Raw genomic sequence first — 144,179 nt, 5'->3', positions numbered from 1 at the left:
AATCTAGCTGTATCACACTCATAAGAGCCGATAAGCGTCTTAACTTGATAGAGATTTTACGTTGCTCCTCTTATGATGGCTAGCAGTGCCTTGGTGCTAAGCTAAGCTAAACCTGCTCTGTCCATCTTGTCCAGTGAGTTTCCCTGAAGAGGTTCCCAGAGGTCAGAGGACGATGGAGCCGAGTTGCGTCTTCTCCTCGACCGTGAAGCAGCTTCACATTCCCGCGCCGTCGCGCTCTGATGAATAGACTGTAATCTGTGATCTGCTGCGGCTACCTGCTGCTAACGAGCCAAATTAATTAGACACCCACAGTAAACATCTATCGATAAGATCAGATGAAACTTTATTGATCCCCGAGGGAAAAACTCGTCGCGTCGCAGCAACAAACGGTGTCGGGATGCTGAGCAGGAGGAACATCACACAGCTTCACACACACACACACAAAAAAAAAATACAACAACATGTGAATAAATAAAAAATCTGAGCTTTTAACAGAGGAGGAAAAAAAGACCAAAGCTGTGACAGTTAATGAAATATATGCAGTATGAAAGAGTGACAAATTGCATGAACACACACTGTCACACACACACACACACAGTTGGCAAATTAGATTAACCTCCAGAGGTTTCTTTGGTGCATGTGTGAAAGGTAGAGCATAAATAATGAATCTCTGCTGGAAGTTGATAAAACTGAAGACTCCTGGCTCCTGTGGAGGGATGTGAGCTTTCATCAGCGCTGGTTCTCAGCCACGCTGGTGGGATACGAGCGGATCAGCCTCTCCGGTGGATTTAGTGGATTCAGGACGGAACAGAATTCTTCCAGAAATGTTTCTAGTGCGAACGACTGCGCTCTTTTTACCCGGAGCTAAAACGTTAGCACGCCATTAGCGCCAAGATGGACGTGTTTCGGTTTAGACCATTGACTGTTTATACTATGGACGAACCCGTCATGACGTCACACGTTGGATTCTGAACCTTGAAAATGAACCCTGAAGTGGGCGGAGCCCATGGTCGCCATGTTGGACGTTGAGACCCGCCCACCCAACTCTCCGCTACCTCTTAGCTCAGGCTATCACCTGCCACTCAAAGCGGGAACATCCTTCATTATGCAAAAATTTAAACCTTAATAAAAAATAAACGAATGAGTTAGAAAAAAATGTACCCCCTGAATAGTGAAATAAACGCTTGAGAAGAAATCCATTTTTGGCACCAGGTGTAAACACATTTTAGTCAACCAAGTTTTCCCCGTATAGACTCTCGTCACGTACGATCATCAGCGCGTGTTCAGACGACACAAAGCACGTCCTCGTCCGCCTCAGCACAAATTTAACGACCTTTCAAATCTGTGATTAAACACATTCCAGTACATGAACGCGAGTTAATATTATTATTTTAAAACCCCGCTAATGTGCTATTGTGCGAGCGTCTCTTCCCGAAGGCCCGTTGACAACACAAGACACAATCCGCCCGTTACGTTCAATCAGCTCCCTGCGGCTGGCCGTGACGTCACCTTCTCTTCAGCTTCACGGGGGAAAGAATAGGGCTGATTGCCGCCGCTCATAGTTTACTGCTTCCCTATAATGTGACTCATTAGGAGCCTTTTCAACTGTTTCTTCATAACAAATGTTGTTGGGTGCTTTTAGGACAGAGAGGGCAAAATATTCCATTGAGCCGCGGCCGCGTTCATGGCTGGCTGCTTGAAAACACGCAGAGGGGATCGGATAAAGGACGATACCACCGGTTTTCAGTTCAGCGCTGGTGTGTGAACTTTAATTATAGAGTGACTCAGTTCCTTTCAGAATATGAGTCTGGTGAATTTCTTTATGTTTAACTGATACAGAGAAAGCAGAGCGTCTAACTCGGCCCACATGAACTGGCAAAGTGCAAAAATAACATAAACGGATCATTTGTCCACTGTTTTAGTCCGAGAAGAACTAGATTGCACTTAATTTTTTTATGACATTTCATTTTTGTTTTACTTGTTCTTCAAATGGAAAAAGTGTTATTATGTTGTTGTGTTACTGGTCCGCTTGAGACCAGACTGGGCTGAATGTGGCCCCCAAACTCAAATGAGTTTGACCCTCCTGCTCCTTCCTGTATCTGTAACCGTGCAGCTGAGATTGGTTGAAATGTATTTCCTTGTACAACTGTTGAACTTTGGGGCAGATTTATTTGGCTGTTTCCTTCTGGTGACCTGCTCTTCAACCTGACCGCCAAATCTTAGAAATGCAGTCAGTGCTAGTGGGAGTTTTACTCCCTGGGAGCTGGGTTGATGGGGGCTTCTTGTACTAAGCTGGTATTTACTTTCCGCCCCTGAGGTCCTGAACACGCCAGCGTCCTGCAGCAACCCGGAAGTGAGGACTCGCATGAACTCCAGAGGTTTCACGCTCGTTCAGAGATCATCTCAGGGATGGCTGGGTCCATCAGCTCCAGCGAGGGCGTCTCATTCTTCAGTCCACCGCACCAAGCGTCTCACGGCAGAGTCCACGCTAATGGTTCCTGGGTGACATTTCGATAAAGGTAAGAGGGAAACGGTTCAGTAAACCCGCTGTCGACCTTTAACCTCCCGTCCAGGAAGTCAAGCTGCAGCCAGTGAGCCTGACATTTCCTCCGCAGAGCACTTCATTCAGCTAATTAACCCGTTAGCCGGATGACCTGCACCACAAAGGGGGGAGGAAGAAAGGATGAGATGGAGAAAGAGGAAGAAAGACAGTGGAGCGGCTGGACGCTCAGTCTGGACTCCTGTGAGTTTTACTGGGTTTTTCTCTTGTTTGCTAATTTCTGATCTTTTGATTAAACGACACATCTCAGGCACGAACTCAACCAGGGTCAATAGGATGTGGTTGAGGTGGATGGTGGGTGCACCAAGCTCTCACACCACAGACCAGGGTTTAACATCTCGAGAAACGTCTATGGTTTGGACAAGAAAGGAAACATCAGAGTCTAAACTGTGGTATTTTTTTGTCTCTATAGTTTCATCCAATGTTTGTCCTGCTACTGGCTCAACAAATCAACAATCAACAAATCCAGGGCAGCCGACCTCCACAGGCCGCACACGGGCGCTCCAGCCTCGCTGCTCAGCTTCTGATGACATCTCCATCAACAATAATAATAATAATAATACGTTATTCAAGGTCACTTTACGGAGGTAAATGCTCTGCACTGTACTGCTCTGTTCTGATCTTTGCCAGATTGTTCAGTCATGTGGTAGAAATGCTGTTATTTGAACAAAGTGTTGCTTCCTCAAGAAGTTAAAACTGCAAATTCACTGGTTTACATTGGTATGAAACACAACTACAAATCATTTAATAATGGTGTACTCACTGTATGATGAGATAACCTAATGCTATCATGGCCTCAAAGTTCAGATTTGGGACATTATCTCGCTCACCTCTGAACAAATTTATTCCTGTGAAGGAAACGCCACTGTTTCACAAAGAGCTTTTATATGATGCTGCCAAATCCACGACAGGAAAGGAGAAGGCAGCACAGTGGTGAAGTGGTTCGCACTGACGCCTCACAGCAAGAAGGGATCAGCTGCATGTTGTCCCTGCTCTGGCTTCCCCCACAGGCCAAAAACATGCTTGTTAGGTTTAATTGGTAATTTTAACTCCATCGTAGGTAAGTGTGAGTGTGAATGGTTTTATCAAATGTTTGTTTGCATTTCAGTGTCAGGTGTCAGCATGTTCATTAATTCTTCTAAAAGGAAAACTAAAAGACTTCTTGCTGTCAATTTCAACTTTTTATTGAAATTTATATGTTGGAATATAGAAATACATGCGCATGGACCTTGTGTGTTCAGTTAACCTTGAACAACCTCCCGGAAAAGGATGATTTTCAGCAGTTTCACAGCATTACATTAGATTACATTACATTCAACAAAACTAACATGACTGGGTGGCTACAGGTGGGGAGGAGTCATGGTTTAGACTTAATTGTGTCGGGTCCCGGCCCCTAGACACTCTGTTCCTCCCTAGAAAGAAAGAGCAAGTCCTTCCCAGCTGATCCTCCCTGATTTAGGCCTCACATCTCTCCCTCACACTCATCCTCCTCTGCCTGACCCTTGCAGCTTCGTGACTCCCTCCTTTGCAACTTTTATTACTTCAGAGCAGCTCCTCATTCTTCTCTATTTTGCCTCTCAGGCCCCGTATATGTTTTCCCCCCTGCTCTGTCCTAAGCCCCTTTTCACATCAAGCGAGACACCCGTGTCGCCGATCCAGCAATCGACCCAGGATTTTATCGGCTTGGTTTCGATGTGAACAGGAATGCCACATCCTCCCAGGTTTTTCACTCTGACATTGATGTATCTGCGTGTTACATTCTGATGTTGGCACTCGGCAGCCTCAGACTGTATCACTGTAGAAGCTCCAGCTCAAAAACAGAGCAAAGTTTTGGTCTACTCCCATAAAGACCGATCTCCGAAGGGAACAGATTTTTGTTCATTTTTTTCAGTCAAACAAATCAAATGTATTGTTATGTGATCGTTAATTGAAGCACATAGATAAATTAGTCCTACGTCATGTTTGGGAAATTGCACCAATCGGGGAATGCATGTGTGACTGTGTTTATACACAGCTTGTATAGCGATCTCCCACATATTTAACAAGCATGGCTGCGCTCTGCATCCGAGGAGAAGAAGAGATTTGGCAGCAGATATTGGGCTCTGTGCAGGACACAGTGATTTATTCAAATATCAGCAGCCTTTTGAAAGAGTCGGGGTTTGACCAGTTCTTTTGACCCTCTCATTATCAAGCACATCATTCTTTATTTTGATGATATAAATGTTAGTAATATTAATATTTGCACTTCTAAATAGAATCCAGAAAATCTCAACTAATTGTCACACGTCTAGACAAAAATAATAATAAAAGAAATAATCTTAACACCAGCTTAGAGTCCAAAAAGGTTCCAAAACCATCTCTAAAGAGTTTGGAAGCCACAAATAATTCACAGATAATCAGACAGGTTGAATAGGACTGTTCCCCTCCACAGGAGTTGATGAATCCACTCAACAACCAAAGAGAATATCCTCGCTGCACAAAGGGGGGTCACAGCAGATACTGAAAACAAACATACTTTTTGGAACACACAGATACTGGCTAAATTTCCCAAATAAACAACTGTGCATGTATCATATTTCTGTTTGATATCCTGCGCTTTTATGCAGAAATGTAGAAAATGATGAAGGACACAACATGTGTAGCTCGGCTGCACTGTGTATTCAGAGTATGTTCAGAATCCTATACGTCCCGCTGGATGAAGCAGTGGAATTTAAACTAAATGTTTTGGTGTTTCAGAGAATGTTATATGTTTTTCATGCATGTTGAAAAAAAATTTGAATCCGTAACTTAACCCATGCGTCTGTGACACGAGTCACAACCTAAAATATCTGCACGTTTCCTTTCCCTCTCTCAGCATGGATACAGAAATGCTGCGTGCCGCTTCCTTTGTGAGGTCTGCTCGGAGAGACAACATTATATAGAGCGTCATTTTCTTTCAAGGTTGCTGATGCCCTGATTATACCCGCAGCTTAAGATAAATCTGAAATAACACCTTTCTTCTCGGGCCTCTACAGTGTGAAAGGAGTTATTGTATTTTAGAAAAAAAAAAAACATAATAGGACTTCATCTCAGCCTGGAGTTTTGTTCATGTTGTGTTTCCTCTCGATGACTGTTCCCATTAAAATGAACTCCTTGAAATATTTGATTTTTTCTTTTTTTTTTGGTTATTATTTTTTTTGTTGTTTTTCTTTCCCACTTCCAGCTTTTTTCTTTTTCCTTTTCGAAACTCATGATGAAGTGGAAGTAGCTTTTCTTGTCTCACCCTGCGGATATTGAACAGGAGACGGAGGCTTCAGTATTTCAAAAGGAAACACGTTGATGCATTTAACACAAATTCCTTTTAACCTCCCTAATTATTTGGATGCCCAGTTAACGTGCACATCTTTACCGATCCCCTACACTGTAGTTTAAACACTTTGGAAGTAAGCAGGACCTGAAATAGAGTCGGGGTAAATTAACTGCGACGCTAGAAACTATAGGAGGAGCTACTGTTAGCTGGGAGGCTACAAGCTGTTAGCTGAGCAAGGCTAGAAGCCATAGGAAGAGCTACTGTTAGCTGGGAGGCTACAAGCTACAGGAGAACTGCTGTTAGCTTGGAGGCTAGAAGATACAGGAGGATTTACTGTGATGTGAAGCTAGAAGCTACAGGAGTAGCTACTATTAGTTGGGAGGCTAGAAGCTACATGGTGATCAGTTGTCTACAGTTTATTCATTCTAGATGTTGTTGAAATGGAAATATTTGTTGTTTTTTAATTCAGATGATTGTTCACTTTTATCTTTTCCTGTTTCTCTTGCTCCTCTGAGAACCCCAGAGGAATGAATATGTAATCATTGGCAGAACGATTTATTTAACGTCTGATTCTCCTTGAACGTATCCGGAGTTGTCTTTTTCTTAATCTGCCCTGCTTTTGGATGGAGAGACACGTGGAGATTATCTGGATTATCTAACTGCAGCAAGTTCTACAATCTCTGCCAGCTGATCTTTTTTTTTATTTTTATAAACAAAGTGAAACAAGCAAAAAAAAAAAAAAAGTTGTAGTTAATAGACAAATTGATCGTGGTAACGTGTCGATGTGAAGTTGTGAAGTGCAGCTGTAGGTCTGACAGAACCGGCGTTTTAATCAAAGGTAATGAATGTTTGTCAGTGCAGTAACCACGGCGACGGAGGTCATTTCTGCCACAGAGCTGTTTTGTGTGTTTTGTGTGGAGCTTTTAAGAATGCAAATCACAATTAATTGCAGAGCGGAGGGAAGTGAAGTGGCTTAATTAACGAGCCAGCAGCTCGGCCAATCGGGTGATGGACAACATCAACAGGAGAGGTGGCGGTGGGCGGGGCTTGTCGTCACCGCTGCACCTGATTGGACAGGATTTACTGCCCACTGTCTGTCAGGTGACCTTTGACCCCTCCTGGCTAGACGCTCATTAAAGCATTAGATGAAAACACAGACAGAAAATAAATATATTCATATACCAACTGTCCCTGTGTGAGTCAAGTGAAGAATAAATTTATATATATTTAATATTTAAAGATATGTTCTGTAGTTCATGGACCAGAGTTCTGTTTGATCAAGGATCCAGACTGTGAGTAAATATTTATCAGATAGACCAGACTCAGCTTGGTTCATTTGTTCAGGATCAGAGTGTGATTGCTGTGTTCACACCAGAATAAGCGAACGGTTCCAGTTTCAGAACCTTAGAACCTTCAGATTTTCCTTTGTGTCCAGATGTTGAGTTTTCCGAAACCAGAAAAGGACCAGCCTCAACTTCTCCTGTTATCTAGATTTTGGTTCCGTCCTCCAATTGGAGCTCAACATGTTGTCAAGCTGAAAGGAGGTGTTGAGGTGAGGACCCAGGTGAAGGACAATTAATGAGGCAGGGAGTTCCAACAACAACAAAAAAGAAAAAGTATTGAATAACTAACAAAAACCAGGCAGGTAGATCCAAAATACAAAACTCAAAAGAATCATGGCAAAAATCATAGACAAGGTACGTGGACATGGTTACATAGAACAAAACATGGAGAGGTAACATAAAATGACACAACCAGGAACAAAGGGAAAGTCAGGGCTTTATATACACAGAGGGCTCAGAGAGGACAAGACACAGGTGAGACGCATGAGGACAATCAACACAGGTGAGACCAATGAACAATCAAGGGACAAGGAGTCACAAGACAGGAAACCCAGAATTTAAGAAAATAAAACAGGAAACAGAACATGACACAGACATGACAAAGCACAAGGAGACGACAGACAGGAAACAAAATAAAAGACAGAACCATGACACATGTCTGGTAAAGATCAAACCATGATCAGAGTCACACACTTCATCTGCTCCTCTATATCAGAAACTATTTATCCTCCTAAACTCCTCATTAGCAAAGTTCACGTTTCAATCAGATCTGGAGGTTTGAAGTTAAGGAAACTGTTCCTCTGTGAAATGCTTTAAAAGACGTTTAAAAGATCATTTACCTACTGGTTTGTAACGTGTTTCTATGTATCTGCTCATTGGTAGAAATGCTGTACATCTTTAATACAGATCATTATTATTAACACACATTCACTCACTGACATTTACTGTATTTCTACATTATTGTTGTTGTTTGTCACCATTCATTTTTATGTCGTCACATTTTCAGATGTTTTGTGTTTTACAACAACAGGACTTATACACTATGATATATTATTGTATAAAGTGGAGGCTTGAAATACATTTGTTTATTTTTTGTAATATTTTATATTACAAAATAAAAAAATATTAAATATCATCTGGAGTGTTATACTTTTAATTAGATGAGTTCGAGTTCTTAAATTTGTGTTTAGAGTTGTAAAGGTATCATGAGGGAGCCTGGAGGTGGAGGTGGAGCTGTCAGAGGAGTGAATTAGTTCTGAAATGATTGGTTGGAGGACTATCCAATCAATGCAAAGCTGTGCCTTGACGCTCATATTCTGATAAGAACTGACTCTGACTACACCAGGTTAGTGCTGCTGCATCGTGACGTGTGTGATGTGTAACACCATCTCATTAATACAGGTTTTCTCATCAATAATCAGCAGCAGCAGCAGTTAATACCCGATCGATGAGTTAAACAGATCCCACATATGATCCAGTGTTCACAGTGAGCACTTATTCCTCCTTCTGCTGAATAACTGTACGAAGAAAGAAGAGCTGATGCACTTTTCCACTAGTTTCTGTATTCAGACTCTGTCACTGAACTCTGCTGAAGTTAAAACACACACAGGATCCATCCTCTTTTCCTTTTGATCCTGTCAGTTTTTTTCTTCTCAGCCCTCGTCTCTGTGCAGAGGAGGCGTAACCTCAGTCTGCTTATTGCTGCAGACACAGGGTGAAGGACAACGTGCTTTATTAGGATGAAAACATATTGAACCAACTCTTTATACATGCACGGGTGCTGCTGCTGCAGACGTCGCTGCAGAATGTTTTATGTACTGATGTGCTGCTGATACTTTTCAAGTTCTCTTTTTTTCCTTTGCTGTATAGATGAGATGAACTTTAACCTGAACTTATTAAGCAACGTTCAAACGTCTGAGGGGTTTTCCTAACACTCAAACACGCCTCAGATGTTCAGGGACCGAGACTTTTAGAGACTCAGGATTCCTTTATTGTCCTTATAGGTTCAAAGTATAAAGAGAAATCGAATAAAAAAATCTCTCTCACATAAGAATTTACTGATTAAAAGTTGAAATTAATAAAATGGAAATAAAAAAACAAAAACAAGATAAAAACAGATCCACATAAAATCGGGTGGAGGCTCCTCAGCGTTACCTTCACACCTCTCAACCTGAGACAGAACCACTATTCACTGACCTGTGCTCTCGTTTATAACAGTAACTCTGTAAACCCACCAAACATTTCCATTCATTATGTCCTACACTTACAGGACGGACAGGGACAGGATGATCGGTTCAGATCATCTACTCACCAGGAAGTTATATATATATTTATATATGCTACGTTTAAAAGAAAGAGAAGAAAAAACAAATAAATGCATGAACAGAGGAGAAGGAAAGGACATTAATGAGTGGATATTGCATGGACAGTAGCATTAATCCTGATCTTGCATGTTTGTTTTATTCAAATTCATCTCCTGCTGCTCTCTTCTTTCTCCTCTTCTGTCTCAAGCAGATGTGTCTCTCCATCTGAGCTGGACTCACTTTGCCACCGTTTAGTTTGTGCTCTGTTGTTTTCAGGCTCTAAATTGAACAGTGACTCCTGTACAGCTGGAGACAGTTCTCAGGTCTCAGGAGCTCGTCTTCTCGTCTCATCCTCACGTCCACTTCGAGTGCCGTTCGCTTCAAACGTGAGACGTTGACGGAGAAGCGGAGACGAGGAGATGTGGGTTTCAAATTTAAACGGCCCACCGTACATCTCCGTTTCCCTGTCTGCTCCCTCGTCTCTCCTGAACATCTGTTACCATGGTACCCTTCGGAAAAAAGCTGCCAATCAATCTGCCGGCTCCGCCTCCAACATGCAACTCGAGCACACGCACACAAAACAAAAATCTCCTGCACACAAGCACGCACGCACACACACACACACACACACGCACACACTAACCCTTGAGGCTTCAGTGAGGCATTCACTGTATGAGTGTGTGTCATCATCCTTTCTCATTAATGCACCACACACTAATGTGCTGCCAGCTACACAACCCTTGTGCTCTTATTCTCAAATGAAATCACACACACACACACACACACACACACACACACACACAGCTACATCCACTGTTAATGTGTTTGTGTGCTGTGGTCTCCATGGTAACAGCGAGGTCAGCCACCAACAGAGGGCTGATTACCATTAATTATTATTTATAATTATTCAAGGAGGCTGCACCCACCGTTCATCTATCTATCTATCTATCTATCTATCTATCTATCTATCTATCTATCTATCTATCTATCTATCTATCTATCTATGTCTGCAGACATTTAACTGCTTCATTCTTCTTTGCACACTTTTCTAAAACACTAGTTCAAGAAGCATTTAAATTTGAAAGTAATGTATCTTAGAGCTAATTGTTGGTGGGTTTTGTGTCTAGATCTGGAAAAGTGACTCCTAGAGTCCAGTGTTTCTGTGTGTTCTCTCAGAAAAGCTCTTTCAGTGTTTCCACCAGCTTTGCTACGGTTTCAGATGGACTGACTTCCCTAAAAACTGAAAACATAATTTTGTCTTTCGATGTAATTTGTAATTTAGCTGCTACAGGAACAAAATTGGATGAAGCCAGAGAGCTGAGCCCAGACGTAACAAACGCACAACCTGATGCTAAAAATGAGGAAAGTAAAATAACCTAAACGTCAACTCTGACTTTAAGTAACAAGACGTTTCAGTTTCACATTTTCTTTATTTAAGGGAAACTTTGCGTAGGGCACATCAATAGATGATATTTATTATTTATTTGACTCACTTTCTTTCTGGACGGATTCTACATCCAGTTTTATAAACTGAAATAAATAAACGTGTTGCACTGGTTCAGAAAACCTGCGAGAGCGTCTTCAGCTGCTTTTCTTAGTTTAATTTCACATGGACACATTATCGATGAATAGTTACTGTCCAATGCCGATGACCTGACCCACCCCCCCACGTCTGGAGACATGTTTTATTTACACTGGGACCAGGATCCTTCAGAGAACCCTTGATCCCACTTCAGCTGTGTCTTGGCTTCATAAAGAAACCTAATTTTCTGCTTTACCTTCACAGAGACGATGTGCCGTTCTGTATTTAACTGCACTAAATGAAATCATTTCAGCCCTTGTCCTACAGTCATCAGGGAATGAACTGTATTCACAGCCGATCAATACCCATCACATTAGAGAATACTATCCATCTTCAGTCTTATTCTTGTGTCAGAGCCGCCGTCGTGTCGTCCTTGTTGTTGCATGAAATCACTTTGCTGCTGAAGCTTCACAGTCTGGAAATGTGACATGTACACTGCACGCTGGAGAGGCTTTTATCCGAGCTCTGAAAACACATTCAGTGAAACACTGGAGCTACTTTAACACGAGGACACTGTCTGTTCTGTGCACAGGGCACTGGAAACGAGTGATTCTTCGCACGAGTCAAAACTTCTTTGTCTTTTTCCTCTCAGAGCACCTTGGACGCAGGTGAAGTCGCTCCAGGAAACTCCAGGAAATAATGTTTGACCATGTAGCTCGTTCTGGGACCTGGTTCCTGGGATGTTTCTTACGTAAAAAAAAAAAAGTCCGTGCTCCGTCTTTGCTTTATAGCTACAGGTTGTGGATAATGTGTAAGATAAACCAGTGAAGACAAATTTGTGTCAGTTTGAATGTGATCAAATCAGAGGATTAACAGGTTCATCATATGAGCCAAATACATAAAACTTATCAGCTGGTCGGCGGAGGCTGAAAACAACTGGCCCCCCCTCAGAACGAAATGTGCAGGTTTGAAGTTCAGGATGGTTTTTAGGGCGACAGCTGTTCGTTGACAAAGAAGCTGCTGGTTGTTTCCTGACGGTTGGTGGCTATTGTCAGATGAACACGCTGTGATAACCCTCCCTGGGATAAACGGAGGAAAGGTTTGTATGTGCTGGAGGCCTTGTCGAGTTCAAAATCAACGTGAAGTTTAAAAAAAAAATAGTTTGTGTGGTGCGGTGGCGTACAGGTGTGCAGACCTTTTTAGGTTATATCCACTGTCTTTCATGGAAAGAGTGGGCAGGAAGAAGCAGTGACCTGGAAGCTTTTCCTCAGATCACGTTGTATTTGGCATTTGAATAAACAAATGTTTGTCCCATGAACCGTCTTATTTCAGCAGCTACAAGAAAAATGCATTTTCTTGCCGAGAGATCCATGAGAAGATAATAATCACTCTGACTACAGTCAAGCAGCTGTTAGCTTAGCCGTTAGCTTAGCTTAGCATGAACGAGGGAGATGGTTTGTTTGAAATGTCCAAAAATTCCCCTACAAGCGGCGTTAAAACTGGTTTAACGTGACAAAAACAATGTAGGGAGATGTTAAGAAGGATAAATTTAACCCTCAGCAGCGTCTAGACTCGGAGCAGTGGGCCGATGCCTGTTTGTAGTTCGGGGGTTTGGTTCCTGCTCGAGGGAATTTAAACCGTAGATGTAGGGGGATGCAAAAAAAACGAAACAAATAAAAAAAAAACAAAGTGCATATCCCAGGGCTGTGGCAAGAATGAATGAAATGGTAAAACATCCTTTTTTTAACACACAGACATAAATATGTTGGTCTGTTTATTAATAATTCTCTTATTTATAGGAAATGTTTCAGTTACATATAAAACAACAGGTTTTCTTTTTTTAATCCCACATATGGGGAATTACCTTGTCACAATAGTGCAGAATTAGGAAATATATACAAAATGTGTGTGTATATATATATATATATCAAATTTCAAAGAATATACAAAATATAGAAGAATATAACAGCACTGTGACTTTCAGTACATACAGCGTGGGCTGGGAATTAAAGACACGCTAAAAAACTGGAGCATAATATAATTTCTGAGAGAGTAAATGTGGACAGTGAGTTAGTTAGTTCACGTATTCCTGCAAATATTCCTGATAAAAACTTCTAAGACGTAGATGTTGTCTAGCGGTGGAGCCTGTCAGTCACTTTGACCAGTCGATCCGTTAACCAGTGACAGCAGGTTCTTGTTCTTGTCCTGGGATTTGATCTTTAATGGCCGTCGGTGCCGTGACACAGATAAGAGAAGAGAGGATTTTATTGATCCCACCGAGGGAAAGTTTCTTTTCAACATATAGAGATAAAAAGGATGAAATTAAATGAATACACGCGGGACATAGAGGTAATTCATCCCTTTACCAATTTCATTTACAAAACCTCCAGCATCACATCCCAGCTAAAAGCCAGAGCCGAACCACAACCCGACTGTAGCCCTCCGGACGCCCCCTCCCTCCACAGAGGTCTCAAATGCAAATTGGTTCTCACAAATATAGACAAACACACACATGCACACGCAGCGCAATATGGCTGTCAGGTTGACTGACAGCTCTTTGTGTGTTGGATTGATGCATCAGATGACACTCTGAGACAAACCGTGTGTGTGTGTGTGTGTGTGTGTGTGTGAAGAGAAAGATCCTCAACAAATGTAATTCTGTCAGGAGCCGAGATGTCAAGATGCACTGACAGGCTGACACACTGTGGTCCGTGTGTGTGTGTATGTGTGTGTGTGTGTGTGTGTGTGTGTGTTACATCATCCGTCCTGAATCTCTTCTCATTGGGGAACAAATGTGTTGCTGCTGTTCACCAGCAAAAAAAAACAAAAACAAAAAACACATGAACCCTTAAAACACGAGGAGGGTTCACACAAGACTCCAACTCCCAGAATCCTCAGCACCAAGCACCAGCTGCATGAGAGTAAAAATAATTCAGTATTAATATAATTATATTAATGAAAGGTAGAATAGCTGTTAGGCATCTTTCTTCACTATACAAAATAAAAAACTAATTTTTAGAAGAATTTTCAATCCCACATTGATTTGTGTTTTATTTATTTATTATTTCATTTATTTTTTCCCAAATGGCGAGTTACAGAAAAAGCTTCCTCTCCAGAACGTGAAGCTTCTGTTGTGTCCTAGAGTCATATCTGAACGACCGGCTGAAAGGTACGTTACTCAGAGGAAACCGGCTTTTACCATCCCCTCCCTGAAGCCTTGAATGCAGCGTGAGCCACAGCTGGATGAGGTGTGAGGGTGGGTGATGGGAGGGGGAGGGAGGGGGAGGGCCCGCTCCAGCCCGCTCCAGCCCGCGGCCGTGTTAGAACGTCGGGTCTGTAGTTCAATTCCCACCGGCGCTCATTAGAGAGACGCCACTCAGAAAACACACCTGCTAGCAGCCAATGAGACGCTGCCCTGCAGCCCACACAGGTCCCGCCCACACACACAGCAGCCGGCGCTAGCGCTCGAGCTAACGGAGCTAAAGCAACGTGGAGCTGTGAGCGGGGTCTGCTCAGAGTTCAGTCTCCTGGTGCTAATCTGGTTTGTCAGCGAGGTAGAAAAATAAAATGAAACAATTACGGGAAGGCAGAGCGGACATCTTCATCCCTAATGGAGGAGAGTCTTCCTCAGTGCAAATCAGTAAACAGCCGCATGAAGGAGGAGAGCAGCAAATAGATTCTGATGACATGATGGAGCTGTTGTTTAATTATTTAGACAGAACTCGCACAATGTAAAAGCTCGTCATCATCAGGGGAAAATGAAACTGCAATTTCATCAAAGGCCTCCTCTGGAATAAACGTCAGAGTGGCTCAACAACATCCAACATCTGATGGAAGGATTTCAAACAAGAGATATCCACCTCTTGGATCCAGCTCTGTTGGGTTTAGTTCTGGGCTCCAAGTCCCATTCAGACTTCACATTAAGTTCCTGTGTTCACGTCTGGCTTTAAAATACGTCTTCACACGCGTCCACAGCCAGAGCTTCACATCTGATCACTGATCTCCAAGCTGCATCCTACCCAGTGTCACCAGGTACAGCTGATGGTTTCCAGCCCAAGAGCTGCTCACAAACCGAGAAAAGACAGATAAGACAAGATATTATAGACAGGGCCGTCACTAGGTTTAAGGACAGGGGGGGCTTAGCCCCCAGGAGACGCACAGGGTGCGTGAGCACAACATTTTACAAACAGTTACTGAGAATTTATTTATTTATTATTGTTTCATGTTGCAACAACAAACAGGTTCCAACAGTGACAATAACTGATCAACATAGAGGCTAATGCTAATGCTAATGACTTTAGCTCACAACACAATGATTGTTTGCTAGCATCTGTACAGAAAACCACTGGGAATTTGTCGGCACTTTCTTTGTAAATTAAATAAATAGAACAACACCAAATTATTTAGGGGGATTTAAGAATATTTTAGGGAATTATGTGGTGGAATCATGGAAATATGGAAGAGTATTCTCATCCTGCACTTTGAGGAAAAAGTTGAAATGTTGAGAATAAAGTCGACCTTTTGAGCTGATAAGGACCAGAGCGTTTCTACAGAAAGTCGTGCAGGCTGTTAAATGAAGTGGTGAAACTATACTCGGCTTCAGTAACAAAGGAATCCTTTCTCTCTTAGCTCACAAACACAGAGTAGTCGTCAGTAACAGGACTTTGAACAGAATGAGCTCAAAACTGCAGCTGTTCCGAAGGATAAACCACACAAGCTTAGAAGAGGAGGCGTCATTAGTGCAAGATGAAATAACCACTAATAGAAATGAATAGAAAATAAATGAATAAATAAATACATAAATAGTGGTGGCCCTAATAATCTGAAGTCTAGTTTCACCACTTCATCTAACTTTTCTCAAAGTGCATGAAAATGAAAACTAGTGTACATTTAATGTATGATTTTTTTTTAATTATTATTATTTGACTTTTTAACAAGTAACTAAATTATTTGTACACTTATTTGATGTTTAAGGACGCAGGTGTAACATCAGGTGGTTCAGCTGTTCAACTTACAATAAAAAAAGAAACTAACTATAATCTTCTAGAAATAATTTGGTGACATAACTACATATACAGTATATAGTATTTACATGATACACAACTGTTTATTCAAGTCTCATGCAAATATTCATATTTATTTGAGTGAGAATTCTGGAAAAACGTCTGGAGTTTGGATATTTGAGACGTGTATGAACCGTGCACTGATGAACTGATGGAGGTTTTTACTCTTTAGAAGGAGGCAGCTCCAACAAACGTCTTGTCATGTAAAACCAGTCGAATGACAACACAACATCTTGCTCTGTGCTCACACACTGTGTGTGAGCATCTAGTTTGTTGAGCCGGGGCCGATGAGTCGTTCCTACACAGGAACATAATAAAAAGTGTGTTATACGAGCTGCGTTTTGAGCCAGAGCCGGACGCTTCCACTGACTCTGGTCCTGCCTCCGGCTCAGCGCTGACCAGCGCGCACACGTCTCCCACAATGATGAGCTGCTCCCGCGTTACAGCTATTACTGTCATTTTCCACCTCTGGCCGACGAGGGGCGGGGCCCAGACTCTTATTGTGGGAGGAAAAGTGATGATGATGTCCTGTCTGAGAGGAAAATTGTAGGTGTGATGAGGGGAGAGGAGAGCGGATGTGAAGGGAGAGGATGGGAGAGGGGGTCGGGGGGGAGGTGATGGGAGGGAGGAGAGGTCAGAACTCCTTTCATCTCTCCATCTCGACTTCAAAGGCGACATTGATGCTGCTTTGATTCCATCAGCACCTCCCGTCTGAAGAGGAGGGAGAGAAAGACACTATACATCTACACGCTCCTTCCTGCTGCACGTCTCTATTGTGTAGCTCTTTACTTGGTGTTTAATGTGCTCGTATTCATTTATACCAAATAAAAACAGACTCCTGCTAATAAACCACATATTTAAAATCAAGATTTGAGACAGTTTCCTAAACGAGAGACAACGCAGTCATTAATCATGATGTTATAATAATCAGTGCAGAATAAAATAAGCCAGCATTCAGAACTGAGCTGTATATTATACTAACAGTAGTTTGTTCTTCTTTTTCTTCCACATGAATGAAAGTTGTGTTTATAGATCAGAGAGAGAAGATCACAGATGATCCAGTTTGAGGAACAGACATGAGACAGATTTTTTTTCACATGACTATTTCAAGGTAAAGAAAAAAGCAATCCATACATTAGAGGCTTTCTGACAATGTGGATGCGTGATGCTACGTGAGTCCTGGATTCTTTGCCAGAGACAGTGAGTCCGTCCCCGTGGACGTCCACGCTCATACGTCCAACATTACAGGAGAAATAAACATGTTTACAGCCGCTGTTCTCTGGAGCTCATGTCTCTGCACACAGAGATATATATATATATATTTTTTATAAATCTCACCTTAATAACCCTGGAACGTAGCACCAAAATACTGCTCATGTAAATATATTGAAGCACAACAACACCTGATAAAGTGAAGTATTTTCTTTTATTTTCAACTATTAAACAATATATATAAAACATTTCATAAAACAAACTAAAAGTATCTGAGGGGACTCATTTGAAAAGTGTCTAAAAATTGTGAAAAAGGAGCAAAAAGCTCCTTAAAATAAATAAATAAATACATAAATAAATAAAGGAGGTGAGAACTTGAACTTTGGTCCACCTGTTCTTCATCCACTGACACCGTGGGCTTGAGACTTTTTGAGTGGGTAAAAAATGACAAGTTCACTATAAAAATGTTTCTGACCAATTAATTCTCATTAACATAACCACTAAATGATATTTATTCATAAGCGTCACACTAATTAAGAATTACAAGCAAGAATAAATGTGCCTAGATAGAGATTGTTAAAGTAAAACTACCTTTATTTGTAGTTTTATTCACCAGATTATCCAAACCTGTGACAGGGTCATAGGTGATTTAATACATAAACACTAAAGCTGAGTGAAAACCACTAAAATGCATAGAAAAAAACAGACATGGATCTAGGGAACTCTCTAAAATGACGTCAGTGAGCAGCCTGAAGGAACCAGGGGACAAATCAGAGAGAATTAGTTAAAATTACCTGACGTTAAAGGGGCGTGGCTGCTTTGAGTGACAGGTGGGTGTTGTCCCGGGTTGCTAGCTGTCTGTCTTTAGCCTCAGATCCAGTCACGCTCCACCTCTTTGAACATTTTTTTTAATTATTCTGCTGGAGTGAGAAAATGATGGAGATGGCCAGAGACGCCACAATGAGCTTCAGGATTCACCTTCACATACAGACACTGATCCATCAGGCTGCAGCGTTTCCAGGTCTGCAGGAGGACATTCACCACCGTGCACATGCATCAGCTTATTAAGAGCTTTTATTGGAAGGAGGTGACCATGACACCACACGGAGCTTCAAAACCACTCTCAAGGAAACGTATGGTGATGATCAGGCTCTATTGCAACATCACCTGACCTCCGCTTTTTTCTTTGAAGTCAAACATTTGACCAAATTAATTTCACAGCTTTAAACAATCAGTAAACTTTGCTTCTAGAAGAAAAAGCTGCAAAAACAAGGTTGACAGATCGTCCGAGTTTAATCTGTAGACGACGAGACTCAGCATCCGACTCAAAACTCTTCAAGTGAACAACACGCCGGCTCATAATAAACATGTACGTCGGGGACGCTGCAGCTTAAACAGACCGGATACCGAGCGGAGAAAAGAAGGATTTTTAGGAGCATGCCCGGTCATCAGGGGGACTCATTTCTATTTTTCATATTTTGGGGTGGGGGCTGTGATCTCCATTTCCCCCGGGCTACACGGAGGCAGATGGCTAAGCAGCAGCAACAAGCACTTGAATTCCTGGCAAAGGCCAAAAGACGCGATGCCAAAAGAAATGATGCACTTGAACATGATGCAGTTGGACGGATCCATTCCTGTGTCTGGTTAATGGGGTGGAATGGGTTGTGCGACATCATTTGGATTCCACTTGAATTAAGTCCTGATCGGGTCTAGTCGACCGCGAGCCAGGAGGAGTTGTGAGATTCAGGGCATTTATAATAATATTTCTAATTATAGGAGCGAGACGTCCAATGAATTCAATACATATTTATGATGCTCACGGGATGAAGAAGATGCCTCCTCTCCTGCCAGCGTCAGAAGGTCAAAGATTCCCACTTCAGAGACGGAACGTGAAAAGTCTGTGAGGTAAATCAACGCAGCTCTTTTTTCTTTTCTTTTTTTTAAATTTGAAAGAACGTTTGTTAGAGTTGTTAAATCACTGTCCTGACTTTACAGTTCATACCTCTGGAGAAATGCTCAGTTTTTTTGTCATTTGTGGTTTTTGTGATTCTTCCTCCTTCATCTACGTAATGATTCTTCGTCATCTCGCTGGTGCAACACGTGCAACTGGATTAAAAAAAAAAAAATCTCTCATCAAGGCCACTCGATATTTTTCTCTACCCGCTTTCATTTCGTTTCTTTTCAAAAAGATAATTAGCAAAATAGTTTCTCGACCATAAACGTGAAACAAAGAGCCCTTTCACTTGAGTTCCTGAAAGAGCAAGAAATCAAAGGTTTTGTTTGAAGACGACACAAAGAGACAAAGATTAAATACTGTGAATGGGTGGAGGCAGGAACTCAGCAGTGTATTTACTTCTGGGCTTCTCGCCACTGGTTACGCTCATATGTCTCATTCGAAGGGTTAAATAATCAGATCAATGACCTGAATCTAGACAAAAATAACAAATCCTCACATTGACTGATTTGCGGGAAACATTGTTCCCATTAAAAACCCATCTGCTTCCATGTCTCCGCCTGTTTGTACATCTCTTCCGCAAACCCAGCTGCGAGTCAAACAGCGCGAGGCGTCTTTAAGTTTGCTCAGTCTGTTCGTATGGAAGGCATCATTATTAAAACGACAACATATCTCATCCTTCTCTTTTCTTAAAAAAAAATCAGGGTAATTAAAAGTAAACAGTTTGAAAACAGACGTGAAGTTAAAGTCAACAGGGCGGATCGAGGGCAGTAATAGATTTCCTTTATTAACTCAAACTGTCATTACAGATATATATACGGAGCAGAATAAACAGAATCACTGATACGTTCCCTGCGTACAGGCGGTAGAGTGAATTGTCTTTTTCCAGCTGCCGTCAGTTTCTCTTGTATTTCTTTATCTTTACCAGATGAAAGCGGAAAAGAAACATGAATCGGCTTCAGCTCCTGCAGCTCGCTGGAGTTACGAGTCAGAGACAGATTCTCTCCGTCTTTATCCATTTTTTCTGACGTAGATTCTGCTCTCTGTCACTGTCAGTCTTCATTCACAGATTTCTGTCTGTCACTGGAACGTTTCTGCTTTCCAAACATCATCGTATCGAACAATTCATCATCTCCATGTGTTTGACAAACCGGCGCCAACGCGCTGTGAAATATGACAAAAAAATGGAGAAAGATTTGAGGCCTGAGGCATCTTCAGTTTAAACCTCCAGAGAACCAGCATCCTCATTTGGGGACATTATGTCTTAGGTTTGTTGCAGCTTCTTATTCTTCTCCATTTAGACCTGTTGTCTTCATAAGGAGACACTTTTATCTGCCATGTACTGGTAGTGAAGGGTCAATACACTTGTTTATTTATTCTCATTAACTTTTCTAGTTTGATGTGACATGAAAATTTAACAATTTTTTGCGTTGCATTAAAATAATAATAATTATATGTTGGTACACAATGGTGACTTAAATTGTAATATATATATATATAGGACCCATCACACCCTGCTCACTCCCATCAGGTCACAGGTTCAGGTCCATCAGGACCAGAACCACAAGACACCTGAACATCTCTCAGACCCAGAAACTTCTTTATTAAGCACGTGGAATACGACTCCAATTTGACAAATGCAAAATGGATTCAGAACAGTTTATTTATTGATGAACAATTCACCAACCTGCCCATGATTCCTGTTATACTCACAAACTGTCTCACAGATCATCAGCTATGTGTTATATTACTAGATAGAGACATGTTTCCTTCAGCTTGATGTTTGTATCTATGACAGAAGTTTGTTTATCTGTTTGGTTTCAGGCCGGTTTTTGTAAAGCGTCTTCAGACAATTTGTATCGTTATTGGCTCTTTATAAATAAAACTGAATTGAACTGAACTGAACAATGGCAGAGCTGAAAAATTTCTCCAAGAGCCTTACACTTAAATTAAAAGGAGACGAGACACAGAATGACCAAAACCAACCTGAAATACAAGAAAAATACTCAAAACAAGCTCTAGAGAGACGTAGTTGTCGTTTTAAGTCTTTGTGTGTGTGGGTGCGCTTCTGTAAATGTTTGTGTAGATGCTCTGAGAGGATTTTGTTGTTGTTGTTGTGACTCCTTCACTGTAGTCATCTCAAGTGTCTTTGTGAGTCTCTGTCTCATTAATCTGAAAACATTTTCTAGTTTTCAGGGTCTTTTTGTAGTTTAGTGTCTTTTGTGTGTCTGTTCAGAACTGGCTCAGGTCTCTCTGAATACTTTGAGGATATCTGTCATTGTTTTGAGTCACTTTGTGTCTTTTTGGAGTCGTTTTACTCCTTCGCTGCAGTCGTCCTGCGTCTTCTAGAGGCTTTGACAACGTTTCATCAGTTTCTATCATTTTCTTTTTGCGGTAGTTTTTTGTTTGTTGGGTCCTTCTTGTGGTTTTGAGTCATTTTGCAGTAGTTTTTTTTATTGTTAAAGCATTCACAGAAACTCAAACCAACTCTAGACAAAAAAACAACAACTACAAAATCACTGACTACAATAAATAAAACCTTCAATAAAACCACAAAATGATTTCAGATTTACAAGAGCGACTTGAAAGAATTACAAATTCATAAGGCATCAGGATGCACATAATTCCTGCAGTGAAGGAGTCAAGACGAGTACGAAATGACACCAGGTGACTCAGAACCACAACAAAGACTCTAGAAGAAAAAAAAAAGTCAAGTGAAGAGGCACAAAAATGCAAAATGACAGAAATTCCCACAGTATCTGTGGTAACAGGCAAGTCAGAACCACAAAGAGACACAAGCAGACGGCAACAAAACAAACAGAGTCAGAAAGACACAAAACGAATGAAAACAGACGCAAAGAGACGCGAAATAAAATAAAACTTCAAGTTCTGCTGGTCTTGTGCGGTTGTAGTTGTCTTCCTCTTCTTGTTGCTGGATTGCAAACAGGCCACAGAGAAGTATATATAAATATAAATATGTCCTTTATTTAACCAGGTAAAAGTCACTGAGATTTAAAACCTCTGGGCGGCAGCACAGAAAACACGGTTTCAGCAAACGCACAAAACACACATAAAATACGGATACACACTACAGGAAAACAAGAGTGGGATTACATGATTACACAGCACAGACACAATATCCAACTGAACGTGTTTCCCTGTCTTTTATGGATGGGGCAGAACGTTTAAAAGCCTTTTAGTCCAGATCAGTTCTGACTCTGTATGACGTCCTGAGAGCAGAGGGTTGAGGTTTCTACACATTTGACGACACAAATATGTAGGCAGAGGTCCAAGAATAGTCCATGAATAAAAGTCAGCCAGTGAGAGAGTCTACGAACATACAAAGATGGACAATGTGTGACTGTATATGAGGATCAGTGATGAATGCGATAGCTGCAACCAGTAATAAAACGCAAAGCACAGTGGTGGTATACACCATCCAGCTTCCTTAAACACTGTAGGTCTCCATAGTCTGACTGAAAAACATGATTTATTTCCAAAAAAAGAAACAAGTTCATCAATGTGCAATTTAAAGGACAGATTCTCATCAACAAGAATATCTAAGTATTTAAAAGATGTGACCATTTCGACGACAACTCCATGAACAGTCGACAACCTAGGAAGGTGATTTATCTGCATTCAACACTAACTTAAGCTGAGTCAAACGGAACTGAACGGTGTGAAAGGCTGACTGCAGGAACTTAAAGCTGAAGAAGATGAGCAATAAATTACTGTATCATCAGCATCAGACAAGATCTTCAAACTGTGAACAACAGTGGCCCCAATATGGAACCTTGAGGCACACCCTTTAGAACAGGGAGGAAAGAGGATTGAAACACAGTGTTCTATCTGATCAGTAATTACAGAACCAGACGTAGACAACACAAACTCAGCACAATCGAAACATGACACAGAAAAGGTTTTTTATCTCTCCGCTATAATATAGGCATTTTAAGGGTTCTGTGTTTTTAAAACTGAAACTGAACAAAAAGTTGCTCACATCAACTCAATTTCAGAAAAAGATGTATCTGCAGAAACTAATGTAACAGAGGAGAGATGGAGTTCATATCCATCTCATTTACAGCTGTTAAAGAACCTGCGTCATCATCCACAACAACACGGGATGCTGTAAACAAAAAAACAAAAAAACAGGTTTCACAAAAAATATCTCTTTCAAAACAGAGGCTAAATGTAAAATATGTAGGTTAACAACAGTATTAATGTTAAGAGCGGTAATAAGATAAAAAAAGAACTAATCCAAACAGAAGTATTTATGGATTTTGTGGCGTTCACTAATCCAGCACAGACAGATGTTCACCAACGTCACATTTAAGTCACTTTCTGATCAGTATTTAATCTCTGTCTTTTATTTTTCTCACATTAGATCAGAGAAAAACTAAGAATAAATAAATAAATAAATAATGAGCGAAGGGGTGATGTCACATAAGAGCCCACCTGAATTACACACACACACACACACACAAAAAAACTCCATATTAAAGACATTCACACCAACTGCTATTAATATGTAAATAAACCATTCATTAATTAATGTTTTAACACATATTTTTCACTTGGCATGCAACAGTTTTTAAGTACGTGGTGACAGCGAGGGAGACGAGTCTTGCTTTTAACGAGAAGAATGAGTCATTTCCATCTCTGGAGTGAGACATAAACCTCGTACTAACTGCAAAGGTCCCTGTACAGGTGCCTGATACACACTGAGCTACAGCTTCCTCTAAAACAACAATAACAACAACAATAATAAAAATAAAGTGAAAACCTGCCAACATTTCACTCGTGTGTGGAATAAATACCACACTTCCCTGTATGAGTAGTACTGTCTGTACAGTGTGTGTGTGTGTGTGTGTGTGTGTGTGTGTGTCCACCATCACACACTGGAAGATCAGAGTGTGAGGGTTCAGGACAGTCCCACTGTGAAATCTCAAACTGCTGCAGGGCTCTCTCAAAACTTCCAGCGTCTGAACCTCTGCAGCAGTGCTCACTGTGCATCAGGGAATTACCCACAATCCATAGTGTTCTTATTTAAAAAAAAAAAAAAAAAAAAGGCCCAGGGGAGGACCGGGCAGGTCTGACATGAAAGGCGGATGTATGCAGGTAGATACCAGCAGCAGCAGCAGCAGCTCGGTGTGTTCAGCTCTTTATTCTGTGAGTGCTGACATTATTAGACTCACTAAAACGATAACAAATGTGGGAAATGTGCAAGATTCAGGAAAAGTTACAGCGGTTGCAGTATTAATATTAACCAGCAAGGAGAAGTTGTAGCGCGATGTTTTGTTGACCCATCCATCCACCCCGACATGTAGAGGAAACTAGCAGTACGTCTGAAACTACTGATTGATTAGTGGAGGATAGTTTTGAAAGTTGCATGAGAAGTCTGAGCTCTAGTCTTCAGTCCGTCCGTGCTCCGCGACGACTCCTTTCTCTCATTGTTTATTGTCAAAGTGTTGTTGTAATCATCCAGCGTCAAACTTCTGATTGTGCAAATCAACCAGAGTTTGGCTCAGATTCAGAAAACACTCGAAACAGAGGAGATGTTAGTGTGTCCACGTGTACGTTGAACTGTTTCTCTGCTGTAACTCTGCATGTGACAGTGTTAATGTTCACTGTTTATGTTGTATTGAAATACTCGGGTGACATTTTAATGAACACAGCGGGCTTGTGTACAGCATCCCTCCCAGTAAACAAACTGCTCGGATTAATACTAAGACGAGTTGATGTAATATTCATCGACTTGGCTGATTACAAGCAAAGCTGCCGTCTGCTGTTGTTAACTTGATGAGATATTAAAGGCAGGGGCTGAGTGAGAACAAGAGACACAAAACTTCATTTAGCGCCTCATTCAGCGCGGCCATGAACAAAAACTAGAAATAAACAACCTCATTACATTTGGTAGATTGTTGCTAAGCTGCAGGTGGAGTTTTTTGAGACTCCTGTTCCACCTCTGCACGTCTCTCTCTTTTTTTATTTTTTTTGCATATGTCTATTATGTTCATTAAAAGTTAAAACAGTAAAAGAAGAAGTGCAGCTCTATGTTTTTTGAATAATTTTTCCTCATCTTCACGGCTCCTAAGCTTGGTTCATCAGAGTTTCTGCAGCCACATTAAACCTTGTTTTTTGTTTTTTGTCTTTCCAGTTGGTTTTAACATTAATTAAGTCATAAGAAAGAAGTTGTATATTTCCAGGTTGTTACGCAAATAAGTAACTGGACTTATTAACACCTGAACACTGAGGAGTATTTTGAACTCTTTGTTACTTGTGTTGTTGGAGTGAAGGATGTTTGGCTGGACAGGAGGAAGTCTGGTGGTCATATTATGCGACCAGACGTTATCGTTTTCAAAGTAAGAGCACGAATGAGGACGGCGCTGTAATGAAACAGTCTCAGTGAAGAGGACATAACTGCAGAAAAACTAAGCCACATATTTCTAAACTAGATGCAGATAACAAGCCTTTGTCAGGAAGGGGAGGAGGAAGTTGTAGGTGAGGACCCAGATGCAGGACTATTGACGAGGCAGGATCGCCAAAACAAAAAGGTATTTAATGATTAACAAAAAGCGCTGCACATGGCAGGAAAACCAAAAACCAAAAATACAAAAGAACCATCAAACACAGCAAGGCAACATGGAACATGACGTGGAACAAGGACGAGGAACCATGGAACATGGCATGGAGACATTAAAGTAACATTAACAACACGACCAGGAACAAAGAGAAAGGCAGGACTATATATACACATGAGGACTGAGGGAGGACAAGACACAGGTGAGACACATGAGGACAATCAACACAGGTGAGACCAATAACCAATCAAGAGACAAGGAGGCACAAGACAGGAACATCAGAACTTAACAAAATAAAACAGGAAACACAACATGACATGGACAGACATGGAACCTTGACAGCCTTGTTTTGCCATGAAGTCAGAGTAAAGTTCTGGAGACATTTTAGTCTGGGCTAGTTAATGAAACCATAGGCAGAAGTCATAGATTTGGCCAGAAACACAGCGCTATCCTCATCCGTGCTCTTACTTTGAAAACCACCGGACATATCGTCCGGTCGCACGATATGTAAGAACGTTTCTGTTTCTTTTTTTATTTTAAGAAACACAAAATGAAAATCTTCCTGTTTTTAAAGTTTTGTCAATCAAAGGAAAATTCCTTGAATTTAAATTTAAATTTTTGAACTTTAAAATGAAAATCAAATAACAGCTGATTTTTTGTTTCTAAATTTTCTCCAATGACCAAAATTTACACAGATCGGTTATTCAAGATATTTGAAACTGTCTGGTTGTCGATAGTGACGTGGGACTGGACACTATTTCTTCGGTTTTGCTTGCGTTGATGTGAAGATGGTTGTCGAAGCACCACTGGGTGAAATGTGCTGCAACAGTTTCATTTCCTCTGATTTTCTGTGGACAGATTTTCATAATCCAATAATAAATATTCTGCTATTTTCTGCAATTAGTTTCTGCTCTGCAGTCAACACGTTCAATGCTCCATGATCTGGCCCAATAATCTAAATGATATCCTGTGAGGATATCAACCGTAACACTGAATGCAATACAGCACAATACAGTCAAGTACAAACTCCATGGCCCTCGGACCGTAGTTTGGACAACACACACTGAATTAACACAACTTAGACACATCCTGAACAGCAGAGGCTGCAGAAGCTCAGAGACTTTCTAATGAAGGAACCGAGCTCAGACTTAAGTTGTTCTTATTGCTGTAGTTGTGTTGCCGTTATCTGCTGATGGCTTCCAGTGCAATGTTAATATTATCTGACGTCATCGTCCCTGGAGAGAAAAGTTTAAAGTTCCCTGAAACAGAGAGAATAAGAAAATAATGGCGTCCATTTCAGTGAAAGTTCTCTGTGAAATGAATAAATAAATAAATAAAACAGTGAAGTGAAAAGTGGAGAAAGGAGGAGGAGGAGGAGGAGGAGGAAGGATCCCTAGCTGAAGGTTAGCACTGCAAGCTAACCTTTAGCCTGGAGGCGCTGTGTTTGTTGTCTGTTGTTCTAATGAGAGCAGCCGGTCGAGGTGAGATGCTCAGTTTCCGCGGGTTGTCAGAAAAAAACCCACTCACATTAGTCTGTAATGGCTTCGCTGGGACACCTCACTCACATTCACAGCGTTTGACCTCCGGCCTCGGAGCCGCGAGGCCGCCGATCATCTGACGGAGGGAGGACTTTCAGAGACCAAGCTCCCGGTGCAGGTTTCATTAGTGAGGCGACCTCGAGGCCGCGACTGAGGGGGCGGGGCCGGGGAACGCCCATTCCTCCATCTCACCTCTGAATGGATAAATAATTAGCTGTGCTTCCTCTGCTCGTCCTCCCACGCAGGGTTAAAGCCGACGCTTCTCACCTCACTCAGAAAAACACTGCAGCTCGGGATTCAGGATCCAGCACTCAGCATTCAGCATTCAGGAAGGCTGCTTCCTCCTCTCATCCTCCTCTCGTCCTCCTCCCTCACAGCTGACCCTCATTGGAAATGGACAAGCTGGGATTGACAGAAACACATCTGCTTCACAGGCGAGAGGCCACGGCGCTACAGCAGAGGAGGAATCCGGAGCCTTTCACGCGGATGTGGGTGGAATTCACTGCCTCAGCAAACCGTGTGATTGGTGCCTCGTCTCCGCTGCTGTATCTGGACGGACTTATCGCAGCAACAGTCGACGCCATGTTTAAGCCTCCACCAGCCACCAGCTCCTCACCCCTCAGTGACCCGTGTCAGGACAGCAACAAAGAAAGGAAGGAAGAATGGATGCAGATAGTCGGTGTCGCAAGAAAAGCCACGAGCTTCAGCAGCACTTTATTTTCATGGCAGACTTTTTAGATTTTATTAAAAACAGCTGGTATTGTGATGATAATTGTGTCTGTCGTTGATTTTCATGAAAGTCTGACTTCTCATACAGGATTAAAGTATCCGTCATTGGCTCGCTGTGTTGGGCTCAGACCCTCGTTAACGTGGATTCCAGGTGAAGTCGTGCCTCTGAAAAACCTTCAAAGCCGAGTAGTGAGATGAGAACATTTACTGAGCAGGTTGTTTTAGGCTCAACTGGATTTCAGAGGCTCTGACAGCGACGTTACCAGCAGCAGAACCACCTGGAGCGTACAGATGTGGCGCGGGTTCCCAAAAGGTGAGGTGTCACCTCCACATTAATGAGGAAGTTCAGTGTGTTACTGTCCTGATGTAACAGACTTGGTTCTTTTCTACCGATGCACTGAATAAATACGCCTGCACACTGAGGAGAAGTCCTCCATCTAATCACAGCTGGGTGAAGTCAGGCCGGCCTCCAGGCTAATGCTACACACTATTTTTAAAATAAACCAGGAAAAAGTTCGACACTACAGTTAATAAGAATCTGCTTGTTTTATTATACAGATCTAATTTTGTTCTAAAGACTTCTTTCAAGGCCCGAAGGCCTCCTTATTAAATATAAATATTAAAAGTATAAAGATACGGAGCGTGACGCTACACTGCAGTTTGACACACAGCGTCTACAGAACAGTTTGTTCTTTAAACAGAAACTCGAAAAGTTTGAGGAGCTGGAGAGGAGCAGGCGAGATGACTGTCACTCACATTAACCGACCACTCATTTCTGTAACGTATAAAGAGGAGGGTGAAAGGTTTAATGGATTTGGAGCGTGATGAAGTATTTCCAGAGAGAAGCTGTTCTAGGTGGGTCCGTGTACGTTTTGGTGGTCAGATTTGTCCGTTCACGACATTAAAAAACAAAAAAATGATTTGATTTTCATTTTAAAAGTTGTTGTTTTGAGGACGGTGCTGTGTAGCAGAAGTTGATGGACATGGATCAGTACGTTGTTTTTTTATGGAAACAATAAAATAGTCTCAGTGAAGACGTGACTGCAGAAAAACTAAGCTGCATATCTCAGGTAAAAACTACAAATAACTACATATAATCAGGGAGTAGTTAGCTACTAGCTAACATATGCGTGTAGAGGTTTCTGCAGATGACAAGCCTTGTTTGGCCATGTTAAAAATGACGTCAGAGTAAAGTTCCAAAGACATTTTAGCCTGGGCTAGCTAGGTAGATGTATTTGGCCAGAAACAGTTCCATCCTCCAGTACGTGCTCTTACTTTGAAAAGGGCAACTTCCAGTTGCAAAATATGAAAAAAAAAAAACAGGCGCTTTTTTGTTTTTTCAAATGTCCTTTTCTGAACGGAAAATCCAATGAGTCAACGAGGTTTTGGCACTTTAAAGGTTTTTCTTCTGCATCTTCTCCAGCCTCACGCTGCAACAGTTTCCACTTGTTTAGGCACCGAGAATGAAAATGAAGGGAGGAAAAAAGCTGCTTCCTCATATTTCATGACTCTTTGAGCCGTTGCACCAACGTAGTGAGTCAATGGGATCTGGTGAAGGTGAGCGTCTCAGGTGAGATCGATACCAGAGCCACCAAAGTGCGATGCTCCTCTGTCAATATGTAATCAGGAAGAGCAGCACTGGCAGCGAGTTAACATTTCATAGAGCGCATTAACATCGATTCATCGGGCCCGTCAGGTTAAAGTGGATAAACAGGAGGCCGGAGGGAGCGGATTGTTTCGCCGCTGTCAGAGCAGGTATCGGGACAAAGACTTCACATCGAGAGGAAAAGGTGCACGTGAGGAAGATTTGACAGTTTTAATCTTGTATCTGTAGAAAAAAAAAAAAAACGGGGGGGGAAATCTGCCTCTGAATGTCACTGATCAGTGTGAAAGGAACGGAGCCGTCATTAATGTTATTAGTGACACCTGCTCTTTTCTCAAGTCGGATATTTTTGACTCGTCAAAACAGGAAAAAGGATTCATGGAGATGCTCTCCTCGGCATTCGGCACAGGCTGAGATAAAAAGCCGCAGGTGGGGGATAATTATGGAAAATTTAAGGAAGGAGGAGCTGTAATTAATAGCTGAAGGTACGTCCAATAATAAATACACAGATTGGAGTTGATGATGGAGTTGGAACCGGCTTCTTCTCTGGTTCATACAGCAGACACACCAGAAGAAGAAGAAGAAAGAACCGCTAATTAGTGATCGTAGGAGGAAAGATATGTAGAGCATTATTTAGATGAGACACCTTTAACCCTGCGTGGAGGAGCTGTGCATCGCTGGTTGTTGTCGTTAGTTACGGTGTGATGGAATAAAACAATGGTCACAATTTGACAGATGGTCAGGAAACACTCACCTCAGTCCTGTAGTTATTTTAGTTTTATTAAATATAGAAAACTGTTATTAAAACTAATGCAACTTCCACCAAGAACGGCGTTGATAATGTATCCTGAGCTCATATGAGAAGAGATTTTATTACTTACTTTGACATGTTTCATTCTTTTACTGGAATAGGTCATCTCTAGCTCATCCATTTCTGCATCTAGTGTGGTGCTAGAGTAAAAGATGATGTGTGTACGTGCCCTTTATGATAATCTGCATAAAAAATGACTTCTGAAAGTAGACAAAGAGTGTCAAATCATAAATCATATCAAGAACAAGTATTACTTTTAATAAAGGCTTTTTGAACTTTGGACCACAGGAGTGCTTTGGTCACCTTGTTCTTAGTTTGCTACAACTGGTCGCTCCTGCACCAGAGAGCACCTTGAAGGTTTTTTCATTTATCCAAAAAAATAAACAAATAAATGAAATAAGCACTCCCTTTTTCATTTTTTTTCCATCTCTAAAGTTTGGAAACCACAAATAATCCACAGAGTCACCAACAAAGATCACTCCACAATAATCTGAGAGGTTCCAGAGGAACCCAGTGAAATCCACCACCTGGAAAACACTGAACAACTATGCTACAAGGAGAAAGAAAGTAAAGACTTTCATATTTAATGTATATTTAACCCTAATCTTATCATTTATTGTCCATATTTATTCTTTAGTGCTCATTTATGTTCTGACCTGGCTGCAAGGTAGACATCAGTTATAAAAATGAATGTTTTCCTTCTATAAATGACAAATAAGAAAAGTTAACAGATGACATAAATGAGGCTTTTGCAGCTGAAGAGCGACGTCTTCCTCAGGCCTCTTCAACCTTTATTCACACCTTCGCACGGAGGCTGATGAGGCTAATTAAGCCCATGCACGAACCAGAGACGCCAGCATCGCCACTGCTAGGGTTGGTTGATTTAACGACATGTAGCCTCATGAAGCAGAAGTTTGTGAAATTAAATTAAATTCTCACTTCTGTAAAGTTACTTTTCAAGAAAATGATTCATCGCTCGTGTACAGGTGTAAAAGCTAATGGGTGTGAAGCAGCAGAGGTTAAACCACCGCCTCGTCTCACACACACATCCTCACGAATCTTCCGTTTCCTGCTCGAACGTGGAAGAAGGAAAGTGATGATAATTTTTCCCCATGAAATATGAAAAAGTTAGCTCACACATTAGCCCGGGACTTGTCGGGTCTGCGTGTGTGACGCGTGGTGTTAATTGGCAGCAGAACGATCATGAAGAATTCATGGTGGAATAAAAACAGATTACTCTCGTTTAATTAAAGATGCTGCGTCGCTGCTGCTGCTGCTGCTACTGCTGCATATTTAACCAGCAACATCGCTAACACAAACTGATTACTGAGCCTCCCAACATGTGATCACGCGCAAGCTAACAGCTGCTTTTAACACACACACACAGACACAGACACACACTCTGTCCACTGGACCCGTTGCTTCTTGCAGCCGTTCATCTATTTTCCGTGTTGACTGGTTGACATATTACAGCTGATATCGAGCCTCTAAATATCACAGACACGATTTTCCAAGTCGGGCCTCATTCAGGATAAAAATGTAAACATCTCCATCATAATAATAGAGCTCGTTCTGGGAGAAATTTAATTATGAAAGTGCAGATTAAACCTCTCAAAACCCAGTCAAAGAATAAAAAATGTGTTACGTGCTGTATGCAAACACTCGCTCCAGTTTAGTTTTTGTGTCATTTTAGGAGCGATGAACCCAAGTTTATTTGCAAAGAGAATTAGGTGAAGCTCATTCAACAGAACAACACTGCAGATAAGAGTCACGCAGAAGAATGTTAAAGTTTGTATTCAGACTGAGATGGTGTGGGCTCTGGCTACGGCTTATTACACCCACACCACGGACATGAAACATCAGGCTTCCATCTTCTTACCGGAGGATAACCCTCTGAGAGTAGGAGACATGGAACGTGGATTTTTGTGCAGAAGATTTTTTTTGCATCTTTAAATTGCATCTTCTTGTGGGTGTTTCTTGTGATTCTTGTGGGTGACTTAAAGTTAAATCTCTTTGCAGATGATGTAGTTCTGTTAAATTCATAGGGATGTTTAGGATGTACTTGGTGAAATGTAACGGAACTTGGTGAAAGACTTTAAGGACGACAGCTCGATTCATATTTTAACCCTCAACTCTCTGTGAGATCCGATACAAGGAAATGACCTCTGCAGATGGACCCGTCAAACAACGTAGAACTATGGACCAGAACTGTGTAGACAGTGCTGGAGCTAATAAATATTAAACAAGTTCCTTTTACTGAAATAAGTGCAACTGAAATAAAGAAAGATGGTGTTTAAGAGATAGATCTTTGTGTGGTTGTCCAGAATACTTCGAGACATGGGCAACCATATGTCAGGCTACAGCATCAGAGCGGCGTGAACAAGGTAGAATAGTTTGGTTTAAATGTTTGGAGATGAACCAACACTGCATTCCAGCATCAGAACCTCATCCCTCCATGAAACATGGGGGCGCTAATGTCCTGGTTTGGGCCTGTTCTGCTGCATCTGCTCATCACTGATGGACCAATGAACTGTGAATTCTACCAGTGAACTCTAAAAGAAAATGTCAGGACATGAGTCCATGAGCTGGAAGGAAGGAAGTAGAAGATGTGGAGGAAAGAAGGAAGAAAGAATTAAGGACTGAAGGAGGAATTAATCATAAATTATTTTTAATTTGATTGATTCATGCATCAATCTCTCTCATTTTTTTGGGGTCTTGTTGATTTTGCAACAACGATTTTCTTCTAACTCCCCCGGTTCCTCCACCGCTTCCAACTCACACACAGACAGGACTTGAACCTCTTTGCCGTGATATCGGTGACGGTAAAATAATCCCTTCACACATTCTTAAAGGGATTGTTGCTGCCATATATGGTTAATTCAGGGTGTTTCTGAATGCAAATGACCTGAACCATGGTCTTTAAGAGCAGGTAGGATTTATCATCACAGATTTCTTATTAGTATGAGTAGGACCAGTGTCCACATGTTTGATAAATCTGGACTTTTTTGTACTTACAAACGTTCTAAATTTCATTGTACGGCAGAATTTAGAACCTTTTCTACGCACGGTTTGATAAATGAGGCCTCTGACCTTAATCCAATAGATGTTGTAGCATCAACTGATGAGAGGAAACCACCAGCATCTCACAACTGAAGCAATCAGCTAAAATTCTTCCAAGCTGCTGTAGACGATGGATCAACAGTTACTGGAAATTCACTGATGTTTTGAGTCTTTTTTTTTCAGAAATATAGAAAAAAATAATGGGTGTAAAAAGAGACATTTTCGCACAAATCTAATGAAGACACAAAAATCGTGCTTCAGAGACTGGAGCCTGGAGAGACGATCAGGACGATCAGGATGGTTCCAGAGCATCTACCTCTGGAGATTTTCATCCATGTGCAGCTGTTTGCAGACCAATGCTGGACAGATTATTTATCTTAAATCACTTGAGAAAAAGATGGAAACAGTGTTGAACTGAAGGACACACTGACCACCACCACTGCCAGATCCCACCAGGATCAGTCCCCCGGCAAAACAGCAGTAAATGCAGGGATGGTAATTTCCCTTTGAATTTGAATTATGTTGACAAAAATCTAAATATTCATAGTCGGCTCCATCTTGGCAGAAAAAAACAACTGGACTGGATCCAATTGGCACAAATGCAAAAAAAAAAAAAAAACTACTTCTCAGTCAGTTTATTTTTATAGTCAAATAAAACAAAAATAAAATCACAAATTGCAAAATAGTATAAACATTAAAAACAAAATCTTTCATATGACACAGAGTCTAATGCAATTAAACCAAACTTCATACAACACCTGTTATATTAAAACCATTATCTCACACACAAATCAGCACAAACACACACAGACTGGAAGCTTCATTACTACAACACACCCGGCTGATGGGGAGACGTCCGCCCGTTAGTTTACCTGCTCCACACTGAGAAAGAAACGTCAAATGAAACGGACGACGTCCATTTTCTGGTGTTGCAGCATCACCTGCTCCCTCCACACACAGCACGGAGAGGATGATGGGAGGACATGAAGGAGATGAAGGAGCAGAGGTAGCGGAGGGACTCAGGGAATATTATTGTGCTCCTCGCATCACTGTTAGTAATTAAAGTCAATCGCCACTTGAACAGGTTTGAACAGACGAGAGAGGAGACGCAGAGCTGCTGTTATCGCTACGATGTGATTGATTGAGTCAATAACACAGACACACAACACGCTCACACCGGTGTGAGGAGGCGAAGGCAGCGCCGCCGTGATGAGTCTCTTCCAGGAACCAAGACGAGTCAAATCAAGCTTTAATTACCTTTTTTTTCCCTTTAGTTCAGGTTTTTCCTGTGATTTCTGGAGCAGTCAGGTTTTAAAAGCTTCATCCGTTCACTCATAAACTCTGAGGAAAGATGGGAATGATCCACGAGGGCAAAGGATGAACATCAGCGCAGTTAAGACTGAAAATGTTCCACTCATGTTTCTTTATTCTGCAGTTTAACACTGAGGGAAGACAAAGAAAATCATGTGGGCTTATGTGAAGCATCCACCTTAATAATGTTTAAATTTCACAATAATACACCGACACAAAACTGACAATATAACACCAGAATAAAGCAAAGTGCACACACTGGCTGTCTATCAGACAGTTTTATAGTTTTATTAGACATTATTATTCAGTAGTCGGTGTAATCAGAATATTTGGCTCCATGTAAACTCAGCTAATGACAGATTTTAATGATCCACAAGGGAAATTGCTTGGTCACAGTAGCTTAGTTGCAGATAAAAAAAACAAACTCACAAGTAAAAATAAAGATAAAATAATATAAGATTAATATATATATATATGTATATGTATATATATATATATATATATATAAGAATTAAAACACATTGATGTGAATGAAACCAATAAAACATGAATATGTGGACAAGTAAACAAGGAAAAACACTTTAATGACTTTTTTTGCTTTTACTAGTTATCTCACTCTTGCACTACACGCCCTCTGTGTTCATTTATTTATTCACATACTTCCTCCATACGTGCATCTGACCGTATATATATTGGTACATATAGTATTTTGTTTATTGCAAACATTTAACATCCATTTTTGTATCTTTAACTTCTTTAATTGAGAATATTTTTTTGTATTTCTAATATATATCCATCCATCTAAAATCTGCTGTGTTGAAGTAAGAATATTTCCTTAAATTGAATGAAGTTTGTAAATAAAATAAAATAAAATAAAAAAGGAGAAATATTAAAAAAAGTAAGAATGTGGAGTTTTCTGACACAGAGAAGCAGGTGAAATGAGGGACTGTGATCATGTTTCAGTCTCACATGAAGCTGTAATAAAGAGTAAAGAGACGAGACGACTCCTCCTGCTTATTACAGCAACAGATTTATTTATTTCCTGCTAAACCAGTTAATTTGTTCTCTCCAATTTCTCATCAACTATGTCTCCCAAGAGTCGTGTAGATGACACTTGAACCCTCTCGACGGATTCATTTTTAATATGTTTTTATTTTACACTCTGCAACTAAAAATGATAATCTCGCTCTAAGTGTCTCTGACTCGGTTGGAAACTTGAGGATGTTGCCTGAGGAATCTTCTGGATGTGAGAGCGATGGAGCCACCGGTGAATTTAAACCCAGTTTAAGCGCTTACGGCTCAGAAACTGACCTGAACCGGGCCCAGACATCGTCCCTGATGGTCTCCAGCACCTGAATCTCGTATGTGATGAGTCAGTACGGAGCTGGATGAAGCCCGAGGATCCCTGGACTCCACCGTCCAGATTTCTGCTTTTCACACATACAATCGCTTCATGGCTGAAGAAGCTGCATTTTATTTGTGTCAGCGGCTGCAGAGCAGATGGTGGATCGGTTTGTGCGTTTGCTTCACTACAGGTTTCTGGATAAAAGGTTGAAAGGAGAAGAGAAACATCTCGTTTATTACTTCTCAGTGTTAAACTTGGAGCGGTGAGTTTTCCATTGAAGAACGACTCTGATAATTAAATTTAAAAGAGTCATTGGCACTAGAAGGAGTCATATAAGGGATACGACTGATGATTAAATAAAGGGGAACACAACTAAATTTAAGAATTTTAGAAATGACTATGATTATATTAAAGTTCTGCAGGTTGTTGTAGCAGCACACTCACACTTTAATACTCTTATATTAAACTGTACATTCAGTATTTACCATGAAATTTAAATATCCCACCAGGAACATCCACAACAACTTAGAAAAGGTAAGCCAGACCAAACTTACCTCCTTTTTTTTGTTCTTGTTGGGCAGAAAATGAATCTGGAGAATCTCTATTGGGAACCGATTGTGCAAACTGTTGTGGGCGGGGCTTAAAATCTTGAGACCCTGCGTCCTCATTTGAGGACGTTGAGTTTTAGGTTTGTAGCAGCTTCTTCTGCTTCATTTAAACTTTTATCCTCTTAACTCGACACTAGTTGGTGTAAAAACATCAACATCCAAACAACATCAAATTTTACAGCTGAAACTTGTTTATTTATGTTATTTAACTTTTCTAGTTTAATATGACCTGTACATTCTATCAACAACATATAACTCCACTAATTATCAATTACTCAGCTGAGGACACTTCATTATTTGCTATTCTGCTTTTGCACAGAAACGTTCAGACATGAACCTGAACAGTTTTATATTTTGTTCCATGTTGGTGAATTTATTATAAAATTGAGTTAAATAATCCCCGCGTCCACACATGAGGACATACATTTTTCCAAAAACTACTTCTTATTCAAAGACGATGTTTAGTTTTTATTGTTCCTGGGTCCTACTGATCCCAAATAAAGAGGAATGGAGAAATTAAAAATGCTCAGGTCTCAGGAGGTTAATGTGTGATGGACATGGAGGTGAATTTATAACTTTAAAACAACGAACAGTGAACAGATGCATTTTTTAAAACAGGTGGTTCAATGTTTGCATCAGGAAACGTCCGTCTAGTTGATTAAGACACAGAAGAAATATTAAAAGTTATGGTTGCTCATAGATAAGTGAGGAATTTTCAACAAAAAGTTGGAGTCCTTGTCTGAAGACTTTAAGTTTTAAAGGTGAAGTTTTTCTGGGGATGTTGAGCAACTTCACTGGATCTCTGAGTCCTGCTGCTCCTCTCTGCTACAGGCTAAAGACCTCAGGCTCTAAAAGTGCACTGAGCCCTTTTAATTTAATATTTTTATTAATGCTGCATGTTGTGGTAATTCTTCTCACACGTCTTTACGCAGTGAAGCCTTTACAGGACAACAGACCGGCCTCAGACTTTATTATAAAACATGGTGTCCCTCCAAACTCTACTAATAAATAATATAAATAAATCACTTCATACCTAAATATATGCCATAAATGCTATTTATTTATTTTTTATTTTAAATAAATAAATATCCACAGATATATTCCATATATACATAAATGACAAAATAAATAAATTAATTAATACATCACTTAATACCTAAATATATACGCTATGAATAAATACCTATATTTATTTATGGCATATATCTCTAAGTATTTATTTATGTATTTATTTTTAATTATGGCAGAGTTGGTTTTCCGTACAAGCTCAGCTTTCACTGAGTCTCAGCCTCTCTGAGTCAAATAATTCCTCATCGTGTTGTTTGTTCCTCGTATTTGACATCATACCAGCTTCAAATGACCTTAATTGTTAATACAAGTACTAAGAACCACTGGTGAAAGACAACTTTTTATTTCATTAATCATTTTTAAATAAATGTCAAACATGCTTTTATCAAACCACGGAGGCAGAATTGAACAAACCTTTAACTCAGAACTGAGTTTTATTGACTATGAAGCTTAAACCTGAGCTCAGACTTAATCCCTGAATTCGCTTGGTCCAGATTATCTGCAGGTTACAGATCCGCTCTTAAACCTTGTGAACCCGCCGCTCTAATTAATAACACCGTTTATATTTAGTTCATAAAATCAGCCTTTTCACAACCAGCGAGAGAGAGAATTCTACGAGGACGCGGAGCAGCTGATGTTTGCTTCACATCCGTTTAACTGTGACAAGATGACGCTTTCACTGGAGTATCCTGCAGGGAGCGTTGTGCTATTATTCCACATCTTCTGTAGAATAATAGTGTAGTGTTTGCAAATTTGAGATAAGACAGAAGAGGTTCCTATTTTAGTGTTTGACAGTCGGATTTTTAAACTCATTTAAAAGTTCCTGTCACTGTTTACCTTAAACATGAGGTGATATCTGACGCACAACGACACATTTTTTCTGGTTTTTAGGTTTTTATCCTTCAAGTCAGGGTCGAGTTTTTGAATCCACAGCCTGTTGAACTGTCCGGGGTCTTAAAACACTTTTTGTTTGTTCCCTCAGGCCTCACTGTTAAAGTGTGAAGCCTCTGAAAACACAGCTGCACAGAAGAAAATAAGAACAATTTAAATATGACGTGTCATAACAGCAGCGTAGATATTTAAACAAATAAAGAAAAAAAAACATGGATCACATTTATTTCATCCCAGAAGAGACGAGAGAAAACAAGAGACCACAGCGGGTCAGTTAGTCAGAGGCTAAAAACAGGGATTTTAAAGGGCCCTGGTGGGTGGTCCTAATGGTGGCAGCATATGTCACTTATGTTAATCTGGTTTGGGAGATTCACTGGACGGAGAAAGACATGCATGGATGAAACAGAAAGAGTGAGGGGAGGAGGGTATTATGAATGGATTGGAGGATGAGGGGATGAGGTGGAGGGTGTTGTGGGCGCAGGGGTTAAGACAGATTGTGTTTCTGTGATTTGTGCGGCGGCTGAGTGTAATGTGGGTCAATCTGGTGGCTAAAAGGATCATTCACACACACACAGACGCCACAACAGCCTCAGACTTACTGGAAAGGTTTATTTATTTCACTTTTCCATGGAGCCGAGCTAACGTTCATCTCTGGGCGCTGTATAAACTCAGCTAAAAGAATAACTCGATCTGCCAACAGAGGGTAAATACACTACAGGCCGGAAGTTTGGAAGAAAGGCCAACACAGGTCAAACACTTGAAAGCAACTTCAAGTTTCTGTTCACGATGCCTTTCTTAAAAAACAGCACGAGCTCTTTGTATTCTGGGATGAATTTACTGCATGATCTCACTTTTTGAACCATTTTCCTCAGTTCATCTTTAGATGTACACAAATGTTAACAGGACACTGATGAATAAATGTCAGCAAAGGAAAAGAAGAAGGGCTTAGTTTTAAGGTCGAGAAGTTTGCAAGAGTCAAAACTTCAGTGCAAAAGTAAAAAAACAAACTGTGCATCATTCACTTTAACTCTTTGACTTTGGAGAGTCTGCAGACAAATATCCCTCATATGTGTCACGCTGTTGTTAAAGCCAGAGGAGAAAGAAAAACTCCTGATAATTATAGTAAAAACATCTTCTGAAAAGTTACTCTTTATATAATAATCATGTTTATTTTGATGCAACACAAAGATTTTTAGACGGAAGGAAAATATGAACAGAGCAGTGAAGACAAGTCGTCTTAACTTTATTAATGACACTGGGGGCACTGGTTTGGGCGGGTTGGACACTGTTATACACAATGCACATACGACAGAAACGGATAAAAGTAGAATAAAAAAAAAGGAGAATGGAGCAAATAAAATGCCAAATGGAATCAATGATCAACAAATAGACAAAACTAAACTAAACCCACTAAAAAAGTGCCCAGATAAAAGATAATGTAGAATTAAGAGCTGAATGACAGAGGGAATAAAAGACTAAAAGACAGTTTGTCTTTCAGACAGATGGAACATTCACACATGACCAGACCTAAGAGTTTGTTGGTCGCCCTTAAACTTCACTCCTGTGATCTGTGATGAGCAGATGAGACGGAAACACAGGAGACTTTCAATAAAAAGACGTCAGAACAGAAAACAGGGACACTGAGGAAGAGTTCAGCTCAGACTTTAGAGTCAGAGCAAACGGAATAAAACAACGAGTTACATTTGATCATTATCAGTTTTTGATAAATTAAAAGATGCTTGAAATGAGAATTTCTAACTTTGGCAAAATATTTTTGTCTGTTGTTCATCTAAAGCGTTTAGAGTGTGTTAGCTCTTGTTTTAGGCCTCAGCTTCACTAAGAAGAAGAACAAGGAAGAAGAAGAAGAAGAAGAAAAAGCTCTCAATGAAAAGTAAAATAGACGATTAAGATCAGAACATGTTAAAGAGTCAAATGGCCTAAAACACAAAAAGTGTCTTGAAGAAGAATTATCTCTGTAGACAACAAAGCAGGTTCTGCCTTGATTCAGTCCATTTTATCTTAATCGTCTTTTTTGTTTCTGCCATATGCTAACAGACTGGATGCTAAGCTACGCTAAATGTAGATATGAATCAGTCAGAAAAACGAAGCAACATAAAGAAAAAAACATCTGGAGTTTTCTTAAAATCCTGTCATTGTCCAATAGATGCACTGAACACAGTCACGTTTTATCACAGACGCACACAGATGAGACGAGGAAACAGAAAGTTAGTTGTTCAAGCTGAAGGGGCGGAACCATATTCAATTCATAGCATTTACATTAAGTCATTTCCTTCCTCAGACCTACAAAGCAAACTGCTTTTAAGAGAAGACAACTGTTTAATTCTGCTCATTCATAAGGTCAAGTTAAATAAATCTGTTGTTATTGTGATCATTAAAAATGAATGTTGTGTTGTTAACACTGGTGAGGCCTTGGAACAGTCCCCGTCCTCACAGAGAACCAAGCTGCAGGGCTGGTGGATCTTTACACGCCGGGTACGTTGGTGAAATAAAGTGTCTGAAAAGTGAGTCCAAAAAAAAAAAAAAAACTAATGAAGTCAAACAATAGAACCAGGAAATACAACACAATGAGAGGAAACAAGGTAAGAAAGAGCTGCGAACATTACAAATAACATGATGTCTGATTTTAGCCCAAAATATTTTCCCTGAGGCAGGTTGATGTTCATAAAGATCTCACAAAGACATAATGAATGAATGAATGAATGAATGAGAAAACACACACAAACACACATAACCAAAAAAAAAACCTCAAAACAGTCAAAACCAAAAACAATGTTAACATGTCTGAGAGGCAGTAGAATGAAGCGTACACCTGTTTAATTCTTCCCCTTCTCCTTTCTCAGTAATTAACAATCAGTTGATTTCAGTTCGCATTTTAAAATGTACGTACCAACACCTCATCACCGCACACGATAAACAAGTGAATAAATGATGTGTGAAAACACCTGGTGATGGTCAGAGCATGTTCCACAGCTTCACTTCACATACTGGAATACAACCATTGTTAAGAAGCAGGATGTTTATTGCTTTATCTCCAGACACTGATCTGTCAGTTATATCTCGGCTCCTAGTTTCCTCACAGCAGGTCGAGGTTTATATTTTGTGTTGTACACTGTCATCAGTAACTGACTCCTCCACAAACTCAGAGGATACAAGTTGGGAAGCGTCTTCATTTATTTGTGCAACAAATAATTTGGCATAAAAAAGACCACACATCCAATGAGTGCATCCAGCCCAGCCCACAGCATCTAGTGCGGTAGTGATCTTATCAGTGTGCAGTGCTTTCATGTATCTATTGCTGCAGGTTCTGTCGGTTCAGGTCTTTGTCTTTGAGCCTGTGTGGGTTTTCTCCTGGTGCTTTAACGTCCTCCCACCTTCCAAAGACGTGTAAAATAAAATGAATTACGGATGCTCGGAGTGGACGCTCGTTTGTCTCTGTGCGTTTTACCAGGTTTTACCAGGTTGTGCCCCTGCTCTGGAACAAAGCCAGCTGGGATCATTTGCAGCCGCCTCGTGACAGGATAAGCAGTTGATTTGATATTTAAAATGTGAGCCAGTGTGATCCAGGAAGTTTCTGCTTTGGTCCAGACCAAGGAAACTGGCCGACGAGTGTGAATGCACCAAAAATAACATCTAAACAGCCCAGAAATGGATTTAACTCTTAATTTCTGTTAGAAATAATCAGGGAAAGCTTAATTTCATCTCCTGCTAATGTTTAACTAATATTTATCTGACCTGTTTGTCATCCTGTAACCCCCCCCAACAACCCCCAAGCCTCAACCCCGTCGACCTCTGACCCCAAACAAAACAAGCAACTGGATTAATCAGCGTCGGGGCAGGAAGATGAGGCGTTAATCCGCTCTAATCCTCCACATTAGATACCAGCACACTCGTTTTTCTTCCGCCTGCGACATGGCCATTCCGCTGTAATGGCCATCGTGGGATTAAGTGAGAGCGTTAAGCTACTGCTCGCTGTCAGAACGCCACCGACAACAGCAACTTAAGACCTCAGCAGGAGGTGGCAGGGAAATAAAAAAAATAAAAACGGGCATTTAGATTTAATAAGGAGGCACAACAGGAAAACAAACAGTGTTTACAGCGGGAGGCGGAGGGGGTGAGGTGAAGAGGGGGGAGGGAGGGAGCGGAGGTTAAGGTACAAGGCGTAATCTTGCCACAACAATACAGCTCACGCAATTAAAACCACAACGTCTGTCAATATTAGTATGAAGACAGATAGCGGCCGTCATGTCACTTTAATCCCTGATAAACCTGGCTGAGTTAATCCTTCATTTACGGCTGCAAACTGTCACACAACAGTCCACACATCAGGTTATTTATTTTTCCTATTACAGATTAATTTGAAATTTAAATGATGGTCCTGTTTTTCTTTACTGAAGTGGTTTACTGTTATTTTTTTTTTCTTTTTACTTTATTTTTGGGATTAAAATCCCTAAACGTGGACATTTTTACACAGTATTTGTCATTTTAAGGATTCACTCTAGCTATTTATTAAAATACTGTTATAATTTTAAACCAGTTATATATATTTGCTGTAGAGGCTACACAAAACAAGAAATTTAAAGATGTAACATCAGTGCATAAATAAATATACTGTTGCAGAAAGACGAACTAATTTCTTGTTTTTAAATGTGCCAAACAAAACCATTTGGCTTTAAAATGATAAAATAGAAAAATAAAACTGCTCAATGTACATTTATTTTCATTCATTTGATATTTTCAAGAAATTACTAGTTCATGTTCACACTTGGAAACTTGGTGTATCTTCTTTGTGGATTTCTGCCTTTTTTATTATTATATATCATTAAATACTTATTATTAAATACTGATGTGTCACAAATGCTGCTGGAATTATGTTGATTTATTGTTAAAATTAAGCACTGCATATACATGTTAGCTCAAACTATTAACACAAATTATTATTATGCAAATTATTTATGCTGTGGTGTACCTCAAGGAACGTGTTCAGGGCCATTATTGTTCTCTCCTTTTTTTCATTTATTATTCATTTTTAGTGGAACCAGTTTAAATATATCAGTATATCTGGAGGCGGTTAATTCTCCAGCACTGGTTCTCGATTCGATTTATTTGTGACACATAATTCCAATCCAACATAGAAAAACTAGCACATTCTCTTGCACCAAAGATTAAATAATCAAAGTCAATAATTTAGTGTTTCTTTCTTGTTTTTTATCTTTTTGTTTTGCTTTGTTTTTGGTATTGTTGAGTCATCGTCTGCTTGTTTTAACAAAACTAAAGTCCAAAGATATCAGGGATCAGGCACCAAAAAACAGAAGAAAAGAAAAGAAAAGTCCAACAAACTGAATCTAAGCACATACCAGGAATGTTAAAAAGGCTCAAGGAAGAGAGAAGGGTTACACGACACAGGTGAAAACAATCAAACTAACACAAGGGCAGGAAGTAAAGCTAAGACAAACAAACAGTGAACCCTTTCAATGTAAAACAGGAAATGAACGACTCATGTAAAAAATAAACAGATTAAAATGACAGTCTATGACCTCAACTCAGTTCCATGGATTAGTTTTTCCACTGAAGCTTTTTATTATTTACACCAGCAGGAATAGGGATACTCGCTGCTGCTACAGTAACTCAGATTTAAATAACTAAGCATTAAAAAAACAGCTGGCTTAACTCCCTCAAAAATACACCTTTCTACACAATTGCAAAGCTGCCTGACTTAATCTTGTACCTGGGGAATTTCCCTCATTCTGTGATGTTATTAAAGCCTGACTGCGTTTCAGGCATTTCCACTTTCATCTTCATCATCTCATGTATTCACTTACAAACAGAGGTAGCTGTTGCTTCTCCTGCTCATCCAGCTGCAGCGAGAGAATAAAAACAAACTCATCCCTGAGGCCTCATTCAGACCTTTAACGTCCGTCCAGGTCGATCCTGTCTCAAGTGTCCAGCTTAAAGTCCAGGTGTGAACATTAACATTAACTTGGATAGCAGGTTGGTCGCCACATATTACACAAAGTGGGTTTGGAACATGTGAATAACCAGTTGCAATGAACCCGTAGTCCAAGTAGGTATTTTCTTTTAAATGCATCTTTCTTTTCATGGAGTCTTCTTCTGTTTCATCATTAGTTCTTTCCCTATAGTCAAAGATGCTCTGCAGAGATGTTTCATTTTTGCTCATCTTTTTCTTGTGGTTAGCTTGAAACTTCTATAAAAACAACTGAGACAAAGTCAAACAAAAGAAAAGAGAAAGGCACAGGTGGAAGTAAGATAAGCAGACTCTGAATAAAATAAAAGGTAAAGAATATTTTATTCTTTCAGTGCGTGCAGCCCGGCAGCCAAAAGACAAAACACGGTCCAGTACCAGTCCAGGGTCTGGATTTTCCTCCAGAATGCAAGTAATGATAAAGTAGTTTCCATTGTTCCATTGCTGTTAACAAAAACACATTGCAGGGCCTGGTGGTCGGAGACCGCTGCCCTAGGTAATGTTAGTTCATTAGCTTTTTAAAATATTCCGCCCTTGTAGCTGTTAACTAACTAAATAATGAATACTCCCAAACAAGAATGAACAAATGAAATGATTTTATATGAGTAAACTCTGTTTGATTCTGACATTAAAAATGGATCAGCATGTGGTTAATTATTGATACGACCATGTTGATGTATGAGGAGCCGCGAGGAGTTCAGATATATGTATGTATATACTCTCACAGATGCTTCTGTTACAGCTTCTGTATTAACACAATGGACCTAAAACCAGACTAAAGCCATAAAATCCATAGTCTCTGTCTTCTGGCTGCAGTCGCCCCGTAGTCTGAATATAGCATCACCCCCACAACTTGCATTTTTCTGCCAATAGGAAAGGGGCGGTCATGTTCTCATATGGGGACATTAAGTTTAAGGTTTTATTGAAGCTTATTCTGTTCGATTTAAACCTGTTGTCCTTGTTAGTGGACACTATCATCTGCCAGTTAGCGGTAGCAAAGGTCAATACACTCGTCGGTAAAAACATGTTAGCGGGCATTTCATTGGATGCATTCTACAGACGATCACAGGACAAAGGTGGACGAGGAACAGCACCCCATGGTTGAAAGTTATTTATTTATGCTTATTAACATTTCTAGTTTGATATGACGCGTGAATATAACAAATTTTATCAATAGCAACAAGCTACAATGTCGCTAATTAGCAAGGACCCGTTTAAAGACGTTGCAACTTCACTGTTCTCAGTTCTGTCTTTGCTCAGTGATGTTCAGGTATTAAAATAAACAGTTTTATATCTTGCCACACATTGGGTGACTTTATTATAATATAAATAATGAAATAATCCCAGTGTCCACATGTGAGGACCTGTTTTTCCTAGTGAGAAATGATGCCTGGTTTTTATACCAAGTAGATCCTCCTACAGCAGGTCCTACTGATCCCAAATAACAATGCAAACCAAACAAAAGCTCGGGTCTCAGGAGGTTAAACAGAACTTTGGTTTAAGACAGACATGTTTTTTTATTATTATTATTATTTATTTATTTTTGCTTTTGAGCGCTTGAAGCTAGCTAGGCACCTCCACTTCCTAGCATTTAGATTTTAACCATTTACATAACGGCAATATTCAGGAAAAGAGTGGCGAAAGTTTAGTTTTATTCGACCTATCAAGACAATTTAAAAACTGGTACATATTTTGACGTTAGCACTCTCTACAGAAGTGGAAACAGAGACTCAGTGATGCTGCGTCTTGCTGCTAAATCGTCTTAAATTGCTCGTGCGATTTAGACGTGCTGGTGCTGGTGCACCTGAACCTTTTAAGCACATCAGCCTCATCACAAAGCAACACAAAGTCACACAGAGGCAGCGGTCGTGTCAGCTTTCCTCAGACTGACCAGATGCAGCAGGTACCGAGGTCAAACCCCATGTAAAAGTCATTCTCCTCCATTAGAGTCTGTTGAACAGGTAAATCCTTAAATTGGATGAAGCTCGGACAGAAACTGGTAAGCAGACGGCTCCCAGACTCCTCTGCTGCCCTCAGAGAGTGTTAATGTGACAGCCACTTTGAAATTAGGCAGCGGATTAAATTAGGGCTTTAAAAATCCTTTTGGAGTCGCTCATTCAGACGTGAAAAGATTAAGGGGCGCCGATGAAAAGGGATTCTAGTTAAAACCTACATTATCGCAGACCTCGGCGCCCAGACCCAAAAGAAAAAAAAAGTGTGCGGTGCATTTGAAGCCATTTGAGAATCTGTGTAAATGATTTCTTTGTGGACGAGTGAATGAAATTATAGTGCAGGGACCGAGCGCACCCCCCCTCTCCTCTCATCAACCTTGCAAATGGACAGAGTCTCTGAATCAGACACACTTTCATTTCTGACAAAAAAAAAGACTCAGGGGCAGAGGAGCCGAACACCAGGTGAAGTTATTCACCTCAAGGTAATATTTACTGAGACGAGAGACGCATGGAGGGAAAGGAGAGGAATTCAGCCCTACCAGGAGCAGAGGACGGATGATGGATGGAACAAACACAGACTTCAATTAAAAACAAATGGAAATATCTCATTTCCCCTTTCACAGATTGGATTTATATTGCCGGAGTTTGTTGCCTGGTTACCTCTCATTGCCCTGCTCATTTCCAAATGTTGATTAGCTTGGAGACAATACATAAATCGATGGCTGCAGGTTAGACGAGGCCTGATTGTTTCCAGGGGAAAAGGAGTGGGGGTGCTTGGTCGTCCTCCGAGTGGAGACGGGAGTCTGCTCGGAGGACGTGGACCTGAACCGAAACGAAATCTTAAACAATAGTTTGGTTTTAAGGCAGCCACGTTGTCCAGGGTTCGGACTGGCGAGTGTCCCCAAAACTTTTAACATGAGCACCGACTACTCAGAGTCTCAGATGCATCTGATTCAAAAAAAAAAAAACTAAAAGACACAAGGTTCCCCTCAGCACCTCTCTGTGAAATATTTTCAAGACAGAGCTGCCTCTGGTGACTGGGGACAAACTAATGGTACAGCAATGCAATCATTTTACACGCCTCATGCTGCATTTGTGTTGTGTGGGAAGGGAAGATAATCATGGGAAAGAGTCCCGTGGTGACTCCTTGACAAGTGCAGTTTGACAACTCATGATGGTGGCTCACATGTTCCTGGAGATTCCTGCTGTCGTAACCAATAACCAACATCGCTGCGAAGAGCACGGCGCCACCCAGCAGGAAAACTGTGTGATGGGAAACCTTTTAAAACTGCCAGCTGTTAACTTTGAGCTGAAACATATTCATACAGACACATGACGAAGTGTAGAGTCTTGACTTTAATTTGATCGTGTTCACATCCAGACAGGATGAGCGGTTTAAGAATTACAACCATTTTCAGATCTCATAAAACAAGCTGAAAAAAGAGCAGTTGGACATGTAAGATCCAAGTAGCTTCTTCAGTTCAGGAAGACATTTTAACAACGTCCACATTTTAGCCACAGACGACAGAGAGGACAGAGGAGTTAAGGAAGACATCTATCTATTAAAACAGCCTGAAGTCTGGTATATCCAAAAAAAATAAATAAATAAAAAGATTAAACTGGACTTGTGGAGTTTTTTGAGCAGATGTTTCACCACTCATCTATGCAGGTGCTTTAGTTTGGATCAGTGACAAAATGTCTTCTCAAAAAAGGTCCAGCTGGCTTTTTTAGACATTTTTTTGGGATATAACACAGAACATCTGAACATCTGTCCCCAAACGGTCTCATCCCTGTTCATCCTATACATTAAAGAAAGACAACAAGACTTGTAGAGTTTCTACAAGACATTTCACCCAAGTCTACAGTGGTGACAGTCTGGTGGAGCTGGTGTTTAGGAACAGAAACTCGTTTGATCGGTTTCTGATGATGACCAGATACTGTTGGACCCTGTCCTCTTTCTCCAGTCAACGGTTCTCTAAGAACCTTTTATCAGTCAGAGACTTCAGTCTCAGAGTGTGAACGGGACAGATGTTCAGACTGTGTTGTAGATCTCAGTCCACCTCCTCTGTTCAGATAAAGCAGATTTCTTCCTTTATTCTTCTTTCAAACCATCTGTCTTGGATCTGTCTGGAAAAAAATAGTCCAATTTAAAGCCCAACTCTCCACCAGCCCTCGTAGAACTTCTCTTCAGAAACTCTACAACTCTAAGTCCAGCTGTCTTCCTTTTATGTTTTTGGATATCTACCATGACTGACCATGACAGTATTTCGCTAAATAAAATTGTTATTTCTCAAATTTCTCCAAATGTGTTTCCACTGAAAGATGTTTTGCAAATGAGCTTCAACTCTTGTAAAGTCTTTTTTGCGATGGAAAATGGACTTCAAATGAACTAGTCACATGACCTCCGGTGACGGGAAAATGCAAAAAAAAAAAAAAGTGTTTCCATTGCACTTTTATATTGATACATCTGAAAAACCACGTGTTTTAGTGAAACTTGGGAAGTTTTTAGAAATGTAGGTGTTTCCATAAACTGTTTTTTTTTTTTTTTTTTTTAAGTATCTGGGTTTGGTGCATTTCTAGGGGGAAAGGAAACACTGCAACTCACATCTTGAGACTAGAGTCACTGTAAATTAAAGTGTTCTTAGAGTTTCATTCATTGGAGAAAGAAAACAGGATTAACTACAGGTGAGAATCTGGTTGTCAACTTGGATGAAACATCATCAATAAACTCTACAGGACCAGTTGCCTTTGTCTTTCAACAAATGTTTCATTGACTGATGTGAGATGTTCCTTCATTATTCCTCCATTGGTTAAGAGATGTGGACTTGATTACAGTTTTGCATTTGGAAGCTGCTGCCGTGAACCTACAACATTCATTGAAAAGAGCTCATAATGCACGTGTAACTGTCTGCACAGAACATAAACAGGTTGAGGAAACTGTTTGTTCCTCAGGACGTTAAGACTCTGCACTGCCTCCCTGTGAGTGAAACTGCAAAACAATGAGTCACTGTCCAAACATTTATGGACCTAACAACACAGGAGGAGGATTCATTACGAGCAGTTCAACATCACTCTTTATTTATAAAGTTTCAGGCTTTAATTACGTTCTCTGCAGACATGAGACGTCTACGTGCAAGCAGCCGTGCACTTTTAGTGACAATTCAAGCACAAGAAAAATGAGACTTTCTCGGCTGTAATTATTATGACTCGGATGACGACGCGCCCGCTATTTACAGACGAGAAGCTGGTTATTACTGTAATTCCAATGTGCTGTGAATGCAACATTAGCTTTATACGCATCTCTGGTGTCAAATGGAAAATGTTTCCACATCTTCTCCGATTATTTATGTGGGGCTTCTCTGCCCGGCACAAGTAACTAGTTTTCTTTATATCAACATTAGATCCGTTTGCTGAAAGGAGCAATAGGACGTCAGGAGGATAATAGGAAAGTTGGATTCTGTTCACTTTGAATTTATTCATAGCTAGCCGGTCCCAATGCAACGTCCTGCTGCTTTCAATCATAGTATATATATATAGTTTTTATATGATCTATTGAAAGTTCTCCTAATTCTGGTCTGTTCCTTGCACAGGTAGCAAATTAACTTCTACAGACTTATGACTGTAGCACCATCCGTTCATAACACACCTTCATATTTTACAGATCAGTCTGAAGAGCTTAAGAAAGTTTTTTTTGAGAAATAAAAACATTTCACTGAAGAAGTGAAAGAAATTCCTGATGGAGTCCATACGTTTGCATGTGCATCCCGGCGTAAATGATATATAATGAAATGATTTCCACACATATCTGCCACAGTGTAAACATAGATGGAAGCTCTGTACTCTGAGCTGAATGCACTCTGCCTGCTGAACTGCACAAAGAAACACATTTAAACTTCACATTTCCATTTCCATTAGCGGGCACCGTCATCCGAGGCGAGCGCCGTGAATTCCCTCTTCACTTTTACACTCGATGGAAGGAGCACTGAGCTCAGATCTCCCCGTGCAAACATGTTCTGCCGCGTGGCGCTGGGCAGAGTGTCAGGAGGCTGTTAACGTGTTAATACCTACACGTGATCAGCGGCGGCCCTCAGATTCTAATCTGACTGCGACTCGAATCATTAAGAGGAATCTGGAGCAGCTGTCGAACTAGTCGGAGGTGTTACGGATGAAAATGGGAAGATAATAAATCTGATCAGGTTCTCGTAGCTTCACACACCTACACCTGTTCACAGGTACGTATCACATGGAGAGATACATCCGTTGACATGGACTCCCCCTGATGAAATGATATGATTTCTACCTGGAAGACAAAATGAAAAAAGAAAGGTATCGCTCTGTTAATTAGTCTGTCTGCGCGTATCAACACTTCACTGGCTTCAGAACATGTTGCAGCTGTAAAGCAGCCAGCTGGAAAACACCTTGATTAATGCGCGGCTCCTATAAATAAATACCTGATGCTGCATCAGTGAAACCAAACAACTGGAACACAAATAAAAAAATAAAAAAATTACCACTTTTTGGATGTATTATGTCAAGACTTTCGTCAAAGAAGACCTTATTATTTTATATATATATATATGTGGAGAAATTAAATAGACATGAAATGTGGTGATTTGGTTATATTTAGATTTTCTGCCACATATTGTCTTTTTTTTGATGGTATTATATGAGTATTAATAGTTTATTCCAACCTGACACAATCCGTATCCGTATCCAACCCCTTTACGCTGTGAAGCAGTGACTCCTTGTACAGCTAAGCTCACTTGTACAGACTTCTCCTAAATTATTCAGACTGACAGTTTTTCTTTCTATCTTGTTACAGCTGACATTTTAATTTATTTCATTCTTTGTTTTTTTTTTTTATTCTTTACATAATTTAGTTTAGTTCCCAGGACTCAGTGTGGGTTGATGCAATTTCATGTCACTGTTGCTGCACCTGTACAACGTGCAAGTGACAAATAATAAATCTTGAGTCCTTGAATCAAAGACGAAGAAGTAAACTTCAGGCATAAGATCAGGCATAACATTATGACCACCTTCCTTATACTAAAGGGGGCCTCCCTCGTGGTGGCTCAGAGGGTCGATGAACGGACATGGGCCTTCTGAGGGTGTTTACTTTAGGACAGGGGTCTTCAATGTTTTTCAGGCCAAGGACCCCAAACTGATGGAGAGATTAAGTAGGGACCCCCCTACCTACCTACTGTATGTGTTCTATATTAAACTTGGTGCTCAGTGCTATTTATAAATATACATCATTATTATCATATTTCTCCCTTTAATAAAACATGTTAGTGTGTATTGAAAGAAATTTCAATTTGTGGGGGAAAAGCTAAAATATACATAAAAAATATCTAATTAACCAAAGATTTTGTGACTTTAAACAACCAGCCCCACAGTTCATTTTCTTAACTCAAGTTTTCTCGATACATTTTTTAGTTTTCATATTTTTTTTCTTTAATATTCTCTGTTAACCGTGACGTTTTGTCATTAAAGTTCCTCTCTAAACAGATAAACCCCACGAGCGTTTCTCCACCTGTCTTTTCATGTCATTAAAACTTTCCAGGCCTGCAGCCTTCCTCTCGCTGCCTGCGGTTAACGAGCTGCTTTTTCCTGTTGATAGATGACGAGCTAATTAACACACAGGTGTGACAGCAGACTCAGATGCTCCCGTCAGCGTGGCAGCGGCATCAGCGCTGATCCGTGAAGACGAGCGCTGGATTGTATTTTAAGAACGTAAAGACCTTTTTCTTGTGTTGTGGCTTCTTCATGTTTTGACTTGGATCACGCTTCCGTCCACTAATCTTTGTTCGCTGTTTACTTCACTGCTACAAAAGACTTCATTGATTACCAGTAGCTGGTCTGCTGTTGTGTTTGGTTTTACTTCCCTGTCATTTTAATTATAACACCTGATTGATTCTGGGCCGCACCGTTGCAGATACACAGATTCATAATGACTAACGGTGTTGTGTGAATTTCAGAGATGACCTTTGACCCCAGGGATTAATCCATACATAATTACATCATGTTGATCATCATCACACTCATCGTTTAGCTGTCGGATAATCAATTTGACTGCAGGCTCACAAGGAAACATGAGGCGGTCATCAATATATGTATGTATGTGAAACGTCATCGGTCTCTGCTCGAGTACTGCCCCAGTTCACAGCAGTACAGTCCACCCAGATGTGTTCTGGCTCCGCTCGGCTTATTGAAGACGCATCAGGAGGTAACTTGTGTGAACTTTTCAGAGTCAGTACTTCAGAAATCAAACCTGTCAGGTCCAAAATACCAAGTACTGAAGTCTGAAGTTCATATGTTTGGTCTATAAACACCTACATTGTCCCAAGATCATGTTACAACAATCGAAATCCAAACAGGTGAAATTAAGAGGCAGCTAGAATGGGCTATGCTAATGTGCTAATGTGGTCACAGGTTAAGGTCAGTTATGTACAATCGTTTGTAGCTCTATCGAGGTCCTAGCCTCCCAGCTAATAGGAGCTCTCACACAAAGCTTAGAAAAAGAAAAAAAAAGCAACTGGACTTGTTGAGTTTTGAGAAGACGTGTCAAGATCCCTATTTGAACTTCAAACTTCCCTCCAGTCTCTTAGAACTGAAGAAGCTACTCAGATGAGAGGCGCAACATCTTATCAAGACTCAACAAGTACAGTTTCTTTTTTAAAAAAAAATGTTTTTTGGGTATAAAATGACCTGGATGACTGAGAACCTTCAAACTCAAATAGTAGCTCATCCTCACCTCCCAGATAATAATAGCTCTTCCTAATGCTCCAGCTAATATTAGCTGTTCCTAGCCTTCCAGCTCACAGCCACTCTGTTGTTTCTCAGCAATTCATCCTGCTACGCCCACTCACGCTGTCTTGTGCTGGTGACGTCATTCACAAACACAGAGTTTCTTAACAGGTGTGTTGGTTCCACTGACCCCGCCCCTTTTATTGAAGATGCTTTGGAAGGTAACTTGTGAGGACTTGGTAACATCAGGTATCCCACGATGCATTTTGCTGGCAATATCAAGTACACTGCTGTTCCAGTTATAGAACGATGGTCAGTACGTTGGATGTAACAAGTCCAGTCCAAACCACTAAGTGTGAAGAAGAAGATAGCAAGAACAGCGCCCTCTAGAGGTAAAACATTGTCAGTTACCTCCAAGGTTGTGACACGTTTACAGATGTTCATGGATGGTGAGTTAATATATTGTATTTAATTCTATAGTGCTTTAATATGTGTGAGAATAAAACGCTGATATTCCCAGCGGTCTCATCCTTTCCTACATTGTTACCTGGTTGTTGAATAAAAGGTCACGAGTTTCATTTGGAGGCAGAATATGAGTTGTGACATTTAAAGAAGTACTGATTAGTAGCTGCTTGTGTTTAAGGTTAACTTCATAACTTCAGGAAGTACTTAATGTGACAGAAACATTTAATTTTGCTCATGTCCCTTCTGCTTACCTGTAGGGGGCGGGGCTTAAGGTCCACAGCTGACTATCCCTGCAATCATTAGAGAGGTACTAATGTTATAACTAATGCATGTACTGATATGATATGTAAGTAATCTGCAATTAATTCCTGACGCATGAAATATATTTGCTGATATCTGAATTTAAAACTCTGTTGTTGCGCATTTATTTTGGGAGAATTGTTAGGAACTTGTACATAAGATGTTCGTCATTGGGGATTGAAATGAAACTTCTGCCTTGGTTTGTCTCCAGAAGCTTCAGGCCTCAGATCCTGGTTTATTATTCACACGTCTCCACGGATGACTGCTTGGACGTGTTCGCGTTAAATCTCTGGCCCCTTCAAAAAAAAATTTCGGGGTGGTCATGGCCGCCGGGCGCCTGACCTCAGACTCTGGACTGGAGAGATACCAGCGTGCCCCGAGGATTGTGGGTAAATCCCGGAGGCCCCTTGGCTGGCCGCTACAAAGCTTCACTGGCAAAATGAGCCGGAGGGAGGGAGGAGGAGCCGGGGCTGCATGGAGGACCACCAGGGCCAAGAGGCCTGGGGCTACGCAGGGCAATGCTCACTCCACCGCTCACTGGCTCCCAGTTCACTTACTTCATCATCACCGCTCATGATGAGAAAATCTATTCCAGGCAGCCCGTAGAATCCAGGAATAGTTTATCTGGTTATTAGAAGCATGTGAAAGACGAGCCACGTTTGAGAGGCCGCACATTCCTGACGTGTTACAATCAAATATGTAATTAATTAATTATTTAGCGACATTTAGTCATGTCACTTTTTTCTGATTGAGACAAATAAAAAGATTAACAGACAACTAAATGACCCTTTACTCTTCACTCTGCTGAATCTCCTTGATAAAACAGTAACATTCACATTTATATGATGGGTCCCATCCATTTGTCACAAGGTCTTTTTTTTTTTAATTATCATTATTTTTGGCATCTAGTACAAAACCCGGAAGATTAGAAACGATCCCAGGATTCAGGATGTTTATTGTGTCTGCACAGTAGAAACAGAAGTTAATACATACAGTGAAACGCTTACTTAGCAGGTCTCCCTTACTAACAATAAATAAGAGAAATACATACACCGATCAGCCACAACATTACGACCACTGACAGGAGAAGCAAATAACAATTAATTCAATGTTCTGCTGGGAAACACTTGGACCTGACACTTAGACCCAACCAGACACCCCCACCCCATAGCAACGACACCCAGCAGGACACAGTACAACACACAAACAAAAACACTTTAGGAACAACTCAAAAAATTCATCGCACCTTAAAGACAAGAACCAAATGTAAGAAAAGTTCACACTTGTTTCACCAACACTTAAAACAAACTGTTGTAATTTTAAATAAATAATTTTCTACTTTCCTCCAAAGACGTGCTCGTTAGGCTGATTGGTGACTCTAAATTGACCATAGGTGTGAGTGTGTGCGAATGATTGTTTGTCAAAGTGTTGTGGGCCCTGTGATAGACTGGAGACGGGTCCAGGGTGGACCCCCCCTCTCACCTGATGACACCTGGGATAGAGTCCAGCAACCACGACCATAGTGAGGATAAGAGGAAGTAGATGAGATGAATGTTCTCCTCTGTTTTAGCCCCTTTTTACCAGGTCATAATGTGTTGCCTGATCGGTGTTCAGTCAGTATATACAGTAGATCTGACTCTCAGTTCGTTCAGTTAGTTCACTTCAACAGGGCCGAGGCCCTGAATTAAAGTTGTGTGTTGGTGTCCTGCTGCTGCATCAGGAGTCTGATCTGAATATCTGGTCCTCTCATGTCAGTCAGCGGCCTCCAGCTGGCGATCGATAAATCAGCAGATCAATGCCTCCTAATCATTTTCCTTGTGTCGACCGCAGACAGACGCTGGAAACTGCACAGAAACACGGAGACAAATGCCAGGTTGACATTTTGCAGATAAAAAGCGTTTCCCCCGACAGCAGCGATATTACATGGACTATGTGAACATGCAGAGACACGGAGTTATTTATCGACGCAGCCACAGACTCGTTCCCAGCTCAGTTCACATCCACTCTGTTGAAGCAAAGAGCATTATGATTAACTAGACTTTTTAAGAGCTCGTCTCTTGTGGTAAATATAGTAAAATATTTATTTCCCGTGTCATCAGTGGATATTTTTTATTTGGTTAAAACTACTAACGCCCTTATGCAACCTCATCTTTTCTTAATTAATTCCTCTCAAAATTAGTTGAGAGTCTCATTAGGAGCATGCTTAATGAGACTCTCAGCCTTTACATTTTTTTTTTTTTTTTTTACCACTGATCAACATCGTTCCTCTCAGAATTAATGTGTCTGTGTTTAAATATGAAGAAACCACACAATGCCAAAAAGTGGCAAGTCATGTGGAGTGACCTTTAATTTAATTACGTATATAATCATTTCGAGATAAGACTTAATTTGATTGAACCGTCTATGTATCATCTGTCTATCTTCTTGTGCAGTTTCCATATCTCAGGTTCTTTCACATTGTTTTCATACTCGTGTCATTTTTGGTGCAATCCTTGTTTTTTGTTTGTTTTTTTGTTGTTTTTTTAACAGCAGAAATCCTCCTATAGGGGTTTGTCATTATTCATGATATTCATGAATGTCAGTTGTGTACATTCAGCCTCCACTACTTCAGCATTTTGTTTATTTCACTAAACTCTAGTTATTACTATTACTAGTAAATGTCAAACACTGGTTAGAAATAAACCAGACGTGTGCTCACGTAGCCTAAATAGTTTTATTAATTTTATTAATGTCTATATTTATTTACGTATTATATATGCTGCGTTTTTCTTTATAATACTGTCTGCCTGTGTCTGGTTCTGTAATTGTCTGTTGTATGATTGTTGTTTGAAAGTCTTCTGTGTCTGTGTTGTGCAGTTGCTTTGGGACTGAAAATTAGCATCTGTGCATTTACACTGATGGCTAAAGCATCAATGTTGGTTACTGTGCATTGTCCCAATTCAGTAAAGAAATGTTAGTCTACACATTCTGCGAATAATTTTCTACCCTTGATATATTTACTCTTACACAGTTTTTCTTGCTGCTCTGACATCTTCCTATTCCCAACAGGATCAATAAAGTCTCATCTTATCTTAAACACCCAGCAGTGACTCACCTGAACTTTGTGTCTAATTAACAGTTGCAAAGTTGCCAAATTATTTTTTTCTTCTGCAAACAGATGCGTGACTACCCATCCTGCAGCTCACATCGTCTGCTGTTCCTCTGCATATGTGTCGCAGTGTTTCATTAAAAGCCCTTGTCTTCCTATGTTCACAGTCCCAGAAGTGGCGACGCTTGCGTTTGGCATTTGTCAGTGACGTGAAACTCCTCAAATCCGTCCCCGGAGTTTCTCCCTTTTTTCAGACCAACTGCAGCTATTTGAGAGTCTAATTGCAATATTGTATGCGCCGCGTTCAGTCAAACTGTCCTCGTCCCCAGCGCCTTTCACGTGAAGGGGATCATTATTAACTCTTTGTGTGAGCGTTTCAGCCTCGTCATTATTTCAGCTCTCTACCCACCTCTCCTCCACGGAGACGAGGGATGAAGAACGTGTAATTACCTGAAGGAGCGGAGCGACCACACTCTCCGTTAGCCACACAGAAATCCTGCGGTAATGAGAAAAGGTAAGCCACTTACAGACAAAAGCTCTGCTGTTTTTCTCACCTTCCCTCGGCGGCTAATGACAGGCGCTAACGTGGTGGCCCTCCACCGCCGCTCCGCCAGGGTCTCCCCAGGACGGTTACAAGAGAACAAAAAATCAACAAAAAAATCCACGTTGCAAACAGTTTGTGCTTCAACAGGCTGTTTTAAAATGACAGTGAGATAAAGCATTCAAAGATTTGTATCTATTTTATCATTACAAGCTCAGCCTCCGTTGTCACATAGACTGAAAGCGGCGGTGAACTTGCTGGCCTTGCTTCCTGCTACTATTGAGTTCTAGATAAACAGCTCATGTTCCTGCACAACGCGCTGAGCAGGAGCACGCTGGAGCCAGTGCTGGAGAGGAATTTATTCCTATTTGGTGCAGAAATTGGAGCAATCGTCCTCCACTTTCATAAGAAAATTTTGCTTTTACAGCCGTCAGTTTATTGGGTTCACGTAGTTGGAGGCGGGAGTGCTTTCAAACCGCTCTGAAGCCGTGAGTGTTTACCCCTCGGGTGGGTTCTTTTGTTCTAGTGTGAACACAACAATCAGACTCAGACAATCAGAGCTGAGCCCAGTCAGAGAGGGAGGTCTCAGCCTGCAGTGTGAACACATGTTACCCCCAGACTGATACGACTGCTTCTAATGATCGAACCAAGCGGTTTACCTGATGAGTCTTTGGAGGAGTGAAGCCCTGACAGAGGAGCCTGGCAGCAGCAGAGCTCCTTTTTTATCATAAATACATGAACGTTGGTTTCTACTCATACTCAAGATCAGCGATGGGCTTTTTTTTTTTTTTTTCTAGCTCAAGGGCCACTCTCCATTTTAAATTTATAAAAAGTATTTTTATATTCCTTGTCGTACAGTCTGAATGAAGAGAAAGTTCACTCTGACCCTGACATCTTAGATGAGGTTGTGGTTGGAATCAGAACACTCTGGTCCTTCTTTGTCTGTGCTATGATGCCGGATTAAACACAAAGCACCGAGCACTGAGATCAGCAAATGAGCAAACAATACACAGAGTTGATCTGCTTTAGGTTTATTATCCACTGGAGGGTCACAGTGTTCCCTCTGGCCCTCAGACACACAACTTATGACCTAAATAGACTCGTACTTTAAAGCAGTATCTAATATAAATGATAAATTTACTTAACAAGGTTCAGTTTCATTGTTAAATGATTGAATTTAGAAGATGTGTGAAATGGTGTCAAATTTTTGGTTAATTCTTAGGGGTTAGATTTGACTTTTGAATATGAATACCATGAATATGCTATGATTTAACACAGGGTGGTGTGACCAAATATATTTATCACGGTTTTCAAATGTTTCTTTTTTTCATCATGTGTTCATAACATTTTCTACTGATAGAGAGAGGAATTAATGCAGCAGACTGACTAAAGGATGGACTATTTGACTGTGATGATGAGTATAATCCCACACTAGTAGGAAATCTGGGGACATTTACAGCTCGGAGATGAAAAAAAAGAATTAAATGTCAAGATGAAATGAAGAAACAGGGACAATTATGGTTTCATTTATTCTGACATATTCATTCGCTCAAACAACTGACACGGCACCTTTTGTTGTCACAAGTCTTCTCGTTCTGCTGCTTCATTTTTTGGACCTTTCCATGTGAGTTTAGAAGCGCTGCTAAAATGGTCCGGTCTGAAACAGTGTCTCGCGGTATTCGGTTTGAATGCCCACTCTTAATTGAACACATTGTATGGTAATGGCAGTCTGGAAGCGAGACCACCTTATCTGACAACAATTTTTTTTTTTTTTTTTTTGTGGTGGAAAGTTTGTCTGGAGAAGCCTCACAGCCATAGGGTTCTGGGTTTGAATCCATCCTCTCTGTGTGGAGTTAGCATGTTCTCCCTGTGTCTCTGTGGGTTCTCTCCAGGTTCTCCAGGTTCCTCCCTTCATCCAAGCACTCGTAGGTGTGAGTGTGAAGGAGTGAATGAATTCACTCCTCATACTGAAATCAAATGACGTATTTTATCATAAGAATTAAGTCTGGCCACACTAGGTTCAAACCATGGACAACGCTGTATGATCTGCTGTGACTGGACTTTTAACGAGTTTCTCAATGTCCTAAAATGTTAATTATGTTAGCAATTTATCTGGAAAGGACAAGAACCTGCTCCTTGCTCAGATAATAACTACGAAGAGCCCAAGATAATAACCTAGATCCAGTCCAGGTCTAGTAATCAACAGCATCACCTGCAGAATGAATTGAATTGAGTTGGATGTTCTCTGTGAGCTGCTGGCAGCATTAAATAAACCATGGAACCGTAAAACTGTGTTTTGACACTAATGACCGAGAGTTTTCAGCTTTAAAGACACATGCATGTTGAAAGTGACACATAGCACGGTTGAATTATTTACATACTGTGTATGAACGTATGGATGCATTATTCATGTTCTACGTGGAGGAAAAGAAGTTCCGCGCAGTAATAAATCCCATTAAGTGTGAGTGTTGGTGAACTCAGGAGGTTTTCTGGCCTCGTCACCTCGTTACCGATCACCGCAAAGTGCTGCTTAATTATTCCTCGCCACAGGGCCAAATGTTCATTATGCCACAACTAATTACTGCTACACCGCTGTAATCCTTTACAGCCAAACGGACTCAGGCAGAGTGAGTGCATGTGTGTGTGCGTAGCTGAACGTTGTACAGTGAAACGGATGCTGATGCTCTTAATTTCTGTGATAAAACGAGAGTTTGGATCACTACAGGTGCAGATAAAGCTTAATTGCTTCCATTTTGACGTGCTGCGGGTTTAATGGCTGTGATTAGAGCTTCCTTGAGGTCACACACTTCAGCCAGATCGAGACTTGAGAGCGATTTCCAAATTAGTCAGCTGGCACAAACACCCAGTGTCAGCGTTATAAACACTTTGATGCGTACCTGAAAGTTAAAGCTGGTTAATATTTTCAGAATCAACAATGGTTCAAATGACAATGTAAAATCTTAAAATAGTTGCTCATATAAATGTACTAACTGAGGATTAGATAATCTGTCAGACCAGAGGTGAACTAGTCTAGTGTCAGTCCACATGTGGAGGTGTTCTTGGACAGATGTGTATAACATACTACAGAATAACACTGGAGTAAATAAACGTACCAAAGTATTCAACATTTTTTGTTCTGAAGTATTGCAAGTAGTTCATTTTAATATTTACTACTCAAGTACTGAAGGTCCGTCACTATTGTAAAACCAGCTAAAGCTGCCAAAGGCCACATACAAGGAGGAGGCTGTTCATTCAGAAAATGCTACATGAAAGATTAAAGAAAATAAGTTTGATGTAAACTGATGAAACATAACGTTAGAGAGAGCTCCCAGCACTGAGACAAAAGCTAAAGTTAGCAAGCTAACGTGAACTGGCTAGCTAGCTTACATTATGTTAAGTAGCGCTGATGCCTCCCCGCAAGAAGGTCCGGGTTCGAGTCCAGCTCGGGCCTTTCCTCCCACCCCCAAAGACATGCTCGTTAGGGTAATTGGTGACTCTAAATTGACCCTATGTGTGCGTGTGAGTGTGAATAGTTGTATATCTCAGTGTTAGCCCTGCAATAGGCTGGTGACCTGTCCAGCGTGGACCCCGCCTCTCGCCCGATGCCAGCTGGGATAGACTCCACCAACCCCAGCAACCCTAGTGCAGGATTAAGCGGTACGGAAGATGAGATTAACCATAATTTTGATACACAGTGTTGTATATATGAGGATCTTGCTAGCTGGACGTTAGCTAGCTAGCTATCACTATAGCTTTATCCCATTCTAGCGTTACCTTGGAGAAGATGTATGTAGCTTATGTATTTTAGTTCATGTATGTGGGTCCTTCCACAGTTTTTGATCCCCTCAGCCAAACCCTTGAGGTACCTAGTACCACACCGCTTCAACATTTAGCTTGACCTTGTTTCCATAGTAACGGGTGGACGTATGATTGGACGATGACCGTTTGGGGGAGTAAAAGTATTAAACTCTTCGAAAATATGTTGTGAAGTAAAAGTGGAAGTAGAAGAAAATATAATACTCCAGTAGAGATACAGATACAGCGTTTTAGTACTTAAGTACAGTAGTGAAGTAGTTCTACTTCGTTACTGTACATCTCTGGTCTGGGACACATGATCTCATTGCTTTGGTTATTGTGATCACACAGTGAGTCCCGGGTCACACTGTTGAACTTGTTCTTTTGACTTGCAAAAGTCAACCAAAAGTGCACTCTGTGATTCTATCAGTATATAATTTCTGTCAGTGTATAAGGAGTTGGGTGGAGTCAAGAGTATTACCTCAGGAATCACTACTGTCTTTATTTCCCTTTCTTACCTTATTCTCCTTATTCTCTTCATTAACGCTGCATATGAAGCTTCCATGGTTGAAGTCATAATCTAAGTTCAGAGTCAGGGCGGATATCAATAAAAAAAAGGAGCTGTTCTTGGTTCAGAAACAGACGTAGGTGGAGATTCATCAGAGACAGCAGCTGTTAGAATATATTCAGTGTTTTTTTGCATACGGAGGAAGGAAACTGAGAACAGATCTGAAGGGCTGGCTGGGGACGTGTGTGGAGACGCATTTTAAAGGCAGCGACTGGATTAATTGTACGGTCTGAACAGAGATTCAAATGATTAGAGTCCTGTAAGAAACGATTGAAACTATTGGTACATTCTCCTTATCAAGACAGGAAGAATTGGTGCAACATGCTAACTACACAGCTCAGACTGTGCTTGTTGTGTTTCGCCTGTTAAAGTCCGGAGTATAGTTAGACAGATGGTTGATGCTCTGCAGCCAATCTGGTGAGACGCTGAGAAAGAGACGGCCACAGAAGCACTTCGTAATTTATTCTTAGTCTGTCGCATTCATCTCTGATATCTGAAAACCATTTTACAACTCATCACTCGAATTAAGAGTCCAGGGCATCCCTCTAGCACAAGAAATACATATAAAAAGCCTTTATTGAGATTTCATTGTGATTCTTCAGGGTGTGAAGGAAGCTGTTTGCTGCTACATGTAGGTCGTATCCCAGAGTCCATTTTTTAGTACCAATGTTTTAAACCATTTCATAATGAAACAGCTATCTCAATAAAGCTGTTTTACATATACTTCTTGTGCTATAGGAGTGTCACAGACTCTTCCTTTCAACTTTACAATTCATGTCCCTTTCCAAAGAGCACCCTCGTTATATGCATAAGAAACCTTCTGAGCATCCTGGACCTGTTCATTTTTTTCTCTTATAACTCATCAAGTTGGGATTTTTTGCCGTTTCCTCAAAATATAAGACAAGACCCAGACCAGACTCAGGCAGAGTGAGTCCATGTGTGTGTGCAGCTGAAAGTTTTACAGTGAAGCGGTGAAAAAACGTGAGTTTAGAGCACTTCACGCTCGATGCTTTCTGTCTTGTGCTGTTTCATAGATGTGCAATGCTGTGTTTCTTCTGTCCCTGTGTGACCTGCAAATAACTTTCATTGTTTTTCTCCTTTTTAACCCATGTTGATGATTAACACCTGCCAACCCAAAAAATGTGGGTGAATTTTACACCCACTCCCAATGGCCACTTTGTCGGGCTGAATTTATATATATATATTGTAATTGTAGTTTTGTCAAACGGCATCTGAAATAATAAATGAATTGAAATGAAAACTGTGCGCACACAGTGCTCATTTGTGACCGACATCACTGTCGGTATTCTGAATGAGGTGAAAATGTGGAAGCCATACGCATGTTGAAGGTGTCAGAAAACAAATGAAAAGCTGAAAATGGAGGATAGGGAGACAAAGAAAAAAAAACGCTCTCTTGAATACTCAATTATTATTGGCGAATCGCCAATATTCAACAGCGATTATTTCTCGATGGACCTCGGCTCTGCGTTGGCCTGAAGCTCCTTTAGGAACCTTATCGGAGCTGAATACTTGATTATGTCCTGCAGTATTATTAGACAGGTACAACTGAAGAAAGGTGGCAATCAAACTCAGGCTGCAATGACAACCACAATATCACAACAACAAAATACAGCTAGTGAAACAGTGGCTGGTGAACAAAAAAGTTAATGTCCTAGTTAAATTTTTATTGTGTGTATTTAATTGTAACGATGCTCTTTACCTCCTGGCCTGAGACTACAGCTGGAAATTAGCTTCATTAACTAATTCATTGCCCTTTTTACTACAATCAACACTTTGTACAGTTGAATAATAGGGACTGTCCACGTCACAATAAACTAATGAAGTAAAGACGTCTACTGAGCCTTTAGGACTGATTTTAGGGCACTTTATTTATTGTGCATCCGAGTAATACACAGAGAACAGCGCTGTTCTTGGTTCTGAAACAGCAGTAGGTGGAGATCCACTGTTAGAATGTTCTATTGTATTCTATATTTTTTCTTCTGAAGACACAGAGATTTGGTTCAACATGCTAACGACACAGCTCAGATTGTGGCTCTTTGTGTTTCGCCTTTTACAGTCTGAACTATAGTTAGACAGATGGTTGGTGCTCTGTGGCAAATCTGGTGAGATGCTGGGAAAGAGACGCCCAAAGAAGCACATCCTAATTTATTCTTAGCCTGTTGCAAACTATGTTATAACACGTCACGTTTGGAATTTTTTTTTTCCCGTTTCCAATACAAAAGTGCACGTGACCGAGAGGCTGGAAAGTCCTGGCGAAGGCATCGAGACTTACATCACTCAGCAGGACAATGCTCCTCAAAACACAAGACAAGGCGAACACTGAGCTTTTAGGACCAAACTGAGGAATGTTTCTGAGCAGCCAAACCAGGGACGTGACCTCAGTCCATCAATCTTTAGACTGGAGGCAAATAAAAAAGCCCCGGAGACCAGCAGGAAGGGAGGATGGCTGCAGTCCAGATCTGGCAGGACATCAACAAGGAACGCGCCACATGTCAACTCGTGTCCCTCGCTGAACTACAACCGCCATTTAGATCTGATCACCAAACATTTTAGCATATTCTCTTATAGTATCGTCTATAGGCGCCTTTGCAGAAAGATGAAGAGATTAGATGACAGAACTATGAAACACAACAACTAGACACGCTCAGTCAAAAGCGTTAATTTGTCATTATCTTCTGCTTCTTTGTACTTGATGCTTTTGGGGAGTCTGTTTCCATCCCTGTGTCAGTTTGTTCAGATATTTTCTTCTTTTTTTTTCTGACTTTCATGTTTATGCCAATTAAATGAAGTCCTTGAGTCGTGCTAATTAATCAGCGTTTGAATGAGAGCGCTCTCTCTTCTTCATCGGCGGATTCTCACTTGTTTTCTCGGGATAAAGAAGCTTGAATCATGACTCAGTGCTGGATTAAATGACTCCCTCATGATGGATATTTTTTTTTTCTTTTTGTAGTAAATGTCGACTTTTCTCTGCCTCTAATGTGCGTTACCTTCCTTGACACTGCGCCATGCAGCCAGTCAGATTGACTTGTGAATTATGTCAAAAAATCCTGCAGATGAAAGACTCCTTTGAAAGCAGCAGTAAAAGAAATCAAGTCTTTCAGCTGACGCTTGAAACAACGACGAGGCGCTGCCAGATCAAAATACGATCAAACAACAACATTTTTCTCTTTTTTGATTGTGATTAGGCCGTATTTTCTGACAGCCACTAGAGTAATTGTGAAACTAATGAGATAGTGGCAGCAGTGTTTTTTTTTTTTTTTTTCACTTTCAAATAATGAAAAGATGATGAAAACAGCCGTGACTCCAGGAAGGAGCGTCGCTGGGTGGGAAACGGACTTCAAAGGGAATGATAAGCAAATGTAGCCGAGCTTTCGTTCTGAATTAAGTCAACCAGCCACTTTAATCAAATTGTTTCAGAGGAATCAAACTACAAACACAGAAACAGAGAGAGGGAGATTGATTCTCAGCCTGTGAACTTCCTACATCGTTTCCAGCGCTGACAACCACTTCCTTCCACTTACGATGATTTTTATTTTTTTATTTTTTTCTTTGGACTCTTGTTTGTCGACCTGAAAATATCCTAGTTTAACACAATCAGCCTCCCTCCCCCCACACACGTTAGCGTCAACATGAGGGTGAGACAAAGCAGCTGTCTTTAGCTCTATTCAGTCCTATAGAGGCTGACTCCAGAAAACCTTTTAGAATAAAAGAAAGGTTTATTTATTTATCTATATTTATACTATGTATTATATTTTCACTCCATCCCTTTTTGCACTATTCGTACTATTCGTATATTGTCATTGTCAATATATATATTTTTAAACCATACATTTTTTTGTATAGTCGCTGCACCGTAGGACTTTGAGGAATGTAATTTCAGTCCTGTATGTGTGTTGCATGTGACAAAATTTGACTATTTCTGTGTGTTTTTAGAATTCGAACACCCCAGAAAATAGAAAAAACGCTCCTGTAATATGTGTGTTAGAATGTAAGAATGTTTCTATGCCTCGAGAAAGAGCCGGAAAAAATCCACAAAGAATGGCCTTAAACTAGTGAGCGTAGAGAGGCATGGCACAGACACGTGGTGGCCGATCCAAACAGACGACTGTTTATCTGGAGGACGGGTGGATTTGATGCAGCGGCCGCTTCTTTTCTTTCCCTTCGGGCATGAAGCGAAGAGAAAGCAGAAGAGCAGAAGAGCTGCAAACACAGGCCAAATATCTGTCTGAGAGAAAGGCACAGTGATGGCTGAGCATTAGTCTGCTTCCTTCTGAGCCGGTTAAGCAGAGAGCTGCCATTACTCATGTCCTAACAGCCTGTAATGGAATTTTCCTCGGATGAGCAAAAGGTTGTCAAGCCGCTAGCTGCAGATCAGAAAAGCAGCTCGGTGGACTGGAAGTCCAACGGGAGGAGACCCAAGAAAAAACACTCACAGCCCCGGACTTCCCATCGCTCTCTCCTTAATTAACGCCAGCGCCCATGAACAAAGATATTTATTACTGAGGAGAAACATATTCATTAATTTCAGCTGTCCTGTGAAAGGCTGTTTACTTCGCTGGTTTGCTGTCTGTTTAAATCTACCAGAGACACTTTGTACAGCACAAGTTTTGGCCTTGGTTTGACATGAGATTTGGAAAACTCTTCAGAGGATTTGCGAGAATAATTTGTGTCTGATGAGAAAATAGCAAAACTAGCGTTTTTAGAAAATAAATTCTGTGCACCAAAAGTTGGTGACCCCTTCCATTTAATTCCCCCTCTAATCATTTTCAGAATATTCAAGTTTTGTTTAGAACACCTTCAGGGACTCCTGTGCTCCAGGTTGAATAGCTGTGGCTTAGTTTAGTGCATAACGAAATAATTCATGAAAAGTGAAACATCCATTAAAAACACTGTGAAAGGTTTTTTATTTCACTTTGAGTTTTCATGAACAGATTCAAACCAACACTTTTCGCATCCATTTTATTTCTCTGTGCGATGAAGCTCCGTTGTGGCGCAGAGGCTATCAGCGTCCTTTTGAGCTCAAGTAGTGTCGTATTTACCAGAAGAGTTCGTATGAACTTCCCCCTCGTGTGATATTAACAACCTCAAAAATAGAAATCTTCTCTCACACCTGTTAGTAGAGGCAGTGGATGGTGATTCAGTCGTATAGAGTTTAAACACGTTCTGTAAAATCAAACGCCACATGCTTTGGCACCACAAAGCCGAAGCATGTGGAGCCCCCCCTGGTGGCTGGATTAATTATTTGAATCTATAGAACCAGGATGTGACATCTTGATAGAGATCTGTGATTGACAGTCGCTCCGTGAAGCGAACTTCATGGACTTGCCAGTTCTCTGGTGAGTTAAACAACACTCCAACGCCAGTTCTGTGGAGGCAAAAATCGCAGTTGGTAGTTAATATTCACAAAATCTGGACGACACACTCACTCTAGACTCATTTGTGTTTGGTTATTTGGTAAATGATTATTTCGATCTTCCTACTCCATGTTCTACTCATAAATTTCTATGGGACCACTTAAAATATGTATATGACATGAACTTTAGCATTGTAGCTTTGTGCTTTGGGTCAAGCCCGACCCACTAACATGGAGGGGGTGGAGCTTATGGTCTATAGTTCAGCCAGTCACCAGGGGGCGCTGGTGTCTGAAACACCAGAAAATGGGTAAAAAAAAAAAAAAAAAGAAGTTACTGACCAAATAAAAAAAAAAGAAATTTTGATAAACCAACAATCAGATAAACTTAAGACGTGTGTGAATAATGGCTGAAGCATGTGAAGGTCATGGTTTGCTCGTTAAATATTTCTGTAAAGTGAGGATTTACCCTGCAGCAGGTCAAAGGTCAACACCAGCAGCAGGACGCTGGTTCGTCGTCGCGGTCGACTCGTCTGTGTCTACTCTGATCAAACGATGTGACCTTCTGATCTCTGCTCAGCATCACGCCGACATTCAGGCTGATTCCTCTCAATTAAAAGTCAGACACTTCATCTGTGAGGCACGTCGTCGTCGCCGTGGTGGTGGTGGTGAGGATCCACTGATGTCATCCTATCTCACAGTCAACCATGTAGGGATGACTCACGGCGCAGGTACCTGCTGTCAGATTACACACCATTAAAAACGCAGTGTGAGCTGATAATAAGAGAAGAGACGGGGAAAATATGGAGGACGAATGTGAGGAGCCCCGCAGTGACGATAACAGGCCACCTGGAACTGAAAGAACGCGGAGAGTCGCGCAGATAAGAAGCAGAAGATCGAAGGATATTTTGATTCTGAAGTGAAAGTCAGCATTGGGTAACATGCAGATTACCTCCTTAGACACTGATAACACTCTGAATCAGTTCACTTTAACATTGTAATTGTCTTAATTTCTACAAATGAAGTCTCTTTGGTCCCCTTGCCATAGCTAAGGCTCATGGGTAATGTAGTGTTTATCCTGCTTATCTTGTCCAACCATTAAACGTTGACATTTCTACTTGCATAGCAGCCAGGTTCATAGCTCAGGCTGCAATATCCACCTCACCAGAGTGAAATGGGTTCAATCCCAGCTACAGCCTCCCCCTCCATCCATCACTTCTTGTCACCTTCTCTCCAATGTCCAATGAAGGCATAATAATTAATTCATTCAAAATTAATGATAGAAATATGTCTAGAGCATCAGTAGTTAGATAGATTAAAATATATATATACACACAATACACAATGTGAGTCTATAAAAATACAGGATGGACATGCAATATATTATGTGTGATAGAAAGAGTTATATATGAATATATAGAAGTATGATAATAAAAATCTGTAATTAGTAAAATATAAAAGTTATGAAATATTTAATTATAGTATAATAGCAGCACAGTTGGGATTTGGCATCTCCAGTCGATTTAATGAAATTATACATCATGATAATAGCTTTTATATGAATGTTAATGATATAAAACAGTACATAAAACTGTAAAATATATAATAATGAATAAAACATCATTTATTCTCCCTCTTCTACCACATTGCAGCACAGAGTAAATGTAAAACTATCAATATTGACTAGATTAGCTAAAATATGTTGAGTCCCACTGAGAGGATTATTATTATTACATCTTTCAGTGGTTCATGTCCCCCAGAGAATGAATCCTCGTCTCCAACATCCCCACTGACGCCAGACATTTGTGACAAAACAGCAAAATGAAGCCAGCAAACTTCAAATAAACAAGTGTTGTTATTATATGACTCAGAGTTGTCAAAGCATCCTCCAAACAACTTCACACTGAGCACCCTTGAATCCTAATGCACAGTAGATGAATTCTTTAGCAACGAAACAGTTCTTCATGCAGCAAAGTTCAGACGACTTGTCCTGATAGCTAACAAAGATAACAGAACACCTCATCAATGAGCTCTTATAAGAGATTAAAGCTGCAGTGAAGGAGCTCAGTGACACAACGTTATTGTAATCTACAGGAGTCTGCTAAAGGTCTGCATGGGCACGGCTGTTGCCTTCCTGTCCCATATGTGTCAGATTATTGAGGAAAGAGTAGAAAAAAGTAGCCTGGTTTAGCTACAGACTACACACTATAATACCAAAAGAACCCCCCCCCCTACACGCAAATGAACTTCAGCAACATCCGATTCTTAATCCCTAGTGTTTAATGACCATTCTTCCAGGAGCTCATCAGTGATGTTAGAGGAGAAGGTCTGGCTCAAAGCCTTCATCTAATTCATGCCAAAGGTGTTCTGTGGGGTTGAGTTCAGGACTCTGTGCAGGCCAGTCCAGGAGCGTCCTCCTAGGAACCTCCAGACCCAGACTAGTCCATCAGATTTTCAGATGTCCCTTTCAGAGAACGTCTCCACTGCTTTAGAGTCCAGTTGTCCAGAGTCCATCACCACTGCATCCCACGCTTTGCATTGACATTGGTGATGTTTGGCTGGGATGGAAACCCAATCCATGAAGCTTTCTGTCTACACTCTGTTCTGGAGCTAATCTGAAGTTAAACATGAGGTCCACTTTGTTCAGAAACCAGTGACAGGTGACTGTGGGATATTTAGTAGAGACTGGACTTGTTGCTCTGGTTGCGTCCGATGACAGTACCACACTGGAGCCCACTGAGCTCCTGAGTGACCCAGTCTTGTGACCTGTGGACATTGAAGGGACAGGAACACCTGAATTAAGTTATTTGGATGGGCGAGTGAATACCTTTGGCTGTGTAGTGTCGTCATCTGAGAAACACAGAGTTGAATTTATTTTCATCTAAAAATCTGATTGGTTGGATGAAGGAGGTATGTTTTGTTCTAAATCAGTTGAAACACACCACATTATGAAATGCAGATGTTACCAAACACTATGGATGCTATTACTCTTCTGTCCATTGCCACATAAAGACCTTAACTGGCTTGGCAGATTATTTTGCTGGAGCAGATTCTGTTCCCAACGGAGAGACTCCAGAGCAAAGCTCTGCTGAAACATATTTTGTGTCTGGCAAGAAAGCTACTTTCACAGCCGCAGTGTGACAACCACAAAACACCTCACAAGGGTGAAGATGATCCGATGGACTGCTGATTGCTAATCTTGCACCAAAAAACAGGACAGCACTTACCTACCTGTAACAGATTTAATTTCTTCCTGACATCGTTTTCTTTCCCAAATTGGCAATACTCATTTAAAAAAAAAAAAAAAAAACACGTAGGTTTTAAATTACAGGAGGATCAGTGAGTTAACCGAAAAAAAAAACAGCAGGCAATTTAATTATTACTGAAAAAAATGAGGCTACAGACTGGATTAAAACCATTGACCGGGTCAGGTAACGATCCCACCTTCCCTGGGGAAATAAATCCCCCCCTGAACAGGCCTTTGAAAACTCACTTGCAATTTAAATTTCAGAGGAGACTCATGCTCCATCGGATAGCATCTTTCAAAGGGCTTTATTAGTTAGGCCAAGTAGGACGTTTAAAGACCATGAACACAATCGTAAATATTGTTTCAGCCGCACCATTGCGCTGCTACTCGGTCGACTAACCAGGCCGCTACGTATCACTGTTGAAATGGTGTAAATGTGAGTTCAACAGAGAAATGAGATATAAACTCAGCAGTCGCTCCCACACTCACATCCACTCTCAGTGTGTAATAGCAGAGCTGGAATATGAGTATAATAATTATGACGGCGATCACAGAGAACTGAACGAGAAATAGGTGTTGAGTTCAGGGTTGGTGAGCGTGAAGGCGAGGTGAAATGCACCTTTAAACTCCCCCTTCCCTCCTTGTATTCGTAGCCGTTTCCTATTGACAGCCCGCTGGGACTCTGAATTGAAAGGGCATGATCTTTTCTGAAGGCAGACAGGGGATTGTACAGATACTATTTTCAGAACCACATCAAGCCAATTAGCACAGCAGCCGCTAAGCTGGTGCATGCTGGGAGCCTGTGAATGCATGAGAATGTGTGCGCGCCTGCCTTAATGTAAGCGCTGCCATATGTTCATATTCTGACTGTATGTGGTCGCGCTTCGTGCTTGCATGTCTCCTCGCAGCCGCACGGAGGGTTAAAATTATCCCGGGCTCGTTAGCTAAAGCGTCCCAAGCGTCTGCTAATTAGCACATAATAGGACAGGCGCGTCCGCCACAGAGGGGCCTGTAATTTAAGAATAAAGTTCATTTTCCTGCCAAAGACATTCTTCACAGCCGTGACCAGGCGACTACAATTAGCCTCCTCTCCATTAGCATCGCTCGTCAGCCGTGAACCATCAGTTATTATTAGCTAACGGTGCTGTTATTACACTACATGCAGCACAGGAGGGACAACTCTCAGGGCGCCCACTCCTTCATTAAACAAAAACCTTGTCTTTTCTTGCTTTTTTCCCCCTCCTCCCAGCTCTCGCTTTGGTCTACTTTGTCATGTTCCAGGAGTTTTTCTCGGAGAGTAAAGTTGTGGTGCCCCAGGAGCCCCGGAAGCCGGCGCTTGGTGTGCAGAAGAACTTCAGGGGTGGCTCTGAGGAGCAAACAGGGAAGTGGAAAAGCGACCACGTCGAAGGTGTGAGTGTGTTAGCAACGGCTGGAAATAGAAACCAGATGAATCACATTCGGTTTGTTCAGTAATTGCAGCCTTTGCATTCTAAGAAAGAGAGACGAAGAGAGAAAAGGAGCCACATCGAGCCATCTGGAGCTGCACCTTTCTGTGGAGGACTGAGAAATTATCACGATATCAACATTCACAAGGCTGCTTTCCAAAATTAGACACCGACAGATGAAACATGAAACACTTCTAATGAAGCAACAACTCGATGCCGCCCAGTTGATGTGCAACTCTGAAGAAGACGCTTATGAGCAAAATCCTTAATTTGGAGAGAAACGTTCGTATTATTGTGTCTCAAGGAACAGCCGCCATTATGTGTCACTTCTGTCTCTTCTAGTCAACACGGCGGCTTCATGTTCCTAAGAGCTTCATGCATCTGGTCAAATATAAAATGTATTTAAAGGTGAATTCAGCTATTATCAGGTGGCATCTAATTCTTCCTGCAGAAGTTGGAAGAAAAAGCAATAGATCGTATAATACTCCTATATTATTATTATATATTCACTATTTTATTTCTTTGCATAGCCACACATTTTCAATAAATCTACAATAGTGTTTCTTTCTAAAAACATTTCTCCTTATTTTTCCACGTCCATCTTAAAGCGTCAGTCGGGTGTTTACGGGTTTTTAGCAGAGCTGCAGTTATTCCTCCCGTTCACACTGGACGCTGAGAGACTCTCATGTGCTTTAAGTGGAATGAAGAGGAAGTGAATCAGCTAAATGTATTGTGCATGGAGCTCTTATTCTGGTTTCTGCTCACTTTAGACAGAAAAATATGACGAAAAAAAAAGCCCAAACCTCCAGACTTGCATTTATAAGGTTTTGGTGGATTCCTGCACATTTTTAAGCAAATGAAAAAATCAAATAATTTTCCCTGCTCGATTTTCCTGTCATGATTTGCTGAGGACACTTCAACAGGTGAATGTGTGCATTTAATTGATGTTTAATTTAACTTATTGATTTGTCTTTTTTGCATGTAGGTTGTTGCTCCAAATAAAATCATGCTCATGAACTGATCGTGGAGAAAAAACAGATTTAGTTGATATAACCGTGCCACAGTGCGCCCTGACTGCTTAGCCTTCTAGAATTAGAAATGAACTCAAAATGCTAATATTTGCTTCTTAATGCAGACATGTTACTGATTTTAAAACTGTGGTTGTGATTCTGAGACCTGGAGCTTTCATCCCTCAGGTCAGTTTAGTTTGTTCTGGTGTGAACTCAGTAATCTCAGAACAAATGAAGTGAGCTGAACCTGTTCTTTCCACAGCCTCCATCCTTGTTCATAAACAGAACTCTGGTCCATGAACCACAGAACAGCAATAAATACCAGTGACCAGTGATGCTGCCGGCGCTCCACGTCAATTTGCTTATTTCCTGATTTCACACGAAATTACATCCCATCACTAAACTCACTGCTATAAAAAGTGTTAATCACGTTGTGCACAGTGATTGTTAACAGGTGCAAGGAAAGACCCACAGGTTTAAAAGATGCTGACGGTCCTTTCTGTGGAGGGTTTGCTCTTCTCTGGGTTTTATTTCCTCCCACAGTCCAGAAACATGCGCATTAGATCAATAAGTGATTCTAAATAAGCGAGCTGGGATATAAATAATGGAAGGACCATGAATATGTCTCTTCATTCTAACTTTAGCTCCTTTTATTTCTTTTTAACACCTATTCAGGTCATTTCTGATTCAGTTCAAGTCAAACCTTTCTTCAACAGAATTGAATGTGCTGAACAAAGCACACCTTTTTATTTAAACTAAATATCAGAGCAAATATCAGGGTTAGAGTTAAGATAAAACCTCCAATGAATCCTTTGTTAACCTGGTTTCCACTGAAAGGCGACTGTAAAGGAAAGTTCTTAAGGGAAAAATGATAAACTAAATAAAGTTCCATATATGGAACTTTATTTAGTTTATCATTTATATATATATATATATATATTTCAACTATCGGAGCAGCATTTATGTTGTTATTATAGAGCGAACAGTAAGACACTCGCATTTAATCCAACCAAGGACACCACTTTATTTTTCATTTCTTAGACGTTAAGGCTCCGACATTCTTCTTTATTATAAACCTTAAGTGGATATATTTGAGGATTCTGGACATTGCATTGAAGGGTGAAGTATATTGTGCTTGGCCAGTGACATTTTCCAACACAATTTGCTTTCCACCAACCCATGTTATAATTTGAGCATTATTTCCATTCCGCTTCCATTACTGCCCCGACGAGGAACGAGATCTGGAGGGGAAGCAAACAGCTGCAGCGGTGACTTAATTAAAATGTATGTTCTGGACCTGTACTGAATGGAACAGTTAAAGGCTTTGGTTTGAATCCACCCCCACCTCCACCACCTCCACCACCACCACCTCCTCCTCTGCATTGAACTTTTGCCTCCATTTGTTTCCACTAATCGACGGCTGATATTTAAAAATCCGCAGAAACTGTAAACTAATGACAGAAGATGGAGAGAGTCGCTGATGCTGCCAGACAGCCGATCGATCAGCGACCCGGGGAGTCTCAGTTCCCCTGGCCCCGCCCACCCTAACCTTTGCCGCCACTGGTCGACAGGTCCATCAATCAGCGTGAGTGACAGCTGCAGCGGCCGCTCATCCTGATCGATGTTATGGATTTTCTCGTCTCCGACACAGATATTATGACATCTGATGGCGAGGAGCCTAATACTCTCCTATCTGAGGCAAACACACACACACACACACACACACACACACATACACACACAGACTGGAGAGAGCGGAGGTGGAGATCAATCTGTGTGACTGTTGTCTTATCGCCGTCGCCGCTCAATAACACTTTGAATGGAGGATGAATGCAGGAGGGGGTGATTGATTGTTTCTAAAGAGAGCGCACACACACACACACACACACACACACACACACGCAGGAGGGGAGCTCAAACTAAATACATCGACTGTGGCACATTTGATTTTGTTTTGGAAACTGAACCCACCATTAAAGCTCATAATTCCATTACTGCAGCAGAAGAAACACATCAGTCTTTATTCATGTTAGAGATCATCTAATGCATTAACTTTGGATGGCAAGACGAATGCGCCGTGCTCACCTCCATTCATCTTCCTGGAACAGTCCTGGGACATGTGCTTATTTGTAGTTAAAATAAATGGATAGTAATTTATTTAGTGTGGTAATAATTGGCGAGCCTTCGGAGGTGCTGCGTTCTGTTCCCTCCACACACACACACGCTCACACACACACACACACACCGAGCAGCATCACATCAAACCTTTTCAGTGGATTTCTACAAGAATCAATCACACAGATGATCCCACGTCAGAATCATGACAATAAATAAGTGCAGTGCGTTAAAATGCACGAGGATAATGAATCAAGACTAGTTTTATGTGCCAGCATTTTAATTTAATTTCACTTAAATCAGCTAGAACATATGGTTTTGTTGGTGAAATTTTATTTATTTAAGAGAAGTATTACAAATGTGAATCTGATTGAATGAACAGATACAGGACACACACAAAAAGAAACACAAAGAAACATATTGTCGTCCCTTATGTGGATGAAACTCTGGAGAAATTTCAGAAACTTGTTTCACCCTAAGACTCAGCGCGGGAGAACCAGGGGTCCACCTACACCTGAGGGACTGAGGACACTTCTTTAAAGACAACAAAGTCCAGATTTAGCCACAGAAGACAGATGGTTTAAAAGAGGAGTAAAAGAAGACTTCTATGTTGAACTGAAAATGTGTCTGTAACCAGAGGAGATATAATCTGCCACTGATTTACTGATTTACTTCTGTTCCCAGAAAGTTTTATTCACACCTTGAGTCTGGAGTCTCTGGACGTTACTGGGTGGTTAGGACAGGATCAAAACAGTTTCCTCCAATTACAGGGAAGTATCTGGTTGAAATGCAGATGCACAGGCAGGTTATTTGGGTTTTTGTCTTCGTTCAGAGTAAAGTGATGTCCCTGTCTTCTGAGACACATTTATTTAACACTTGCTGTGTTTCCATTAAACGTGCAAAACCTAAATATTGTTTGGTATAAAAACTGGCAATGGAAACATAACGACATTTCTAAAACCTCTAAAATGTCACTAAAACACCTTTATGCTCTCATGAGGAGGTTTTTCAGGCGTGTCAATATAAAAGTTTAGCGCAAAAGTGCAGTGGAGACGACGCCATCTTCCTCAAAGTGACGAGAATTTAAGAGAATTATGGGATGTCGTGTAAAGATGTGACTTTACCAGAGTTACAGCTCATTGAGAACACGTACGAAGGGCAATTGCAGAAATATTGCTTTTATTTTGCGAAAAACTGTGATGGATACGCAGCTGGTGAAGGTTTGGTTTTAACTACAGCTCAGGTGATTCCAGCGTCCAGAATTAGAAAAGCTTTATTTGTCACAGCATGGGGAAATTGCAATTTGCAACAGCAGACGTAGGCCAGAAAAAAACAAGAATAAAGAGTGGACTGTGTAAAAGATACATAATTAGATAAAAAATAGAATAGAATAAACAACATACGAGTAATGGCACACATACAAAAAGTCTTGAATCACAACAACAAAATATTAAATTGCAACAAAAAGTCATTTAATGTTGGATATTGCACAGAGTTGTAGAGTAAGTGGTGAATGGTGAGTGTGAGGAGTAATAATATTTTCATGGTGGAACCCAAAGATCCAAACTACATCCTGGTCACCCCGTCAAAATAAAAGTCAGAGACACGGTATTGGGCTCCTGAAAACGTCGCGCCGTGTCTCTCGGAGCAGGAGTAGAACTTAGTTTGTTGACTGTTGCTGAAGTTGAGTGTGTTGCAGTGTAAACTGTGAAGCCAACGTCTCACCTCGCCCCCCAACACACACACACACACAACGCCACCCGTCTGACTGTAGGGAGTCATTATGAGCCATCTGAGGATGTTTATTAATGACCTTGGCATGGTTGGAGGTTGGCTGCCATGCCGTTAATGCTATTCACTGGCACACAGCGAAGCCGTGGCAGCGCACAAAGAGAGGCAGGGAGGCAGAGGACAAGGCGCCTGGTGGACATCCATATTAATGCCGAGCTCGGCCTGTGTTCTGCTGCCATGAGTCCCAGCTGAAGTCCAGACAGAGCAGCCTGATCCCTCAGGACGCGCTCCTTTATCTTCGCACCGGCACATCGGCTCCGGCCCAAACTGTCACGAGACGTCTCGAAAGATGTCCGGAGATGTCTTCAAAACGTCTTCTGATGTTCCAAGGAGCGCCTCAGATGTCAAAGGGCGAAGTTTGGAAGTCGACAGTCGAGGTTTTACTCCGCTTTGAAAGTTTGGTTTCAAGTATTAAAGGAGGAAAGGAGTCGGTTTTATCAGAGGATCCATCACAAGACGTTCTATTAAGACGTGGACAGTAAAAAATGAGGAAAATATTACATCAGGATTATTTCCTTAGGACAGAATAAAGGAAAAACATTTTAGTTACTGGAGTTCTGGGTTTAAACTAAACTTCAGCAGAAAGTCATGTCAACACAAAGTACAGAATGTAAAACCTAAAATAAGAACCTATTCATCCATGATGCACAAATGAGCACGGAAAGGAAACACAGTAAACTTTAAAATTAGAAACACTCCACACTAAAACAACGGTGTAAATGTGGTAGAGTTGTACTGTGTAAGAAACTATTTCTGTTTAGGTTCCAGAAATCACACACACACACACACACACACACACACAAATAATCACATCATCGTGTTTTTATCCTGGAAGTTTTTTTTTTTTTTTTTTTTTTAATGAAGACGTGATGCAAACAAACTCAGTTTCTCTGAGAATGAAAGAACTGACAAAACCTTAAATCCTGTGTTCAGAATCTCACTGTATTTATTTGATAGAAAACACAGATTTAGATCAAGTTCTCGTTTCACCTGAGGATAAAAACAGTAACATATACTCATTTATGAAAACACAAACTGTTCTCTATACGTCGCACATGCACACAAATCAGTTAAAACTCTTACAATGTTAATGAAAGTAGGTGTTTTTATTTTATTCTAAATATCAAAGAAAAAAATTTACAAAAATTGAATGAATGGTGATCACTGATTCTAGTTTGTGTGTTACTTCAGTAGCGACAAAGACACATTGTGTGTTCACACCATGAACATGGACGGAGGAACAGCTCCTCGAACGTTCAGTGTCTAATCCAACATTTCTTTGTAGTCGGTGGAGGTAGATCAGTATATTAATTAAACGCAAGTGAGTCTGGAGGAAGTGTGGGCGGGGCATCGATGTCGTGGCTCCGCCCTCGACACATACTGATCAGACTCTGGCTCCAAAGTTGCAAGATGACGCCGTCTGTATCCTCAGAAAAAAAAGCATCAAATTTACCAATGAGAGGAAGTGGAGACGTGGTGTCCATATTTATATACAGTCTATAGTTCACACTAGTAAAGGAAAGTGGTTACAGATGAACAAGACCAGCTCCAAACAAGGTCTGAATGATCCGATCTGACGATGTGTCCCTGTTCACACCTGTCCTGTAAGCTGATCACATGTGGACACGTCTGAACGTGACCTCTGATTTGAGAACAGTTCTCAGAAGCATTAGACGGAGCCACAAAGTGCTTTCTCTTTTCTTTAATAATGTTATCAAAAACAACATTTGCAGTGGTAATTGTGCTGTGGTCTCCTCTAAAGGCCCGACTGCCGGCGCTGAAGGACGTGATTATTATTCTATTATTATTTAGACGTGAACCTTTTATTTGCAGTGAAACCTTGAGCCGTCGTACGCCTCAATCCAGGCTCATTAACCAAAGACGAGCTTTAGAAAGTTTCAGGGCGTCAAAGTATTTCTTAATTTTGATCACAGTTTTCTCTTTTCTTACCACTGACTCTGGGTTGAGAGAAGCATCCTCATGTGTTACCTCTGGGATTTTTTACTCCTACTTTAAGACCAAATTTAACACTTTATTGAGGCAGCGTTTGACTTTAACCTGAATCATCCCGGTGAATCCAGTTTCTGATTTTCTTGATAAATGAGTCACGTCAGACGGAATCCGTTCCACTTTCTCTCTCTAATATGTGAAATGACTTTAAAGCGTCTCTGTTCTTATTCTGGTTTCACAGGGGGGTTCTCTTTGTGTGCCACTTTTGACCTTGTGTCACACGTCTCATTTTCAAATCCCCTTTTCTGATGCAAACTGGATGAAACGCCTGGGTGAACCCGGCGGCTGAATATTTTATAACCTTACATACCCACCAGGTGTTTCAGTGTTTGTTCTCAGAGAAAGCATCTTGCCTTTTTGCCGTCAATATCAGCAACAGCACAGTTTTTTTGTCTAACGGGGGCTGCAGAGTTGAAAATACTGTAATTTCTGTCCATCCGACAGGAAACATGAGGGAGTTTGTGCAGATACGTGTCTCACATTCAGGAAGGGGGACAGAGGAGGTTAAGGAACTTTGTCCATGGGAGGAGAACATGTTCCTCCTTCCTTCCACAGCTTCAAACCCTGACTCTGAGGGGAGAGCGTCAGAGAGCGAGCCTTCAACCTCCCGGCTGATTCCTAATTACCGTTCCACGAAAACGAACCCTGCAACTTCTGCAGCAAGAGCCGGGTGAGCGTGGCCTCTGTGTTTCAGTCAATATTTCTGCATGTGTTGCTGTTTGACCTGCAGAGCTGGAAGACAGTAGGGCTGGGCGGGATGACATAAAATGTACATCATGGTATTTTTCAATACATTTTTCTTCTTCATCCCTTTGTTACATTGTTCCTTTTTTCTTACTGTTTAATTTTTATATGTTAAATTATTTTTTATTGTAATTATTTAATAGAAACAGATTTATTTGCAAAAATAAACCTGTAGTTTATCATAATTATAATCATAATCTATGAACTTAGTTATTCAATGATCATCACATTTCAAGTAAAACATATTGGTATCGGCAGATACTAGCTCTGTATTTACTTGGTATCGGATCGATACCAAAATTCCCAGTATTGTCCACCTCTGTAAATAGACAGGTTTGTCAGTGCTCAACATGACGGACTCCACTGATGACATCCCATCAATTATGAAGATATTTTAATGGACCACGTGTCCCAAAATTTATTTTAATATACTAATGCACCTAAGTCCACACAAGTAGAAGAGGAGAATGTAATTAAAATGAAATATAATCAATGAAATATAATCATCTATTTGAGATTAGGTTAAATATTCAAATATACGCTCTGTGGTTTTTCAGTCTTGTGCATCATTTTTTCACATATTTTGGATCTTTGGAAACTTTGACATCTTGAACAAAACTTTAAGAATAAAGTTTTGCCAATTCTTGGCCAAAAAACAGGAGCTGGTCTTGATGGATGGAACCTCTGGTGGGTTGAGCAGAGATGAAGAGGTTAAATATTTTTCTGTTTTATGCTTCATGGAATTCATTTCAAATTCACCCCCCAAAAAACAAAAAAACATTTTGTCTGAAAACACAAACTCTCACCAGAACACACTGGAGGTCCGGCAGAAAGAAGCAGTGAATATTCTGCTTCCTGTGGCTCCTCTGCAGCCCACAAACCCCAGCGTCGTGATTAGAGGAAGAAGACAAACAACAGGCAGCGGGAGTCTCCTCTCACTCAGCGCAGCCACCAGCGCCACGAATCCAGAAGAAACATCGATGTCGACAATAAAATGACCAAAATATACATAAAAGATGTAAAATTTAATTCATTTTACCAGATCATAGTTGCTGATCTGCGTCAGGCTAGATAGCTCTGATATTTCTTCACAATGTCCAACTTTTCCTTCAAAGTCTGCCGTGACAACATCTGAAACCACATCGACAGCCTCTCCTCCTCCTCCTGCATCATGGGTTCAACAAATATCCGATATCAAAACGTTAATGGGGTGATTTGCTTGAGTCGCTCGCAACAGATGAACATGAACCACTAGCTTGGTTCAAACATTATTGCACCAGAAGCTTAAAATTGATTAATTTTAATTAATTAATTAATTAATTAACTTATTTTTAGGAAAATTATCGTTAATTTTGCTTCACCACAGACCAGAATCAGAAAAGACTTTATTGCCACGTATATATGGACATAGAAGGAGTTTGCCTCTGTGTTTGTTGCAGCACTGTTTGTGTTTGCTAATAGTCATGAATTAAAGGGGTCAAATTATCGTACATTATGGGATTTTTGGAAGAGGGTGATATTATCGTACAAATACGACAATTATGAAAGGTCTGGCAACGCTGCGACTGTCGGCTCTAGAGAAGGCCTGAGAATGCCAACCTGAAATGTGACTGGTTAAAGGAACAGCGTCATTACAATATGTTTCACGTTTTATTGTGAAGGCCCAGGCAAAATGCTGCACTGGAAGCACCGCAACTGAGAGACAGACAAGTAATAAAATGCAGAGAACAGGCTACTGGGAGTCATTTAACGGGATCAATATTAAAATGTAAGTCACTCAGTACGCTTACATGCAATGGAAAAAAACATATTATTGCCTTAATCGGACTTTAACTGGACAAAGCGTGTTGGTGCTGGTGTACGACCCTGGAACAAAAACATCCAAGAAAGCTGTTCACAGAAGAAGAAGGTAAAGAGAGCTGGTAGAAGAACCACCGGAGGGATAGCGCCATCTATCTGCACCAGACGTAGCGGCAGATATAAAAAGCTGAACTATTTTCCATCTGGTTGTTGTTTGAAATGCTGTCTGACACATGAACGACTCTTGTTTATTATATGACGTAATGGATCAACAGGAAAAGGGGCCGTATTAACCTGCTGACAAGACACATATCGCCACCTAGTGGACATGTTCCCGTCAGTTATTAGATTTTCTCTGTTGCATGTAAACTGGGACTATGACCTCATTCATGTAACTAGTGAAGAACTTAGATGAGACTTCTTCATATTTAGCTTAGTGACCATGATGGAGGCTGCATCAATATCAGAGTGATGCTCTTTTCAAATGTTGGATTTTTCCTCCACATTTGTAGTCACAGGGTTTGTAGCAGCAAACTAGTTTTGGTAGCTAGCTGCAAAGTCTTGACTCATTAACATTTTGTCATAGTTTTTATCATCAGTTTTATCTGAACTGTACTTTATTTTGATTGTAAACACAGTTTGTCTGCGTCCTCCTCTCCCTTCAGTAATGGACAAGGTACCACTCACAGCCTCTTTTTTCTCCTCCATCCTCCGCTCGGCTCCTGCTGCTGCCACGGTAACGATTAAGAGCCACAGCAGCTGCTCTACCATCGCCATCGCACACACACACACAGAGTGGAGAAAGGAAATCACAGCGAGGTCATAAAGCTATTCTCTCGCCGCCGGTTCTTCTCCTCGTCTCTTTATCAGATCGCTTATTGAAGAAAAGGACCAATCAGATGTCAGCACTCGCCACTTTTAACCTTCATCCTCGCATATCAACGAGCACATTCAGACGGAGATAAAAGAAGTGTGTGTGTGTGTGTGTGTCATGTTTCAGACAGAGACTCCTTCAGGTGATTTTTTATTTCTTTTTTTTTTCCTCTAAAGTTTTCCTCTCTCTCCGGTGGCGTCTGATGAGTCGCTCGCTGGCCTGGTCACGGAGCAGCGTTCAGGTTTCTGCCTGGCTTCAATCAGCAGTGTTTGATGGAGGTTACTTAGCGCTGACCCCTCCCGTCCCAACCCCTGCGACCTCTGACCCCTGGCCTTATTGTTTTCCTGATTGATGTCGATAAAGACTCCCGCTGCCCGTTGTTTGTCTTCTTCCTCTAATCACGGCGCTGGAGTTTGTGGGCTGCAGCCTGCAGAGGAGCCACAGGAAGCAGAATATTCACCATCAGTGTGTTCTGCTGCCAGGTCGTATTTTTAGTCACAATCCTTTTGTTTCTTTTGTTTTTTTGGTGAATTTGAAATGAATTCCATGGAGTATCAAGATCAAACTATGTTTAACCTCTTCATCTCTGCCCAGCTCCTATTGTTTGGTCAAGAATTGGCAAAACTTTATTCATAAAGTTCGGTTTGAGATGTCAGAGTTTCCAAAGATCACAAGAAGGATTCATTCAGGGAACTACATCTATGGCAACAACCAAACACCAAAGTACAAAATGTATATAAAGACACCTCTCCTGTTTGTGTAAAGTGTTTGAAGGACCACCAGTTTTTAAAGCGTCATATGTTGCAAACTTTTTGTTCCCATTTATTGTGTATATATATATTTGACTTTTAACAGAATTTGACTTATTTTTCTATTATTATTACCTTTTAGTCTGGTTATTTTATTTATTTGTTTATTTATTTAATATTGTATCTTTTTTATATTGTATCCTTTTTATTTTTTAATTATTTTTTCGTTTTTTAATATATCTTAATTTAACTTGATTTATAATAGTTATAATTTATGCAGTTATTTTTATGTCTCTGGTCTTGGGTGAGGGTGGGATAGCGATTTCTCAGTGTTTTAAATTTTTGTTTTGTTCTTTGGGCTCCATTCTTTGTATAAATAAAGTTTGATTGTTTGGCTGATCGATAAAGATGGGAGGTGGAGAAGCAACGGACAAACAGCGCCAGCGTCTTCTCCTCACAGCGGGCAGCACCACTCATTCATTCATTCATTTTGTCCAACCTCATAAATGATCGAGGGCAGCACAGCAGCTCATCCACCTCTGGAGAGAGAGAGATGCAGAACTCAACCAAGAGTCTAGAGATCAGTGCTGATACAGGATGTTACCTGGAGTCACATCTCTGCTGCAGACAGAAGCTTCAATAAACTGGTCTAGAGACTTTTCATCGTAAAATGACTGAGAATCGTTTACGTCCTCAGACTAAATGAAAAACGCTGTGGTTCTGGTGCACATATAAGACGACACAGTGACAGGGTAACGTGGTTCCACCATCGCTTCCTGTCCGAGTGTTTCTCCTGCAGACGTCTTGCTCCAGTGAAGGTTTCCACGCCGCTGTCGAGCTATGGGGACGTTTTAATGTCTGTGGTGAGGAGGAAAAGGAGCCTCTCAGCAGATCTGGCAGCTCCGGGCCGAGAGGTTTTATTAGCGATGAGGGAGGGAGTTGTGGTCTTATTAAAACAGTTTGAGACTCGGAGAACTGCCGGCGTGATGAAGCACCGCGGGAACAGGGACCCGGAGAGGTCACAACACCTCCTCCAAAAATATTTAATTGCTATTATTTTCATTTTTTGTTTTTTTTTTTGTCTGCCTCATACCTTCTGTTCAAGACAGAAAATACTCGGCGTTGCTGACGGCTGCACAAAACACTCAGGTCTTTGTCTTGGACTGAGAGGGAGGAATAATACAGGTTCTTCCATTGTGCTTACTTTAGTGATAACACAAAAAGTCACAACAGCGCAGAGCTACGTGCTGCATTCAGAGCTGCATATGCTTTTAACCTGCAGGCGAAACAGTTTCTGAACCTTGAGGACGTTGGTTCAATCCCCAACATAATCAATGGCTGTGTCTCTGTGTTGTCTAAGAGGAAAGTGTTTGGTTTCTCAGTTGAGTTAAGGTCATTTTTATTTTATGTTTGTAATAATTAATATTACATGTTTTTTTATTTATGAAGTGACTAATCTGCAGATTATTTTCTGGATTCATAATCTTCTCGATAAAATAAAACTATCATATTCTGGATAATTATCCACTCAGGGCAGCACAGTTTGCACTGATGCCTCACAACAGGAAGGTTCTGGGTTCAAATTAGAGTCTGCATGTTCTCCCTGTGTCTGCGTGGGTTCTCTCCAGGTTCTCCGGCCTCCTCCCTCCTCCTAAAGACGTGCTCCTTGGGTTCATCGGTGATTCTAAGTTGGCCGTAGGTGGGAGTGTCTCTCTGTGTTTGCTCTGAGATAAACTGGAGACCTGTCCAGTGTGGACCGGACCTCTCGCCCCAGTGACACCGGGACAGACTCCAGACCCCCCAGGACCCCTCAGAGGATGAGCAGCTAAAGAAAATGAATGAATGAATGAATTATCTGCACATTAAACACTTAATAAAATAATATGCTATACTAATTATGGCGTTAAAATACCTAAAGGTAGTAATTTATCAAACATGGGAATGTCACTGAATTAATTTAATTTATTTTAATGGTCTCATTATTTTACTCATTTCTTTTTTTTTTTTTTTTTAAGTGTTAAGTGTTTCTGTTGTTGTATTAGCTCGGCTACATGAGGCCACTACCTCAATATACTTATAAATAAATACATTACTCTGATGTCTTGTATCTTTATGAAGCTATGATTTCAAACACACTATTAGTGTGTATTTACACAAAGTATCTGTATCGCATCAGTATCGCTGATACCAGCCTGAATTTTACTCGGTATCGGATCAGAAAGGAAATGTGTGGTATCAAACATTCATCCTCTTTGTTTTTCTTTGCCTTGTTTCCTGTTTCTGTTTTGAAATGTTCTTCTTTGGTGTTTTTGTTTCTTGCTTCACATCTGTTTTTTCGTTTTGTACAACCTGCATTTTCACAGAACTAACAATTATTTCATCCATTCCTTGTTTTGTTTTTATTTAATCTCTGGATGGATTTGACAAAACTGACTTAGGTTCTGTGATGTTATACTGAGCTGATATATATAGAACCAAACCAATAGCCAGTTTAATTCAGTCATACTTAGCTGTAGATTTAATTTGGTGCAGAAATAGACAGAAAATAAAATAACACTTAGACTCTGGTAAACAAAGCTCCTGAGATTTATTTCTGAATCTAAAAATGTCGACCTTGTTCGTCACATTAGTGGCCACTGGTAAATAAATGCAAGGAAAGCAAACGAAACTGCACATGTTGGAAGGTTACACCTCTTTGTTTTGTTTCCACAGAGGTTTTGTGTCCACAAAGCTTCTCCCAGGGGCTGAAATGTGAGCAGCTTGATCTCTGTGTGAAGTCCATCGGTCAGGACTGAAACTAACATGCAGTCGAGAAATGTCACAGAGGAGAACAGGAACTACCTGTGGGTCTGATACTCGGCTCCATGGCTTTAACACATTCAGTGGCCTTCTTTTTCACAGCAGACAGTTGGACTTGTCACAGAGAGAAAACACAAGGCTTACAAATAACATGAACAAAGGCTGTGTTGTGTTCAAGAGTCTCAGCGAGTCGTGACAGTGTGACAGTGAACCAGCATCTGAGACTCCAGGACCCTGCCACTGAAGCTGCTTATTATCTGCACCTTCCCAACTGTAAAAGGACTCGACTGACGAGGTCTTGTTATTTAATGTACCTCATGCACATGTGAGTGTCTGCATGGTTGGTTTTCAGAGCTGGATAGCTGCTTGTTTGGGGGATTTGAAAATGAGTTCAGCTTTGTAATAACGTTATGACCACCTTCCTGAAACAGTGCAGGGCTCTGGTTTGGTTTAGGTGGGTGCCACATGTCTAAGGAACATCCACACCAATGAACACTAGGTCCAGAAGTTTCCCAGCAGAACACTGAACTGTCACAACATGGTTTAAGAGTAGGAAGCTTTAAAAGACAGAGTCTATGTTTCAGACGTCAGGTTGGGAGAGTGTTGCACAGACGTGGAGCTGAACACCTGAATGCTCTGAAACCCACGGTAGACAGTCGGACAGTAAGTCGGGCGGTGGAGGTGGATTCTGAGAGGACGGGAGGTTCTGTATGATTGAAGAAGTTCAGATAGATTTCTCAGTTACCTGGAGGACAGACAGGTGAGCGTCCGCTACCGAAGGTGTTTTCTGATGCCTCTACACGCCAGCCGCCAGTCACGGGGCTCTGGTGGGAGGAAAGGAAGCATCGAAGTCGGTTTCTCTCTGAGGTCGGATTCGCTTTCGTCCTCGAGGAGCGAGTCGCTTTGACGTAATGGGGACACGAAAACATCTCGTTAGGAACTGCCAGCTCTGATTAAACTTCATTAGGTCTCTGTTTCCTTCTCCCTTCTTTATGTTTTCTCCAGCTGGCTTTGACTTTAACGTGCAGTCTGCTGTCATTTTGTCCTGATATAGAGTCTGTGCACGTTCACACACATTAGATGAACTTGATTCTCACATTCGTTCACCTGGTCAGTGTTAAACCTCAATAATCTTTAGGTCTCATTTTTGTTGTCTTCTTTGATTTTCCTGTATCTTTAATACATTCTGCATTAACTGTTCGCCTTTATTCAACTGGAGTTTTAAGTTTTCTTTTAATTCTTCCATTTAATTTAGTTAGAATATTTTCCATCTTCTCCCTGTGACTCTCAACTAAAATAAAAAGCAGTTTCTGTATATTTATATATATATATTTTTCTTTTAAGATCAGCTGCCTGAGCAGGGGTCAAAAGGGTTAAATGTAATCGTTTTTTAACAAACCTGCCTCCCCGTCCAAGTGTTTCTCCTCAAACTGTGTCTTGACAAGATAAGTGCAGAAGCAGTGAGTTGTTAAGAGTAAAAGTTCCATCCTTCCCTGAACCTCTGACGTCTCTCACGGAGGAGACGCAGTAATTACTGGTGTTTTTATTAATACTAATGACACGACAGGGAAGCCTGTGACCTCTGTGTGGGCGTCACCTGTCCCCTGCCCTCTCCCTCCACCAATCAGAGCCGGCGGCGGGGCGTTCGGCGGGACTGACCTCCAGGTTGGCGTGGGCTGGGCCGGTTCACGGGGAGATGTTTGGCCTGTGAGTTTCTTGGTCAAATATTTGAGAGTGGGAGGACGGTTGTGTAACAGCTTCGAGCAGCAGAGCAGCCAATCAAGCTGCAGAAGACACCGTCACCTCACAGCGCAGCCGGGATGCAGCAGAAGATGGTGGTGGGTAAAGGTTGGTTTAGTCTTCTACGCTGCTGAAAGTATGTGTGCGCTGGTTCATCTGCATTGTTCTGTAATAGTGTTACCAAAGTCATGTCTACATGAATATAATGTTTGGGTCAAACTGTGTAAGTCTTGCATGTTTAGGCCGACTGTCATGACTGATCGGAGTTTTCGGTGACTAGAACCACAAAAAGACAAATATGTGCAGATTCTTTTTTTCATTCGTGTGGAAGCCTGGTGGACTACAGGCTGGTGACGGTGCTGCATCAGATATTGACCCTTATTGGGTGGCTCGGTCCAACATATACTGTTACTACACCACTATGATGAGCACATGCTGGTTTAGCAGGTTTTCTAAGAACTTTTTAACGCTTATTTGAACCAAAACCAAAGTGCATTTTCAGTCTCGCTGCAGACGGCACAGCCTGTTCTACAGATAAGACCTCACGTTCTGCTGCTGAGTTTGTTTGTTTGTGTGTGTGAATGTGGTCTGGTTGTGCTAACAGGGAGATGCCTATTGTGTTGACAGTTGACTGTCTTCACATGACAACCAGTGTTTGGTAGAGTTGTTTCTATAGAGCAGAGGAGCTCCAGCTGCTTGTCACTACATGATGACATGAGTTCTGAGGGTTTAATACCAAAGAAAATATAGACTGAAGATTTTGGGCGGGTTCTGAATAGATCATGGATAGAAATGGTTGTAAACAGTAATGAGTAGGATGCTGTAGAGAGACACATTTAAAACAGAACCTGTGTGTTTAGCAGCGTTGAACTCGTTGAACTTAGACTTTTCCTTACATTCAGCCACAGCTTATGTTGATTTTAGTGATGTCAGCTTTTAAGATTTCACGCTCATACGGGTCCAGGTAGAGAGAGAAAGAAGAAGGAAACTAGACAGAAGAGAAAGATGAGAGGAGGAGACACAAACAGGCAGAAGCAGACTCATAAATGAATGCGTCTGCTGTGCAGAGAAAGGGTTAATGCTGCAGTTTGTGTACGTGACACAAAAAGGAGCTCATGATAGTAGGTGATGCATGATTCGTGTTTTCACATCCAGCTTCCACGTCTTTTATTTCTTCTTCCCCAGACTTCGTTTTAAGGCTAAACGCTGCAGAAATCTGAATTATTTCAAGTGAATCTTTCTCCAGTTAAAAGGCTCGTTCACTTTATCGCTGCTTCGCCCAAATTAAACTGATAAACGATCATGTCAAAGGTGATTAAAGATAAACTTTCTTCTGGCGTCGTCCTCCTCCTCTCGCTAACAAACACACTCCTCTCTTTGTGGATATTTCACAGGCGCTCGTGTCTGATGCCTCCACGACTGAGCGCGACTCATCTTCATCATCCCACCGCCGTCAGATCAACAAGCCCCCGCCACCGCCGCCGCCGCCTTCAGACGCCATCACAGCTTCATCCGAGGCCTTTCAATCTCACTTTTAAAACCTCCTGTTGATTCGCTTCTTTTTGGACCAAACGTTTCAGTTCCTCTTTTCTTTCTTTTCTAACAGAAAGACATCAGTCCTTCCTTTAAATAAAAGAAAGAAAGGAATAAAAGGAGCTCCCCTTCCCTCCAGCGGTGCCTTGTTGTCTTCCCGTCCCGATGGTTCTCCTGCCAGCCGCCGTCATTCTGCGCTGCCTTATTAAAAACCTCAGGGAGCATCCGAGTCCTCAGCTGCCGCAGGCTTCAAATATGAACCCGGTTCTCCTCGTTTACATCGACACACGACCCCCCCTTCCCCCGTCCCTCCCCCCCCACCACCACCAGCCTCCTCCACAAACACACCATCACCTTTTATTCCCTGTATGACACACACGTCACTTTTATTTTGCAGTATTTCTCCAATTATCAGCTTTATGTTTTAATGTACGGAAGAGTTGTGTAACATTTATAACGTCTCATTATTTGATGTTATTCTGTTACAGTTTAACCTTCAAGTTTCCAAAAAGCAACAACAATAAAATCAAAAATAACGACAAGCAAACTAGTTTTAATGCTGTACAAGATGTAAGGCTGCATACATGTTACATAACTGGAGGGAACAAAGGTCTTTAAAAAAGAAAAATAGAAATAAAAGGTAAAAAAAAAAAGTGCTTTTATTACATAACTACACAATCTATGTGTGATGCTTAAAGCAAGTAAAATAAAAAACACGTTAAATTATTAAAACTGTATAAAAAAAAGTAATTAATTTATAATCTCATTAAAAATAAAACTGAAGAATAAAAGTTTAATTTTCATACATTTTCTGCTGATCTGTTTTTAAGGATAAAAAATGGCAAATTTAAATTTTGTTGTAAAACATTCAATTATTATTCTTATATTTATTTTTCTTTTTTGTTATGTATCTATCCATCTATCCATCTATCCATCTATCTTAATGCAGGTCCAGCTGTTGTCATACTTTAGTGCCTCTATTCTTACATCACCAGTCAAATTTGAGAACTTTCAACTGTTCTTTTTATTTTAGGTGGTTTGATTTATTTTCGCTGCGTAGCTCATGCTTTCATTAGCTGGTAGCGTTCATCTCATCCTTTCCTCTCCGTCCCTGCAGCCTGACGGAGACGGAGACGGAGACGGAGACACGCCACTGCTCATCCATCGAGGTGTTTCAGGCTGACAGCAGCTGGTGGTCAGAGCGACGCTGTAAACATGTGACATCCAGTCTCTGCTCAGTGTGTGTGTGTGTAAACGCTGCAGTTATACGTCAACAGAAAAAAAAATCTATTACTTTGATTAATGCTGTGTCTAAATACTGATTTTAATAAAATACTGTGTGAAAGTAAAGTAGTGGGATGTGTGTGTGTGTGTGTGTGTGTGTGTGTGTGTGTGTGTGTGTGTGTGTGTGTGTGTGTGTGTGCGTGCGTGCGTGCGTGTGTGTGTGAGAGAGAGGCCTCAGGAAGAATTCCTGGTTTCTATTGATGATGCATTATTGATACGTCCCATCAATAATTCACTTTCTGCTGAGTCTGCAGGCTGAACTGAGTCTGGATGTGGTTTGTGTTTTTTTGTTTTTTACATTTTCCACAATTTTTTTTCCACAAATTCATGTAGCACACGGCTCTGTACTGCAGCTTTATGATGATGAGTAAGTGCTATACTGACTGAAAACACTTTCTCCTCCTACAGGTGAGTATCTGGTCGTAGACGTGTCAATTTCTGGTGTTAAAACCTCAGCTTCTTCTTTAAGGGCTGAAGACTTTAATGAAACGTCTTCTAGAAACTCTACGAGTCCAGTCGTCCTTTTCTCAGCTTGTTTTTTTTGGATGTTTTTGGATAAATAGCAAGTAGCAGGAGGCAGTCGTCCAGATTTCTTTGCAGCGTAACAACACCAACTGTACTGAATCACTTTATTTGAACGACATGTTGTGTGTTTGTGTGCAGTGTTCGTAAAACAGTTATGGATGTATCTGCAGTATTGGTTGATGCTCTGCTGCTGAAACCTTCATTCACGCCTTCGTCACCTCCAGACTTGACTGCTGCAACAGCGTCCTCTACAGAACACCATCCAAAACTTTAAATAAACTACAGTACATCCCAAACTCTGCTGCATGTCTGCTCGCCCACACACGCACCCGTGATCACATCACTCCTGTCCTCCAGAAGCTCCACCGGCTCCCACTTCTATTCAGTTCAGAATCCTCCTCCTTAAACACAAACCCCTCCATAACCAGGCCCCTTCCTTCCTCACTGACCTGCTCCATCGCCACAAACCATCCTGCAGCCTCAGCTCATCTGATGCAAACCTCCTCACTTCACCTCTCAGGACCAGGCATCAAACCTGGGGCGACATAGTCTTCTCTGCAGCCACCCCCCCCCTCCCCAAACACATCCGTGACTGCACCTTCAAATCTCTGACAAAAACACACCTGTTTAAAACTTTTTTAATGTTTAGCTCAGCCTGTTGTGCTTTTCGTGCACTATTTCATTTGATTTGATGTAAAGTGTCTTTGAGTATTCAGACAAAATGTATCATTATTATTATTATTATTTATTAAATGCAAAACTATTTGTGTGAATATGGGTGATTTAGACTGACTCGACGTCTGAATTAGCGAGCTAACGAATGCTAACTAAGACGAATGCTAATGTGAGAGAACCCGACTGCAGACGTCTCAGTGCTAATGGAACGTAACGGAATAATCTCCAGGTCAAACTCTGCTTCCCTCGAGTTATTTGCTGCCTCCACAACCCAGTTAAGGTATAAAATAAATAAATAAAAATAAAAATCTATTGAACCAGTGATGCAGTTAAGTGGAGTTTGGTCCAGTCAGAACCTCCAGACTTTTCATCCTGACTCCTGAACGTCACTCAATCCTGGCAGACGCACAAATATTCACTGAGGTCACATGAGGAAAAGCAGCTTTCTGATTGGATGTTTGTCTTCTTCTCCAATACAAATAAATTTTAAACTATTTGTTAGAAATAAGTATTTGTGCATTTCCGAATAGCATATTCTGGTTTGGCTCCACCCCTACTATCTATGGAGTCACACTGAATTAGCTCTGCTTAGGTCAGGTTAGGTTAGGTTAGGTCAGGTTAGGAGACGCTGTGCTGACCTTCAAACCCACAGTCAGACTGACGGATAGACAAACCAAGTGTTCATCCATCTTTATATGAACCGTATCACTACCAGGAATAAACAGCCACTTCTAACCAGATGTTCTGTGCCTGCGGGGGAAGTTTATCCCCCTTCATGTACCGGAACATTTCAGCTTCATCCACCTGCTGATCATCTCCAGCCTCTAGATGTTTACTCCTTTCTTTTTATTGTCTCTCTCTGTTTTTCTGAGTGTTGCTGGCAGATGATTGAAGCGCTCTGTGAAATTAAACAGCACCCAGGTGATAATGGGCAGTTTGGTGATGGATGGGAGAGTGATGAGTGGGAGGACGCAGGGAGAGAGGCTGTAGGAGTAAAAACACTAAGCGGAGAGGGGCGAGGGGCGAGGGAGCGGGGGGGTCAAGGATCAACACATTACAGCGCTGGCATGTTATCCCGACAGAAAGCAGAGCGGTTACAGCGTCATCGAGCTCCTGTCCTGTGAAGAGAATCCGGGAGGAGGGAAAGAAAAAGCGATGAAGAGGCAGACAATCGCAGCTCGATACGTCTCGTCTGGATGCCTCGTGTTTCTGCAGCAATAATGAAAATCTTTAATGTGTAGCTCTTCAAGAAAGAGACAAAAAAGACAAAATGAGCTGCAGATCGATGAGAGAAAGGAAGGAATTCATATTTCTGTCTTTATTTGCTATTTTTTAAATGCAGCCAAAGTTTTTCAAACTCGATTCCGAGTGCGTCTCAAGGTGGAACATGAATGAAAAACACACAAATAGTCATAGTAGCATTGATAAAGATCAAGAGTTTGAGTAAAAATCCTTCTTTTTGATTGTTTTCCAAGCTTTGTCCATGAGGTACCAGGATGTTCCTCACACTTCTGTAGTTTTGTACCTTCTGAGCATGCTCATTAGATTCTCAGGTCAACCTGTGTCAAACATGTCACAAAATAAAATAATTGCACAGACCCAAGGGTTATTGGTTCAAAAGGGTTATGATCTGAAATTTTGAACGTTTTGCTGCTTCTTTTACAAGGATGAAATACTTTTTGCCCCAGTGTGCATCAATGCAAGTTGGACGTTGTTTGCTTGAGACAGTTTTTTCATCAGCGATAACTATAAAACTATAAAACAATATGTCGCCACTTCCTCCCATTCGCCAAAGTGACACTAGAATCCCGCGGGTAGAGGCGACGCCATCTTGGAAGTTTGTGAGTTTTATAGCATCAAATAACTCAAATGTAACCACTTTACTATACATCAGAATTATATAAATCATAAACCTAGTATATGCTTTAGCTCGGCCCAGACCCATACACTAACATAGAGGGGGTGGGGCTTATGGCCTATAGTGCAGCCTCCAGCCACCAGGGGGAGCTCCACATGCTTCGGTTTTACTTTTGGTGGAGCCGTCACTTTTTCTTGCAGCCTATGCGATGCACTAAAGCAAAAGTTGAGTTTCTCCTTAATATTCTTCCTTCATTCTTCTATAATCTTCTTATTTAACCGTTCTGAGGCCACGGTCCTGGTCTCCGGTGTAATTTTCTCCCCTGCTGCTTTGATTAATTGATGTGAGGTAGGTAAGGAGTGAATAAAGAGCGCGTGGGACATGAGTGGCAGCAGGTTTTGTGGTTTTTCTGAGTCACTGAGCTTCAGCCAGTTTATGGCTGTCACAGACGGGCTGACGAGGCCTCCGTTATAAAACCTGAACATCTGCTTAAGAAAAAAAATCATCATTTCATCCACGTTCATCCTGCAATATAGAGCTGCACAGCTCAGGACTTTTTTTTTTTGTTCTCTCGCAAACAATAGATCCCAGAAATTACCTTGAGAGGAGATTAAATCAAGACGGAGTCCAATTTAACCTCCATTAGCTTGATAGGGGACCTGATGTAACGGCTTAATCACAACGTGAACACGCTTGATGAAGTCTTTAAAGTCTCCTCTACAATAATCTTTTTTTTTTTTAACAAAAAGAAAAACGAATGTCACAGTGACATGCAGCTGAATGAGTTTCAATCATTCGTAAAAACAACATAAACGTCTAAATGACTGGACTCAGACGGTAGAAGATCATCATTCATGTTTCATGCTTGATATTTATATATTATATATGTTGATATGATTATATGATATGTTGTGGAGGATTTGAGTAGATTTGGTTTTGGTTCATTGTGGTTTCTAATAAAAAATATACATGACTTTGCAATGTAAAACTTTAAAGGCCGTTTTTCTGCTGCTCTGACTCAGAAATTTCCACTTCAGTAGCTCCTACAAAAACCAGGCTTATTCCAGATTTATTCCTAACTACATTCTGCAGGTATTTACTGAGCGGATTTTACATATATCATCCAGACCCTGATTTATAGAACATTTTAAACCTAAAAACATGGCAAAATTAGATTTTTTTGTGTAGAGTATTTTGTGATTTATGGAGCGATAAAAAGAGATTCCCTCTGTAAATACCTGGAAATCTGATATGTTAACAAAATGAGTTCTGAATATATTTAGTGCATATTTTTTATGTAGATAACTGTTTATTTGCATAGTTAAATATACATTCACAGAAAACTTGTAATGCAAAAAATGCTCAACTGGAGAAGTTTCATGGCGATATCTTAGTTAAAAATTTTACCCTCGTCCTGATACGACTGGGACGCCCCAACCCGGCTGTGCCAAGTCCACACAAGTTACCATCCAGATTCATGCTCAGGGGCGAGAACACATCTGAGCATCTGGACCGTGTTTGGTCAGACTCAGAGAGCGACTGTTAACGTTTCACAAGAGCAGACGTAGAGATGGAGACGGAGAACAGGTAGAAATAAAAGCAGAACAGTGAGTGATGGCGACTAATGCTGCAGCTGAAGTTTGAAAATGCTTTTAAAGGTCGACCAACAGGTGCAGGGAGTCAGGAGGGAACGGATAGAAGAGCTGTGGATTAGTCTGAAAAAGCACAGGGACACATGGCATAAAATAAAATTAACTTTATTCATTTAATAGAACGAATGTAGTGGAGGATGTGGTTTTTAATCACCAGCCCACATGAAAGGACACATTCCTGCAAACATTCACAGAGTTACAGCAACAAGGTCTGGACGAGGAGCCATGTTTTCATTAAACGATTTGATTTGAGACATTTTAACCAAAACAGTTATATTAAAGCAGAAAATGGAAATAGTTTGGAGCGTGCGGCTGCAGGGACTCTGCTGGATGGAGCCTCTCCAGCTGATCCACACAAACACAAAACAACAGCAACAATTAAATATCTCCTCTGCCAGATGTCTCTTTCACTCCAGCTCACTCTGTGGATGATCATTATGTCATTTACCATCATATTGTTTGAGCTATTAGCTCACGTCGAGGACCGCGGGCGCCGCGGAGAAGACGAAAAGCTGCGCGGCGCTAAACAGACGGATGAGGAGACACAGACGCGTAAAGATGCGTTCAAGAATAGAAGCTTTCAGGCTGAGAAACTGTTAAACTCTTCCTCCCTGAGGCTTCGACCAGATCTCACAGGAGACTCAGCTGGCGTCAGATGTTTGCAGAGACGAGGCCGATAATCCTCTGTGACTCTTTCAAATCTATAATCTGTAAAGTTAAAACTCCTCCACACATGAAGCATCCAGGACTGAACCTGAACCTGAACCTGAAACACACGCATTAGGGGAACGGCGCGGACAGATTTTGAGGATATTTTTCTTTTTTGTCTCTAACATGCACCACTTCTACCAAGGCTCATATGAACAGTTAACAGGTTCGGTTTTAGTTTTCCAGTAAAGAGGAAAAACGCTGTTTAATTTTAAACGAGACTCGTGAAACATTGTGACCTCTGTTTTCTGGAAACATGCTGCTCTCTACATCAGACCTGTGCAGTTACTATATATGTTACATGGTGCGCTGTATTAACCATGCATTCTGCAAAGTAGCACAATTTACAGACTATTTGCACCATTTCTATTACCACAAATGACTTTATTTGGATTATTGTTAATACTATAGATCACTCCTGCACTGGTAAATTTATCCGTTTAGTTGTTTGCAATACTTAATAATCACCAAACTCACTCTTGAACATATTTAATCTCCTGATGTATATTTTGTATATTTATATTTCAACTTGTTTCATACCTGAAAGCCATTAAACTCTATTCGTCTGTATCTATTCATACCAGAGACGTGAATATTTCACACCATCAGGAAGAGACGAACCAGACGCAAACAGCTGCACCGACGTCCTTCACATTTCCTGAACAAGTGTCTACCAGCGTCTGCCTTTGAATTTATGTAAAATCTGATCACTTCACTAAACTAAACTTTGACGACTGAACTTTCTTCTTTTCATTTCCGTCTCTACTTAACCTCTGTTTTCTTTTCTTTTACCGCTCCGCTCCGCATCAAAAATAAGAATCCAGTATACATTATACATTACATTCTTGAAATCCTCCACAGTCAGAGATGGATGCTGGCTGGCGGGGACTGAGCCGGGCCCTCGGGGGACGATGCCGACTCTCTGGTTGCCAGATGCTCTGCCAGGTCGCGGCAACGCCACCTCGACAGCAGCAGCAGGTGGCGGTTCGCGTTTGCCAACAAACTGCTGGCAGCGGCGGCGTGCTTACTTAGCCTCTGCCTCCAGAAAAGGCTTGGCAGCGAGGACCCGCTGTGTTAGGAAGCTGATACGCCCACGAATAATGAAACAAAACAAAGCCCCTCTGTCCGCCTCTCATCTCCTAATATTTCTTTTACTTTTTTTTTTTCTAGTTGCACAGGATGTCTGATAAATCTGACAAATAGCAGGTATTAAAAGTAATTAATTTATCTAAAATTTATATTTATTCCTCGTTTAACCTGAAACATCTGTTTCTTTTTTTCTCCAGAATAAATACATTTATTTAGCGTTAGACATCTTCATTACACCAAAGCGTACTCATATCACGTTACATTGAATCACATGTCCTGGAACAAATAGAAATCTTTAATAATCTTTACTTCCTAAAAAAAGAAAGATGGAAACGTTCTGAAAGTGTCACCATCAGGGTCACAGATATGAGAATAGAGGATTTACTCTCCTGAGACCCGGTGTCTTTGCATGGGGACATTAGTTTTTAGGTTGTGGCAGATTATTCTGCTTCATTTTAACAAATTTTATCACACTTTACTGTTTGCAATCTCGTTTTTACACAGCAATGTGCAAAGTATCGAAATATATGGTTTTATATTTTCAAAAATGACTTCCTGTCCAAAGATGATGCTTGGTTTTTATATGTCTTAAGTGCAGCTAATCCCAAATATCTTGGAGAAATTAAAAAATTCACTGCAAACAACAGCTCAGGTCTCAGGAGGTTAACTCACATTTTCTCATGGAGTGCACAGTCAACATTTCCTAAAAGGCAAATTTAAAAACGAAACCACTCACAGCAGAAAGAATTGCGTTGACTAAGAGTCTGAAAATAAAGATGGAGGAGATGACAGCTCCCGTGGGGGCCGCCTCTAGTAGATTATAAGCCCCTCCCACTTCATATTAGTAGAAAGACAAACTCGAGTCAATCTACCGTGTTAAAATGTAACAGAAATAAATGTGTTTATAACCCGGTAAAGTGTTTTTGCTTTTTGCAGAGAGGACGTGACCCATCATCGATCTTTACCATGAAATATTTATCTATAAAATGAAATGTCTGCACACTCACTGAGCCGTATTTTTATGATAATTATTTAAATGAGAATATTTGTAGGTGTTAAACATTAAAAGAATTTAATATATATCCAACAAAATGTATCCTCTCAGGCCGGTGTTTGGTCTGTTGTCTCATCTCTTCTTTGTTGCATTGATTTTTGTTCCTCTGTGAATTCCAAGCATGTCTTAATTATCTGAGGAATTCATCCCAAAGAAGTTATTTTTCCTGTAGATAACATATAACTGCACACAATACAATGAAAGCAACATCATGATCGTTAATTATTAAATGCAAAACACTCTGATAAGCTGCAGCATTTCTCCGTAGTTATCTCAGCTGAGCTCTTCTTGCATCATTTGTCTCATCAGATTCTTTCGCTTCTTCAGATTCGGTGTAAAAAAGCAAACACAATAATGGCTGAACTGAACTCCGGCGTCTGCAGCGACCCAAACACACCACGCCGCTGCCTCCAGGCCGCTCAGATCTCATCTCCGAAGCAGACGCACTGAAGCGGACAGATGGCGGTCCACGCGTCTAAATGTGCTCTTCTAGGAAAGAAAACAGCCCACTCCAATAATTCATAAACACGTTCATACATATGGACGAATCGCCCACAACCCCGTGGACAGAAGCAGCAGAAGCAAACACCCGTCTCTTGGTTATTGGTTGTGCTTACATGGCCTGGGGGGCGGGGGGCGCTATGAAAGATTTAGGCCGGCCGAGGGCAGCTTCCCCATCAGTCAGCGGTGAGATGAAGAAGACGCCGGAGGGTCAAACTGCTCGTCGACCCAGGACAGGGAAACAAAACTGAGACGTCCCCCGATGTCTCCGCGGCTGCAACCAGCTCCGCCTCAGACTTCTGTGAGTTAATTTATTCATGGGCTGAGTGATGAGGGACAGATCCTGTACACAGGCCTGCAGCGCAACGCACTACCTGTGACGTCTCATGTTGGAGACTGAGCTTTATTACGTTCATCTTCTGGATTGTTACTGTTTTCAGAGAGCAAATAAATCTGAATATTTAATCCACACAATATATAAGTGCACTTAATGCAGTATAACAGTACGAAACAGACGACATGTAATAATTCTAAGGGTTCAGACTGAATGGGGCAAAGCTCGACATTCGACATTTTCCAGTTCAGATGATAACCTCCCAAATAAATCTGCACAAATCTCAGACCTTTCTCTCCAAAGATAAGACCAGCTGATACAAACCTCTGGAGTCTCTCAGTTAGGATGATATTCCTCCATATTCCCCCGGCTGAGTGACTCCAGTTGTTTATTATTTGTTTGAACCAGAAAGGACGCCGTATTAACCTGCTGATGTTCCCGTCTGTTATTTGATTTTCAGCGTTGCATGTAAACTGGGACAAGGACCACAGCCATGTAACTAGTGAAGCAGCTTCTTAGATGAGACATCTTTAACTTCATAGTGATGGAGGCTGCATCAATATCAGAGTGATGCTCCTTCAAATGTCGGATTCTTCCTCCGCATTTTGTAGTCACGGGGCTCATAGCAGCTAGCTAGTTTTGGTAGCTAATGCTAACTGAGATAAGACATTTGAATTTAGAGCGTAGCTCCATTAAGCTGTGAGTGTAAACCCACTGAATGAAACATTAGCCCAGACACCAGACCAACGTCCTGCACCTACAAATGTTTTGTGGTGGAAAGCTGATCTGGAGTCTCTCCGTTGGGAACTGATCAGCGATGCCATTGGACCAAACATTCCTGTCCAGTTACTTGCAGAGTTTTTTTCTGTTTACTTAGTTGAAACGTGTCTCATAATAAAATCCAAATGGAGAATATAAGCACTGAGTGTGGCTATTCCCAGCTACACCTTCAGCAGTAGAACCAGACTACCTGGCTCAAAGCTCTCTTGGGAATAAAACACAACACTGTATTTCTACAACATGTGAGCTTTGCACCAAACCAGGACTTGATTGTTCTCATTTTTTGGTTTTAAGTCTTGACTGTTTTCTCCAGGACACTTTAGTTACATCATTGGAGCATGTCCCCTCTCTCTGGCGTTGGACTCCCCCTCCGTCCTCGGTATAATCGTCCTCTGTCACTGATGACTGCGGCGTCATTTAGCCCAGTAGTGTTTTCCAGGGAGCTTCCCTGTGGTTAATTCCATCAGTCACACCGTTAGCTTCCCCTGCAGCTCTCCTCGCTTTGGTGGAACCGAAATATTAAGAAGGAGGCAGCGGTGAATCAGATTCCATCTCCGGGGGAAGGAGCGCTGTGACCGCTAAAGCTTGCAAACACAAAGTGAATATTTTAGCCCGAGTTGGAGAGCTTCCAAGTCTCAGGCTTTCTCGAGTATTTAGCTAACAGCCTCATCCAGAGACGCTTAGCAGGATAATTAGGTGCAAACAGCCGAGTCGGCTCCTCCTCGTAGACCTGAGCTAATCTGTCAAACCTTCATCTATTTTCCTCCAGTTGAGTGAGTTGAAACCCAGATGATCTGAGAGCCCAGCTGTTTTACCACAGAGGACTCAAAACAGACCAGAAAACGAGTCTGGAACAACTCTTGGCAGTGTTTTACATTTGGCATCGTGGTTCATACTGAACAGATCCTTTATTTACAATAAGACATTTTACACATTCTTTACATATTTCAGACAATTTTCTTCAAATTTCTCTTGCATTATATTCTCCTGTTCCTTGCATTTAAAAAACAAAAACTGATGAATGATAAATGATAAATAAATGATTCAGATTCTCTCATCTCTTTATTTAACAAGTTATTCAACATCAACACATTTAGTGCAGCTGGACTTTGCTATGCTAAGCTAACCTCAGCTAAGCCCTCGTTGCAGATTTGCTTTGATTATTTTGTCAGAAAAATGCGTTTGGAACTGCTCATACATTGCAAACTTCACTAAATTAAACTAATTGACTTCAAACTGTGTTTGAATACTCTGGGTACCTTCAGGAAAGGTTTTAACATTTTCAGATCAGTAAAGACAGTAAAAACATGTCCAGACTTCTGGGAAGATTTACTTTTTTGCAGACATTTCAGACATGTTTTTTTTTGTTTTGTTTTTTTCACAAATTAATCTCATTAGAATCGATACAAAGTTAACTTTGCAAGATAAAAGACAAACAATATATACAATTTAGAAAAATAAAAACTGGAAATATACAGTGATGCAATGGCCACAATAATTCCAGGCAGGAAATGTGTGTTGCCGTGGATGTTGCAGAAATGAGGGTGTGTGTGCTACTGTTTCAGGTGATGTAAACTGGGAATGAGCAGAGTGTGACTTGTCCCCCACTGTCCTTCTAGCCCTCTGCCTGGACCTGCCTGCATCTTGAAGCTTTTTGGGAAACCGGACTGAAATGAACTCAAAAGTGCATCAGTATTTTTTTTAACGCGTGTTTCCTGGAAGAGACGACACTGAAGTGACTCAGTGAAACATCTCACTGCTGCACATTCACTCGGAGGAGCAGGATAAACTCCAGCGCGCTCACTGACTTTCCACTGAAGCCAAATCAAAGAGAGTTGTATCTGAGAAGTTGGAGCGTCGGTTTGTGCGCGAGGTTTCCACAGTTAAAGTGGATTTGGGAGCTTGTACTCGGGGATATTCTGTGTCATGTTAACACCCTCAGATCACCACATCAGCGCTAACAGTGCAGCCGCTGATCAGCTCTGAGATGTAGCCGTTATCTGGAGCGGCTGCTATCTGCTGCCGGCTTCCTGACTTCCCCGTTATCTCCTCTTACCCCCCCACACCCCCCGTCTCTCTGCACTCCCTCATTTTTTCCCGATTACTCTGTCTGTTTCTGCCTGCTGTCAGAGGACGGGGTGGTAAATGAGATTAGTGACGGTGGCTGAGGGAAGCCCCGGCCCGAGGCTTCTTTTCTGCGGGCTTTCCAGACCTTTTTCTTTTTTTTTTTTTTGTTGGGGTGAAGTGACGAAGTGAGGTTGACATCCAGTCAGTCAGGGACGGAAACAAAAGGCAGAACAAGCCTCCCTCTGTCTGCTCGGCCACCATACACCACGCATCGGTCACGGTCTCTTTGTGAAATGACAGAATCCAATTTCGTGACACTATTACAATAAAAATAAAAAAATAAAAAACCTTCAAGCTTCTCCTCGGCCGCCCCGAACTCAGCGGATGTCTTCATCTTCCTCCCAAGCAGCGACACGGCACATACACATTGGTGCCTTCATGAATAAGCGAATACATAAATAACGCAGATAGCATGAATTATTCAAATCCTCCAGCAACGATGTTGGCAGGAGCCGAAGCTAACCAGCTCTGACAAGAGACTCGCGCGGGGAAAAGTAATAAAGGTTCAAATAACCTCGGTGGGTCTGCAATCACTTCGGTTTAATGCGAAGACGCTGAGTGCGTTTCTCGGAGCAGACACATGTTTTTATGAGACTGTGCTGCCATTGTAGCGTCACATATTAAAGGGGAATAACACCGTTTGAAGCTCATTTAGGACGTCTTCCTTCCGTCTGACTTTTAGAGTAGACTTCTCCAGGTAGTTTATCCAGGCGGTGGTTGCAGGATACAACCACATCTATATACAGATTTCTACTGCAGAAATATTATTATAGCGCAGAATAAGGTGGTATGTTATATAATATGTAAGAGGGAAAATATGCAGCTGTTATTTAGAGATAATTGTGATTGTATGTTTGCATATAACTTGCAGAAGTGGAAAATCACCGCGTGTCCTCCTCCTGAGTGAGAGAAATAAAAGCTTCTTCTGCAATAATGAGCCGACGCTTCCCGGCTTTAGTCCAAGTTAACTGAAAGTTAAACGAGATAATTCGTCATCGTCATGAAACTTTCTCATCATCTGTGACCAGACATCCGGTCGTGAATAGAAAAGTTTACTCAATTTTCATATTTTTAAGTTGGAACAAATCAGATTTATCGTGCTTATGTTTGCATTTTAGGACTTTACAAATAATAATGAAAAAATAACCGTTTTTTACAAAATGGCTCAAGAGGCTTTACACAGGTTTAAACCTCCAGAGAAGCACTGAGGAGACGGTGGTGAGAAAAAAAAAACAAAAAACTATGTTTATTTATCCCACGTATGTGAAATGTCCTTGTCACAGTAGAATCAGACAAGAATATATATATATTTAATAAATATACAGGTGCTAAGATTGTAAGGGGTCGTTGTTGCCTTGATTACTCACATGACATGACACTGTGAGTCTGTATTTCTGTCAGAGAACTAACTCAGGCAACTTTTAGTTTTTAGTTTGGCTTTTAATTGAATCTATTTATTTATTCATTTACTATTAAAATGTTCTTTAATCTCTTTTACTGTCTTGGTAGTTTTATAGTTCATTTTATAGTTAAGTTTGATATTTATTTGACTCATTTCATGTCATTAGGTCTGTATATAATCTTTAGGGTTTTTAAGGTGTCGTTTTTCTCACCAATGATTTTTCATGCTCCTGTTCTAATGAATATTATTTTATTTCTTCTACATAATGAATTTATAAGTTGTGTGTCTGTGTGTGTGTGTGTGTGTGTGTGTGTGTGTATTATACAGCTCTTGATGCTAGTTTCGTCACCAAAAAACCTCCAGATGACGACGTTCCTGCTCAGACTGATCCAAGACATCGTGGATACTTGTTCTACGAGACATAATCTACATCCATCCACGACGCTGCATCTACAGTAAGAAGGAGCTCTGCTACTGGGAGTAAAACCTAAAGCATGTTCTGTGCAAAAAAACCCTTAAGTGTTGTAATTGATCCTGATCTTAAGTTTAACTTTAATGTATCATTTTATCACAGCGTTGCTAAAGTCAGACCAGTTAATTCATGCTTTTATCTCCAGCTGACTGGACTATTTCACTGCTTCTGTTCGGTGGATCCATGAAAATAATTTCAAGTTACAGCAGAAACCAGGCAGAGGAATCAGACTCAGATCTTCTGACTGTTCTAAGGTTTCAACCTAAAGGCCTTAAACTGGAGCCGTCTACCTGAGGGTCTTATGAGCTCGAAATCTGTTGAACATGCACCTTTTCTCCATCGCTTTAACTTGAAATGTGTTTTTATGTGCTTATGTTTTTATTAGGCCTTTTATTGTTCATGCTTTTATTTTGCTTTTTTAGGCATTATGTTGTAATATTTTACTTCTAACAAATGTCTCCATTGTCTTTTCTGTTCAGCCTTTGTGTTGTTTTTTATGCATGAATTGTGCTACATAAAGACAGTTAATTATTATTTCCACTAATGTCACAGGGACAAGGCGACAACAGTTAAGAAGTTATTTTATATTAAAATCTTGTTTCTTTTGATTTTTACAGCTCCAACATATAAAGACAAAGGAATTCAGAGGCTAATGAAGGTCAACAAAATGCAGCCAGAATGATCCTACGTGATCCGTGCATTTTTTATTTCATTTTAAAACCAGAAACAAAAACTGGAAAAACAACTGATTGGAATAAAAGTTTCTTTCTTCTTAGTCTAAAAAAAAGTGGAAGTTAATACTAGACTTCATTTTCTTTCTACTAAGGTGATTTAAAACAAGTCCCGTGTTCTTCTGGACTGAAGCAGGACGTAGTCTCCATGGTGAACACTGGTCCAGGTCTAAATAAACCTGGTTCTTCATATGACCAGATCCCATGTGTCTTAAATTACATTTGAAAATTGTTCCAGAGTCTATGATCTGTTTAGACCAACAAAGATTTGAAATTATTGATACAACTTCTTCGTCATCTTCAAAAATTTCTGCTTTCATATAAATCAAATAACCACTGGTTTCTTCTTTAGTTCTGTCTGTTTTCTCTCATCATAGATTTACTTGTTGAACATTTTTTGTTAAATTGAAAACCAAACAAACTCTTATTTAGTCTTAAACCAAATTTGAAATACTGAAAAGTGCACAGATTAAGGATGAAGATTATTAATGTTTTTTGAGAAATAGCAGCTGAAATGTTCTTTTAAATGACTTTTTCACCTAAAAACTTTTATGTCTAAATAAAGTTCCAGTTGACTGTTGGAGCGTGAATGTTTCGTGGGTGTGGTCGACCCACCACGAACAGAAAATAATTTATCGTGACTTTTTAAAGACGTCAGAGGAGAAGATGTTTTCCCGTAGAATAAAGAAGCCAAAGATCCCAAAAAGGTCAGTTACAGAGCGGAGGTCAAAGGTCGGGGAAGGTTTAGGAACTTTAATCACAGCTGAACCCAAAAAAATGAAAAAAATAAAAAAAGGACACAAAGAAGCAGAATGAGTGAGGAAACAGGAGAGGGATGAGAGAAGCTGTCCCTTCAGGCGGAGGAAGCTGTATTTCAGTTTAATAATCTGAGCGTTTGTCGTGTGAAAACTGAACCTATGAATAAAAATCAGTTTTCCGAGGAAGCAGTTTACTCTCAAGGTCCCCGATGGCCACACACAGGCCCCCGCTCGCTCTCCGCTTCTCAATAATACGGCTCCTGTTTGGTATGAAAATACTCTCGGCCACAACAGCCCGTATTGTGCAAACTGCCACTTGAACTCCATGGAGGGCAGCCTCTTTCTTTTTTTTATTCTCCACTTTTCCTCCAATCAGTGGCAGCGGCTGCGAGCTGTCAGCCGTCTGATGAAAGGCAGCGATCGCTTGGACATCTGCCGTGGTTTGAGGCCAGTCTTTGTCTGAGTCCGGCCCAGACGATGGCCACGGGCTACGAGGCCTCGCACGGTGAGAGCCGGTCTCAGACGGCTCTGCAGGCCGGGCTCTGAAATCGATGAAGACTTGGAGGGGGAGAGTTGTGTTGTCGGTGGGTGGGATCGAGGAGGGAGGTCCTCAGAGGCCTCGCCAGATGATGCTGCTGCAGCTGGAGGGGAAAGGAGGCATCACTGGGAGAATAACGGTGTTCATGAGTCCAATAAATTACTGCAGGCTGTGTGTTTTCTGGGGTACGGGGTCATCTCATCAAAGAAATCACCTCAAAAAACACAGAAGAACACAAGACACTGATTTTTTTCCCTTATTTCTTTTTCTTCGGTTCCTGCTCATGTTTCGCTTCACATTTAACAGCTTTACTCATGATTAACTTTTGTTTACCTATTTACAGCAAGTTCAATGACTTAGACTTAGACAGACTCACTTATTGATCCATAAGGGACAGTAGCTCATACTGTCACATGTCTTGGGGGGAAGTTGGAGTAACCAGAGAAAACCCAGTTAGAACATGCAAACTCCAAATAAATAAATAAATCAAATAATAAATGAATAAATCAAATAAAAATGATAATAAGACACAATGGCAAAAACATATAAGATTTGCATATGAACAAACCTGCAAGAAATAGAAATAAGTAAATATACGTTACATACGTAGGAAAGATAAACAGATGAATAATGAGGTGCAATGATATGAAAGCAAAAGCACTGACATGAATAAGAAAAACTTGTGCATTAAAAAACATTGTAAATAAAAAGTAATAATTTTGGATTATTAAAGTGGAATGAAGAATAGTTTATTAAATGTAAACATTTTCCTAATTTAGTTGTTGCACTTTGCACTAAAACAAATGGGAAAAAATATGTAGGTTATTATTCCTGGTTGAGATCAAACTGGTCTATTTGTGGCCTCAAAACTACAAAGAGTTTGACCCCCCGATGTAAATGTAGATAGCTACATACAGTGTAAATGTCAGGGATTATTGGGTCCACATGAGGTGGATTAGAGATGAGTTGGACCATGAGTAAAGAAGTTGTTTGGTCACAGTTCAGAGTAAAAACAAGACGCGAAAGCATCTTAGCAGCAAGTTCAGTCACTGGTTTCTAAAGTAAAGGGAAAAAAATAAAAAAAGTATTTAATGCTAATTTCAGGGGACATTTAAATGTATTTCATCCCTGACCAGACTCCATGTTCTTGACGATGTGTTTGAGTAATCATTTCTCACAGTTGTACTTAGTGTTGACGGTTGCATTAATTAGCAGAGCTGTCGTCCACCCACAGCCGGATCGGAGCGGGCGGCATCCAGCAGCGCCTATGTTCACCCAAACAAGCCAACGTCGCTGCCTGCTTAAAGATCCAACAACAGCCTGCTGTCATGTCGAGTTACACTTGTTTATTGAAAACAAGTAGCGGCTTGACAGGAGTTAAATAGAAGGGATTTCATTTGAAGTCAGAAGCACAAACAGATTCACATATTTTCCTCCTCGACAAACTCTCGTTCAGGGCGAGTGTGTGAAAACAGACATGGACAGCTCTGCTACTCTCCTGCCAACGTCTCTGAGGCCTGCTGTCACGTTAGCCACGCTAGCCGCAGAGCTCTGGGGGACGGCAGCCACTTCGGTCTGGAAAGAAATATCTCCACCGCATTAATGTTCCTCAGAGGATGAGTCCTGAGGGCTGAACATTCAACATTCATGCTCCAATCAGGATGGAATTTAAGTGACTACAGCTGCTTCCTTTGACCCGGTACGTTTTCACAGTTTCAACCGATACCAGCAGCAATAATCACTGATATGCTAAACTAAAACATGACTATGGAAATATAGTTTATACCAATAAACGTGATAAATGTTTACAACCTCACTCAGATACTAGTCTTGTTCCTACTGGCCATGCAGCCGTGTGAGTGTTATTGGAGTTGAGGTGTTAACACAGAGGCACAGACCTAGAAATGCAAATACATGCAAGAAATATTAACCATATATATATTTTTGACATATTTCTTTCCATTTCTGTTCATATCGAATTCAAATTTATTAACTGAAACAATCTTATATTTTAAAATAAAATAGTTTTATACATTTTTAATTGAAACAGTTTAAATGCATTATATTATATATTTATTATTGTTTATTATTATTATGTGTTATGTATTTATTTTATTTTTAAATATAAATTATTTATTTATTTATATAGCTAAAAAAGAAAACATGACCAATAAAAATTTCAAAGAAAAATCATAAAAATCAGAAAACACAGCACCAATTAAATAATTACAATAAAATGGCTCAATATTAAATGTAAAATAAAATAAAATAAATCCTCAAAGAACAACTTATTTCCAGTTCTCTTCTGGACACACCACCTTAACAAACTTAACTGTGTCGATTTTTTCATGTTTCTCCAATTAGGACAATCACCTTTCAATGAAAACATTAAATTAACCCCGCGGTGTCAGCGTCCTGTAACTCCTGACCTCTTTCTCTTTCAGTTCTTATTCTCCAACTCTCACGTGATGCCTTCGCTGACTCTCGCGCCGCAGGTGAAAACTAATGAAAGAATCTCTGAGCGAATCGAGGCACAAATTGACTTCCCGCGATGTTCAGCTCGCCGCCTGCCGCCACCGGCAGCTGCTGATGGAGGTGATGGCGGCGGTGGCGGCGGCGGTGATGATGATGGTGGCGATGATGGCGCAGAAGGCCTGCTGGAGTTTATGATCCGTGCAAATGGAGGAATCTGCATATTGTTGCATATGAGTTTGCCTAATGGATGCCTACGTGATGATGTGATGATGGTAATAATAGAACACGGAGCGCGAGCTGAAGGCTGGACGACACACACACGGAAAAACCTCCTCAGTCCTGCTTAAATCATAAAATAAAAAGGAGGGGAAGAGATGAAAAAGGGAAAAGGTACAAAATAACGACAAAATGACAAGGAAGGAAGGAAGGGAATGATGCAGGTGGAAGGGAAATAGAAATAGAACAAAAAGGAATGAGAAAGAGGCGTATAAGGAAAGCAAACGGTGGCGTAGGGAGGGATGAGGTAAAGGAAATGAATAAAGGTGAGGAAAGGATGGAGGAAGGAGGGGAAGGCAAATTGGATGCAGAAAGTTACCATTTGTAAAACTATTATAATGTATCCGTTAATATACATGTAAATGCTCATTTGTTCCCACATCAGATTCTTCGCTGCTACAACACATTCTGCTTTGTTAATACTTTGGTTTTACGTTGGTGCTTTCAGCAGTGAATTCCATCCTTTCATCCCTCTGTAGATAACAGTGTTTTTATGTCGTTTGTTCACACTCTGGGTGATGTGAAGTTTCCCACAGCTGCATGCCTGGTGACGTATCCATGATTTGATTTTCAGTCCTGAAATTAAGGTTCTTAAATAAAGTAAAAGGTAATAAGAGTCCGTCTTTAACCAGCAGACGGTTTAGCTTCCTGTGCACTGAAATGATATTTGTCCTACAGTCGCTCCTGAGTACTGTGCGTGCAGCTCTGTTTTACATACAGATGTGGATACAGATGAAGACCGGACAACACTTAGTATCTGCTGGGTTCACGTGTTACACAAATTACAACACGTACACACTGATGGTGGTTCCTGCTGCTTTTTCTTTTCCTTTTAGTGCATCTGACTAAAGAATAAATGGCCACTCGTCCACTGATGATCTCATTCCTCTCCCTGGTTTCTTTTGTGTGTCTGTGAACATCTATGTCACTTTGAAACACTTTGTATTTTGTTGTTTTTGTGTATTTTACCGTTCTTTCACGCCTGCGCCGATTGCTTTTCTCTTTGTCTCGATTTCCCCCATGAACATGAACCAAATCAGGGCTGAATGCAACATAGTAAAAACACAGTATCAATTACTCGCCGAATCAGAGCTAAACACAGGTGTGAATTCATCCGTATCGTGGTTTTGCGTCTCTTCTCTCATTGTTTGCATGTCTTTGTACGTATTAGTGATTATTTTGTGTCGTTAATACAATTTTTCCTGGTTTTGTTGTTATTTCCATTTTACATATAATTGTTGTTGTTTTTTTGTCCTTTTGTTACATGTTTGAATCTCTTTATTGTTCTCTGTCTGTTTGTGGTCGACATTTACCTGAACCTGTTTCTAGTTGCTTTGTGTTTCTCTCTGTAGCATTGTGCACCTGGTAATAACACGTTCATGTGTTCAAGGTCTATGTGCGTTGATAGTTAAGAGTAAAACGGTGAAGACGAGCAGGTTGGTACACTCATTATTTTTGTCATGTTAGTCATGAGAGATTTTTGAGCTCTGCAGTTCATGTTGTAGATGAAAAGAAGACCAGTCGAGTCCATGTCGGATCTTAGACGTCCTAAATGTCCTTAAAGGTAGATTCCTTGTCTTCTCCGGCTCTGTGGTTAGCAGTGGTGCCTCCCAGTGAGAAGTTCTGGGTTCGAGTCCAGCTCTGACCTCCCTGGGTGGAGTTTGCATGTCCTCCCTCTGTGTGAACGGGTCGTCTCCAGTCAGACGGGGACTTGAAACAGGGCTCGGACGCTAAATTCTTCCACACAGCAGACATGTTTAGTCATGTGATTCTGGCTCTTTGATTTGGAAAATGATGAAGAAGAAGAAAAGTTCTTTGGCAGCTTTAAGATTAGCCAACCACCATTCAAACAGAAGAGGAAGAACCTAGGGACCTACAAAACTATCGGCCTCCCTGAAACCAATCGGATCTTTGTGCCTTCAGTATAAAGTTAGGGTTAAGGTCCAGTGATCCAGATCGTGGGTGCAGCAGCCTCAGCAGGGAGGTCCAGACGGACTTCTCCCCGGTCACTTCCACCAGGTCCTTTGGAGGAAACCCCCAGGTGCTCCCAGGACAGACGGGAGAAACAGTATTATCCCTCCATCATGTCCTGGAGCGACCCCGAGGCCTCCTTCCAGTGGGACATACCTCTAATGGGAGGTGTTCGGGAGGCATCCTTACTGGATGCCTGAACCACCTCAACTCAATGTGGATGAGCAGCGGTTCTACTCTGACCTCCTCCCGTGTGTCCGAGCTCCTAACCCCATCTCCAAGGCTGAACCTGGCCACCCTGCAGAGAAAGTCATTTCATCTGCTTGTTCTATTGATCATTACCCGAAGTTCACAGTCATAGGTGAGGGTTGGAACATAGATGGACTTGTAAATTGAGAGCTTCGCCTTTTGGCTTAGCTCTCTCTTCACCACGACAGACGGTTAAGGATCCATCTCCTGTTCCACCCCACCCTCACAAGATCCTGAAATACTTGACCTCCTCCACTTGAGGCAGGAGATCTTCTGGGATCCAGAGTGGGCAATCCACCCTTTTCCGACTGAGGACCATGGCTTCAGATTTGGAGGTGCTGATCTTCATCCAAGCCACTTCACTCTCTGCTGCGAACCTTCCCATTAAGAGCTGGAGGTCGTAGCTCCAAAAGACGAGATCCCCTGATCACCGAACTCGACACCCTCCACCGCCCACTTGCACTCAGAACCGATACGACAAAGGGAACGTGTCCAACGTGACCAAACAGGGACTGAATGTCCCAGTGGAAACGTGCCTCATATGAAATCCATGGCTACTGGCTGATGCATCTAAGAGCAACAATAAAACAGCAGATATCTACAGATATCGTTGAACCAGGAGTTGCACCTCAGTGTTTCTTTTCATATGAAAAAACATAAATAAAGCAGACGGCATTTTAAATCTCAATGTGCTGCAGAGCTGCTGTAACGTGAACTGGGTGACAGAGCCAGAGCTTTACTGTGCTTCACATCAAATAGTCTGTGACCTTCATGGAGTAAATGTGCACCGAGGACAGGCTGCGTCCGTATTCAGACAAAACTGAAATTAAACTTTAGATCTTTCTTGTTTTTTTCCGTCTTTCATCTGAATGTCCAGCTGATGGAGGAGGAGGAGGAGGAAGAGGAGAAGGATGAGGCTGCCATTAAGACGAACGCATCGGGAGGGGGGCGGGGGGGGGAAACTGAAGAGACGAAATGAGAAGCTGTAATTACCCAGAGGGAAAGGTCAAGACGTTTGGGTGGGTTTTTGTAATTAGCTTTATTTCTGTGAGCAGAGCAAACAGAGCAGTCTTTTGTGAAATTGTGTTAGAAAGGTTACCCAGACCTTTATAGTTGGAGGATTAGCTATTCACTCGAAGCTCCCGAGTGCCGTCTGCCCAGAAAACAGCAGAAACCTCCACGTCTCCTCCGGACAAAGAGAAACGGGCGCTCGCAGGAATGAAATAATACATTTTAGATCAGCTGAGGAGGGTTTTAATTGAAACTAAGTCAAATTACTTGATGAATTCTTAGCGGAAGTTATTAAGCTGATGAAGTGACTGCGGGCTAAGGAACATTTTCTACAGTACGCTGGCATTCCCATTTGGCCATCGGGAGACATTGCTCACGTTTACTGTTTAATTAGATTGAGAGCAATTTTACTTCTACTTTAAAATGTGGAACCTAAAGGTATGGATGTAAATGTGGGTTGAATTTCAGGGCGAAAAAAGAACTTTACTAATTTACATTCATAAGGCACTCCTCAGAACAAAGCTCAACCCGGGAAGTCATCACCAGCTCAGTTTCTAGTTGTTTCTTTTACACAAATCCTCTTTTGATTCATTAATTCATCGATGCTACGCTGACGTGAATGCAACACAATGCTTCCTGCTAATGCTTTTACTGTGAAGGATCAGAACTGGAAATGTGAGCTTTGTAAATAAACAATAATAAAATGAGCCGACCATTTGTCATTGTTATTCAGGGCATAGAAATATACAAACTGGCTTCAGATTCTGGATTTTAAACTCAAATTAAAAGGCAGGAAAAAAGAAAACCAACTTCATGTTGACATTTAGTCTGGATGCTCCGGTGCAGAGAACGCAGCGTGAAATCGTTTCATTCGTGAGAACCCCCACCACTCATCAAGCGTAACACATGAAGAAGTCAATAACTTCCTCTTCGCACACATCAGACAAATTCATAATCAAGTTCATGAAAAAACATGTTTTTTTCTTTTATAAAGGTTCGGTGCATCCAGTGTTGAATCCTTTTCATGTAACAGCACATTAGTTCGAGTTGATTATTTTGTGGAGGGGAAAATGTGAATCCACTTCACTGGACTGTGTCCATCATCCAACAAAAGAATCAGAACAGAGTGAATGATAGCGAGTAACTTGATATTAAAGGTGCAGCACAGCAGTCATCTGGTAACTAGTGATGTGCAGATCGATACTAACATATCAATACCTCTGATACCAGGTCTTCACTTCCCAAATCAAAATATCGATACGTTAGTCATTGGAGGTAATGTAGGAACACAGTGGAAAGTAACTAAACCATCTTTGATAGATCATAATCAGCTCTCGACAGAGAGACTCCAGACCAACTCTCTCTCTGAGGTGAAGTTGGTCTGTTATTCAGTATTTGTCTCAAATAACTGTGAGAGCTGTTGATTCAGCTACGTTTGCTGTGGTTTGTAGTATAATGTTTTATAATAAACACTAACTCCATCCTCCACGGTGACCATCCAGGTGAATCACCACCTTTCTGACATTGTTTCTACATCAAGGATGGACAGTGTAACAGTGCTGCTCTATCAGGGGGCCACATAGGGCTGCAAACTTTCTATCCAGATATATGACCAAATTCTATTTTAAATAAGACCAAAATATGTGCATATGTCTGTTTTTTATTAAACCAACATATATCACAGTATCTCAATATTTCAAGCTCAAATGCAGGTATAAAGATTCCACTTTGCAACAAGAAAGCGTTTGAACAGCTCAACGATCAATATTTGTCCTGCAGAGCTGTTCTACCTCATCACAGTAACTAAACCAGGACTGTTTCTCTTTTAATGAGAAACTTGTGTCTTGACCTGTTGGTTTTTGACCTTTGTTCGATCTTCTTCTCCTCCTCTTTGGTGTTTCAGGGCAACTGACCACCAGCATTATGGATAAATATCACCTGACCTGGAGTTCTTCGCTCCTCACTGATGCAGAAGACCCAATGGATGCGCTATGAAGCTATGAAGAAATGTTTTTGTAATTTTCAGAAATGAATCCAGGGACCACGTCGGGTGTATGAACGGGTCGCAGTTTCCCATCCCTGTTCTACATCAACTGAACATTAGAACAACATCAAAATTTAGAGCAGCACTCCTTTTTTTGTCGTGTGTAATGTATCTAATGTTTTGGCAGGTGGGTTTCTGTGCCTTTGTGGTGTATTCAAGTGCAGCCTTTTTGGTCCAGACACATTGTTGAGTATTTCTTGGACTTGGGTTTTGTGTGTCCGACCCCTGACCTGAGTTTGCGTTGATACATGGACGCGTTCCACACTAAGACCTGGTTCTTCTCGGCAGGTGACATGAATAAAAGCCTCGGCCACTGGTTTTCATCCTCAGGTGGTCTGAAGAAGTCATGAAACATTAATGCCTTCCCCTTCTCCATTATCCAAATCTAATGCGTATTAAGTTGATCTAAAAATAAGGTTATTTTAATTAATACTGGACATGAAGAAAGGGTGTGACGTTCACTCTGTAATGTATCATCACGGTTTATGAGCTGATGTGAAAAAGAAAAAAAAGAAAACGAGAAAACTCCAGCCTGATGCAGAACAGCAAAATGTGATGAAATATTAAAATATGACAAGAGTTCTGAGTTTGCTGCTCTGCCTGCAGTCAGATGGTAAAGGGCATGTCAGGATTTAGTTGACAACAGTACAGTCTTAACACTCTCACACACACTCAGTTTTTCCTCATTAACGAGCGGAGCCGCTGGCGGCTGTCAGGCCTCCATACACACCGTCACAACCAGACAGCAAGATAATCATTTTCCAACCTGCTGGCATAAGCATTAAAACTCTTGTCTATACCCCCCCTCCCTGCACCCCCTCTTCTCTTCTTCTTCTTCTTCTTCTTCTACTTCTTTTCTCCTCATTGTATATCTGTCTCGCCCTCTGCCTCTCTCAGCCTTTTCAGATCTCTGGTTCTTATCGGTCCAGAAGCTCCGGCGGTGTCAAACCACACTGGAGCTTCTTATTAAGTTGGCTGGCAGCGGTGGAGCTATCAGCCTTTGCATTTTCTTCGCGCTCACCGAGAGGCACAGCTCGAAGTGCCTTCAAAGACGCGGAGAAAGAAAAGAAAATAATAAAAACGCTTGCAAAATATAGAACTCATCTCTATTTTCATCTTCCGACGCTATCCCATCATCAGCCTCTTCTGGTGCGGCGGCCACTCTTCCTGCTGAATCAGGACTTCAACGAAAAAAAAGAGCTTCAATCTTTAAATCTCAAACTTGGAACAAAAGCTGACAGCGGCACGTTCAGAGCAGCTCGACTTATCTCACAGGGAGCCGAGGGGCATTTTTTTTTTTTTTTTTATCCTTACAGAATAGTGGAGGAGCTGGTCCGACTGCACCAAGCAGGAAAATACTCCACAAATCAGGAAACACAAACACGGCTGCAGCACTCACGCCATTACAGTTTCATTTCCGGGAATTTGTTCTAATGCTGTTGAAAAAAACTCAGGCAAGACGAGCTTTCTAGATTTGTTGTCCGAGATGAGTCATCGCTGTGCGGATCACACACACGTCTGTTTTCATGTTTGCTTCTTCGATCGTGGCCTCAAGGATCCGTGTGTTGACACGGATTCATTCATCGTCAAGTCCAAGGCTCCACGTAGATGCCTCTGCAGCGGAAAGTCTGACTGTGGACACATGCTTCATAATTATTATTAAATAAGGATTAAAGAACTCAATCAAGTCACTTTATTCATATGGCACTTTTCATACAAAGTGCTTCACACAAAGACATTACAACAAATAATAAAAACCAGCGCTGCATATAGACACACAAACACATTCACACATGCATGTGCACATCATGGTAGAAAGTCCAGTAACATGGTAGGACAACGAGGATCCAGGTGAGGAAAAAACACCACGGGGGGGGTCATCCACAGCCTCCGACCACAGGGAGACCACCCTGACCCAGGTAGACCCGGCTAGACTCCACACAAGGTGCAGAACCCCCCAGTAAAAGTAGTAAGGAAATGTAAAAATTTAAGATTGTTCCTCCTCGATCTGAGGTTCATCCATCAATCGGAGCCTCTTTCACCTCTCAAATATCTAAAGCTAAAACATTTTTATGAGGTGGTTTTTCAAACGTAGCGATGTAAAACTTTATCACAAAGGTGCAATGGAAACACTTTTCTTCATGTTCATTTGAAGTCCGTCCTCCTCAAAGTGGAGAGAATTATGGGATATCACAAAAGGAGACTTTACCAGAGTTACAGCTCATTCAGTGGAAACACATGTAGCTGCTGTCTTCAGTCTGCAGCTTAGATGGGTCATTTATTGGGTTATTTTGAGGGTCATTACCCTATTGCCTTCAAATAAAACTGATAAAAAAAGACATACAGCATCTGCACAAGGAGCAAACTTTCAGTGTGTGTTTGCTGATTTTCTTGTTTTGTGTCTGCTCTTCAGCGCGTCTCTCAAACCGATTAACGTCCTGCTGCTGAGCGCTTTAACTTGATTTGATTAAAATTTGATTTGATGTGAGGGAAACTCAGCGGCGGCGTTAGCTGAAACCTTCATTCCTGTATCTGATGACTGAAGTGGAACATGAAACACAAACTAGTAAAACAACCCAAACCCACAGGGACGGAGAATGAAAACAGAAAAACAAGTAATTAAAGTGACAAACGCACTGTGAATCCACGAGTCTCAAATCATCTTATGTGCATTTGTAAACTAGATCAGTTTTATTCCATCTGACAGTGATTGTCTTCCTTACAGAGTCTTTAAAGAAGAGGACAAACAGAGCTTCCTCCCCCCGGTGTGTTTTATTCTCACTTGATTTGTTCTTTATAATTAGCTGTAATTTTTCTAATATAGAAAATGTCTCTTTTTTTTCTTACTTGATGAGTGTCTGTGGTTTCTCTGAACTTTCAATCAGTTTTAAACTAAATATTTTAATTCTGAGCCGAGAGTCAGTTTGTTCTGTCTGTGAAAGTGCAGAAAGAAAATCACCTGCAGAGAAACTGAATAGAAATAAATTCTGTAACAGACTAACCCATTCTTTTTTTTTAAATCTGTCAAAGCTGCTTTCATTGGTGACCTTCCTAATATTAAAGCCACCACCATGGTGTCCATTTAAACGCCTTAAACACAGAAACAAGCAGCAGATTGTGGCTTATTTGGGTTAAATGACCACTTTGAATCCAGATGTTACAGCTTAAAAAAGCATTTACTGAAAGTCTGTTAAATATCCGATTAATAAACCCACAAAAGCGCTGCCTCAATGAAATCTGCTGAACTGTCTGTCTTTTTTTTTTTTTAAAACAGTTGTTCCATTAAAGTAATAATTTGACCCTGAAATTGTGAATCATTCGCTCAAATTAGTCATTTCCAAGCTCATTAAACTTCTTACGTTCCCTCACTTAACACACGCACATCTTCAAATGGCCAAAACATTCCCAGATAGCTTAATTGGCTCTGCCTCGGCCGTGAAGGACATCAGTTATCCACTTCAGCAGGGATATCAAAGATAAGACGGCGTGTTTTAACAGCCAAAGCCTCAAGTATATCCGCATAATCTGAGTCCAAGATCCAAATCAAAGAGAAATAAATCCAGCTGGTTCATGGTAAGAGTGAGGATGGCAGATCAATACAGAAAGTAGCGACTAAACAGATTCTATCTGGTTTTCATTCAGGTCATAAAAAAATATGAAAAACAATAAAGTTCTATACACAAACACTGAGTTTGTGTCTTTTCCTTAACTGTTTGGAAATGTCATGTCTTAAAATGCATTGTTATTAATCATGAGAAAAAAAGGAAAGAAATTGAGGTTTCCAGGCCATGTACCGATCAGGCATAACATTATGACCACCTTCCTAATATTGTGAAGGTCTCCCTGGTGGTGACTGTGGAGTTGTTAGTGGGTCTTTGGGGGCTGGTCCGGTCTAGGTGGGGGCTACATGTCTAAGTAACATCCACATGAATGAATACCAGGACCACAAGTTTCCCAGCAGAATTTTTTACTTCTCGTGTGGATCATTTCACGCATTTGTTTTTCTAGTTACGATTTTCAAGTAAACTTTTACAGCTATTCAGGTTAACACATGACAGGGGACCTCGGTTAATTGCTGTAGTAATTTTCCACCAACTTCTGTCTCCTTTCAGGAACACAGCAGCTGTGATTTCTATGTCAAGTAATATTAATCTAATAGCAAATACATATTAGCTAATAAATAAAAACATGAAATAAAGAGTAAAATAAACTGTTTGCACAAGAATAGACAGGATTCTTCTTAAAACGCATCTCTGGCCTTTGACACCCCATAAGATTTTATTTTACTCCCATTTTACTTGATATTGTTTTGTCTTATTGTATTGCTGTCATTTTATTTATTCACAGATGTTTTATGTTTTAATTTATTTTACTAGTATTTATGCCTTGTGTGAGTTGTTAAATCTCCTATTTATTGTCTATTTACTCTTCTGTAAAGCACTTTAGTACTCTGTGGTTGTTTTAAAGTGCTTTATAAATAAAATTGGACTGGATTGAAGAAAGGCCTGCTCATCCTGGACTGAAATGGGTCTTCAACAATGATTTAAATTATCTGAGGTCTGGGCAGCTTTTCCATGAAAGGAGAGACTCCAGAGTTACACCACTGAAAAGGCTCCGTCTAATTTGTGATTGAGATCTGAGAAAGTTCAGAAGTTCTCAATGTTCTGGCTGGAGTATGGTGAAGTATTTAAAGTATTTAAAGATTAACAAAAAGTGCTGCACAAGGCAGGAAAATCCAGAATCCAAAAGAATCATGAACATGGCATAGAAACATGGAAACATAGTAACATGGAAAACAAAGAACACAGAAACATGAGGATAACATTAATGACACAACAAGAGACAAAGGACAGGCAGGGCTTTATATACACCAGAGGGCTGACGAGACACAGGTGAGACGCATGAGGACAATCAACACAGGTGAAACCAATAAGCAATCAAGGACCAAAGAGACACAAGACAGGAAATCCAGAACTTAAGAAAATAAAACAGGAAACAGAACATGACACCGTCATGACAAAACCACAAGGAGATGTCAGACAGGAAACTAGGAAACATGACAAAATAAAACAGGAATAAAACAGGAAACTCCAAAACATGACTCACAAAATAAAAGACAGACACAGAACCAGTCCAACAAGTCCAACAAAGAATTACAGCAATTTAAGCAAGATCTAATGAGGGCATGAATTATCCTTTCATCAACATGTAAGAAGTCTTAATTAAACAACAACATCATCTCATCTATGAGCTGGTTTCTTCCAACAGGGCGACAGCTGGACATTGAAGAACAGCTGGGTCCAAATAAAATCATGTCTGTTTTGTTCTTGTCTCCATCCACCTTTAAGACATGTCACCAGAGCCTGTCTAGAAGCTACTGATGTTAGTTTGAATGGGCAGATAGAGTCAACGGCCATGAACCATCTGTTATCTCTGCTCATGACTTAGAGGTCGATCTGGAGCTCACACTGAACCTAAACCCCCATTTACTTTGTCCTCTGACAATTCAACAAAGGTTATTCAACCAAGAACCCTGTGTCCCCTGTGATGACAGAACCATGATGTGATAGAGAGTTTATAGATACTGTTATCCTCCTCACTCACAGATTCAGCTGATGATTTAAGCTCGAGGAATCATTGATCCGTTCAGTTTTGTTGATTTGTTTCTCTCCGTCCAAACCATGGAAGAGGTCGAACATTAATCTCCAGTCTTTGTTCTTTTCACACAGCGTGAGTCTACACATGTCGCAGCACTTGAACCATCTATAACTCATGCAGCTACCTGCAGAAGTGACGGCTGCTTAATGGATCCGCCGGACGCTATCGCTCGTTCCAGTTTCTCCACGGCGAATTAAACAATGAGCTTCTCAGAAAGCAGTAATGCATATTCATTAATCACAACGTGATTGTGCAGGGCGACGCCGAGACTGAAGGTGGTCGACAGCTGAGGCTAAATAACAAGATGAGGAGCGAATTATAGCTTATTACTGACTACTGTTTTTAAATCAACTGCTGCTTCTTTACTTCAACTGTTTTAAACTCTTATTAATTCTACTTTCCACTATGAATTGATTAATGAAACTCCCTGTCAATCAGTTCATTGTTTCAGCTTCTTTGTTTCTTTTGAGGACGAGGTTTTATTCTGGGAATATTTTTAGTGTCCTTCCTTCCTTCTGTGTTGTTCCATCCATCCATCCATCCATCCATCCATCCATCCATCCATCCCGCATCGCCCACTTATCTGAGGTCAGGTCACGGTGTCAACCATCCAGGAGGAGGGAATTCTAGACCTCCCTCTCCCCAGCAACACATTCCAGTTCATCCGGGGGGTTCTCCAGGCAAATTCGGGGTCTACCCCGGGGTCTTCTCCCTGCTGGCGCTGCCTGGTAAACCTCCAAAGGGACTGGGAGGCATCTTCACCGGATCTTACCTTGGGCCTTTTCGTGTGAGGGAGCAGCAGATGTACTCCGAGCTTCTCACCCTCAAATCTTCAAAGAAAACCAATGATATCAAGCTGACATCTGACACTTGAAAGCTGAACTAGCTCCAGCCTATTTTTTCACCCCTTTGACTCGATGACACGTTACATTTAATGTACAGATAATGTCCCAACAATGTATTTAGCGAATGCAAAGTCCTTTAGCCCAGCTGTTCCCTCCTGGTCGGCAGAGTGGAGGGTGGCTAATCCTTCTTTCAGTCTTTGGAGAAGTCACGCTTTGTTGATGTGTTCTGCCCCATCTGTGATGGCCAAGCACAGGCCATGCCCAGTCCTGAGTCCTGAATTGCCCACTGTCTCTTTGGGAGCTTGGTGCCAGGGACCTGTTGAGTAGGATCTGACACCAGATGTTTATTGGGGACCTCCTTAGACGCCCCTGCCTTCTTCCAGGCTGATTGGATGGTGAAGTCAGCTGTTGGGGGGTTCTTCCAGATGGGGCGTTTGAATGGAAGTTGAGCAGTGGGTGGGTTTTAGATATCTTTATGGATTGGTGGATTGGGAGAGTCTTCAACCTTTTGGAGCATCCTCATGGTTGTATTGAGCTGGGTGTCCATGATCTGGACAAAACAGGGGCGTAGTATTCTGCTGCACAGTATGCAAGGGCCAATGTATAGTTGTGAAGTGTGGAGGTTGATGCGTTCCAGTTTGCCAATGAATGGCGGTGACAGAGTTGTAGATGTTGTCGCTCATGGTGTGACGGTAACGTTAGAGGGAGTCACTTATACTGTGACGGTAACATCAGATGGAGCCCAGCCACCCTGCAGAGGAACCTCAGTGCAGCAGCTTGTCTCTGTGATGTCATTCTTTGGATCAAAGTTCATGACCATAGGTGAGGATGGTGACATAGAGCCAAAGATTCAAGATTCAAGATTCAACTTTGCAAGTATCCACTACTAACCGGAAATAAAAAGAAATAAATATTTGGTTAACAAGTTTCTGTTTTTGCTAAAGTTTTAAATGCTTAAACTCCTTCACTTGTTGTTGCATTAAATGTCTTAAGATGTCCACTTCATTGCATTTAATTGCTCTAAATGTCTGCCTTGACAATCAATGCTTTATTTAGCTAAACATTGGTTGAGTAGATTATATATTATGTCTCGACAACTTTGGCCCGAGGCATTTTAATATCGGCTTGTGCCATTTTTGTGAATACAACATGTCAGAAACACCTCTATGGTCTTTTTTCTTCAGCTTTGGAGATGATGGATGATTGGATTTTGATGGCCTAAGGTCAATGCAATCGCAAATATGTTCTCAGGAACCCAATCAGTCAGGAACGACTGGAGGTCATTTCATCAAAATCCATAACATTTAGCTCAAACCTTAGAGGTAAGTGCTGTAAACAAATATAGCTCCTGTAATTAATTATTTTGTAATCAAAGAGCGGAGAAGGTCAGAGAAGTTGTTGTGTTTCAGTCCCGTTTTTTCCTCTGGCATGCTGGTATTTACTCTCAGTTACATTTATTAAGGTGTTTGACCGCTATAAAGTTTATTACTTCGTGAGGAACAGTTCTCAGCTCAGTGTAGTGTCTCAGACTCTCTCCATCTTGGCACGGTATGGCTCCTCCTAACCAGATTGGTGTTGTCAGATACAGCCAATGGTCCAAAAAACCAAGCTGTCCAAAAAGCACCAAAATCACACAAAAAATTGGAGCTTATTGCTTTAATCACCCAGACTGGTTACACTAGTGCTGTTTATCATAAACAGAAAAGCAGTAAAAACGTAGAAATCTTCCAGCCACAAACAGCAGCAGGCAACCACCACAGCTGCTCACATCTGGATACTAGGAAACCATCAGTTGTTCTGAAATGGTCAGAAGAGTTGTAGCACGAGTGGGGCTGAAGCTAAAGACAGCTAGCTATCTGTCACATGACCAGCCATGACGCCGTTAATTCTGCAGAACTTCAATCGCTGATATAAATTAAACTGAATTCTTTGAAACATGTTTATTTCTATTATAACGTTAAGTGAAGACATTTCAAGACAGCGGTTTCGTTTTTGGAGTGATCATTTTTGGAGACTGCCTCCAGTGGACAGTTAAGGAACTGCAGCTTTTGACAGTGGTTTATTCTTTGCTTAATCACAGTTTTCTTTTATACTGACATAGACAATGTTAATGTTTTAACTGCCAGTTTAATTGTTGGACAGACTAAAAATACACATTCTCTGATATTTTGTTGTATTGGTAAGTTATTATTTAGCTTTATTCCTGGTTTGATGATCTCTGTGAAGCTAAGCTGTACGTTAGCTGCAAACAGCTAAAGGTGAGCTTCTGTTTCCACTGTGGATGATGACAGTCCTGGAAACACTGTGCAGATGGGAAGTGTGTGTGTGTGTGAGTGAGGACGTTTTTCCCCTTCGTTAATCCAATTTCCACTTTCCTGTTGCTAATCTGCTTTCCAGAAGAAAACAAGTCTCCTCCTGCCTCTCTGGCCTGCAGACGCTCGGCCTGTTTGTGTGTGTTTTTGTTTGGTAGCAGAGCGTGAATTGGATTACCCCATGAGGTCATTTTATATCAGATTACTAATCGATTAATTGAAAAAAAAATAACTGATAACGAGGATGAAAACAGCCATGAGCGCCACGGCGCCCTTGTTACTGAAGAAAACCGTTCAGATATCGACGGCGGCCCTCAGTGGCTAACAGGGTTTAAGGTTTGATCACCATGAGTAAGTAATACGCAGAGTAAAGTATCAGTCGCTTTGACTGATTGATTTATCTGTACTTCACCCTCTTGATCCAGTTATCCCCCAAGCAGCTCATCTATCGCTCCATTGATCCATCTATGCCCAATTACCCAACTGATTTGCCTCTTTTAAAGAAAAGACTGATCCTTGGTTCCCTATTAATTGATTCACTTTTTCTTTTCCTTTTGTTTTACTTTCTGTCATCAACTGCAACCAATTTAGGTTCCTTTTAAGAGATCAGTCGATGAATCCATGAATGCTTCCCTTTGTTTTACTGACTCGTTGATCAGACCAGTGTCCGATTCCTTACTCTTTCTCTCCTCCTAGATGGCTCAACCTATATATTGACCAGTCAAGTCAAGGAATTATTGATTACGGTATGTGACAAATGTAGGGCTGCAGCATTTGTCAATGTACAATAGAAAAGTGAGGAGATTCATTTAACAGAGAACCAGACGCCTGGAAGTTAATATTTTTATCCAGTAAAGGGCAGTGACATGGCTACTAGCTCAAACCTGACAAAATCTCAAAGGAAGAAGACAAAGTGTTTGCTCACGTATTAAAATTGAAATTACTTCCAACTGTAGCTGAGCTGCTGAATATCTGGACTATTACAGTGAATCTAGTCTGATGGCTGGATTGTGATCAGAGTTAGGAGTTGGTTTCCTTTTGAGAAATGACAGAGCAGATACTAGAGGTGATGCTAATGGAGACGCTAATGGCCGCACAGCAGCAATGTTTTCCAGTCCATTCACAAGTAGCAAGCAGATTGGTTCTCCACATGTTGACCAGTTGAATGGTGGGATGTTAAGTAAGTGGGCGCTGGCATCCTTTAGCAGTGGTTAGCATCATAGCATGAAGGTTGTGGGTTCTACCTGCATGACTGTAAGGTTAATGAGCCTCTTTACCACAGGATAATAGAGATGTCTCCAATTACATTCAACACAAGCCATTAAAGATAAAACATACTCTAAAAACAACAATCATATGTAGCAGCTTTAGATAAATGTCTGGCTATGATAGTGGGGAAACTCCTCACACTCTTTCTTCAAGGTCTTTTAAGGTCTGGCCATAAACCACACCCTCTTAAATTAAACACACACATTAAAGCTATTACTGTAAGAGCCTTTTAGGAAATGTGGTGGATCTCATTTTGAACAGGAAAAGCAGCTCTCTGTCCGCCAGAAGTTCATTGCTGCTTCCTCTTCTTTCTTTTTTTTTTCTAGAAGGTCTCAGAGGGAGGGTATGGAATAAAAGTAGAAAGGATGGACGGATGGTGGGAGGGAGGAGGGATGATGGACAGATGAGATGAACAAAAGTTCAGCTTCTTCTTTTAAAAATATAAAAAGATAGTTTGAAAAGCTAAAGTTTGCCTGCCATGTAACAGAGGAGAAAGAGAGCTGTTCTCCAGGTGGTCTGAAGCCAGGCTGGCTCTATGATTGGTCCCCTGGGCCTGTCAATCAAGCCTGTGAAGTCAGGTGTGACCACCCTTCCTGCTTCGTGATTGACAGAAGGTTCTGCCAATTAGAGTCCAAAAACACACACACACACATACACGCACAGAAACACACACACTCTGCAGCTGAGTGGAGGTGTCTCCTCTCTGACTGTAAACGTCGCGTCCAGGGACATCTCCTGGTCGCCATGACGCCCTGAACTGACCTGAACACGGCGATGGTTGCTACGGCCACAGCCTCCGCTTTATTACTCTAACGATGAAGGAAAGGGAGACAATGAGAGTGTGTTTTTGTGCCAAGCGCAAATTACAACGTCTTAATATTTGGTGATGTGACAGTAGGCACATATGGAGCGATCTAACGCTCCATTGCCGATACACAAGGAAACATACTGCCGTGTGTTTGTAGATGTCAAACGTTTCTACTCCAGACATATCAACACATTTTGCATAAAGTGGAACCAGACGGATGTAACAATACGTCTGGATCTGGGGGTCTGCGGCACTAAAATAAATGTTGATTTAGACATCCAAATACATCTCGAGTGGTTTACTCTCAGTACGACTTGTTTGCTGTGAATTCTGGGGAAATTGGGACTTTTTTTTTTTTTTTGCCAAACAGTTCCTTAGCTCCTCGAGAAAACTTCCCCACGCCTCCTTAAAGGTAACTAAAGGTCGCTAAACTGTATTTAACTGAGCATATTTAGGTTAATGATCATTTGTGTGAAAGTTTTTAGCATGGTTACATCAATTCCAATAATCAACAAAATATAAACTCGGTGGCTTTGTTTCCAGGGGAAGTAAATAACATTTATCATCTCACAACACAGTGTTCTGCTGGGAAACCTTTCGTCCAAAGACTGAGGCGTTAAAAACTGTGAAGCTTGGAGGATGGGTTAAGTAGAGACTCTCAGAAGGCCCACCCCCTGAGGAGAACTGCTTTGGAGGCACAAAGTGGTTTTAATATTGTGGCTGACTGGTGGAAACTAAACACAGCTGTAGTTGTGGCTGTTGGACTGATATGGCTCCATGTTAAGCTATTCAAACATCTGGGAGCTGGTTATCCGTGGAGGCAGATCCTCCAGAGCAGAACCTCCATTCATTCTCCCCCCGTCAGCGTGCTGCCACTCATTCCCTCTGTCCATCCTTCCACTACTTCCGACGTGTCAAAACTCATCAAACCTGTGGAGACGTTCCACTCAGGAGCTCCCAACCACCTTTTACCTCCTCGCAATCTTGAAATAAAACCGCCTGCAGGCATTTGTCTTTTTTCCACTAAGTGGTCGTGAATAATCAGAGACTCCTGCTTTTTCCAGTCGGGGGCCCGACTCGTAGGCGACGGCAGGTTGGTTGACAAGCTGAATGCTTGGCGGGTGAAGGAAATCCACTTGTGATGAATTAATCTCTCTTGACTCCTTGGTTTTTTCATTCAGGGTTTTTGTCCACGTCACATGTTTTAAATGCAGCTCAGGGGAGAAGCTGCAGTTAACGAACAACAGATCATAAAATCCACATTTTTTAAACAGTTCAAGATGAAACACATTGACCCAACAGCTTCTTTTCTCCATCAAACTCAACGTCTGCAAGATAAATGTGACTTTTACATTTGATCTGAACTGTTCTCATCTGTGGAAATGTCCCTAAAGCTCAAGGAATAACTAAATACTAATAAAGCTATGGATAAATACCAATTAAAAGCTTCCACCAGTAAACATTTCTCATAATGTGGAACATATGGAAACCATTCTAGACTTTACATTTCACCTAATTAAGAGTTATTTTAATGCACTGGCTTAATTAGGAAAGATGCTGTGTACTTTATGATGTCATTAATTAGCATATGCACTTTAGAATGAGATTTAACTGTGATTTGAAATGCAGCTAATATATTATTCACCAGGTAGCTTCCACCCACTTAGAGCACAGATGGAAATAGAAGGTAGACTGGAGTCCTGTACTGTGGTTGTACCAAGCCTCTTGAACAGTGACGGGTGGGATAGCCCCCTACCCCGCCCAGAGAATGGCTTTGAAAGGTGAAGTGACCCCTGACCTCCGGTTTAGTCACAAGAGGAAAATAAAATGGCAAGTAATCCCAGTCAAAGAAACACACGTCTTAGAGAAGATTTCAGCCTTGACATTCAAAAGCTCATTGAGATATCGATATCGATTCCTGTGCTGTTCAGTAATAGGTCTCTGATTAGCTCAATGCTCGGATGAGATGACTATTGATTATTTTTGCCATTTCCCACATCAATTAGCTGATGTCATAAAAAGATTTTCAGTAGAAACTCTGCTGGCTTTCATTTTTTTTGCTTCAGTGCTGTCGTCGCCTCTTACAGATCGTCTTTCATCTTTAAATATAATGATGCTCTCAGTTTTGGAGACATAATTTAGAGGGTGTAAACGAGATGCTTAGTTTTTATCTTAGATGTGGTCACATTCTGGCAGATTAGCACCATTAAACATACATCAAATGAACTGTGTATCAGTGTATGGAGAAACTAGTTTTATCAGAAAACTTAAGACAATTTTTTCAAGATTTTTTAACCATCCAAATAATAATGTTAAAAAAATATACAAAAAAAAAAAACAAAAAAACATTCTCAAACTAGATTGTTCTTGGATTTCTATTTTTAAAGATTACATTTATTTAATTTCTTTATTTTGCACAATTTCAAATGGACAAATAAGATTAAAAAAAAAGAATCTGCAGGGCACTGAGAGACAGACAAACTTATAAACATTATAATAAAAAAACAAGAACACACACATCAGAATTATATATATAACTGATGAATGATGAATGATACCAGACTAAAGTCTGCATCTTGTCAGTCTCTGTGCAAAATAGTGTTTCAGACATCCCTGAATGGAGTAGGATGCCAAATGGGAAAAGACTTTAACGGGTGAGTTGAATGAGTGTAGATCTTTGAATCTGCTATAAAATATGTCCTGAATTGTTCGATGAATGCTCCTTTCACTTGAATCTGTCAAAGAAAAAATGTATTTGAGAAATACTGATATGATGAAAAGGAACCATGTGCAGTTATGAAATGTGGAAAACGCTTTTGAAGGACCAAAGGTTCGTGGAGAGAAGTTTGTTAAACCTCATTTTTATGCCAATATTTTTATTTATTTATTTAATACACTTGAGGAACATTCTTGGATGAGGTTCAGTTGGACAGACTGAAACCTGGATGACTCAGAATTTCCAACGAGGTCATCGTGAAGCACGTTCATGGACTTTTCTTCCCAGAGTTGATATCAGAGCTAATAATATTTCCTCAGAGCACAAGTCATCGAAAATTTAAGTGTTTCTAAATCCACCAAAGCAGTTGCCATCTTTTTGCCCCGTTACCTTGGCTCATAACCCATCATCTCCACAGTCTGACCAGAACAACTGATTCTCTTTTTGAAAGGAAGTGACCTTTAGCTTTAGAAATGTGGTGTGGTTGGTGCCTGCATGTTGGTTGTTTGTCTCTGTGATTGTGCTGCAGCTTCTTGTCTAATTATGCCTGTTGATTGTCAGTCATGTTCTCTGAAACACATCTGGAAGAAATGGAAGGAACTTTTTAAGCCGATGACGTAACAAAAGAGCAAAAAATATACAAATCCCCATTAAATTTTACAGTTTAAACTTGTTTATTTACGTTTATTAACTTTTCTTTTAATATGACACAAATTCTATTAATAGCAACAAGATATAACTTCACTAATTTGCAGATACTCATTTGAGGACATTGGGAATTCATTATTTGCAGTTCTATCTTTTCACAGCCATGTTCAGTTTTCCATTCTGTTACATACTGGTGGCTTTATTATAATACACAGTGAAATACTTCCTGTTCAAAGATGATGCTTAGGGTCCTGCTGATCCCAAATACCTTGGAGAAATTAAAAGTGCATACCAAGCTAAAGCTCAGGTCTTAGGAGGTTAATGATGAGATCCATTTGATCATGACCTAGTCATACGTACAGTCCATACATATGAACACATCCAGCATGTGCTACAGAATCTTTAAAGAGATTTTATAATGGAGGAAGGCTTTTAGGCTGCGTGTTTGCTACCTCAGTGTCACCCAAAATACCTTACAGTGTTTCCAAATTATCCATTCACAAAACATCAATGGTGGCGAAGATCCAAGGAGCAACGTCCGATTCAGTGTCTTGCCCAAGGACATTCAGCCATGAGGAGGGCGGGTTAAAGCAATAAAACCATGAGTGGGTTTGATTTATTTTAACATGAGTTTCATCTGTCGAATATAAAAGTATCTTCAATGGACCCCTCTGACTCTTGACCTCATGCCTGGTTCCTTTTTAAATGTGAATGTGTGCAGCGCTCCTCATAGCGGCGGAGAGCGAGGAGGAGGAAGAGGAGGAGAGGAGGAGACAGGCTTTGAATTCCTCTCTTTTCATGCCCGGCTACCTGTCACCTTCTCTCCAGCTTTAAAAGCCATGCAGGACGGGAGTTTGGCAACTTTCAACACGAGGTGGAGAGGAGAAAAAAAAAGAAACAAAAAATAAATAAGAGCGAGAGGAGAGGAGAAGAAGATGAGGGAGCGTGTGCGGCGGATCAAAGCCACCTGGGACGGAGAGATAGAATTTAAGTCATCCGCTAACAAATGATGTACACAGCTAACGTGTGCCAGGAGGAGGAAGAAGACGGAGACACACTCACAACGAGGGACGAAAACAAACCTGCTATCAGGGATTAGAGCGAGGAGCTGAGCCTTTCAACAACTTCCTTTCAGAGCTGCACTGAAAACACAAAAAGGAGGAGAAATGGCACTCGGGATGCTGGGAGTTTGAGCCCGGGGAGCTGGACATCCTGTGTCCAAGAAGTGGACGGTCTGAAGACACCTGCTGCAGCCACGATGTCCATCAGGAGAGAATGAAAAAAGTGTTTCTGAACGAGTCTTTTCACTGCACTAGAAAATCAAACATGAGCAGCTTTCAGCAAAACGCTGTCCCATGATGTCTGACGGAATAAATGCAGCAACATCAGCCAACATCCCACCCAAAGAGTCTGATCGGCCGGATAAGAAGCACAAACTAACTCCACGTGGGATGCTTTCCAAAAAGTCAACGGCAAAAAAAACAAAAAAACAAAAAAACTAACGGCATAAACATCCTAAGAATAAAAGAAATCATTCAATAAAATGTGATTTCAATACAGATATCAGCCAAAACACTATATCCTAATATTGTGCAGGTCGCTCTTGTGGCAGTGAGTCAGAGAATGGACATGGGCCTTCTGAGGGTGTTGAATGTTGTTAGTGGAGGGGTGAGGGGTGAGGTGTGGGGGGGCTTGAGGGGAGGGGCCTCTGTGGATCATTCAGATTTATTGGACTGAATCTTGTGGGCATTAAATGAGCTGCAGCTTTCGCCACTTCCCCCAGTGGTTCCAGTTGGATTTCCACCAAAGTAGAACTGATTGTGTTCTTGTTTGAGTCCCTAAATTGGATGGAAATCATCAAGACCCAAAGACAACTTCAATGAAATGTTCATATCTGTGTGACGGTTCCTGGTGGCTGATTTTTATCCAGAACACTAAGCTGATATATTTTTTTTAGGCCCCTAGTGGTGAAAAGTATTTTACCGCAGCTTTAACCTGGGGAATCATCTGAAGTGCAGTTCATTTCAGCGCCTCAGTAGTTCACACGACTCTGGGTTTATAAAGCCTTTGCAAAATTGACCCAGAGACAGGCCAGCACACACGCTCTGCCCTGTATAATTGCTTTCTTAAGGAGGTGACGGTAGTGAGCAAACAGCATTACCGTGGCGTGACTCCGCTGTAACATATTTTGATCATTAAAACTCCCGCTGTAGTATTTTGTGTTAAACTCGGCCGCGGAGTCGTCGCCTCCGACAGATGCTAATTGAAACTGGCCAATTACGTGAGGAGGAAAGCCGGCAATTTGTAAAAGCAGACAGCAGCTGATTTAAGGCCAGTATCAGCGGGCCTTTGCCTCCTCTCCACCGAGGCTTTAATGAATATTCACTCCTCAAACTGTCTGACTGCAGAGGAGCTGCAGACACAAACTCTCTGAGAGGAAATCAAACAGAATGAGTTTCTGAGGCAACAGGAGTCAACACGCACCCAGACACACTGACTGATAGCTCATTAATGAAGCGACTCAAGTCCATCAGCTAGAAGGGCTCCGTCGTGAAGATCAATTAAATCTATTAGTGTCAACACATGTCTGAAAGTGGTGATTAACAAGGTCATGACATGAAGGGACAGTTTGACAAAGACCTTCAGATACGACACAGAGGAGGAGCTGACAGGTTTTAAAAGAATCATCACTGGATTTTTTTTTTTTTTTACTTGAGAAATAACTCATGCTCAAGAAAGCGCTACTAGAAGGAACCTGGCCTGAATGTACAGTCGTGTTCAAAGACACTAGGAGGAGTTTTTGACAGAGAATTGTAAAGTTATGGACTGATCATGCACAGAAATAGGTGGTATAATATGCAGTACATTCCTGCAAATAGCTGGACTGTTAGCATGTAGCATGTGCCATTGAAATACCACCATTCAAAATACATTATCGTTAAAATAATTTAGAGTAAATCTTTTAAAGTTGAACTGGAGCCTCGGGCGTTGCCCCGAAGCCCTAATAACACATGCACATTCTCAGGTGTTACCTGAGGTAAATACACAACTTAAAGATAATCACAACTCAAGCTAAAAAATCTAACAGATCAGAACGGAGACCATGACGGCCTCCTTCAGCGTGCAGGGAGGAAACTGTCTGTGGCTCCTCTCTCTGCCTTTATGTTCCCTTCTTGATGAGCCAAGTGGAACCAGGCGAGTTCAGTCACCTGCAGCTGAGTGGGGGGAAGGTAGCAGCTGAAAGAACAAGACAAAGCGCACACACAAAGCAGGTCACTTTATATTTTTATATATTTATACGCTGCTCTTTGTGCTTCATGGACTCACTTTAGACATTTCACTGTGGAAAAACACTGAAAACCTCAAGCAGTGTGCACTCCTCATGTGCTGCAGCGCTGCGCCTGTTACTTTGATTAGGATGCTAGCTAACACTAAGACCCACACTGGCGGAATTAATAACTCTTGATTTGCTTCCTCCTCTTTAATTCTGCAGCAATTATTTACACAATTGTTCGACCTCTCCAACATATCCTGGACCGGCCTCCAGCTTACCCACTCACACAGTTAGCTGTGACATTTTGAAAGAGCAGAAGTCGGCAACAAGAAGAAACACTTGTTCTTGTTTTTTGTCCTGAGTGTATAAAATAAGAAAAGATAAGAACTTTATAAATCTAGAAGGAAACTCTTGGGCCGGAGGATGCATTAAGAGTAAATATATATAGTCAGAGCCAGGACCATTTTCTGATGGACTGGTCAACATGATTGGTGTCACCACCACTAAAGCAAAAGTCACAGAAGATTCAGAACCTCTTTGTCTCTTTGCCCATTGGTACAAAATATAGCACTTAAATAGGCGCAAAAATAAAAGTGTAAAAAAATGGAAAACTGTACAAGATAAATTCAAGAATCATGTGTGTACATAACAAATATTGCAAATATTGAAAAAAAAAACAGTAGAACAAGCATTATAAAATACAATAAACTACAATTTTACTACAAAAACATAAAATAAAATAGAATAAAATAAAATAAAATAAAATAAAATAAAATAAAATAAAATAAAATAAAATAAAATAAAATAAAATTAGAGCTTCACAGACATATACATATAAGGAAGTCAGCATGGTGGGGGAGCTTAACAAACAACTTGAACAAAATCACACTAAAACATTTTAAATCAAAGTTTCAATCTGTGATATATTCGCCCTTCTATATCAAATAGGTCCTGACACCATCGTATAAAGGTGATAATTATTGTATATCTGGCAACACTGTTCAGTACTAAGTGAAATAACAGAAGTGGGACGAGCACAGCTACACTATCCTGTCTCCAACGTGCTGTGAAGCATTATTAAATGCTAGTGATGGTGTTGAGTTGCAGCCTGGTTTTATACAGCCTGTACATATCTGCAGCTCCCAGCATGGAGCCCATGAGCCGCCCGCTCTCAGCAAACATATTCAGCACTGAGCTCATCACACAACAGTCGGCTTTAAAAACAATATGAACTCATGCAACTTATATATTCTGTGGTCTTTTCTTTTTTCTAATAGTGTTTGAGAAACGAGTATTGGGTGATGAAGTTCAGACGTGTTTACTCCAGCTCAGCTCAAACACTTGAAGAAAAATTTCAAACATTTTGTAGTTTCCATCTCGCAAAAGCAAAGACAATCTATTGTAGTTTCCTCTCTGTCCCTCGCCTCTCCTTCTACCCTACTTATAAACAGCCTCTTTACTTTTTTATTTCCTCTATTTCCTCCTCATTGCTGTTTCCTTGCCTTCTGCTGACTCAGCCTTCACACCCATTTTCTTCAGAAAACAGCCTTATTTCTCCGTCTCCAGTCTGCACTCTCACGCTCTGAAACAATTTTCTCCTCAGTATTGTTCCGTGAGGCGGGCGTCTCCTCCGAGTTGTGTGTCTGCTCTTCACCCGAGCTCGGGGACAGATGAGTCATTAGTCTTCCTGTAGGGTTTTTTTTTTTTTTTTTTTTTTTTTTTGCCGCAGACTGAATTGCGTCTTTGTTCCTATAAATCTAATAAAGAGCCTGATTGCTTTTGCTAATCATCCTGCGTCTTCCTGCTGCTGCTTATTGCTGCCATTAATTTCTGAGATAACTGGTCCTCTGCTGGAGCACACAGCCACCGATAACAGCACTGTGTGTGTGTGTCTGTGTGTGCGTGTGTGTGGGTCTATAAACTAAATGGAGGGACTTCCTCAGTGTGTCTGTGTGTGTGTTCCTTGTAGAGGAGGTTAACTTTTATTTCCTCTTCGCGATCCTTGCACTGCGTCATGCTCCTTCAGGAGAATCCACACTCACCTCCATGTCCTCTTAGACGTTTTATCACATCCAACATCCTTAGGTGACTTTATGTAAAGTGAGGTTGTAGTTTGTTTATACTTTTTTTGGCTTGCAACCTACTTCTACAATGACCAAGCACAGGTGCATCACAGCAGGAAGGTTCTGGGTTTGAATCCGTTGTGGGTTTGCATGTTCTCCCTGTATCTGCGTTGGTTCTCTCCAGGTACCTAAGACATGCTGGTCAGGTTCATTGGTGATTCTAAGCTGGTGTGAGTATGAATGGTCATCTGTCTCTCTGTTGAATGAATATAGTCATTAATTGTTGCTGCAGTCTCAAAAGTTTATCCATCTTTGTTTTTATTATTGTAAGAAGAAAATTTGTTGCACGGCACATTTAGACCAATAGAGCTACACCAGAACCAGGAGGCACCAGGAAGACAGACAGACATGCAATAGGCCAATTCTATATGTCTATTATTATTATTTTTACCAATATATTTTGTTTCCATTTCCAATAGACATTGGTCTAGAATCAACAAGCTAAATTTGGTATTCCTGATGTCCCTCTTCCAAAGCAGAGGGGAACTTGTCTGAGTCAATATGCATTGACCCAGCCGCCATAGGGGCGGGGCCTACTGTGTCCAGAAGATTTTGATTGACAGGTCTGTAGAGACAACTCCTGTATCTCTGGATGAGTGAAGTGCTGACTGAAAGATAATGTCTTCTGCCTCCATTTATCTCTTTACTAAAGTATACTGCTCAGTTCTGCACTGCTGGACCCAGTATCACAAGTGGGATACTAGTGTCAGTTTGTCCAATGAGAGGAAGTGGAGACGTGTCGTCCATATTTTCTATATTTTATCAGGATGAACCAGCAGAAGAGAATTAAATTACTCCTCTCTTCTGATTATTTACTGATATTTTGTGTACTAACACACTCAGCTCCTGAACGCACAGGAAATCTTTCCTCATTACCAGAGTCTCTCGTGAATTAAAAAGCGTGGCCTTCGGTGACCGGCCGGCGCTGCGTGTCCACCTCGTCCAGCAGCAGGACATCCGGCCCGAAACCTCGGCGCGGAGCCGCTTCCTTCCCTCCAATCCGCTAATTAGCAGGAGTCCTGGCGTGCCGAGCTGTCTGTGGGGCTTTTATTTTGTCAAGTTTTTCCCTTCCATCTCTTCTGTGTCATGTTCTGTGTTTTTATTTCTCCGTCTGTTTTTAATGAGAGGTGTGCTGTTTTTTCCCTTTCCCCGCTCTCTCGTCCTTTCATGCCACTTTCTGCTGGAGGGGCGGCAAAAAAAAAAAAATCTTCAAAAATAATGTATTGATCCATCCAGAACCACAGGAAGCCCTGTCACCAGAGAAAAAGACCTCTGCCGAACATAATTACCGTCATGAGTGTGTGGTCTCATACTCAGGAAATTAAATAGTCCTTTCAGGGCTGGAGGGTACATCCAAACACGTTGGGATATAATTGTGCTCTATTAAAAAGCCCATTAATCTCTGGTGTATTGATTTTTCCTTGTGCTAATGGACAATATTGTCTCCCAGCCTTCTAAGTGACGCATCTCACAAATAAAGGACGTGGCTCTCAAACGCTTTTGTTTGAACCCTAATTGGTCACAAAGAGGGTTCGGCTATTTAGCACAACACATCAAAGAGCGGCCTTTAAATCCGACCCGTTGAAAGTGAGACGAGACCCGGCGGGCAGGTGAAAACCTCCGTCTCTGCTGAGCAGAGTGATGCATTATGTTCCTCCACTCACCAGTCGATATTCACATTCTCTCGTCTGAAGTGGCCCAAGTGGAATTCAGATGCGTATTTCTTGCAGCTTTCTCCACTGAGTCCTGAGAGGACACAAATTTACATCTCAGATTCATCGTTTTCGTGACAGCTCTCTCCGTCTCAGTGGAGAATCGTGGCTGGACGACACGGCTCAGACTCAGGTGCTCGTCATGCTAATGTCACTTTGAGCCTGAGCCCAGAGACGCACAGGTGTCGACAGCATGAACCAGACGCTCACTCAAAGATCAGAGAGTTCACTTTATGTGGAACGTAATGCAGGCAAGAGGGTTCAGTTCAAAAACATGCAAGAGGTCAGTACAATAAATATGCTGCGGAGGTGGAGGTGGAACCATATATAAGAGGCTAATGAGGGAATGGGGATCAGGTGTGTGTTGAAAATCCAAGGTGAAAAGGTCTGGAGTCACTCAAGCACTGAACAGAGAGGTTCAACTTTATGAACAACACTATTCTACTAATAATCTGTACCCGCCTCAGTCAGAGCAGACTGACCTGGTGGTGGAGATGTAAACCTTTACTACCATGTAAACTCTTTGCTCATTGGAATAAATCTATGTTTGCTCCAGGTGGAGTAGAAACACCAGGCGAGGAGTTGGAACATAAACATGGAGGTAGAAAACAAAGTTGAACCAAAGCTGGAATCCATGTGGACGGTGATGTTGGAGACTTGGAATCATCTTCTTCTATTCTAGACATTCAGAACTGGAGAGAAAGACAGAGAAGAACTAATTCTTCCTTCTCCGTTCAACAGCAGCAGAAGCACTTTTTATTTAGCATCCATGGGAACAGTTGAAGACGATAGAAGCTCTGATCAGTGGTTAAACATCACTGGTTGTACATAGAAATGAGTGCCCCAAAGAGAACAATCCAACCAGATCAATCAATTATTCAACTCTGTGTTCCATGTTTGTGGACCTTTTAGATCCTTGAGGCTTTATCTGTCTATCGCAGTGGGTCCTGCCTCCCAGGAAGTCAGTCAGTGGCTTGTATAACCACATTCATTGCATTCAGTCACAACCAAAGGTTAGAGGTTATTTGGCTCTTTGTCTTTACTACATATTTTTTGTAGTTACTCTTTCCTTTCACTTTGTATTCAGAAAGAATGAAACGGGAATTATGGTTAAATAGACTAGTGGGGTTTCTTGAAGGCATTTCACAACTCATTCAGCTGATTCTAACTCTTAAAGGTTACAGGTAAATATCCACAACTTTCCACCAGCTCTTTAGAACTGAGGAAGCAACTTGGATAAAACGTTTTCAAACAAACCCAAAAGTGCTGTTGCCCTGGTTTCAGTTTAGTGTTTTGCATTTAGGATGACCTTCACAGGCAGATTACCTTTAGTTTCCTTTCATTTTTTAAAGAAATGCTTCTTTAAAATTCTTTGTAACTTGTCCAAGTAGTTTTATTTTTCAGTTTTGAAAGGTTGTTACCAGACTTTAGTCATGTAACTTTGAACCCTAACGAATTACTAATCATTTAGAAGTGAAGAAGCTACTTGGATGAAACATCTTCAGGATGTTCCTGTTTCTGAAAACTCTGACCTGGGTGACTGAGAACCGTCAAAGACAGATTAACTTTCCTTTCCTTTCCGTTTGGATCCTAACAGGCCTCATCATAACATTTACAGTCTAATAAATTGCTTCTTTTTTCATCTTTTGCACATTGAGTCCCAAACGTAATTTCAATTAAACTCATTTCACTTCTTCTCTCTGCCTAATTGCCAATTAATGAAACTTGAAATATTTTTGCACCGGCTGCCATCGACACACATATAAAAATACACCTTCACGTGGCTGATCAACACAATGGAAATCAGTCATAACAGTTTTTTTTTTTCCATTCGCTTGAAGGTGTGACACGATGCGTTCCTCTGCTGAGTCTCTGCCCACCTCCACCCTCCCACCCACCCACACCCCCTCCTCCCCGATCCTCGTCGCCACCACCGATTCATCTAATAACACAACTCGCAGCCATCGATCGTCGCCGCGCTTAAAAAGTCGACAGCCGGTTCACACCGCCGTTCTTCATCTGCCTCATTCTCAACATCAGCAGCCTCAGACCTGATTCTGATCTGGTCGATATCAGGAACATTTCACTCTCTGTGACTTGTAAACTCTCAGGATGATTCAGTGGATGTAACTTGGTGATTGTTTCCTCTGCAGCTATGATAATTGAATTGAGAATAAAGGAGATGTTCTTGTAAATAACGTTAAAGCATCATCTTCCTCTTGCCTCTCCTTCCAGCATCTCCTTTTCTCTTCTGATTTTTTAAAAGTTTTTTCATCCTCTATTCGATCGTTTCCCTCCAAATATTATTTTCTAACACTTCCTTTCCTTCCCATTTCTTTTTATGTTTCACTGCAGTTCCACTGATTTTATGTCTTTATGGTTTCTTTCCTTCCCTCCTTTATTGTCCCATTCTCCATCCTTTCCTATCAACCTCCTCCCTCATTACTTCTTTTCAGTTCTCTCATTACCTTCTTCCTTCCTTCCTCATTTTCCTCTTTTTATTTGAATGCCACTTTTTCTTCCCCAACTTTTCGTTCCCTTTCACATCTTCTTCCTCTCTTCACCTTCTTTCCTAAAGACTTCTGTCGTTCTTCCCACTCATCCCATTCTCTACCTGTTTCTTACCTCCTTCCTTGGCTACATTTATATTTCTTTATCCAAACAACAAGCTGAAACAAAAGCAACTGTACGTCTAGAGATTCATAGAGACGTCTCATCCGAGCTGTGGTTACATAGGAACATATGTGGATTTTGTTCACTGGTCTTGGATGAAACATCTTCAACAAACTCTACAAATCCAGCTGCTTTAGTTTTTTTTGGATAAACCATGACCTGGACGACTGAGAACCTTCACGTCTTATCCTTTCTTGTTATTTCCTCCCTTTTTCTTTCCTCTACCTCCACTGTAGCTTTCACACCTCATCAGTTCCTCTTCATACATGTCAACCTCATCATTTTCTTACATGTTCACCTTTATCTTTTCCACATTATTCTTTCCTTTCCCAGCTGCTTCATCTCATCACCTGCTTTCCTGAAGACGTCCTGTTTCCTGTTCTCTTCTTTTCTGGTCCTCCCCTCATTTTCTTCCTCCTTTTAGGGCTCTGTCTTCTTATTTCCCCTGCTTTCATCTCTTTCCACCCTCCCTAGCTCCTCTGCCTTCTCTTGCCTGGTTTCCTCCAGGCAGAGCTCCTGCTTCATTCCTCTTCGCTCCGAGCTGATGATGGAACCACCCGTCCTGTGAAAGCTCTAAAGCATCTCGGCTGCTAAGCGCCGTGGTTCCTCTCTGCTGCGTGAATAAATGAGAACAAACACAGGCAACGAGTTCCCTCTACGACCTGTTGAGCATTTGCATCATTTGAAAAATTACAGGAGGGAGTGAACTGTAATATTCAGGACAAACCGGACTCCTTTCCAATTTCCAAACTCCCTCTCCTCGCCCTCCTCCTCCTCCTCCTCCAAGTGTAACATTAGCCCGTGTAGCTGTCTTCTCTGATATATGATTGCAGCAGCCGGCTGGCCGGCCGCTGGTCGGGGCTTCCCCTGACTGATTCTTTATGCCGAGCAAACAGCAGCTAATCTTGGCGGGAGTGCAGCGGGGCTCCTCATCAGGCCGACAGCAGCTGTAAACATCGCAGATTGATTACCGCCTGGAGCGTATTTCATCTCGCTTCTGCAGGACTCGCCTTGCGTGTTGTTTTACTGTCATGCTACACCAACGTCGGCATGTCATTAGTAGGAGGATGGTATGCTTTCCTTTAAGTTTCTTCTTTTTTTTTCTTGGGGAACCAAAGTGTTCTTCTGTCCGAGTCTCTTGTCACGCACCCTGTAATTCCATTAACATCAAACTCAACGGAGCATCTTCTTCGCATTAGAGCGACAAACTGAGTGCCGACGTGGTAATAACAAATCTGGACTTATTCAGTTTGCCTGTGTGGACAGGACGACACAGACGAGGGCCCCTAATGCAGGAAGCTGGGTGAAAGTGACACTAATTCATGACCAGCGCCGCCTTGGAGCACTTAAGACTGCAGCAGGATGTTTCCAAACACCCCCCGGCTGCATCTCAACCCTCCCAGCATCCTTCACACCGAGCTGGATTCAGACTCGTCAGGGGCCACGGATGCGACCGGCGGCCTGATCCTCGAGTGTTTTATCATGAATCCATCAGCTCCCGCTTCGTGCTGCGGCAGATTAGATAAGAGCAGATCCACTTTATTTCAGCCTGCAGGGAAATTCATCCCCGGCCCGAAGAAGTGTGGACGTGACAGAGTGTCATAAAGCACACAAACACATCATAAACACGGCATGAAATATTAAATTCATCATGCGGCCGTTTGTTGTGTTCTTGTAAAACCTCACGTCTCTGGAGTCACAGATGTTTCCGACACGTGAAGAAAAAAACAAAAAGATGTTAATAAATGTTTCTAAGAGGCCGTTTAACAAATCTTATTATTGCTTTTTCCACATTTCTGTCCAGGAGTTTGTTTCTTCCACACCAGCTGTCCTCTTCCAGCCTTCTGCTCCTCCTGTTTTTCCATCTTTCTTTCCTTCCTCTCTCCTTCTTAGATCTTTATGTACCTTATGTTGTAGCCACCAGCTTCTTTGATTCCTTCATTTCCTTTATTTCTGTCCTATTTTTGACTTTTCTTTTCATTCTTGCTGTATCCTTTCGCACATTCTGTCATTTCTTTCAGATTGTTGAGCTAAAAAAGTTGGATTTTTTTGTTTTATTGTCTTTATTAGTTGCATTTAACTTCACTCTCTTTCCCGTCATTTCTCATTCTCCTCCTCTTTCTTGGCCCTTTTCTTTAATTGTATTTACTTTCTCACCCTTTATTTCTTCTTTTTATTTGCGTATTTGTACCTGTACATTTTCTTTGCTCACCTTTTCATTTTATTTCCTTTCTCTGGATTAGGGTTTCTTCCTTTTGTCTCCTTTCTTTCTTCCTTACATCCTCCTTTCTGTCCCTTTCCATCCCTCTTTTCTATATATATTTTTTATTTCTGTCCTTTTCTATATACACTTCTCATTCTTTGCCTTGTTTTTCTCCTCTTTTCAGCTTTGATATATCCTCTGATCTGTTTTATTGTGATAATTTTGCTTTTGATCTTATTCCTTTCAAAGTCTTTTAATTGCAGATGCAGTTTAGCATGTAATCAGAAGTGCAGTCATCAGTAATTTCATGTAGCATAAATAATGCGGTATATATGGTACAGGTTGGTTTATAGCATATGGACAATATTTACAGATGGAAACCTTTGTACAGTTGAGACCATAGATACAGGCGAACAAGAGAGACACAATGACTGATTGAGCTAATATGAACATGTCATACAGGTGGATTTGTGTGTTAAAAGAAAGTAGACTATAAATGAGAGCATCATTTATTCTAGAGGAAATGACAGATGATGAAATAGGCGATTCAGAATATATAGTGAGCATTGAACAGTGCATAAATAGCCTCCTAATGTTACTACACTAGTGTTGTGTTCGTGTTTGTGCATCGTCTCATCCTTGTTTTGCAATACAAACTAAATCCTCATGCACAGATCTCTCTGAATGCATGTAAAGAGTCTTTCCTGCAGCTTGTGTGAAGCATTATATTTTTAAAAGCGTCCTTGCTTTTCTTTCAGTGTCTAAAACTTTCCCTCTAAATGCTACAGTAAATACTTTGATGGAATTAACTCCAGCATCAGACTCGTTTTGTTCCAAAGTTTTTTTTTAAGTCCTTTTAATTACTGCCTCTAATTGTTTGCTTTCATCTTTTGTCATTTGTTCATAATTTCCTTTTAATGTGCCGCGTTTTCAGAAGAGTGATGTTTGCTGTAGAAAGTTACAGTTAGTCATGTGCGTTTAAATTAAACCAACAAACTGCACGACGCCGCAAAGAGTTATTGGTTTTGGAGTGGTTGAGAAGAGCGCTGTCTATTTTCTCTTCAGTGTGAGAGACGCAGCGTGGGAGAGACGGGAAGAGGCAGCAGCTATTGTTGAGTCGTCTGTGCTTCACGGCGTAGAGACACAGGAACTCAGCAAAGATACAAACACGGGAGGAAAACGCTGGACGCAGAGACTGAAAGAGAAATGGACGACGTGTCTCAACTTCCTCCCACTGGTCAAACTGATGCTAGTATGATACAGGAATGAGTTTGGAGTCTGAGCAGTTCTGTCCTAGAGTGGAGCCACGTGATCGATTAAGACAATAAAATTAACTGCTATTCCTAAATTTGTCCACTTGAGGTTGTGGACATAGCACCACACGCTCATTTGATGTTCTGAAGTTTTCCTAATGTACTTGTTCTTCTTGCTACTAAAACAAAGGGAAAACATTTGGAGTTGTTTTTTATAGGCTATTATGCTAATATGTTAATGGTTGAGCCCCGTAGAGATTAAACTGAATGTGGCCTCCTGAAATAAAATGAGTTTGAAACCTTTGCTCCAAGCTCTGCTTAACCTCGAGCAATTTCAAAGAAATGTTGGCTTGTGCGCTGCAACCTCCATGGATTCGGACCTTGTAAATGCTAACTACCGACTACTTTCCCCACCGAGCTAATGTTGCCATGTTGTTTTAGCTAGCTAGTTAATTCACTGACAATCACACAAAAGAAGAACGGCAAAGATGCCTCAGATCCTTGATGTTGTTCAGCACAGTTTACAAAACAACTAATTTAGTAGGTTTGAAACAGACACGTGGTTATTTTGACGTTCCCACCGGGCTGCTTCACAGAGCAGTTGTCACGGCAACTGTCAATCATCTTTCTGATTCTCACATCTTGTTTCAAATAAATAAAAACTAGACACTTGCACATGCATCAGCATTATATTGACAGATAACATTGTAGAAATGTATAAACAAATGACGGCCACTAACATGGAGGGGGCGGAGCTTATTGCCTGTGCTGTGCACCAGCCACCAGGGGGAGCTTTTGCTTGGCTGTCATTACGTCCACTTTTCATACAGTCTACAGGTGGAAGTCTTGAGTTTTAAATGTATTTTACGTCCATGGCCATGCGCTGCACTCACTTGGCAGTTCATTAGGTACACTAGTGAACACAATGCATTCTAATTAGGGCTGTCAGACAATTCAAATATTTAATCACGATGGTTTTGGTCGAGTGGTTTCCGTAGTTAATGCACAGTTAATTGACCATTATGTTTAGAGATGTCCTTCCTTGTTCCCTTGGTTTGCTTGAACCTTGAGTTTTGCAACTCTCTGATACTTAAAGCCTCCTAACAATCTTGGTAAAAGTTAAAAAAAAAAGATTAAAAATGTTGCTTTTATAGTCCTGCAGCAATTTGCACTAAACGACTATAACCATTACAGCATCTAACTATTAGAACTTAGTACTTGTAGTACTTCTATTAGCAGGGTTTCAGGTCTTTGTGTTGTACTTGCTGTATAATTAGCCGTATGTTTGCTGCTCTCTTTCTCTTTCTCTCTCTCTGTGTTTGTGAAATTGCCTTTGATTACAGAGCTTCATTACATTTCATTACAGCAGCCGCTGCTCTCTACAGTACATTAAAAACTCAAGCAGCCTCAACTTTTGAGGATGTGGGATATTAGCGCTGACTGCCGTCACCACATCTCCATTCACAAGTTGTTTTTATTGTCTTTATTGTCAATTACAGAGGCGCTCTCTGTGTGTTAGTTACAGCTTTATGGCTGCCTCTGTGTCGGCGCAGAGCGAACGGCCTCTGCTGTGAATTATGGGTCTAATATTGAAGGAATTTCCAGAGTTTCCTTTGGAGAGCCGTTTCAATCATTCCTCAGCCGCTGAGCTTCATCAGATTCAACAGTAAAATTACAGTTACACGCCATCAGTGTAACGTATGACTGTTGCTTCATGTTTACACTCCGTGTGACCTGAACAAAGTCTGTCTGTTAATCAAATCTGAGGTGTAAATGTAGCAGAGTGCATCAGTCAGAGGGTGTAGAGTCGTCTGCATCCTCAGCTCAGAGCGCCTCAGTGACGCTGCGACATTCAGCTCCTGTTTAAACCAACAAGTGGAACGCTTTCAGTTCATCTGAAGACTCCCGTCTTGCAGAAGTTCGTCTGTTTAGGGGCTTTTGACGTAAAAGAAACCTTTGGGATGCAACATGGGCGGGTGACAAGGAGAAGACCAATGGGAGCGACTTAAAGATTCAACATTTCCCACAAGGACACGTCGTCCTTCCACCAAATTCACCGTGGTGATGGCGCCAGGCTGGGAGTGTCGGTTGAAACCTGATTCTGAGCGCGTAGCCGCATCCATCCATAAACTGGCAAAATGTTTTATGTTGTACTTGTGTAAATATACAAGAAGGTTACCTAGGCGACCAGGAATGTCACACAACTCACATCTGTAAGATGACTGATGAAACAACGTCAATATTCCTGGAAACTGACTCATTCCTTCCGATGGCAGCGCTACTGTTAGCGTCACTTCCACATTAGCTGGTAATGATCCTTTAGTTGTAGAAATGTGTATGTTCCATAGTTATGTCTTTGGCTGTTTTATTCTGGTTATTTCTAGATGGGTTAAAAGCTGCTAACATCAGATAACGTCACTGGATGGAAGCAGTGTTTCTATAAATGGCAGAGGAGGAAACGTTTACTTTATGTCCAGGAGCTGCAGCGAGACTCCACAGAGGCTGCAGATCCCTCACTAACACTTTACATTAAAGCTCCAATTTACTACTGATACAGCCCAAAGTATTTCTCTGTGTTTAACTGGACAACTGCAGCTTCCTGGTTCCTACCTGGTCTGCCTTCATCTTGAATCATTCCACCAATCACAAGCTGCCTCCATCAGCAGAACTGGTTTAAAAGTGTTGTTTTACTCAC

Source organism: Mugil cephalus, chromosome 5, assembly GCF_022458985.1.
Source record: "Mugil cephalus isolate CIBA_MC_2020 chromosome 5, CIBA_Mcephalus_1.1, whole genome shotgun sequence".
Taxonomy (NCBI): domain Eukaryota; kingdom Metazoa; phylum Chordata; class Actinopteri; order Mugiliformes; family Mugilidae; genus Mugil; species Mugil cephalus.
This window is presented reverse-complemented; position numbering follows the sequence as displayed.